The sequence below is a fragment of the Macaca mulatta genome, chromosome X (assembly GCF_049350105.2).
Source record: "Macaca mulatta isolate MMU2019108-1 chromosome X, T2T-MMU8v2.0, whole genome shotgun sequence".
NCBI lineage: Eukaryota > Metazoa > Chordata > Mammalia > Primates > Cercopithecidae > Macaca > Macaca mulatta.
Genome location: NC_133426.1, coordinates 107,604,114 through 107,726,009, shown reverse-complemented (window position 1 = coordinate 107,726,009; position 121,896 = coordinate 107,604,114). Strand labels below are relative to the sequence as shown.

Below are 121,896 nucleotides of genomic sequence, written 5' to 3'. Positions count from 1 at the left end.
TGTCACTCAAAAAGTTGATTATCTTTGCATTCTTTTGCTTGACATGTAAGCAATATGCTATTACATTCTCTAAGCCTATGCCAGGCTTTTAATTCACCTGACCATAATCCTAACCCAGAGGATAGGATTCCACGAATATAAGTTGGCTCAAAAGTAGTTCCAGTAGAACTTTACTGATTATTAAGGCAACTCTTAACCTCTTGAGGTTGGCCTGATGGAGAGAAACCATGTTCCTCCTTAATGCCACGAGAGAGATGGGGTGGGGTGGGGTGGGGGAAGAGAGGAGGAGGCGGTGGCGAGAGAGAGAGAGAGAGAGAGAGAGAGAGAGAGAAATACTAGGCAAGAAGACCCATAGGTTAGAGCTAATGGCACTAATTATGTTCATACCTATCCACAAGGAAGCAGGCAGGAGCAGACCTAATGAGCAATCTGACTGTATTCTACATTTGGTCCACTTAAAATCAGAAGAATGTACAAGTTTTAGGGTTTTCTGTGTTTTAAGTTCCCAGAATAAATGTAGTTACAGGGTAGGGCTGCAGGTTAGGGACTGCCTGGAAGATAGGATGAAATGTATTTTGTTCATTTGATTTGTTTTTATTTCATCTCGAACATGTGAAAAATCAGTGGCTTTTTAAACTTTCAAAGTTGACTGCCTAGACTGATAAGTTTAAGAACACACAAGTAAATGTTAACAGTCTCTTGTGTTGCTGACAGATTCAAACCAGTGCTAAAACAATTTTTGTCTTAACTCTGAATTATACACGTTCAGACCTGCTATTGAAACAAATGCATTTTGATATTTGGATTTTTCTAAACTAAACACATGGCTGTGCTAGGCTCTTTGCTCTGTTAGCCTTCTGACCATTTTATAGCTCTAAGCACGTGCTATTTTCTCCCAGAAGACTCAGAAATCCTAGAATGTTTTCAGAGGGCAAAGCCTTATAATAATTCTTACTGGAAGCAAACTAAACAAAAACCAAGTTCCAGAAAACATTGCTTCTGAGAAATGCTCAAATATCATCAAGAAGAATAAATGGTTAACTTAAAATAAAAACAAAACTATGGCAATATGTTAAAGTACAATACTGCAGTAAGGGTAGAAAACACATCTAAGGTTTCACCCTTAGTGTTAAGCTTTTTAAAAGCAAAAAGGTCATGTATATCAATTTGCAGTGTACTAAAATTGTGTTCAAAGTTTATTTCAAGTCACAGAAAATATACAAACTAAGACAATAAAATGAAGTGATTTTGTTCTGAGAGAAGGTGATGGGAGTCCTCCACCTGGCACTGATTTGAGTCATTCAAGGGTTAGGATGCAGGTCATCGTTTTTCAATATTTCAACAAAATTATAGAATTTCCAGATTTCTTGCCAGGTATTTTTGAAAACCTGTAAGAAGAAGTTAGGAGAAAGCCATTAGGAGTGAAGACAAAGCTCTCTTCAGGAAAAACTTCAGGAAAAAAATAAAAGGCTAGGGGAGGGAGGACAGGCATACAATCAAATCACCAGGACAGATTTGCAAGGTGTCTGTCTCCGACCTCCTGCCTCCTCAAAGTAATCATCCCTTGCAGTAGGGTTTCTCAACCTCAGCACTATTGACATTTTGGGCTGGAGCACTAGTTGCTATTGGGAAGTGGGTAAGGGGGACCATCCTGTGCATTATGGGATGTTTAGCAGCATCTCTGGCCTCTACCCACTCAATTCCAATAGCATGCCATACTCCCTAAAGTTGTGATGACCAAAAATGTCTCGACATTGCCTAATGTCCCCTAGGGGGCAAAATTGCCCCTGTTTGAGAACCATTCATCTCTAATGATAATAGTATAGAAGCCTGTCCGTGATGGCAGAGATGGATCACAACTAGCTCGGTATAGGATGAAGGAAAAGGAAAAGCCAACACTTCAGCCATGGTATGCACAAACACCAGTAGACACACAATAAAATCCTGCCCACAAAAAATTGCATAGAACCACACAAATTATGACAGGTTTTTTAAAATGGTAAAAACTGAGTTTGTAGTCAAGTTAACAGTAATGTGCCAATGTCAATTTCTTGGTTTTGTACTACACTGGGTGAAGGGTATATGAGACTCCTTGTACTATTTTTCCAACTTTCCTTGAGTCTATGATTATTTAAAAATAAAAGGTAAAAAAAATAGACAAAAACTTTGCCCTGTGGTTAATATGCAAGGCCTTAAATTAAACATCTTATAAGCAAAAATATAATGAAAGAAATTTCAGAAACATTTCTACCTCTACTATCCAGAAACAGTAAGCAGTAATTTTCTCACATTGTAGGGAATGCCTTCTCTGGCATAAGTAAATTAGTAAAAGAGAAATAATTTGTATCTATTCCTCTGAATGTAATAGGTAGTCTATACTTTTACTTAAAAAAAAAGAATATGTGGGGTTTGTGGAATAAAACGTTAAGGTACCAAAAGTCTACAGAGCCCTCCATCTATGATAGCTTCTCATTAATTCATTTGAAGTCTAAATACATATATGATGCATAGTTGCAGTTTAAACGTTTAAAGACATCACAAATATGGATTAAAATGATATATTTTGTAAGAGTGATAATTACTAATAGTTAAATGAGTTCACTATTATATAACATAAGGATAGGAATTATAATATGGATGGGGTGAAAAGTAGAAATTTAAATTGTGCTGTCCTACCTGATAGTGGGGCAACGTGAATTTTAAACTGTTTTTAGAAAAAAGAATTGTTTATAAAATACAAAATGCTGGGGAAATTTTTTTTTTTAAAAGGAAACACTGATACATGTATGTGTAATCAAGTTGTCACATAATTATTTATGAAGCAGGTTACCTGGATCCTTTCTTTTTTTTTTTGAGGCAGGGTCTCACTCTGTGACCCAGGCTAGAGTGCAGTGGCATAATCATGGCTCACTGCAGCCTTAACCTCCTAGACTCAAGCGATTCTTCCACATCAGCCTCACAAGTAGCTGGAACTATAGGCGCATCTCACCATGCCTGGCTAATTTTTTAAAAAAGTGTTTGTAAAGATGGAGCCTCACTATGTTGCTTAAGCTAGTCTTGAACTCCTGGTCTCAAGTAATCCTTCCACCTCAGCCCGCCAAAGCTGAGATTACAGGGCTAAGCCACTGTGCTTGGCCCCTGGATTCTTTCTGCCTAAATGATGAGCAAGAAAAATAAAGGTAGCAGGGTACAGCGATCTCCAAAATATATAGAAACTGATGGTGATGATGGACATTTACTACCTTAAATTATGTGCTATAATAGTTCAACATCGAAATATTCACTGTAAAATAAATACAGGAAACAAAATATTTACACATTTTATTGAAATGCTCTGTATTTTTTCCATTTTGACAGGACAGTTTGGAATAAAATAATACAACTGATTGTAGAAGGATACACACCAAACTATATTTAGAGGTTTTGTCTGGGGAACAAGATAGAGGAAACAGGGCTTTTTACCTTTCACTTTCTACATTTCTATATACGATTACTTTTGTTTTTTTTTTTTTTTTTTTTTTTGAGACGGAGTCTCGCTGTGTCTCCCAGGCTGGAGTGCAGTGGCGTGATCTCGGCTCACTGCAAGCTCCGCCTCCCGGGTTCACGCCATTCTGCCGCCTCAGCCTCCCAAGTAGCTGAGACTACAGGCGCCCGCCACCACGCCCAGCTAGTTTTTTGTATTTTTAGTAGAGACGGGGTTTCACCATGTTAGCCAGGATAGTCTCGATCTCCTGACCTCGTGATCCACCCGCCTCGGCCTCCCAAAGTGCTGGGATTACAGGCTTGAGCCACCGCGCCCGGCCGATTACTTTTGTTAAACTGATCATACATTACCTTTGTCATTAGGAAAGATTATAAGCAATTCAACAACTGAACAAATATTGTATAGCCTTACTCTATCCCTACAGGAGCTAACCTACTGAAGGGTAAAGAAGAGTCTAGCTAAGTGGATTGAGGGCCGCTGAGAGAACAATCTTGTTGGTTAAGGTTAAAAGTATATACTGAGAATAGACAAGGAGCTAGTCCTACTCAGATGGGATTAAGTTTGCTCACCTATCAAGGTGCTCCAGTGGATTTCTGTATTTGTTCCTTTAAAATCAGGATACTCTGCCTTTGCTCAGGAGGCAACATGGCAATCTGGTCTGCAGTCAGTTGTAGAACCTGCATAATCAAAGCAGCCTGTGTAGAGGAAAAAAAAAGGTAGTCAGTTTTAATGATGGCAGCTAAAAAATACAAAACAAAACAAAAAACCCACCACCAGCTTCTATCCAAAAAGCTACTGTAGTGGGATATGAAGCAAAATGGAAAAAGGAAGAACATTTCACACAGCAAGAAACCAACAGCTCCCCTCCAAAACAAAGACAAAAACAAAAAACAAAAAAAAAAAACAAAACTGGTGAGAAAAGCTACAATGAAAAGAACAAGTATAAATTAAAATACCTAAGATTAGACGATTCAAAACAGACAACTTCATGAACTCAAAGTTCCTGGAGACTAAGATAATATCTGTGAGCCCTGGAAATCCTTCAGGTTTTAATCCTGTTTTGAAAGTCTCTCTTTTTCACAAATTTTAGCCTTTCCCTCAGACATAAGCTCCCCACAATGGTCAAATATAAAAACAGAAAGATATAATCATGGGGAATCTACTACTGTTTTTAGGGATAAAGTAGAAAGGGAAGGAAAAAGGGTGCGGATTTTCAGGTCACTCTGGCCTGAACAAGAAAAACCTGCTATTGGCAGATGAGTCTGAACTATAAAATAAGCTGCCATTTACATCCACTTAAGAACTTCACATCCATTAGCAACTTCAGGACCAGACTCACAAATTTTCAGGTAACAAGATCATAAAAGAGTTCTAAGTTAGAATAAACATCACCTCCAAAGGGACTTTGAAGACCCAGGATCGCCACATGGTAACTGTGAAAAGAGGAATCAAAAAGGCTAGAATTGTGCATAAGGAGGCAGTCAGACAGTGTTGCTTACCTTCTCATGATCCTGTGGAGTGACTTGGTTCTGTCCAGGACTAAAGCCGCCGGGCTGGCTTCCACCCTGTATACTCGCTCCTTGCATGCCTGTTCCCTGCATGACTGGGACCTATGTGCACAAAGAGAAAAAGAGATTTTTGGGATTTTTAATGTATAGCTAACCTGAATTCAGTAATAACGTGAAAAATTACGATCCCTACACAGATATGAGTAAAAACAGCAAACTAATGACTCTGAAGATCATTTTCTACTGTTAGCAATAGCAGAAGGCAGCGTTTAGCCAGAGATCAACTAGTAAGTTTGACATACTTGCTTACAACAGCTCCAGCACCATCAACAAATACCACACAGCACAACTGGATACCACTGAATTAATCAAAACTCAGCCAAATAAGCAAAGGGAGAACTGAGAGCACCCTGGAAACTAGCGCTCACTGGAAACACAAATGAAAGCCAACAGAGTCTAGAGAAAATGTATTCTGGTCCACTGGGGAAGTTAAATTCACAGGGCCACCCCCTACCCTAGTTCAATCAGACACAGGTAGTTTGTCCCAAAGGGCCCTATCCCACAAGTGAGGCAGAGATGTTCATAATGTCAGAGAGTTAGAAAGGCAATGGGAAGGCCTCCAGGCAAAAGACTGCTATTAGCCCAACATTTGCTGTTTATAGCTTTCCATAGAGAACATATGGCAGATGCTTTCTGCTAAATGTAGACCAAAAAATATGACTGACTTGAGTGAACGAACAAAGTACAGTGATATCATACTTACTGGTATTTAAGATCTTCAATAAGTTCAACCCTTTGCAAGACTAGCAGAACCCAAGGAAAAGACCTCTTGAGTACCAAATGTAACTATAAGAATGTCCCTATACAAGCATTATGTTCACACTCAGGCATTCACCCAGGGCTTAGGTACTCTCTTAATAAATACATTTTGTTAACAAACTTGTTACCTGCTTACCCAGCAGATTAGAAGCAGCAAAACATAAAAGAAATACAGATAAACAACTGTTAGGAGCAGATACCACTTCAGCAATATGAAGAGCCAGGTGACAGCCTGACAGTGAAGGAGACCAGAAACCAAACAGGAGATAACTATGTTTTACATTACGGTATAGACAATAATGAATCTATTTAATGATGACCTTGAGTAGTCATCACTGATTAAACTATTTTTTGTATCCTGTTCAAGAAAGGAAATATCAAATACATCTTATAATTTTTTATTAAAAAGTTAAAAAACTTGGTAGAATAGTTCTATTATCTGGAACATTCACTTACATACATTAACTCATTTCCCAAAGACAATGGACAGATGAAACATTAGTAGAGATTTGTACAGACTGCTAGAATACTATCACTGTTCTGTTGATCATCAATACTGAATCCAGAGACAAGTTCCCAGAGACCAGTCTGAACATTAATGAGCTATCATGGGTCTGAAACACCTATGAGTATAATCTTTTTTTTTTTTAATTTTGTATTTCCATAGATTATTGGGGAAATGTGGTGTTTGGTTACATGAGTTTATAGCAGCACAATTCGCAACTGAGTATAATCTTTTTGAAGCTTTAATTTGAGGTACTGTAACTGTGATCTAACCACTCCATAACGGCCCTTTTAAGTTTCTAGGTGTGCTTGTTCTAGGCAGATAAGTACTAGCAAGAGTGACTATACACATCTTGGTTTCCCTAAGATAGTCCCAGTTTATGTTTTTGCCTCCAAGTAAAGTAACAGCACTTTCTTTCATGTTCTCCTTTAGTTGATAAATTATATAATCACCCTAGTAATAATAAGCTTTTTGCCCACAAGTTTCTATCTACGTGGACTAGAGTTAATTTTAAAATCTAATTTAAAAGTATGAATTAAGGGCATGTTGTTAAGTTAAAAAAAAAAAAAAAAAGGCACAGAACAGTGAAAGGGGAAAAATAAGAATATATATTCATATTTTCCGGAAAGTAACATGAAAAATCTAATAAAAGTCATTATCTACAGGACCTAGGGGGCCACAGGGGAGACAGGCGTAGGAGAGGAAGCAAGGTACCTTTTAGTTTAAGATGTGGTCTCACTATGTTGTGTAGGCTGGCCTCCAACTCCTGTGCTCTATTGATCCTCCTGCCTCAGCCTCCAGAGGAGCTAGGACTAAAGGATTCTACCCTGGCTTTTTTTTTTTTTTTTTTTTTTTTTTTTTTTTTTAAAGATGGTAGTCTAATATGCTGCCCAGGCTGGAGTGCAGTGGCTAGTCACAAGTGCGATCAGAATGCACCACAGCCTCAAGTTCCTGGGCTCAAATGGTCTTCCTGCCCCAGCCTCCAGAATGCTGGCACTATAGGTGCGTGCCACCATGCCTGGCTTGAAATTAATATATATGTCTTTTATAGATGAATGAATGTATATATTTATAAGTTAATATATTAAAATTTTTTTTTAAAGTTTGAAGATAAAATTTGTATTTTCTCTTGCCTCAGATCTAATTGGCTTTATGGAATCTACTAACGAAGATGATATAAACCTAGTATTAGGGTAATAAGTTCAAGCACCAGCAGAGAGAAAGGAGCAAAATATTACCCAGAAATGTTCTTCCAATCCTTCCTTGCAATGTCTTGCACCATAGAACTACCAGTAAAATTACATAAGTGCATTATATAGTTATTTGTTTGTTATCTGTCTTCCCAACTAGGATATAAGCCCATGGGGGAAGGGGCTTTCTTTTGTTCACACTGCAGTATCCCCCATACCTAGATCTGTTTGGTACATAGTAGGTGCTCAATAAATACTTGCTGAATGACAGAATGAATGCATAAGACCCATTTCTGTTACTAGGTTACTGACCATACAGAGTACAATAAAAATCAAGGCCCACGAACACTTCAAACACAATAGAGAACAGTTTTATTCTACACATAGCAAAAAAACCCTCTATTTGTATTTCATATTAAAGAGGAGGGGGTAGACACATATCCACACATACACACACGCACACAAATGCGCAGATAACAGGACAGAGTAGTAAAGTGGAAAAAGTAGTGGCTTCTGTTCCTTACTCTGCCACTTTCTAGTCATGTGAATTTGGTCAAGTCACCTGAATTCTTGGGCCTTAATTTCCAAACCTATAGACTGAGGGAATTAGACAACTGATGTGTTCCATTCCAGCTCTGCCATTATCTTTCTCTCTCTCATATACACAGACATGGGGAGGAAGACACATAAACAAATAGAAGAGAGAATTCACAGAGGAAGGGGAAAAAAGGAAGGTAGAGCGGTTAGAGGGAAATGAAGGTGCCAACATATACAAACTCAGGGAAGAAAAACACATACCACCTCTCCACAACCAAGTGGAGACGAAGAGGGAGGTGATGACAATCACAGACCAGCATGTACATACAGGCAGAGAGACCCAAATGAAAGAGAGGAGACAAGACTTTGGTTCCACACCTTTTAAGGTGATTATTAATAAATTGGCTTTCACATTCCACTGTTCACTTAGGCTATATGATGACAATAAATTAACACAGGTCTCTGTAAACCCAAGATTATCTAAATGGCCACTAACAGCTCTTCATATACTCTAACCCCGTGGTTCCCAGTCAGGGTTCACATTAGAATCATTTGGGGGAGGTTTTTCAAACTATCCATGCTCAGATCCTACTAATAAGAGATTCTGAGTTATACCTGGGATGAGATCTGGGCAAGTATATTTTGGAAAAAACCGTGTACATGATGTTGGTTTGTACCCCAATGAAGACTACTTTCTAACCCCTAAATTTTCAGGGGCTCTGCTCTGAATGAATAGCTACTTACTGTGGGATAAAGTTGTTTTTTTTGAACTACAATCCTGATAGCCAGAGAATCACCACCCTAAGGGATAGAGAAGCTACAGGGAGATCCGAGTCTTCCCTTTCTAACAAGTTAAGAAACAAACCAAGTCAGAAGGCAGTAATAATTAGGCTCAATAATCAATTCCTGAATAGATCAAGATTTCACTTGGATGCCAGAAGTCAGTGTTACACATACCTGTCTGGATCCCTGGGGTACAACTGCCCCCATGTTAATTGGACTGGGACCCTGCATTCCACTAGGTATAGGTCCTCTAGGGCCAGGCACTGGGCCCCTGGTATCCATGCCTCTGGCCTCCATCCCTCGGACTTCCATCGCACGGGCCTCCATCGCTCGGGCCTCCATCGCACGAGCTTCCATTGCACGGGCCTCCATTGCACGGGCCTCCAGTCCTCTGGCATCTAACCCTCTTGCCTCCATGGCTCGGGCCTCCATCCCTCGTGCATCTATTCCTCGGGGATCCCTTCCACCTATAAAGAAAATTGTAAGAAAACCATTATGTAGCCACTTGCATGTACTGCAAGAATGATGAACAATCCAAGAAAGATAGAAATCTCTTATAGTCACATTTGCTCCCTCAGCTATTAACATATGAGACTAATGTCTCCTCCCTAGTTTCTCAGATTTGTGGATAAACCTTAAAGATGCTTGCAAACCTACTGTTTCCGGCATTCTTTAACCCAGATTAGAGCCAAAGACGGCTGAGTTCATTATCACATTTGCAATGTGGTCTCCCCTTACCTCTGCCATCCAACGGTGGACCCCTCTGATCTAGCATGGGTCCTCTTGGTTCTGCCATTAGAGGTCTGGGTTCGGGTAATGGCCCTCCCCTCAGCTCATGTGGGGGTGGTCCTCGGCTCTCATGGCCAGGGACATGGTGCATGGGTGGACCTTGATGAGGTGGTCCCAAGTAACCTCTGGAGATGGAGAAAAACATTATATTTTAAAATAGAACAAAACAACAAAATACCAACCAGAAGATCAGTAAGTAAACATCCAACAAACAGCTGACGTAAACAGTCTATGAATACTAACAAGAAAATAACACCAAATAGATGGAAGAAAAGCTACAGAGATATACATCCACGTATTCTAGAATTTCGTATTTGGTTCATAATTAGGGAGGAATCAAGAATATTCATTATATGTATGAGTTTGCAGTACAATGTATAAGAACATGAGCTCTGGATTCAGACTGTATGGGTTCAAATCTAGGCTCTATCACTTATTAGCTGTGTGATATTGGACACATTTACTTAACTTTTCCACACATCAGTTTCACATGTAAAATGGGACTAATAATGGTATCCATCTCACAGGGTCTTGTGGATTTAATAAGATGATCTAAGTAAAGTACTTAGAGCAGAGTCAGAGGCATGATCCCCATTAATGTCAATTATTATTATTGCTATTATTATTTTATTTATTTATTTACTTTTGAAATGGAGTTTCACTCTTGTTGCCCAGGCTGGAGTGCAGTGGCATGATCTTGGCTCACTGCAACCTCCACCTCCTGGGTTCAAGTGATTCTCCTGCCTCAGCCTCCTGAGTAGCTGGAATTATAGGCGCCCACCACCATGCCCGGCTAATTTTTCTATTTTTAGGAGAGACGGGATTTTGCCATGTTGGTCAGGCAGGTCTCAAACTCCTGACCTCAAGTGATCCACCCGCCTTGGCCTCCCAAAGTAGTGGGATTACAGGCGTGAGCCACTGCGCCCGCCCTATTAAATTTCCCTGTTCAAGTATGTATACTAAAATTTCTAATTTCTGAAAATACAGTAGCTCAAAATGACATACTCGACTACATAGTTCTGCCTTAGGAGAAGTGCTTATCCTTGGACAGTGGCCATGAATATTTATCTATATCTTTTGAAGTAGGCAAACAGGTACAACTGGTACAGAAAGATTTTTGTTCTCAGGGAAGAAGGGACAATTCTGATTTCTTCAACTGTTTCCTTCTATGTTAGTGCTTACCTAGGTTCTACCTCTCCAGTTACAGAAAGTAAAGTGCCTCCCCGTGGATCATTCGGAGCATCTCCTAACAAGCCTCGAGGGGTTGGGACGTTGGCAGGCAAGGATCCCCGCTGCATAGCTGCTCTGGGGTCTTGCATCGGCACTGACAGGGAAACAAACGGGGAGTTACTGCTGTGAAAGACACATAAGCAAACAAGAAATGACTCTATATACCACTGACAACATAATTTAGACACCTTAGAGTGGGTGAAACCTCACCACAGCAGAATCCTCTTGCAGCTCAAGAACAGAAGCAGGGTGTAGGCAGAATCTGTGCCATGTCAGAGGTATGGATGGAATTATATAAAGAGCAAACTGGGGAGCAACCTGCCAAGGACTAGCACTGCAACCTGAAGAAACTTATGCTCCTGGTTTTCCTTCTAATCAATCTTAGTTCAAGGACCAGAGTCACAAAAGAGAGGTAGAGTCTTGGCATATGTGAACACTGCCATGGCTCTGCAAGAACCCGCTGTCTCCTTACAGACTGCTATTCCATCCAAGCCTCCTGACACCAGTAGGGAGGGAGTACAGCCTCGGACAGATGCCCATATCATCCATGTTCTCTGCCCTGTGTGAAGAGGTCAATCTTAGGCTTGTGGCCTCAACAGGAAAAAATTAAAAAAACAAAAACCCAAAAACACTACCCTTTTGGGTTCTGAACGTGAGGATGACTGCCAAGCAGCTCTTTTCCTCTCAACGTCCCACCCTGAACACCACAAGCAAAAGGAAACCCACAGATACAATGGGTACCTTGAACTCGCTCAATTGATGCAGGCCCGGCAGGTCCCACGGGCGAGTGCTGTAGGGTTCCTAGGTAAGCAGTAAGTTCAAAAGGAGAAAGAGCAGACACTTAAAATAGCTTGCGCACACATGCAGAAACACATACACGGAGATTGAGATTTACATATATAAGTTAAAAAGCCAACAGGTCATTGGCTTGCTTCAGGCTACAAATCTCCCTAAACTACACTAGCTCCTTTGGGTCTCTGAAACAGTTCCATTTTGAGCAGATAGCTTTTGAAAGGGAATCCCATGGGGCACTGGTTTGATCTAGGCGGGAATAACCAGACATTTTCGATTTTCACCTCTGCTACTAGTTTTCCCTTAGGTCTCCTTATGAAATCATTAGGAAGAAAACATATAAAAAGGATAGTTTTGGATCTTCTAGTTACGCAAAGAACATAAATGTAGTTTCAGAAGCAAAACATAAAAGAAACTGCACTGAATCTGGAAGGCAAGATTCATTCTGAAGCGGCCATAACTGAAGTACGGCAATTCTATTTTTGTCACATATTAAAGCACAAAAATTTCTGCTGTCAAAACGTATCAGATGGGGAAATGCAGTGAATGAACTTTACGTGATGAAAGAGAATATCACTCCACAAGAAATACCCTGCCACAGCAAGTCTTTGATAATAAACATCATGACAACAGCAAACAAAGACTAATGAGATGACATGGGCACCAACACTAAACAAACATGGCAGGGAAGCAAGAAGTATCTTCTCAAACATCTCCATCTCCTGTCAGCATTACAAATGTACAAAAGCAGCATGGATTTCAGGAAAAGTAACACAAACTAGGCACACACGAAAAGAAGACTCTTGCTTCCTCTGCTGGGTACTGAAGGAAACTATAAAAGAAAGCTGATCTCACTTTGTCTCTTCATGAAGACATCCTGGAAATACCCTCAAAACATGAGTCATTTCCCTTTGTCAATTTCTGACAAAAAGGTGAACATAACAAGAAGATGTCAATTTCTGACAAAAAGGTGAACTATAACAAGAAGATGTCTTGTGCAAGTATGCATTAAACAGCTAAAACCTGATGGATTGAGTGCTGGCCCCATGACAGGTAGAAGTATGACTGAAACCCTAATACCTTCTCATTACTGCAAAAATACTCTGGGGAACATATATAATCTATTGACAGTGGTGGGGTGGGGATAGGGCGGCGTACAATAGCACAAAAACATGGGATGCTTAGAGAAAATATGAGATATTTGGCCAGGGAGTTTGTCCTGCTGTCAGACATCTAACAAGAAAAAGTTAATTCTGTCACTTCAGCAATCAACCCCAGTGTAAAAACCACAGGCTTGTATATTGTTTATGTATGTATGTGTGTGTATATATATACATATATATGTGTGTATATATATATTTCTCTGTTGCCCAGGCTGAAGTGCAGTGGTGCGATTATGGCTCACTGCAGCCTCAATCTGTTGGGCTCAAGTGATCCTTCCACTTCGGCCTCCCAAGTAGTTGAGACCACAAGTGCACACCACCATTGCCCATCTAGTTTTTGTATTTTTTATAGAGACAGGGTTTTGCCATGTTGCCTAGGTTGGTTTCAAACCTCTGAGCTCAAGCGATCCACCCACCTCAGCCTCCCAAAGTGCTGGGATTACAGGCATGAGCCACTGCACCTAGCCAATATTTTGCTTTTTAAATGGGTTCCACTTATAAGCCATATGCTACAGAAGAAAAAACCTTAAGCTTCTCTATGCTTGTCCAAAACAGTCTTTCCCATCATCTTATTCCCAAGGAATAAGAGTAGAAGACACTGAGGAATGTAAGTGGAAGTTAACAGGCAGTGTGGAGTGACAGAAAGAGGACAGATTTTGGAGTCAAAGACTTCTGAATCTTAGCTCTGCCACTTACTAGCTGGAAAAGAGAATAAGAGCACCAAATCCAGTCCAGATTACTCATACATTAATATTTACTTACCTTGTCCCCTTGAGTAAGTAACTTATTCTGAGCTTCCAACTCTTTGCCTGTAAAACTGAGGTGCTGCCACCTAACTCACAAGATTATTTATGAAAATTAAAGTACCTGGCATATAGTATGCACTCAGTTCCTTCTCTTTTCTTACCATCTCTCCTCCTAACATTGTTTCCAACTGAACCACTGCACTTTCTTGTCCTTCAAACTCCAGTAACATGAAGACATAATGTGGAGATTTTGGAACGGCAGCTACTGTTGTATACAGCAGTACAGCCACGGCACAACAGATGTTCATTAAGTAGGCTTTACAGACCTATGATCCCCTTCCAGTTTTCTCTGGGGTTTAAATCTAGTCTTCTACATACCCAGCCACATATTTACATGCTCATTATTAAAATTCCTTAATCAGTCAACAGATACCCATACAGGGAGAGAGAACATGTCAGTGGAATTATTAGACTAGGAATCAGGAAACAAAGGATCCACTTGCTTCATTATCAATTCTTGTAGAGCTGGGCTCTGAATCACCAGGTGGAAAGTCTAGACCAGCACTGTCCAATAAATCTTTTTACGATGACAGAAATGGTCTATATCTGCAATGTCCTGCGTGGTATCCACTAGTTACCTAGGGTCACTGAGCACTTGGAATGTGGCTATTGTGACTAAGGAACTGAGTTTTAAATTTTACTTAATTTTAATTAACTTAATATTGAAATAGCCATGGGTGGTTAGTGGCTGCCATATTAGATACTGTGGATGTGGAACACTTCCAAGACCAATTCACATTAGTTAGACATAAACATTTATTTACCTTGTCCCCGTTCCATGGACACTGGTCCACTTCCTGGCATTCCAACCTGAGCCTGCATTCCTCCTAGAAGACAAAGGGCAGACAAGAAAAAACACCAATTAGAACAGCAGAAAAGAAAACTTAGAACAGGGGCTGAGTTTACAAATTTCCTCATTCTGCTCCACAAGCAGAAACCTACAAAGGAAGATATTCAACAATGCAATGAGATAGAAGATGCGGTTTGTTAGTATATTTACAATTTGTACTTTATGTTTCAGTGACAGAATAGTGAGTTCAATAAGAAAAATTCATCTCATTGGTTACCAAACTCTTAGCAGGAAGCTCTTCTATAATACAGGAAAACAGTATCACTTACTCATGGATCTCCTCTCATGAAAGATAATCTAAATATAAGTATAACTCTATTAGGATAAAGCAGATACATAACAATCCTGAAGTAGATACAAAAAATTGCTGAGTTTGCAGAAATTTCTTTAAAAAATCTCTTCTTCCATTCCTCATCAACTTAGCTCTGCAGACTGGATTCTCTACAGAACAGGACAATTTAGAATTAAATCATTCTCCATGACTAGTGTTGTACTCAACGTACCCTAGATTAGATAAATTAACAAGAAGCAAGTTTGTTACATAAAAAAACTTCAAATATTGGTAATACATCATGTGTTCATACAGATGTTTCATACGGGGAATCATTATTTCACTCAATCTTCTTAGTTACAATTGTTGAACAAGGAACAGTTACAAGTATATGAGCAATACTATTATTAATTGCCTATCTATACACTTTCAATAAATGTATATAACTTTTAAGTTTCTCTTTTTCCCTTTTGTTGTTTGGTCTGATTATGTTTGTTAAAATACAATTTTACGTCAGTTTAATATGATATAACAAATGTGACCTTGTGTTTTTTTGTCTGTTTTCTTCATGAGCTTTTGAACCCAATAGTTCATTCATATTTAGCACAGTAACAACTACATTAGTTTTTATTCCTTCCATCTTACTCTACATTTACTACTACTTATTTTACACTGCCTCTTCCTTTTTTTCTTTTCTCTATTTTTGCTGGCTTGATTTCGTTTTCACTCATTCCATTTTCCCCCTCGTTAACTTGGAAGTTTTACTATGCTCTTTCACTTTACTGTCCCTTTCCATGTTCTTATAATTAGACATGTAGGATTTAACATAAGAAATCTACTATTTCCTCCACCTAAGTTATATACTTTCTAGCTGTGGATTAATTTTACCTAAGGATCCCATTATCATATTTGGCTGCACTGCAGCAGTGCCTATGACAAAACTTTAGCGAGTACTGAAATGGCGAAGACTAAATGAAACTTACCTCCAGGAGCTAAGGAACCAGGGCCAGGTCCTGTGACAGCGGTTGGTATTTGCCCTGGTGCTGGAACTCCACCCTGCATAGAAGCTTGCATCAGAGGAGGTGCGCCATTGACATGCATTCCACCCTGACCAAGAAAAAAAAAAAACAGAGTATGTACATGCCTTGGTGGAGACTCAATACTAAGTCTATGACCTTAAAAGTCCTCTTCAAATGAACAGCCCCAAATATACTACCAAACATCCTTTTTGTATGGCATGTCTTATGCAGCATTAGATTTGTCACACACTTTAAACTCCACAGAAGCAAGTTGCAATACACATCATGAGCCTGGTTATATGGAACACGGTTAAGATGGAACATATTCTCAATGTAGAGATTGACAAGTCTTATCTGTGTGGCAAGGCAGCACATAGCACCTATTGTTAACTTCATGACTGGGGCCTGGCAATAAGAGTTTAAAAAAAAAAAAAAAAAAAGCCCTAAACCCAAGAAAGAAAAAAGGAGACTGGGCCTCTTTTTAAAAAAACACAACAACTGCTAGTAGTCCACATTTTTAAAATTAAATGTTCTTCTTTTTTTTTTTTAAATTTAAATTTAACCAATCTTTTCTCACTCCTGTCCTTAGACATAATTCTGGTTCTGGGGGAATGTGAATTTTTTTTTTTTAATGCTACATTAAAACTCTTTGAGAAAAAGAGAATGTCAACTTTTCATCTGTGCATTCCCCAAAAAACTGCGTAGTCCCTTGAAAAAGAAACAGCTCAATAAATAAAGAATAAAAGCCAAGTTATATAAAAAAAAATTACATACACGTTTAAGGAACACAAAACTCTACAACAGAAAAGGAAGAGCTGTATAGGAAGGTAGTTAAGAGAAAACTGGGTATGAGGTCAGATAAAACCAGGTTCAGAACTATATCTGCCACTTACAATTGTGTCCATTTTTGGACTAGCTAACCTCTCTTTTCTATCTCTGAAAACATTTATTTATTTAGAGCAGGAGCTGGCAAATGATGACCCATGGGTCAAATCGGGCTCACTGCCTGGTTTTGTAAACAAACTTTTATTGGAACACAACCACACACACTTGTTCACATATTGCCTATGGCTGATTTCATACTACCATGGCAGAGTAGCTGTGGCAGATCCTGTGGCTTGCAAAGCCAAAAATATTTACTATCTGATCATTTACAGAAAAATGTTTGCTGGCTCCTGCCCTATACCTCTGCCAATCTGAGAGATGAAAAATGGTAGCTTATTGTAGTTTCTATTTACATTATCTTTTAACATTACATGTATTAATAATTTATTACATTATCTTATTTTGAGGTTGAATACATTTTTATATATTTACTTTATATTTCTACTTTTGTGAAATATTTATGTCCATTTCCCATTTTTCTACTGGGTTATTGGAAATTTTCTTACTAATTTATAGGAGGCCTTTTAAAATGTATTATGAAAAATTACAGATATACAAATCATATAGGAAATAAAATAGCCACGCAGCTTGGGAAATAAACAATAAAATACACCAATGGCCTGTATGGTCTTCCCCAATTGCATCCTGTGCTCTCTTCTCCTTAGATGACCGCTAAGACATCTTCCTAATGTTTTAAAATTTTATAGGAATCATTACATACTCAATATATTATTTTGAAACTCACTCCACATATTTTGGGGATTTATGCAGAAACATATATCCTACATTTCGGGAATGCATCCACATTCACTTAGTTTCATGTCCGTATGTTATTGTTTTGGAGTTATTTGTGTTGATATTATGTATCCTAGTTCATCTTAACTGCTGTATGGAATTATGTTTTTCAGAGTCATTCATGTTGATACGTGTAGTTCATTTAACTGTTGTACAGTATTTCACTGGATGAATGTACCACACATTTTCTCCATTCTTCCATTGATGTACATTTAGGACATTTCCAATTTTTCACTCTAAGGCAATAAACATTTCTGTGCATGACTATGGGCTCTTTATTAGTCTGTTGTCCATCACATGTGTGGCAAATACTTTTTCTCAATTTGTCATGTCTTTGATACTTATTTTTTTCTTTATATAGAAATTTTTTAGTTTTCAAATGTATCAATTTTTTATGGCTTTAGGGTTTTGTGTCATGCTTTGAAAGCAAGCTTTACTTTTTTCATTGGTAAGAATGGAGATAATAAGAGTGCCAACCTCATACAATTGCTTTGAGGATTAAATGAGATAATGCATATGGAATAACAAAGTGCCAACCACAGTGCCAGGCATGCACATACACACAAAGTTAGCTTATAAGAAAAGGGCATACAGGAAGGATCTCTTTGTTTTACAAACTTGGAATCGAATCTATATTCATTCAGATGTCATGTGCTCTGCAACCTGGAAATTGCTTTTATGCCTGGAAATTGAAATTATCATCTCTGGTTCCTGACCATTCTTCTTTCAATATATTCTCCTAAAAAGAAAATGACATTCTAAGACAGATAAAAAAAAATGTTAAGGGATAAAGCCCTACCAAAGACTGGGCCTGAGGGGCCTGAGGATTCTGCTGGTTCATTGACACATTGGATCCTGACCCAGGCCCAGCACCATGGACTGGCTGAGGGTTGCCTGCAATCAGCGTTGGGATATTTGTCTGGCGATGCAGAATTTTCTAAAAAGTGAAAAGACAAACCTATAAGCTGTCTGTTTAACAAAGCAATCAGGTAGTTCCTATCCCACTCAAGGTTTACCCGACCATTTCCATAAAAGAACCAGAAGCACTCACCAGGGCAATTTCCGGATCCACAATTCTCATCACTACCTGTGCTTGCAGCAAAGCATAAGCCAGTTGAGGGTTCTGAAGCAACATGTTCCGTGCCTCCTGGGGACTATTCTGGACACAGAGCTGAGAAGATAAGCAGATTCAGGTTTAATACTTATGACTTAGAAACTGATAGTGATTTAGAGTCATTCCCCTCTGAGAAATGTAATATTCAAGAGGCTCTTTATCATTAGTTTTTGCATGGCACAAAAAAACCTTGGTCATGGCAGGCAAGAGAAGAAAGAGGCATTTCAAATACTGTGATACTATCATTTAGGAAAAAAGCCAAATTTTAATATCTACATCTGACATCTATGGGCCACAAAAATCCAGCTGGATTGTTTGGATAGCTGTGTTTGTGTACAAAAATAGAAAGCTCTTTGTACAAAATGTAAAATATACTGTGTACATACAGAATATTGAAGGTGCAAGAAATGGTGGTCTACAGACAATTTCTATTTGAGCTCAGGGAACTGATTCAATTAACTCCTTGAAAACCTGATGTGGTTTGCTTTATTCATAACCTAATGCCTCCTCCCACCTTCATTTGTTTCATCAGCTCAAACATCTGCTCTGGTGGAAGGCTGGCAACTGCTTTGCTAATGGACTCAGGGGCATCCTCAGGACTGATGGTCTCTCCATAAGGTGACTCAATGACAGGGGCACCAGTGCCAAGGCCTAATCAAGAAGAAAGTACAAGAAAGTTAGGGAGGCAAAACAAAAAGCTAAATCATTTCAAGTATCTATTTTTCAGGGCTGCTGTAAGAACCAGCTGATAATTTTAGATTCTCCAGAGCTGAGAAATAAATGATTTGAAAGCCTCTTGTTTCTGTGGAGGAAAGTGAGAGTGTATTTTCTGTTCTCAGAGGAAAGCTGGGGATCATGATCACATGGAAGGACAATGTTAACCTAAGTTAGAGAACTGGGAACACTGACTTCTTTTGACAAGTCATTTCAGAAACAAAATGTTAAAAGAGAATAACATGCTAATTTCAAAAACTCCTGAAAACAGTGACAGGAATGACTAATGCCATAGTTAGTACTACTAATGGCTTGATGAATTTGAATTCATCTTTAACTGGAAATAACTCCTTAACAATGGAAAAATTTCGTTTTTTTTTTTGGAGACAGTCTCACTCTGTTGCCCAGGCTGGAGCAACTGAAGCATTTCTAATGTCAACTTTACAGTTTCTTAAAGATATCCACTTACTAGCAAGTCTCCAGCATGCTTAGGTCTGCAGTGACCCTATGCATTCCTACAGTGCTTGCCAGAACAGTTTTGAAATGGTTTGAGGCCTTGCCCTGCTCCATCCAGAGCAAGGGTATAGAAATTTCAGACAATTACTTGAAAAAAAATTTATAAAAAATTTTTTAAAAGATATATATAATACTTGCCTAACTCAGGCACATCAGATCAGTCAAGTAATAAACAAGCTGTGTGGCTAACCATTTCAGCATATTCTAAAACATAGCAGAAACGGAAAATCTTCATTGTTACATCTTTACTAACTCACACTGCATCCAAGTTGGATTTGTACTCACTCTTCAGCTCTTCTTTGTTCTTTTCACTGGCAGCATTGTCCACTCGAAGTGCTCTCCCACTGAATTCACGCCCATTCAGGTTCCGCATGGCACTAAGTGCTGTCTCTTGGTCTTGGTATTCACAGAAGCCATAACCCTTTGGCTTTCCTGTCTCTCTATCATATACCAATCTGGAGAGCAGAACCAAGTGTCAGGAACAAATGTTACACACATACAGGGTTCCTGCTAACATTGCCATGCTTTAATTGGGCCCACTGTAACATAAATAACTTTACAGCTCTGACAGCCTCACAGAAATATTTTTTAAAACTTTTTCTTTTTTTTTTCCCTGAGATAGAGTCTCGCTCTGTTGCCCAGGCTGGAGTGCAGTGGCACGATCTTGGCTCACTGCTGTCTCCGCCTCTTGGGTTGAAGCAATTCTCCTGTCTCAGCCTCCTGAGTAGCTAGGACACAGGCATGCGATACCACAGCAGCTAATTTTTGTATTTTTAGTAGAGACGGGATTTCACCATATTGGTCAGGCTGGTCTCGAACTCCTGACCCCAGGTGATCCGCCTGCCTCGGCCTCCCAAAGTGCTGGGATTACAGGCAAGAGCCACTACGCCCTGCCTAAAAAACATTTTTAATGAAAAAAACATATTTTAGGTAAGAATAAATGTCAATTGTATAGTATATCAATTATATCTAAATAAAGCTGTTACAAGAATAAAGTGTATGTGAAAAGTCACCAGTAAAGAAAACCTGCCATTACTAAGAGCCAAATCTGTGGTAATTTTTAAGAAGCTCCCACCATGAAGTAAAAGGGGATCTCACCTGAAACTAACAACAGGTCCAACCTCAGAAAAGATGTCCTTCAACTGTTCTTCAGTAGCTTCATAAGGAATGTTCCCCACTAAGGAAGAAAACAGGTAACATTAAAATTCCGAGTTTATAACATAGATCTTTAGTGAGAAAGTAAATGACAGAGTATCTACTTATATCATCAAATATAAGGCTCAAAATAGTGTTCTCCAATCCCAATTCCACTGTATTTCTCTAGACCTCTTAACAAAGGAAATGTACCACTGAAACTAAATACAAAATGTGTAGGTACTCTTAAATGTTAATTCTCAGACTGATCTGACAAGTGTTAGATTTTCCTTAACTTTGGTGAAAATAAATACTTCGGCACTGGTATTTACCTAAAGATCTGCAAGTCTCATCAGTGACTACAAAAAATATCAATGTTATTTAATATAATTTTTAAAACAGGTTCATATGTATTTCCACACATACAACATTTAAGGGAGAATGACCATGAATGTAGTGAAGGATGTTTAAAAATTATTCTGAACTACTTTGTCATGTCCCTTTCAAATGGCACTCTAAAATAATCACACGTATTTTTAAAAACAACTTATTTCAGCCAAAAAGATAATTCAGAATCATTTCGATCCTTTTTAAAATTCCTCTGAGGAGGTCTTAACAGTTCATTCATTCATTCATTTACAAGACATCTCAGGACACCAGGTGGCCTCTACTACTATTGATGAACTAAAATGTTACGGATAAAAAGCAAAGGATGAAAGTCCTTACGAGAGAACAGGAAGTGGACACTAGGATCTATACCCTCAGCATATAGTCTGTATTCTGGGGCAGAGGATGAGAAGTAGTACGGGACAGTGAGGAGCTGTTGCCATGCGCCCTCTCCTCTAGAGAATAATTAAAGCTCATGAAAGGAGACACGCACAGAAGCTGAACGCTAGTCTAACTTCCCCAGTGATATTGCGGAAAGCCTACGAGACCTCGGCAGAATGGGAACATCTCTTTGCTCACGAGTCCACCAGGTTGGACGCCCTACAGGATAGGCAGGGAGAACTGCATGTCCGAACCGTCAGCGGCTCCGGTAGCGATTCATGAGATAGGAGGTGCAGAGGGGAGTCCCTCCCCGAAGCTTGGCTCCAACGAATTCCTCTCACCGAACACAGAACGTAGAGAACGATCCACCGCTGGGTCTCTCACAGTCAAACCCGCCATAGCTCTATTGAGTCGGCTTCCGGTGCGCCAAAGCACACTTCCGTACGGAGCACAAGCCCAGCGCTGAGCACGCTTCCGTACGGCGCGTGAGCCGGAAGTGCCTGGGTGGAACGGACGCAGAGCCCCTCCCCTGGCGACCTTCTGTTAGCCGCAGGCGCGAGTTGCGTCCACCGGAGGACTCAACCCCCACCCCTGAGATTAACTCTGTTCCGAGCCAGATGCAGGCGAGTCCAGGCTAATTTGAAGGGTTTCAGCCTGCAGACTTCCTTCTTATTTTCTCTTAGGTTGATGCAAGTACTCGTTAACCACAATAAAGATGGCGCAGCGGCTTTACCATGGTAACAGGGAAGTCTTTTGCTGACAACTGTGGCGCTTGCATTTTAGTTCCGCCCTATCAAGGGAGGGAAATGCTTGGGCGCGTCCCAGCAGCGTGCATATTAATTTGCTAAAGCTGTGCGTGTATGGAGTGAGATGAGGAAAGGGTATGCTAGCCGAGAGAAGCATAGTTGAAGAAATGGGAGAGGTAAAGGGAAAACAGACCTCTTTCTGTCCTGGTGTAGTCCGTGGGTTCCATGTGGTTCGTGGTGGGGCGGTGCGGCTGGGGATTCTGGCAGGCAGGAAACAGAAAACGTCATTCATTAGTTTTTCCACACTTTGGTGCCCACGCTCCTGTGATGTGGCATGCAGGGCAGGTCGTTGTATCAGCCCGAAAAGGCAGACCCTGCCGGGGTTGGAGGAAATCCAGAGGGCACCTCAGGAGGACAGGGTTAGGGGAGAAGCAAAAGAAGGAGCCAAGAGCGCTACCTTTGAGGGACTTGTCCGAAAAGGGAAGACAGTAAAATAGCCACGGAATTGGAGGCACGGACGTTTTTATTAATTCCACATGTATTAAAAGTATACGGACCGGGTGCGGTGGCTCACGCCTGTAATCCCAGCCTTTTGGGAGGCCAAGGCGGGCAGATCACCTGAGGTCGGGGGTTCGAGACCAGCCTGACCAACATGGAGAAACCCTTTTCTACTAAAAATACAAAATTAGCCGGGCGTGGTGGCACACGCCTGTAATCCCAGCTGCTCAGGAGGCTGAGGCCAGAGAATCGCTTGAACCCGGGGGGTGGAGGTTGTGGTGATCCGAGATCCGCCATTGCACTCCAGCCTGGGCAACAAGAGTGAAACTCCGTCTCCAAAATAAAAGTATATGAAATATGATAAATATTTAGAAAAAATTAATAAGTGCTAGTTTACACCATGGAACATATCACTTAAAGAATTTCTGGTAAAGATGGAACGTTTGAGAAGAGTATTCTCATTTTCCATGACTCTGGAGTCCCATTTGCAATCATTGCGTGACCAAGAGGACACCTTGTGTAATGGAATAGTCCAAAACGAGATTTACAGCTCTGTAAAAGGCACAGTTTCAAAGAGTTTTGGTGTGTGTCATTGTTCCGTTGTGGTGAACTTTTGCTAAATGCATGTACGGCTGAGTATATTTCTAACTCAGTGTTTGGCAAACTTACATAAACAAAAGATTCACCTGGGGTCTTTAAGTAAGAGTATAGATTCCTGGGGCTCCACCCCAGCCCTATGGAATGGGACTCTAGGGAAAGAACTTGGGAATCGTTATATTTAAACAAGTGCCACTGGTGATTCTTAGGGTCAGGTAATTTGAGTAGTATTGTAGTTATTGAGGTAGCTTTATGGCAGCATTTAAAACACGCATGCTTTCTTATGAAATTTACCTTAAAGTAGTTCTCGAAGTTCTCAACCCTTGTGGAGGAGCATGTTTGGAAATGTACAGGGGCATTTTCAGTTGTTGCAATGACTACTACTAGGGGAAGAGAAGCCAGAGATGATAAATGGACTGCCATGTCCCAGGCAGTTCTACACGATGAACCCTTTCCCTCATTGAATGCCAATAATGTCTCTCCCCTTGAGAAACACTTAATATCAGCCATATTAGACCAAATGGACCCTGGATCTGAAGGCACTGCCTTCAGCTGAAGGCACTGCCAGCCTTGCATAAATAATTTGTGCTTCAGTCTTCCTGTAACTGGGTAGCTGATCCCAATGAGTTAGTAGTAGTAAAAGCTAACATTTATTAAGCACTTGCTCTGTCCTCATTGTATTGGTTTTCCATTGCTGTGTAACAAATTTCCACAAACTTAGTGGCTTACAGCAACACTCATTTATTAGCTCACAGTTCTGTAGGTCAGAAGTTTGGGTGGACACGAGTGGGTTCTTTGATTAGGATCTCACAAGGCTGAAATCAAGGTGTTGGACTCTTATCCGGAATCTTTGGGGGAAGAATCAGCTTCCAAGCTCATTTTTCTTGTTGGCAGAATTTGGTTGGTTGTGGTTGTAGGACCGAGGTCCTTTTTTCTTTGCTGGCTGTTGACTGGAGGGCTGTAGCTCTTAGCTCCTAGGGGCTTCTTTTTGGTCCTTACATGTGGGTTTCTACATTGAAACCTTATGCTGTGAATCTCTGACCAGAGATTCTTTTGACCAGCTGGGGAGAACTCTGCTTTTAAATGGCTCTTGTGTTTAGGCAAGGTCTAGCCAAATAATCTCCCTGTATTAAAGTCAGCTGTGCTATGTAAAAACCTAATCATGAGAGTAAAATCCATTATAATCACAGTCTTAGGAATTATGCAGGGCAAATACATCAAGTGGTCAAGAAATCTTGAAGCCAGTCAACTATACCCATTTTATTGATAAACATCTCTAAAGAAGTTTCAGTAACTTTCCCTAGGTCCCACAACAAGCAAGCTAAGGCATGGTTTGAGCTCAGGTTGCTCTGGCTTCAGAGACTGCTTAATTGTTACATCGCCTGCCTCTCAATATAACTGAGGAAATGTGGATGGCTCAGCATATTTCGTCACTGTTTCTGGGAAAGAGTATAGAACATGTGACCTGGTGATTGTGGGTCCGTGGCTCATAACAATGAACTACTCAAGAAAAGGGTGGGGGACTTAGCCAGGGCTTGTTCTGCTATCATCAGCCATCTGTGAAAAACAGACTATTGGTTCTATGACTTCAGCAACCAACTTCACTCTGCTGGTTATAAAAGAGGAGATGTGTGCAAGGGATGTATCCCAAGTGCTTTCTTTTTTATCTTTAGATTTTACTTATACACTCTGTGCTAGTGACTCCTGCCTCAGTCTGTGAGAGTCTTTCCCTTCATTGATATCCTCCCTGAGTGACAGCATTTCCTTTGCCTCCAGTTCATAGCAAAATGAAGACAGAAGGTGGGATGTTTCATGCTGTTGTTGATGTTATGACTGAGCCTCAATTAACGATATAGGTATGGTATGAAAATGTAGGGAGAACACAAGCAAAGAAGCATATTTACAAAAAACGGGACAAAATATATAGGATAAATGTTATTTGGGGCTTTGAATGGAAGAGAAAGGGAACCTAGTGGAGAATCAAAGAATCTGGGAGATCACAGTCATGATTTGTGGGGCACTGGCAGAAAACTTTGTTGAAAAGTCCTGACTTCTTAACCAGTCATGTCGATGACACTAAGAATCTTGAGTGAGGTAAATGTAAGTGAAACAAGCAAAGATATTCAAGACTGTGAAGGCACAGAGACTTGAGTTCTTTCTCCCAGTCATAAAAGGTTAAATTTCTAAGGCTGGGGTAGATACTACTTTGTGTTTGATCCATGTTTAAACCTCTTCAAAGAGTCATGGAATAAAATCCTTCATTGGTCTCACAGGTGATATCTGGAAAGGCAGCAACTCCTGGATAGTTGTCATTGCATGAAAAAGGTGCCAGATGAGACTGGTAGCATTACCTGTGATAAGAGAAATCTTCAGTGAGCAGCACCTGCAAGAGCTAAGGAAACTTGTAGCCAGAGAGCACCTGAATGCTGACATGGATCCTGATCAATATCAGGATGAAGATATCAATTGGTCTGCTTTCCAGAAAGAAATATCATTAAGTTCTGTACTGCTGCATTATCAGGCTGGTTCTACAGCAATGTCTATACTTTCTGGGAATATTTGAGGGTTCAGCCCTGTGGCTGCTCTACAGAGAGTTGTCTAGTCCGTCAAAACTGGTCATGTTTTAGCATTTTCATTTTTTATTTCTTAGCTAATAGATTGTATTCTCAATACACACTGCGTACATTTCTTTTATTCCTTCCCCAGAATCCTGTTCCTTCAAAGAAGGTTCAGAGTTGTTCACCTGCTCAAAGGATGTGTTATGAGATATGTTGTTTGGTAGAAGGCCAGGGAGTTCAACTGAATTGGAGGAAGATATGCTCTATTCTTGGCCATGGCATGATGAGCTCTTATTACTGAATAAGGACTGCTTCAAAGCCAATCATTGGGAAAAACTAGGTAAGAGGAGGAAGTCTTTGAGTTTTTGTTTTGTTTAAGAACCAGAACAGTAGGATATTGTTGGCTAGCATATGGCATCCAGGGTTTAGCAAAATGAAGGTGAGTATTCACCAGCTAGCACTCAAACTCAAACAGTGTGCTGTTGGGCAAGTGTGGCTGGGTAAAGCGTGTGGATAATGGTATCAGATTGGGGAAAATGGAGTGATAATGACTAAGAACTAACATTTGCGAAGGGCTGTATAGATTACAAGGCTTTTCTACGTGGATCTCATTTGATTCTCATAAAACCTATGAGATCATTTTAGTATGTTACCTTTTTTTGTAGTAAAATATGTATAACTTAAAATTTACCATTTTAGCCATTTTTAAGTGTACAGTTCAGGGTCATTAAGTATATTCATATTGTTGTGTGCCAGTCTCCACCATCCATTTCCAGAAATTTTTTATTTTCCCAAAATGAAACTCCATACCCATTAAATGCTAACTGCCCATCCCCTCCTCCCAGCCCCTAACAACCACTGTTCTACTTTCTGTCTCTATGAATTTGACTACTCTAGGTACATCATATAAGTAGAATCATACAATATTTGTCCTTCTGTGGTTGGCTTATTTCATTTAGCATAATGTCTTTAAGGTTCATCTAAGTTGTAGTATGTGTCAGAATTTCTTTTTAAGACTGAATATTTTATTGTATATATATTATATATAAATACACCACATTTTGTTTATTCATCTATTAATGGACACTTGGGTTGCTTTCACCTTTTGGCTATTGTGAATCATACTGCTATGAACATGGGTATACAAGTATCTCTTTGAGTCCCTGCTTTCAGTTCTTTTGTGCCCAGAAGTGAAATTGCTAGTCCCATGGTGTGATGATTAGTTTTAGGTGTCAACTCATCTGGACTAAGGAATAACTAGAGAACAGGTGAAGCATTATTTTTTTGGTGTTTCTGTGAGTGTGTTTCCAGAGAATATTGGCATGTGAGTGTGAGTGGACTAAGTGGGGAAGATTTGCCCTCAATGTGGGCAGGCACCATCTAATCAGCTGGGAGCCAGGATAGAACAGAAATAGCAGAAAGATCTTTCTCACTCTTGAAGGTGGGATACACTCTTCTCTTGCCCTTAGACATCAGCACTCCAGGCTCTTTATCCTTTGGACTCCAGCAGCCCCCTGGGTTCTCATGCCTTCAGACTTGAATGGGGCCATGCTACTGGCATTCCAAGGTCTCCAATTTGCAGAAAGCCTGTTGTGGGACTTATCAGCCTCCATAATCACATGAACCAATTCCCTTAATAAATCCCCTCTTGTATCTTTCTCTCTCTAGATAGCCTATTAGTTCTGTCTCTGTGGAGAATCCTGAATAATATACATGGTAATTCTATGTTTGGTTTGTTGAGAAACTGTCATACTCTTTTTGACAGTGGTTGCACCATTTTACATTCCTACAGCAATGCACAAGAGTTCCCATTTCTCCATCTCCTTGCCAACATTTGTTATTTTCTGTTTTTTATAATAGCCATCCTAAGGGGTGTGAAATGATATTTCATTGTGGTTTTGATTTGTATTTCTCTAATGGTTAGTGATGTTGTACATCTTTTCATATGTTTACTGGTCATTTGTATAACTTCTTTGAAGTTCAAGTTCTTTGCCCATTTTTAAATCAGGTTGGTTTTTTTTGTTGTTGTTGAGTCATAGCAGTTCCTTATATATTCTGGATATTAGTTGCTTATCACATATATGATTTGAAAATATTTTCTCCCATTCTGTGGGTTGCCTTTTCACTCCGCTGATAGTGTCCTTTGATATACAAAAGTTTTTAATTTTGATGGAGTCCAACTCATATATGTTTAAATTGTTGCCTGTACTTTTGGTATCAGATACAAGAAATCTTTGCTAAATCTTGTTATGAAACTTTTCCCCCTATGTTTTCTTCTAAGAGTTTTATAGTTTTAGCTCTTATATTTAGGTCTTTGATCTAATTTGAATTTGAGTTAATTTTTGCATGGTGCAAGGTAAGGGTTCAACTTCATGTTTTTCTATGTGGACATGCAGTTTTCCCAGCACCATTTGTTGAAAAGACTTTCTTTTCCCCATTGGATGATCTTGGCACCCTTTCTGAGAATTATTTGACCATATATGTGAGGGTTTACTTCCAGAATCTTTATTATTCCATTAGTCTATATGTCTGTCTTTATGCCACATGGTTTTGATTACTGTAGCTTGTAGTTTTGAAATCAGGAAGTGAGAGACCACCAAGTTATTTTTAAATTTTTTTTTCAAAATTGTTTTGGTTCTTTGTGATTCCTTGAATTTCCATATGAATTTTAGGTTAATTTTTCTATTTCTGCAAAAATATAATTGAGATTTTATTTAATCATAGGGATTGCATTGAATTTGTAGATCACTTTGGGTAGTATTCACATCTTAACAATTTTAAGTCTTCCAACTCATTAATATGGGATGTCTTTCCATCTATTTGTGTTTTCTTTAGCTTCTTTCAGCAACATTTTGTAGTTTTCTGTGTACAAGTCTTTCACCTCTTTGGTTTTTTTCTAAGAATATTATTCTTTTCGATGCTACTGTAAATGGAATTGTTTTCTTAATTTCCTCTTCAGATTGTTTAATGTCAATATAGATACATAACTCATTTTTGTTTTTTTTTTTTTTTTTTTTGACACGGAGTCTTGCTCTGTCGCCCAGGCTGGAGTGCAGTGGCCGGATCTCAGCTCACTGCAAGCTCCGCCTCCCGGGTTCACGCCATTCTCCTGCCTCAGCCTCCCGAGTAGCTGGGACTACAGGCGCCCGCCACCTCGCCCGGCTAGTTTTTTTTTTTTGTATTTTTTAGTAGAGACGGGGTTTCACCGTGTTAGCCAGGATGGTCTCGATCTCCTGACCTCGTGATCCGCCCGTCTCGGCCTCCCAAAGTGCTGGGATTACAGGCTTGAGCCACCGCGCCCGGCCCATAACTCATTTTTGTGTGTTGATTTTGTATTCTGCAACTTTGCTGAATTTATTTACTAGTTCTAACAGTTTTTTGGGGGAAATATTTACAGTGTTCTACCTGTAAGATCATATCCTCTGCAAACAGAGAAAATATTACTTCTTCCTTTCCAATTTGGATGCCTTTTGTTTCTGTCTTTTGCCTAATTGTTCTGGCTAAAAGTTCCCATGCAGTGTTGAGTATTATTTATCTGAGAATATCTTAATTTGTCCCTCATTTCTGAAGGTCAGTTTTGCAAGATGTAGAATTATATGTTGACATTAAAAAAAAAAAATTCCTTTAGGATCATTGCAGACAGGAGGCAGGACTTGATTGCAGCTCTGGACAGAGCAGCATGCGGAGGCTTGCATTGTGAATTTTAGCTCCAGATTGACTGTAGGAACAAACCAGCAATCCCAAGAGGACCCACAGACCCTCTGAAAGAAGCAGAGTACTCCTGCAGGACAGGGAAGACACCCCAAATACTATGAGTTTCCCAACTGCGGAAATGGGAAAGGTAGACCCTCCTCTCCTGAAGACACACCCTCACTGGAGAGGCTGAAGGTCTGTTTGCAGAACTTTCCAGCTTTACCTGGAGCTGAGTCAAGTTAGAGAGCCGAGTGAAATACAGAGGTAGAGGAAGCAACAGAAAGGACCCGGGAGCTTGCTGGGACCCAGGCACCCCATTCCTGCCTGGCACCACAGGGATCCATCCGGAGGGTGGCCAGAGGAGCAGGGGGCGAAACTCCACAGGGAGAAGGAATTCTGTAGCTGAACTTTGTAACAATTTGAATGTGGCCAGAAGCCTCCTGGCCGGAACTCAGCAGAGGGAGTGAATTGGGCATGCACATTTCACAGGCAGGGAGAAGAATTAAAGCCCTTTTCTCTCTCAGCTGGGAGGTGGATAACCTTGAGCAAGTTTTCAGTCCCGTCTCACTCTATGCCTGGAAACAGACTCGGGGCTGTTGGTCAGGACACGGTGGGAATGAGACCTGCCCTTCAGTTTGTGTGGGAGGTGGGTGAGGCCTGTGACTGCTGGCTTTCCCCCACTTCCCTGACAACCTGCATGACTCAGCAGAGACAGCCATAATCCTCCTAGGTACACAACTCCAGTGACCTGGGAATCTCACCCCCATCCTCCACAGCAGCCTCAGCAAGACCCACCCAAGGAGAGTCTGAGTTCAGACATGCCCAGTCCCTCCCCCATCTGATGGTCCTTCCCTATCCACCCTGGTAGTGGAAGACAAAGGGCATATAATCTTGGGAGTTCTAGGGCCCCATACACCACCCCCTCTCCACGCTACTAAAGCTGATGCTTTCTGGAAAGCAACACCTCCTGGCAGGAGACCAACCAGCACAAAAATAGAGCATTAAATTACCAAAGCTAAAGACCTTCAAGGAGTCCATTGCACCCTCCGCCACCTCCACTGGAACAGGTGCTGGTATCTACAGCTGAGATACCCATAGTTCACATCACAGGACTCTGTGCAGAAACCCCCCGTACTAGCCTTGAGCCAGGTAGACTAGTTGGGTGGCTAGACCCAGAGGAAAGACAATAATCACTGCAGTTCAGCTCACAGGAAGCCACATCCATAGGAAAAGGGGGAGAGTACTACATCAAAGGAACACCCCGTGGGACAAAAGAATCTGAACAATAGCCTTCAGCCCTAGACCTTCCCTCTGACAGAGCCTACCCAAATGAGAAGGAACCAGAAAACCAACCCTGATAATATGACAAAACAAGGCTCTTCTATACTCCCCAAAAAGCACACTACACCAGCAATGCATCCAAACCAAGACAAAATACCTGGTTTACCTGAAAAAGAATTCAGGAGGTTAGTTACTAAGCTAAACAGGGAGGGACCAGAGAAAGGCAAAGCCCAATACAAGGAAGTTCAAAAAATGATACAAGAAGTGAAGGGAGAAATATTCATGGAAATAGATAGCTTAAATCACAATAAAAAACTCAGGAAACTTTGGACACACTTTTAGAAATGTGAAATTCTCTGGAAAGTTTCAGCAATAGAATTGAACAAGTAGAAGAAAGAAATTCAGAGCTTGAAGATGAGGTCTATGAATTAACCGAATCCAGCAAAGACAAAGAAAAAAGAATAAGGAAATATGAACAAAACCTCCAAGAAATCTGGGATTATGTTAAACAACCAAACTTAAGAATAATCAGTGTACCTAAGGAAGAAGAGAATTCTAAAAGCCTGGAAAACATATCTGGGGGAATAATCGAGGAAAACTTTCCTGGCCTTGCGAGAGACCTAGATGTCCAAATGCAAGAAGCACAAAGAACACCTGGGAGATTCATTGCAAAAAGATGTTCGCCTAGGCACTTTGTCATCAGGTTATCCAAACTTAAGACCAAGGAAAGAATCTTAAGAGCTGTGAGACAGAAGCACCAGGTAACCTATAAAGGAAAGCCTATCAGATTAGCAGCAGTTTTCTCAGCAGAAACCCTACAAGCAAGAAGGGATTGGGGACCTATCTTCAGCCTCCTCAAACAAAACAATTATGAGCCAAGAATTTTGTATCCAGAGAAACTAAGTGTCATATATGAAGGAAAGATAAAGTCATTTTCAGACAAACAAATGCTGAGAGAATTCACCATTATGAAACCATCACTACAAGAACTGCTAAAAGGATCTCTAAATCTTGAAACAAATCCTGGAAACACATAAAAACAGAACTTCTTTAAAGCATAAATCATAGAGGACCTATAAAACAAAAATGTAAGTTAAAAAGCAAAAACAACAAAAACCAAAGTACACAGGCAACAAAGAGCATGATGAAAGCAACAATACCTCACATTTCAATACTAACATTTGAATATAAATGGTCTAAATGCTCCACTTAAAAGATACAGAACTGCAGAATGAGTAAGAACTCACCAAACAGCTATATGCTGCCTTCAGGAGACTCACCTAACACATAAGGACTCACATAAACTTAAAGTAAAGGGGCAGAAAAAGGCATTTCATGCGAATGGACACCAAAAATGAGCAGGAGTAGCTATTCTTAGACAAAACAAACTTTAAAGCAACAACAGAGACAAAGAGGGATAGTATGTAATGGTAAAAGGCCTTTCCAACAGGAAAATATCATAATCCTAAACATATAGGCACCTAACACTGGAACTCCCAAATTAATAAAACAGTTACTAATAGACCTGAGAAATGAGATAGATAGCAACACAGTAATCGTGGGGGACTTCAATACTCCACTGACAGCCCTAGACAGGTCATCGAGACAGAACGTCAACAAAGAAAGAATGGATTTAAACTATATGTTAAAACAATTGGACTTAACAGATATATATAGAACATTTCATCCAACAACTGCATGATAAAACGTTCTATTCGACAGCGCATGGAACTTTCTCCAGGATAGACTATATGATAGGTCATAAAATGAGCTTCAATAAATTTAAGAAAATTGAAATTATATAAGCACTCTCTCAGACCACAATGGAATAAAACTGGAAATCAACTTCAAAGAGAACCTTCAAAACCATGCAAATACATGGAAATTAAATAACCTGGTCCTGAATGAGCATTGGGTCAAAAATGAAATCAAGATGGAAATTAAAAAAAATTCTTCAAACTGAATGAAAATAATGTCACAACTATCAAAACCTCTGGGATTCAGCAAAGGCAGTGCTAAGAGGAAAGTTCAGAACCCTAAACGCCTGCATCAGAAAGTCTGAGAAAGCACAAACAGACAATCTAAGGTCATACCTCAAGGAACTAGAGAAACAAGAACAAACCAAACCCAAACCCAGCAGAAGAAAGGAAATAACCAAAATCAGAGCAGAACTAAGTGAAATTGAAACAAACAAAAATACAAAAGGTAAATGAAATGAAAAAGCTGGTTCTTTGAAAGATAAATAAAATTGATAGACCATTAGCAAGATTAACCAAGTAAAGAAGAGAGAAAATCCAAATAAGCTCAGTAAGAAATGAAACGGGAAGTATTACAACTGACACCACAGAAATACAAAAGGTCATTCAAGGCTACTATGAATACCTTTATGCACATAAACTAGAAAACCTAGAAGAGATGGATAAATTCCTGGAAAATACAACCCTTCTAGTTTAAATCAGGAAGGATTAGATACCCTGAACAGACCCACAACAAGCAGTGAGATTGAAATGGTAATTGAGAAAATTACCAACAAAAAAAGTCCAGGACCAGACTAATTCACAGCAGACTTCTAGCAGACATTCAAAGAATTGGTATCAATCCTTTTGACACTATTTTACAAGACAGAGAAAGAAGGAACCCGCCCAAATTCATTCTATGAAGCCAGCATCATCCTAATACCAAAACCAGCAAAGGGCATAACCAAAAAAGACAATTACAGACCAATATTTTTGATGAACACGGATGCTAAAATCCTCAACAAAATACTAGCTAACCAGTTCTAATAACATATCAAAAAGATAGTCCACCATGATCAAGTAAGTTTTGTACCAGGGATGTAGGGATGGTTTTACATACACAAGTCAATAAATGTGATACACCACATAAACAGAATTAAAAATAAAAATCACATGATAATCACAATACATGCAGAAAAAGCATTTGACAAAACCCAGCATTCCTATATGATTAAAATGCTCAGTAAAATCGGCATACAAGGGACATACCTTAATGTAATAAAATCCATCTATGACAGACCCACAGCCAACATAATACTGAATGGGGAAAAGTTGAAACCATTCCCTCTGAGAACTAGAACGAGACAAAGATGCCCACTGTCACCACTCCTCTTCAACATAGTACTGCCAAAGCAATAAGACAAGAGAAAGAAATAAAGGGCATCCAAATTGGTAAAGAGGAAGTCAAACTGTCACTGTTTGCTGATGATATGATCATGTTAGATATGAGTTCTAAATTTCTTTTCAAAGAATTAATATGTATGTTCAATTCTTTGCCTTCTACTTTAAACTTAACTTCCTTGTAAAGCAACCTTTTTGGATTACCTACTCCACCCTGACTCATTCTGATCACCTGCTCCACCCTACATTCCAATCACCTGCTCCACCCTAACTCATTCCAATTACCTGCTACCTGCTCTGCCCTGACTCCCTCCAAAGCACTCACCCCGTCATTCTTTTTAGCCAATCGGAATCAGTTTAGCGTGTGTGGTCTAACCCTAGCCAATAGGGGAAAAACACAGCAGCAGGGGCCACATGCATCAGGGATAAGAACCCCTTCCCCTCCCTTGTCCAAGTGTGCACTCACCATTGTTCCATCTGTAGGGGCGCACCCTTCTATATAGAAGTAACTAGACTTGCTGAGAATTAAAAAGAAAATTTTATATTCGAGTGCTGTTTCTTTTGCGGCACCAAAACTTTATATATAACAATCATTTACCTTGAAAACCCTAAAGACTCCTCCAGAAAGCTCCTAGAACTGATAAAAGAATTCAGCAAAATTTCTGCATACAAAGTTAATGTACACAAATAAGTAGCTCTTCTATACACCAACAGCGACCAAGCAGAGAATCAAATCAAGAACTCAACCCCTTTTACAATAGTCACACACACACAAAAAAAACCCACTTAGGAATATACCTAACCAATGAGTCAAAAGACCGCTACAAGGAAAACTACAAACACTGCTGTAAGAAATCATATATGACACAAACAAATGGAAACACCTCCCATGCTCATGGATGGATAGAATTAATATTGTGAAAATGACCATACTGCCAAAAGCCATCTACAAATTCAATGCACTGTCCATCAGAATACCACCATCATTCTTCACAGAATTAGAAAAAACAATTCCCAAAATCATATGGAACCAAAAAAGAGCCCACATCACCAAAGCAAGACTAAGCAAAAAGGACAAATGTGGAGGCATCACACTAGCTGATTTCAAACTATACTATAAGGCCATAGTCACCAAAACAGTGTGGTACTGGTATAAAAATAGGCATGTAGACCAGTGGAGCAGAATAGAGAACCCAGAAATAAACCCAAATACTTAGAGCCAACTGATCTTCAACAAAGCAAACAAAAACATAAAGTGGGAAAAGGACACCTTTTTCAACAAATGGTGCTGGGGTAATTGGCTAGCCCCATGTAGGAGAATGACACTGGATCTTCATCTCTCACCTTATACAAAAATCAACTCAAGGTGGATTAAGGACTTAAACCTAAGACCTGAAACTATGAAAAGTCTAGAAGATAGCATTGGAAAAACCCTTCTAGACATTGGCTTCGGCAAGGATTTCATGACCAAGAACCCAAAAGCAAATGCAATAAAAAGATAAATAGCTGGGACCTAATTAAACTAAAGAGCTTTTGCACAGAAAAGGCCCAGTCAGCAGAGTAAACAGACAACCCACGGAGTGGGAGAAAAGCTTCACAATCTATACATGTGACAAAGGGCTAATATCCAGAATCTACAACAAACTGAAACAAATCAATAAGAAAAAAACACACACAATCCCATAAAAAAGTGGACTAAGGAGATGAATAGAAAATTCTCAAAAGAAGATATACAGATGGCCAACAAACATATGAAAAAATGCTCAACATCACTAATGATCAGGGAAATGCAAATCAAAACCACAATGCAATACCTCCTTACTCCTGCAAGAATGGCCATAATGAAAAAACAGTAGATGTCGGTGTGGATGTGGTAAACAGAGAAAACTTCTGCACTGCTGGTGGAAAGTAAACTACTACAGGCACTATGGAAAATAGTGTAGAGATTCCTTAAAGAACTAAAAGTAGAACTACCCTTTGATCCAGCAATCCCACTACTGGGTATCTACCCAGAGGAAAAGAAGTCATTATTCAAAAAAGATAACTTGCATATGTATGTTTATAGCAGCACAATTCACAATTGCAAAATCATGGAACCAACCGAAATGCCCAGCAATCAACAAGTGGATAAAGAAACTGTGGTATATATATACAATGGAATACTATGCAGCCATAAAAAGGGATGAATTAGCAGCATTTGCAGTGACCTGGATGAGATTGGAGAGTATTATTCTAAGTGAAGTAACTCAGGAATGGAAAACCAAACATCATATGTTCTCACTGATACGTGGGAGCGAAGCTATGAGGATGCAAAAGCATAAGAATGATACAATGGACTTTGGGGACTTGGGGGGAAGAGTGGAGGTGGGTGAGGGATGAAAGACTATAAATATAGTGCAGTGTATACTGCTTCGGTGACAGGTCACCAAAATCTCACAAATCACCATTAAAGAACTTACTCATGTAACCAAATACCACTTGAACTCCAATAACTTATGGAAAAATAAAATAACAATTAAAAAATTTCCTTTAAATATGGTATCTAATTCCTTCTGGCCTTCAAGGTTTTTGCTGAGAAATCCATTGATAATCTTAGTGAAGATCCATTGGACATGATGAGTTACTTTTCTCTTGCTGCTTTCAAGATTCTTGAGGGGGCCTTAGACTTTGTATTGTATTCCTTTACCTCTGATCTCTTGCCCCCGGTTTCTGTGAGTCTGTAGTCCCCCTGCAGTGTTCCATGTCTTTGGCTTTTGTTAGAATATAATGTGTCTTGGTATGTACTGCTTTGGGTTTATCCTACCTGGAGGTCATCAAGATTTTTGGATTTGTGAATCAATGCCTTTCCTCAAATTTGGGAAGTTTTCAGCCATTATTTTTTCAGATAGTTCCTCTGCTCCTTTCTTTATCCGTTCACCATCTGAGACTTCTGTAATGCATATATTGGTCAGCCTGATGGTATCCCATAGGTCTCTTAGTCTCTGTCCACTTTTCTTAATTATTATTATTATTATTAGGTCTTCAGATTAAATAATTTCAAAGGACTTATCTTCAAGTTCACTGATTCTTTCTTCTTCCTGTTTGAATCTACTGTTGAATCCCTCTAGGAGTTTTTCAATTCAGATACTGTATTTTCAGCTCCAGAATTTCTGTTTGGTTCCTTTTTATAGTTTCTCTTTGTTAATATTCTCTTTTGTTTATGTATTGTTTTTCCGATTTCCTTTAGTTCTTTGAGTTTTCATTTAGCTCTTTGAGCATATTTAAGACATTTTGTCTTTGTCTAGTACTTCTGATGCTTGTGTTTCTTCAGGGACAGTTTCCGACAGTTTATTTTCTTCCTTTGAATGGGCCATATTTTCCTGTTTCTTTGCATGGTTTGTTATTTTTTTGTTCTTTTTAAAAATTGGTCATTCAAAAAAACAGCCACCTCTGCTAGTCATTACAAGTAGGTTCTGTGCCAGGGAAGACCTTCACTCATTAGCAGGGCACGCTGTCAGCTTGGGATCAGCCCCATGTGAGGTCTTAAGGTCTTCTTAGGCCTTTTCTGGCTATGCATTTTGCCTTGGCCTGGGTATCTGTTGTTGTTGTTGTTTTCCAGTTCCCTTGAATGCATGACTGCTTACAAATGTCTCAGTTTCCTAAAGAGTCTCACCCCTGCTTCTCTGAGGGTGGACTTAGATGTTCTATTGTGTTCCTCTACCTCTGACCTCTTGCTCCAGGTATCTGTGAGTTGTAGGCCGCCTGCAGTGTTCATGAGTAGTGCTCACCATTTCCTGTGGCTTTTTCTGAACCTGAGTATCCAGCCATGCTGCTTTTCCCTGTCTGACCTCCGAATTAGGTAAAACAGAGACCAGTACCTCAGGCAGCCCCTTGACAGGTTAGAATGTTGCAAATAAAGTCCACTCTCCTCGCTCTGGGGTTCTAAGGAGGGAATTGGCAGCAGGGCTGCTGCTTCCCCAGGTGTGCCAGGAGGGAAGGATAGGGTACAGGCAAGTAAAAATGTTACAAAATTTCTTAGCGTTTTGACTGTGTCTTTTTCTTGATTAGGTGTTTGCTTGGTTGCTATAGAACTTTGAGTATTTTTCAGACTTCCTATAAAGTTATTGTGTAGCCAGTCTGTAATACTGTAATTTTTTTTAACAGCTTATAACACAACTTTTATTAGAAAAGTTATACATAACATAGCATCAACTATTTCCAAGAACATTTTTTTTTTTTTTGAGAGGAATCTTGCTCTGCTACCCAGGCTGGAGTGCAGTGGCGCGATCTCGGTTCACTGCAAGCTCCGCCTCCCGGGTTCACGCCATTCTCCTGCCTCAGCCTCCCGAGTAGCTGGAACTACAGACACCGCCACCTCGCCCGCCTGGCTAATTTTTTGTATTTTTTAGTAGAGACGGGGTTTCACCGTGTTGGCCAGGATGGTCTTGATCTCCTGACCTCGTGATCCACCCGCCTCGGCCTCCCAAAGTTCTGGGATTACAGGCATGAGCCACCGTGCCCGGCAATCCAAGAACAATATTGAACCCGATAAGCAAAAAAACCAGACTAACAAAATGTGTAACAAGAAACCAATGACCTTTCTAAAATCAAACATTCAATTATCTACAATGTCTTTTTACAAATGGGGAAAACTCCATGGTTTACAGGCATAGAATATTGAAAATAAATCTGCAATAGCAATTTTTTACAATTAAACTCTCAAGAAACTGAATCATTAAAACAGTAATGAGTTCACAAATTTAAAACATTTTGCATAATTTTAAATTGTTAGGTATACACTGAAGTCTGAATTTCAAAAGTGATTGTTTCCCCATGAAAGTGTCAACACTTAAGCCAGAACTTTCAGTGTTAATTTTGCCCTAAAAATTTAAGAAATATTCTGATAATCATAATAGTCACATGATTTCTGATGCTGTCTGGTCTGTTAATATAGACCTTTATTTGGATGTGTTTTTCTTCAGTTAAGTTATAGGAAACTGGATATAGGATTTCGTTGCAAAGCTATTAAAGTTCCAAACACAGGAGTGTGCAGCACTGGAAAAGGAGATCAGTACTAAAACTTATAATAAATATCAGAGAAGCCATTAGTTTTTACAGCATTGTCTGCTTAAAGGTTAAGTTGACCTGGTGTATAATTTCCCATCAGTCTGTCCTTGTAGTAGGCAGGGCAATTTCTATTTTCATGATCTGAATACTCAGATATATCCAAACATCTTTTTAAAACTTTGATTTATAACTCCTAGAAAGTTATGTTTTTTGATAGTCACTGTACTCTAATCAGGCCTATATTTCTGCTCATTTTGGAGCCTCATTAAAATGACAGATTTTGAGATAGCCGAGTTCATCAGAAAGACTTAAATGGAATGATTGACAAAATAGAACACTTTAAACCAAGTCAGTCCTATCTTTTTGTAGCTGAAGGGTATCAGTCACAACACAATTTCACATATACCTTTGCTCATTAGGGAATTATACTTAAAATGAATCTCAAGAGGGTGACCTTTGTTATTTCAGGTGCCACCCCTAAGGTTAACAAGAAGATCGCCAGTGTTACAACTGATGGAAAGCCTTTTCTTTTCTTTTTTTCTTGTCAAAGACTCATACCATAGTTTTAAATTAAACTGTCAGGCATTTGCCCAGACAGGTTTTCCTTTTCAATGCAGTAATGAAGAACTAAGATTAAAATCATGACTTTCAACTGCCACTCAGCATCATTACATGCACCAATATTGCACATATCTGTTCTGTACTGTTAAAATAATCTTCTGAGTCCTTGGGGTGCTGTTTTCTCCATCAGAACACAAACACAACCAATCTAATCAGTTTCCCTCAAAGATGAAACTGACAAATTTAATATACTGGAAAAAAATGAAGAAAGAAAAAGGCAAAGACTTTGTACAGACAAAAATCTAAGTTTTTTTAAAGGGTTCTGTGTCTCCTACACATGGGGGCAATTTGTAAGCACTAGTGAAATAAACAGTAGCTATAATGCTTCTAGCTCCTTATAAAATGTGGAACTTTGGCCCAGGTGTTGCGATGATGTTACTGTACAGTTCTTGTGTCAGCTCAATAGCTTGCTGCTTTTTAAGAACTAAGAAGCTGTAGAACTTTGCGGCAGCTTGTTTTCTGTTTGTGTTTTGACATAACTCAAGCAAACTGATAGATTCAGCTCCAGTTTTAGCAAGAGCTCACTGAAGACCATGAAGCATCTGCTGAGTCCTTTTCTTCCATCTTCTTTCTTCCTGATCTTGATCACCCCCTGAAACATCTTCATCCTTTTCGTCTTCATCATCATTTTTCCCCCCTTTTCTTTCTTTTTGGCAGAAGTTCTGACTCTTATATTAGCTGACAGATATTTGGAGGTTCTTCTGGGGGAAGCTCTACAGGCAGTATTTCCATCTGCTCAACCTGCTGAGGAGGCATCACAGGCTCTGGGTTAATTTGTCCAGCTTTTCGCTTAACTCCCTGAGGTGGTGGTGGAGGCATAGCTGGCTCATCCAGGTTTGTTCTGCTGGCCTCATCACTGACTCCTGGAGGCAGCTTGGCTCTTCCAAAATGGGCTTATCAGTAACATAATGCTGCTGGTGTAGCTGTTGCTGGTCCTCTCTAGGAACCTCTGGATTTTCACGTTATTTGAGGAACTCATCCAAATTATCTGCCCTACTTTCCCACTTTTTCTAAGGTCTTCTGGTACAAGTGGTGTAAGACAGCATGTAAAGAGCTTCAGTAGTCTGTTATTCCACAAAGGCTGAGCAGGTAAAGAAAACAGTTTTTCTACTCCTCCTGTCTCTTTCCACATCACCTATTTCTTGGTGGGTGGTGCTAGATCCCAAGTAGTAACAATATCAGAATAATCATTAAGTTGGCCTCTAATTGTCTTGCTATCCAAGTTTTTGACACTGTCAACAATTGGCTTCCTCTTCCTCTTGGCTTTTGTTTCTTTAACAGTTATATCAATAGGTTCCAATGCAAATGCTTCTTCCTCATTTGGAACAAGTGTTGTTTGATCAGACATAGCTGGCTGGTTCGACAGGATTCACTGAATCAGGACTATCAGGCCCACCCATTGATGTATTATCATCCTCATCCGTATATCATCATGTGCAGGCTGCTCTGGCAACATCACCTCTGCCTCAGAGAGGGCAGGGGGATCGTCAAAGATACTACCATCATTATTAGTAATAAGTTTGTCATCTAATATTCCACCATCATTTCCTTCTCTAAAATTATTATCTTTATATTGGTCTTCATATTCTAAATGGTTAATTTTCTCATTCAGATTGCTGGTGCTCTCTCTGTTCAGACACTAACAGGAGGTTAGAAGCAGTAGTGCCTACTAACATGTCATCATCCTCAAAAGCACTGCCTTCTCTCATTATCTCATGATCATCCATTCCAAAATCACCAAAATCATTTTCTTGTAAAATACTGATATTCCCAACTTCTTCTCTCGTGGTTATTTCTTCCACTCTACTCTGACCCAAGCTGAACTCCTGGGCCACATCAATGTCATCTAAGTCAGGCAGTGGCTGACCAAAGTCGTGAAATTCTTCAGGTAAAGTAATGGTGTTATAAACTGCTTCCTGATTTTCCTCAGGCAGGTCAACACCTGGTCAAAAAACCATCTTTATCTTAATGAATGCTTCATTACAGTCTGCAAGAAGGTATTTGACTTTCCTGTGATATATTCAAACTACTCCCAGTAAGAGATGTCCGTAATGCTATCTTCACCTTTCGTGAGATGATACTCTCCATGCTACTCTCTAAATTACACTGTAACACAGGGGCTTTGGTTAGCTTCTTATCCCAATGGGCCACTAGCCAAATTTTGGCCAGAGGCCCTCTTACTGAGGACAAAATGTACATAGAACATTGTTCTGGTTGGCTATGAAAATAAAAGGAAACCTTGCTCTCCACTGGGAGTTGGGCGGGCTGGGTCCAGTCTGTATTTTTTTTTAATGTTTTGTCAATTGAGAAAAAGTAAGTTCCAATCATTTTAGGAGATTTATTTGCCAAAGTTAAGAACATGCCTGGGAGACAGGTCTATACCTTTCTCCAAAGATAATTTTGAGGGCTCCAAATTTAAAGGGGAAAGGGTGGGATATTGAGAAGCAAACAATTTTCATATAAGAGGGGGTAGCGAAAAATAGTCATTCATGCCTTTGCCTGGTTCAATGAATCTGCATTTTTTAAATATAAGATAATATAGAATGGCTGCTTCGCAGATGCTGCCGCTGCCAGGAGCCCCATACTATCAGCCATGGTCAACATCTTCTTCAACATCACCATAGATGGTGAGCCCTTGGGCCACATCTCCTTCAAGCTGTTTGCAGACAAGTTTCCAAAGACAGCAGAAAGCTTTCATGCTCTGCGCACTGGAGAGAAAGGATTTGGTTATAAGGGTTCCTGCATTCACCGAATTATTCCAGGGTTTATGTGTCAGGGTGGTGACTTCACATGCGATAATGGTACTGGTGGCAAGTCCATCTACAGGGAGAAATGTGATGACAAGAACTTCATCCTAAAGCATACAGGTCCTGGCATCTTGTCCATGGCAAATGCTGGACTCAAACAGTTCCCAGTTTTTCATCTGCACTGCCAAGACTGAGTGGTTGGATGACAAACATGTGGTCTTTGGCAAGGTAAAAGAAGGCATGAATATTGTGGAGGCTATGGAACGCTTTGGGTCCGGGAATGGCAAGACCAGCAAGAAGATCACCATTGCTGACTGTGGACAACTTATTAAAGTTAGACTTGTGTTTTATCTTAACCACCAGACCATTCTTTCTGTAGCTCAGGAGAGTACCCCTCCTCCCCATTTGCTGGCAATAGCCTATAATCTTTGTGCTCTCATTGCAGTTCCCTTTGGGTTCCATGTTTTCCTTGTTCCCTTCCATGCCTAGCTGGATTGCAGAGTTAAGTTTATGATATAAAATAAAACTAAATAACAAACAACAAAAAAAGATGACATAAACAAAAGGGGCAGAGGAAAAATCTGGGGAATCTGCATTTTACATAAGATAACAGACAAAATGGGGGCAGGGGAACACTCAGATATGCATTTATGTCTGGTGGACCAGGGCGGCTGCACCTGTAAAGATAAGCTATCAATTTGCATTGCCATGGTGAAATTTTAACAACTCACTAGGAATTTCCTTGTGGGCAAAATATGGAGGAGGCATGTAGCTTTTCATCTTGTAACCATTTTATTGAGGAACCAAAACGGGGAGGCAGGTTTGCATGACCCAGTTCCCATTTTGACTTTTGCCTTTGGCTAAATGAGCTTGGGGGGATCCCAGAATTTAATTTCCTTTCACATTTCCCTTCTTTTTTATTTAAAATCTTTTGGAGGAAGCATTTTAAAAGAAATATGGGTTCTTGGCTTCAGGTTGCTTTTTCCTCCCTTTTTTGAGCTGGTTTCCTGTTGCTGGGATAGTTTATTTCTACAAGTTTAGGTCCCACATTGCCAGGAAGGCTCATTCCTAGGAAGTTGTGTCCCATAAAGATTAAAAAAAAAAAAAAAAAAGAGAGGAAAGAAGGAAAAAGGAAAGGAAAAAAGAAAGAGAAAAAAACATATATATATAGGGACCTAGGCCAGATTTATAGCAACAAAAGGAAAGCAAACTTGGAAGCTGGGTCAGGCTATATTACTGCTTCCTCAATTAAAGCAATTCTCTGGGCAATTATTACCCCAGCCCTTTCAGTTGTGCATTAACTTATTTGCAAGCACATACCGTAACAACATTGTAAGCAGAAACAGGACAGAACACAAATTATTACTATCCCTATTATAAGCAATAGCTTCTGCCACCAAGTTCCCCAGGATCCAAACCAACTACTCAACCAATTGATTAGTGAGGGTTTTGGATCTGACAGGTTGGTTATCTGGGTTTTCATATCAGTCATAAATCAAGTTATGTTCTTTGATTCATCTGGAATATACACACAACATTCAGTTTTTATGATGGCACAGGTCTCCCTTGTGCTGCAATGAGTATATCTAAAGCCATATGGTAGTATAGCACAACTTTCCTCATAAGCATGACCTCATTGTTTAGCAAGGCAATACTCATGTGGCTATCATTCAGGGCCTTTTGGGTGTAATTGGTTAAGGCCTCTATATGCCATATAACATCTTCAATACCTGTCTGTGGTACAAAGATTGAAGCTAAGTGATCATACCATTGGAATACCTAACATGTCCAATGAAATTGTAAATGAAAAAGGTTTGCTGGTTTTGGCAGGGTCTGAATTACATGCCCTTGTGCCCAAGCATAACCTAGGGAACGTCATCCTGACTACCCTGGAGGTAACCACGGCCATAAGTTAGTGCCACATAGCCAATATGTCCCATTTGGAGCTAGCCAATAAATACTTGGTTGCTGCACCCAATCGGTGGCATTCTAGTCAGCGTCTTGTAATATGATAATGTGGTCACAGCATTCTCCAGGTGTCCACCCCATATCTCTCGTACTGTTTGGCCATAGGTCCTTGGTATGGTTTCTTCGCTGCCAGCACAAAGAAGCATTTTGGCTGAGTTGGCCAGACATGGGGTGAGCCAGATAAACCCAGCCCAAATTTGCATTATTCCATTTTGAAAATGGGCTGTTGTTTGGGGTGTGGTTACCACCTTCTGTTTTAGCTGGGGGTGGGGGGTGGGATGTTAAAGTGAGATCTAATGACCTGGTCCTTTCCATTCAAAAACTTTTCCCATGTCCCTTGTTCTTAAGAGTGTTTTTAATGGGCCAGTTATATATATTGTCTTTTGTTATCCCAGCACTAAGTATGCCAGACCACTTCTGTGATGTGATAATTTTTTGGTATTCTATGCAGTCCTGACCTTGGAAGGGGGATATCCACCATGGCAGGCTGAAGCCACTGGAAAGAGGCTTGAGTCTGCATACCCAGCAGGTATTCTTTTGTAATCAGTCTGCATAATGCTGAACCCACTGTAAAAACAGGTTTGTTTCATGGGCATCCATGGGTGGCAGTGGCAAGAAGGTGTAGGGATACAGGATTAATAATAGCAAGGTTGTGAAATTCATTTTAGTTACTAAATGGTGTTAAATCAGACAAGGCAAGTGCCCTGTCATTTATAAGACAGGAGTTGCCAGTATTTCTAGGACAATAATTGTAATGGTTACTGTACAATAAACAGAGGCGTTCCCTTTGCATACAGGCCTGGTCCTTTGTCTTGGGTTTAAGCAGTCCACAACAACTGTTGTCTGCTTCTAATCCTGGGTTGCAGGTTCATGTTTAGTGAACCGGAGGTGAAGGTCTTTGGTGGGAGTTACAGTCCACTCAGGAGGTTGTGCCTTTTTAAGATGAGAGATGTGAATCCATGAATCTATACTCTTTAATTTTGTGGCACATGGATTAGTCAGTAGTACCTGGTACATGCCCTTCCATCAGGGTTGAAGGGAATCCTTTATTAGATGTCTTTTCCAATAGATGAAATCTCCAGGTTGCAGATCGTGACCAGGCACCTTATCTTCAGGGAGCACACTGTGAAAGGAATTCTTTAACAAATCTTGGCTTTTTCTAAGATGATAAATGAGTTCCTCACAATATTGCAATATATTTCCCTTGAGAAAAGTTGGATTGGTTATGTTCGTTCCCATACACTTGGGTCTTCCTGTTATAATTTCATAAGGAGACAATTGATGTTTTCCAAAAGGAGTGGATCGGAGTATAAGCAGCACTAGGGGGAGTGCTTTGGGCCAGAGGAGGTGAAATGCCTCTGTGAACTTAGCCAATTGTGTTTTAATTATTCCGTTAGTCCTCTCCACCAGGCCTGAAGACTGGGGATGGTTGGCACAATGGAAATGTTGAAATGTGGGCCAAATTTTACAAATATTTTGAGTAACCTGGCCAATAAAGTATGTTCCCCTGTCATTGTGAAGTTCACAGAGGACTCCCCACAGTGGGACAATTTTTTTTAGTAGGATTTTTCCAACTGTCATGGCTGTTGCTTGCCTGCAGGGAAAAGCTTCAACCCAATGGTATAACATGCAGACCATTACTAAAACATACTTGTAACCTTGAGATGATGGCAGCTGGATAAAATCAAGCTATCATACCTCAAAAGGTCAGCCGGAAGGGGAAAATGACCCTGGACTCCATGGAGGGGTTTTCCTGGGTTATGTTTGGGACAAATAACACATGAGAGTAAACTTTTTTGTTTGTTTGGTTTTTTGAGATGGAGTTTCGCTCTTGTTGCCGAGGCTAGAGTGCAATGGTGCAATCTCAGCTCACTGCAACCTCTTCCTCCCGGGTTCAGGTGATTCTTCTGCCTCAGCCTCCCAAGTAGCAGGATTACAGGTGCACACCACCATCCCCGGCTAATTTTTGTATTTTCAGTAGATACAGGGTTTTGCCATGTTAGCCAGGCTGGTCTTGAACTCCTGACCTCAGGTGATCCACCTCCCTGGGCCTCCCAAAGTGCTGGGATTACAGGCGTGAGCCACGGTACCCGAATGAGAGTAAACTTTTTGTGCCACTATAAAGGATGGTTTCCAGTAATACTGTTTATACCAGGATATTACTTTATCTGGATTCCAATAGGTTAGATTATGAACATATTTCATAAGGGACACCTGACATTCTATTGGAATAATGGGCTTCTTGGAATGGAATAATTAGGTCCACATCATATTTCAGTTTTGGGAGTCAAGTATCCCCCTGCCTGTTTCCAAGTAGATTTCTCTTTTGTAGGAGCTATGCGCTGGGTTTCTTTCAACATGTATTTAAGTATTTTGGGTTTTATGGCCATTTTCCAACTTAGGGGTGATGGCTTGAATGCTGCTTTTTTAGCTGTGGCGTCAGCGAATTGGTTACCCTGACTTTCTGTGGTGTCTAATTTTGAGTGACCTGGGATTTTTATAATTACCAAGCTTTTTGGTTTTAGAACACCTTCTAACAGCTCTGATACTTGTCCATTTTTTATGGGTTACCCTGAGGGGGTTAAATATCCTCTCTCTTTCCATAGCATCCCAGTCATGAGCAACCCCCAAAAGCATAGTGGCTGTCAGTGTAAATGTCTGCAGCCTTGTCTTTTGCCAATTGACAAGCTTTGGTCAGGGCAACCAATTTGGTCACTTGAGCTGATCTGGCTTGGGGGAGATGATTGACTTCAATTACCTCTAGTAAGGAAACCACAGCATATCCTGCTATAAAATTTCCATCCTCTCCTCTTAAATAAGACCCATCTGTATACCATTCTATCTCAGCATTATCCAGTGGCATCTCTTGTAGGTCTGTCCTGGGGGTGAGAAGTCAGTCAGTCATTAGAACACAGTCATGAGGGGTTTTGTCAGAAGGGCCTGGCAAGAGAGGGGCCAGATTAAGATTATTACAGCAGGAAATAGTAATATTGGGAGATGATAAAAGCAAAATTTCCTAAGAGGCTAACCAGTTGACAGACAGATGTTGTATATGATGAGAGTTTAGAAGGGTCTCAAGAGAATGTGGCACAAAAATGGTAAGGGGGAACCCATAATTATTTCTTCAACAGACTTTGAGATGGTGTTATCTTTTGAGCAAAATCCTGGGAACTTTGTACACAGCAAGGCCGTGGCTGCTATTGCTGTCATACAAGGAGGCAGCCCTCGAGCCACAGGGTCCAGCTGTTGGCTATAATAGCCTATAGGTCTCTGATGATCACCATGTTTCTGGGTCAGTACTCCGGATGCAGTACCTCCAACTTTGTGTATGAAAAGGGAGAAAGGCAATTTGTAGTTTGGGTGCCCTAAGGCCGGGGCATTAATTGGAATTTCCTTTATTTGTTGTACAGCTGATTGTCCCTCTGGAGTCCACATGATGGGATCAGGTTGTTCATTTTTTAGGTATGCACACTGAAGTTGAGCCATAAGGGAGAAATTTGGTATCCAGTTTCTACAATAGCCCGCCAGGCCCCCAAAACTCTTAAGTTGTTTCTTAGTGGCAGGCATTGGGAAAACTAAAATTCCTCACTCTTATCAGGGTTAATACTCAGTCCTTTGGCTGAGATAATATGTACCAAATACTTAACTTGAGGTAAGCATAGCTGAAGTTTGTCTTTAGACATTTGTGTCCCTTGGTGGCTGTTTGAGTAAATATAGACTATCTTCCTGAGAGGAAGAGAGTGTGTCTGAACAAAGGAGAGTAGATGAATGCTGAGCCCTGGGAAAATATTTAATCCTCTAAATCAGCTTCTAATATTTGGGAACAGTAAGTGGGACTTTCTGTTTACCTTCGGGGCATTACAGTCCACGTATATTGCCGTTCTTTCCAAATAAAGGCAAACAAATATTGGCTGCCTGGTTCTACAGGAATACTAAAGAAGGCACTATAGAGATCCACAACTGAGAAATACTGACTGGTAATGGATATAGGTGATAGAAGGGTTTGTGGGTTGGGGACTACTGGGTGCCTGGGAATTATGATATTGTTTATTGCCCTCAAGTCCTGCACAAATTTCCATCCTCTCCCGCTTGGTTTCTTTACAGGGAATATAGGGCTGTTTCAGGGGATTGTGCAGGGAATAATGATAATCTCAGATTATCATTATTTCTCAAATGATATATTATTCATATATCATTTCTCAGATAATCTTCTATGATAGGAGCAATTCCATATATGGGTTCCTTTTGCAGAGGATAGTGTTTAAGGTTGGATAGGGGTTTCTTTGGGTTTATCTCTACCTTTACTGGAATGGCTGAGAATACTTTCTCTGTATCTGTATTTGAGTGAGACTATAAGCAGGAAGACACATCCTTGAGCAAGTGCTCCACTTCTGGTGTTAACAGGAAGATTGGGGAAGCTAAAAGGAGTTTTACTGTTTTCTGCTCTGTATTCCAATGTTCTTTCTTCTTCCGTAATATTTCCTTCTCTGTCTCCATTTTATTTTCCTGGTCACAAGATGACGTTTTAACATTACCAGTACTAAATTGTACATTATCAGGACATTTTAAAATTTAGTATTTTTGGTCTCCTGGCTCCAATTCTAAAACAGTTTCACCTTTTGATGAAAAAGAGATATGGGCATTATGGATGTTGAGATCACGGCCCAAAAGATTGACAGGAGCCCCAGCGCATATTAGAAACATATGGGACCTACTGAGTGTGTCACACTTAGAGCCTGCGACAGGGTAGTGGAACCTGATGAACCCTAAGGTATGAGTTTGGACTTAAAACATGAGATCATTTTATTAGACACACTCACCATGTTAATTCTTTCATTACTCTGAGGAATGGGGTTTCTAAATAAGGTGAGATTGTTGTACCCGATCAAGTTAGAGAAACACCACACTTTGAGACAAATTTAGGAGTCCTTTATTAGCCAGTGACTCGAAATTCTCTTGGCCCCAAGGAAGGGGCTCGATTTTCTTTTATACTTCGGTTTAGGAAGGGGAGGGGGAGCTCAGTTGCAACAATTCTACAGAAGTAAAAACATGCAAAAAGTTAAAAAGACAAATGGTTACAGAGAAGCAAACAGTTCCAGGTGCAGGGGCTCTAAATCTTTTATAAGATGTTATATATGGGGACTCTGCCGGACACAAACTCAAGGCTTTATGGTGTTATCTTTTAAGCAAAATCCTGGGAACTTTGTACATTGCTTGCTTCAGTACGTTATCAGTTAATTGGACTCTTTGATATGTTGAGAGTCAGCTTACACAAGTTAACCCCTTGAGGAAGAGGGTGAGGTAAGGAGTCCTTGATGTCCTGTAAATGAAGGAGCCAAATGGAGTTCCTCTGGCTTTCTCAGCTAAGGGAGAGTCTATTCATGTGGAAACAAGGCTAGGTGATTACAGGATTTATCAGAGATAGTCACACCTATGTCAGTTAAGGCAGTTGTAAACTCATGGTTTATTATTATATTAATCGCTCCCAATTGGTTTGTCAGGGTAGAATATTTGGAGAGGTGAAACCCCTGTATTTCCTTGGAGCACCCCTTGTCTTCCTGAGTTGCATTCTGCCTTTTCTTTCGTTTCAGCCTAAGGCAATCTCTCTTAAGGTGTCTCGGTCATTTACAGTTGTAACAGACTGCGAGGGAAGAGTCCTCAGAGGGAGCTTAAAATCTTTCTGGGGCTGAGAGGCTTGAGAAGTTAATTGCTTTAGCTGTAAATGCATAATTTGGGCAATCTTCTGTTTTTCCTTGTTTTATCATATTGCGGGATAATCGGTCAGCTAACTAGTTCATTAGTTCTGGCTGTGGTCCAATTTGCATTTTACAAGGGTGGCTAAATCATCATCTAGTCCGTTAAGAAATTTGCATTTAATAATGTATCATTTTTATTGTTTTCAAAGCAATCAGCTGACATCCCACAATATTGTTTTAAAGTTTTATCAGAATGTGTTAAATAATCTAAAACTAATTCATTTGGGTTCCAGTGGCGTTGTTGGATTTTATTCCAATCCACAACCCTTTGGAACACTGAAAGAATGATATTTAATAGGGTGTTTTTTCATTCCTGCACATCTTTGTGCCTGTCTTCTGGATTTTGGGGGACTGGTTGTTGTGGCTGTATTGGGCCTTCAGGGGTCAAATCTGCTATAGGGTCTGACCATTGTGCTTTTCCCAGCCATTCCTTAGCTTTAGCTTCTGAGACCAACATGTGGACTAGCTGATAAAAGTCTGAATGACCTGGGTCATAAGTTCTGACAATGAACTCAAATTCTCAAACCCAATTGGATCTTTATGGGGGTCAGGAAATTCTTTATGCCTCAGAATTCAGCCTTTGACCAGGGTGTTGGTAGACAATCACCAGGGTTGCCCTACCTGTTAGCAGTTGTTCCCAAAATAGGGTGATCATGAGAGATGTCCCTGCAGGGTCCCCCGTTTCCACATCTTCCAGATGAGATGTTGCCATTGGAGCTGTCAGGGAATCATGAGGGGGTGGGGTCTTTGCAGCCAGACTCCGAACTGCCTTCTGTTGAGCAAGTGTTAGACATGCAGTAGAAGCAGGGGACAGATCTGGTCCAGGAAGTTCAGATAGGTCAGGGGTATAGAGGAAGGTGCCAAGGGGGAAGTAAGGAATTCTGAGGATTTCTTTAAGAGAGATTCGAGATTAGAGAGTTCTTGATTAGCATTTCTAAGTTGTTTGTTGGCCTCCTGTGGGGAGATAAGGTGGTTGTCAGGCCTCCAAGGCCAAGCCTGCATATATATATATATACATCCAGATAACCTGAAGCAACTGAAGAATCACAAAAGAAGTGAAAATGGCCGGTTCCTGCTTTAACTGATGACATTACCTTGTGAAATTCCTTCTCCTGGCTCAGACGCTCCCCAACTAAGCACCTTGTGACCCCAGCCCTTGCCCGCAAGAGAACAACCCCCTTTGACTGTAATTTTCCACTACCTACCCAAATCCTATAAAACAGCCCCACCCCAACTCCCTTTTGCTGATTCCTTTTTTAGACTCAGCCCTCCTGCACCCAGGTGAAATAAACAGCCTTGTTGCTCACACAAAGCCTGTTTGGTGGTCTCTTCACATGGACGTGCGTGAAACTTGGTGCCGAAGACCCGGGTCAGCGGGACTCCTTTGGGAGACCAGTCCCCTGTCCTCACCCTCACTCCATGAGGAGATCCACCTACGACCTCGGGTCCTCAGACCAACCAGCCCAAGGAACATCTCACCAATTTCAAATCAGGTAAGCGATCTTTTCACTCTCTTCTCCAGCCTCTCTTGCTACCCTTCAATCTCCCTGTCCTTCCAATTCCAGTTCTTTTTCCTCTCTAGTAGAGACAAAGGAGACACATTTTATCTGTGGACCCAAAACTCCGGCGCTGGTCACGGACTTGGGAAGATACTCTTCCCTTGGTGTTTAATCACTGCAGGGACGCCTGCCTGATTATTCACCCACACTCCATTGGTGTCTGATCACCGCAGGGATGCCTGCCTTGGTCATTCACCCACATTCCCTTGGTAGCAAGTCAATTGCAGGGACGCCTGCTTTGGCTGCTCACCCACATTGCAGCCCAGGGCTGCTCACCACCCCCCTTCTCCGTGTCTCTACCCTTTCTTTTCTCTGGGCTTGCCTTCTTCACTATGAGCAACCTTCCACCCTCCATTCCCTCTTCTTATCCCTTAGACTGTGTTCTCAAAAAACTTAAAATCTCTTCAACTCTCACCTGACCTAAAACCTAAGTGTCTTATTTTCTTCTGCAACAGCACTTGGCCCCAATACAAACTCGATAATGGTTCTAAATAGCCAGAAAATGGCACTTTTGATTTCTCCATTTTACAAGACTTGGATGATTTTTGTCGAAAAATGGGCAAATGGGTCTGAGGTGCCTGACGTCCAGGCATTCTTTTACACATTGATCCCTTCTTAGTCTCTGCTCCCAATGCAACTTGTCCCAAATCTTTCTTCTTTCTCTCCGGTTCCTTCAGTATCCACCCAAAGTTCTGAGTCCTTTGAATCCTCCTTTTTTACGGACTCATCTGACCTCTCCCCTCCTCCCCAGGCTGCTTCTCACCACGCTGAGCCAGGTCCCAATTCTTCCTCAGCCTCCGCTCCCCCACCCTATAATCCTTTTATCACCTCCACTCCTCACACCTGGTCCAGCTTACAGTTTCGTTCTGCGACTAGCCCTCCCCCACCTGCCCAACAATTTCCTCTTAAAGAGGTGGCTGGAGCTGAAGGCATAGCCAAGGTTAATGCTCCTTTTTCTTTATCCAACTTCTCCCAAATCAGTTAGCGGTTAGGCTCTTTTTCATTAAATATAAAAACCCAGCCCAGTTCATGGCCCATTTGGCAACAACCCTTAGATGCTTTACCACCCTAGACCCAGAAGGGCCAGAAGACCGTCTTATTCTCAATATGCATTTTATTACCCAACCTGCTCCCGACATTAGAAAAAGCTCCAAAAATTAGATTCTGGCCCTCAAACTCCACAACAGGACTTAATTAACCTCACCTTCAAGGTGTACAATAATGGAGTAGAGGCAGCCAAGTAGCAACATATTTCTGAGTTGCAATTACTTGCCTCCACTGTGAGAGAAACCCTAGCCACATCTCCAGCACACAAAAACTTCAAAACGCCTGAACCGCAGCGGCCAGGCATTCCTCCAGGACCGCCTCCCTCAGGATCTTGCTTCAGGTGCCAGAAATCTGGCCACTGGGCCAAGGAATGCCCACAGCCCGGGATTCCTCCTAAGCTGTGCCCCATCTATGCAGGACCCCACTGGAAATCGGACTGTCCAACTTGCCTGGCAGCCCCTCCCAGATCCCCTGGAACTCTGGCCCAAGGCTCTCTGACTGACTCCTTCCCAGATCTTCTCAGCTTAGCAGCTGAAGACTGACGCTGCCTAATCGCCTCGGAAGCCTCCTGGACCATCACAGACACTTTGGGTAACTCTTAAAGCAGAGGGTAAGTCCATCTTCTTAATCAATACGGAGGCTACTCACTCCACTTTACCTTCTTTTCAAGGGTCTGTTTCCCTCGCCTCCGTAACTGTTGTGGGTATTCATGGCCAGGCTTCTAAACCCCTTAAAACTCCCCAACTCTGTTGCCAACTTGGACAACATTCTTTTATGCACTCTTTTTTAGTTATCCCCACCTGCCCACTTCCCTTATTAAGCCGAGACATTTTAACTAAATTATCTGCTTCCCTGACTATTCCTAGGCTACAGCCACACCTCATTGCTGCCGCTTTAATACTTTTAGAGGCCCTCAAAATCACAAGCTATGCTCCACTTACTCTCTACAGTTCCCATAACTTTCAAAATCTATTTTCCTCCTCACACTTGATGCATATACTTTCTGCCCCCTGGTTCCTTCAGCTGTACTCACTCTTTGTTGAGTCTCCCAGTTACCATTGTTCCTGGCCTGGACTTCAATCTGGCCTCTCACATTATTCCTGATACCATATCTGACCCCATGACTGTATCTCTCTGATCCACCTGGCATTCACTCCATTTCCCCATATTTCTTTCTTTCCTGTTCTTCACTCTGATCACACTTGGTTTATTGATGACAGTTCCACCAGGCCTAATCGCCAATCACCGGCAAAGGCAGGCTAAGCTATAGTGTCTTCCACATCTATCCTTCAGGCTACTACTCTGCCCCCCTCCACTACCTCTCAGCAAGCCAAACTCATTGCCTTAACTCAGGCCCTCACTCTTGCAAAGGGACTATGCATCAATATTTATACTGACTTTAAATATGCCTTCCATATCCTGCACCACCATGCTGTTATAAGGGCAGAAAAAAATTTCCTCACTATACAAAGGTCCTCCATAATTAATGCCTCCTTAATAAAAACTCTTCTTAAAGCTGCTCTACTTTCAAAAAACCTAGGGTCATTCACTGCAAGGGCCATCAAAAGGCATCAGATTCCATCGCTCAAGGCAATGCTTATGCTAACAAGATAACTAGAAAAGCAGCTAGGTTCCAACTTCTGTCCCTCACTGCCAGTTTTTCTCCTTTTCATCAGTCACTCCCACCTACTTCCCCACTGAAACTTCCACCTATCAATCTCTTCCCACATAAGGCAAATGGTTCTTGGACCAAGGAAAATTCTCCTTCCAGCCTCACAGGCCCATTCTATTCTGTCGTCATTTCATAACCTCTTCCATGTAGGTTACAAGTCGCTAGCCCACCTCTTGGAACCTCTCATTTCCTTTCCATCGTGGAAATCTGTCCTCAAGGAAATCACTTCTCAGTGTTCCATCTGCTTAGAAGAGCAGTAGTAGAATAGTAGTAGTAATAGTAGTAGAATCTACTCCTCAGGGATTGTTCAGGCCCCCTCCCTTCCCTACACATCAAGCTCGGGGATTTGCCCAGGACTGGCAAATTGACTTTACTCACATGACCCAAGTCAGGAAACTAAAATACCTCTTGGTCTGGGTAGACGCTTTCACTGGATGGGTAGAGGCCTTTCCCACAGGGTTGGAGAAGGCCACCGCGGTCATTTCTTCCCTACTGTCAGACAAAATTTCTTGGTTTGGCCTTCCCACCCCTATATAGTCCAATAACAGACCAGCCTTTATTAGTCAAATTACCCAAGCAGTTTCTCAGGCTCTGGGTATTCAGTGGAAACTTCATACCCCTTACCATCCTCAATCTTCAGGAAAGGTAACACGGTTTTTTAAATACACACCTCACCAAGCTCAGCCTCCAACTTAAAAAGGACTGGACAATACTTTTACCACTTGCCCTTCTCAGAATTCGGGCCTGTCCTCAGGATGCTACAGGGTACAGCCCATTTGAGCTCCCGTATGGACGCTCTTTTTATTAGGCCCCAGTCTCATTCCACACACCAGCCCAACTTGGACTGTGCCACAAAAACTTGTCATCCCTACTGTCTTCTGTCTAGTCATACTCCTATTCACCATTCTCAACTACTCATAAATGCCCTGCCCTTGTTTACACTGCCAGTTTACACTTTTCCTCCAAACCATCATAACTGATATCTCCCAGTTTTACCTCAAACCTCCACCCTTAAGTCTCTCTTGAAGTGGATAAAAGATCTTCAGTGGCAAGGTACACTCCAATACTTTCACCCTGATGAAGTCCTATTCTTTACTTTTATGCTCACTCTTATTCTCATTCCCATTCTTATGCCACCCTCTATCTCTCCCCAACTATCTCCACCACACTATCAATTTCACTCTCTCCTAGCCGTTTCTAATACTTCTTTAACAAACAACTGCTGGCTTTGCATTTCTCTTTCCTCCAAAATCACCAAGGCTTCAACTTACTCACTGCTAAAAAAAGGGGGACTCTATATTTAATTTTTAAATGAAGAATGTTGTTTTTACCTAAATCAATCTGACTTGGTATATGACAACATAAAAAACTCAAGATAGAGTCCAAAAACTCACCAACCAAGCAAATAATCATGCTGAACCTCCTTAGGCACTCTCTAATTAGATGTCCTGGGTCCTCCCAATTCTTAGTCCTTTAATACCTGTTTTTCTCCTTCTCTTATTCAGACCTTGTGTCTTCTGTTTAGTTCTCAATTCATACAAAACCGTATCCAGGCCATCATCATTCTATATGACAAATGTTCCTTCTAACGACCCCACAATATCACCCCTTACCACAGAATCTTCCTTCAGCTTAATCTCTCCCACTCTATGTTCCTATACTGCCCCTAATCCTGCTCAAAGCAGCCCTGAGAAACATCGCCCATTATCTCTCTATATCACCCCCAAAAATTTTTGCCACCCCAACAGTTCACCACTATCTTGTTTTGTTTTTCTTATTAATGTAAGAAGACAGAAATGTCAGGCCTCTGAGCCCAAGCGTACACATATACATCTAGATGGCCTGAAGCAACTGAAGAATCACAAAAGAAGTGAAAATGGCCAGTTCCTGCCTTAACTGATGACATTACCTTGTGAAATTCCTTCTCCTGGCTCAGACGCTCCCCCACTAAGCACCTTGTGACCCCAGCCCCTGCCCACAAGAGAACAACCCCCTTTTACTAATTTTCCACTACCTACCCAAATCCTATAAAACAGCCCCACCCCTAACTCCCTTTGCTGACTCCTTTTTTGGACTCAGCCCACCCACACCCAGGTGAAATAAACAGCCTTGTTGCTCACACAAAGCCTGTTTGGTGGTCTCTTCACAGAGACACGCATGACAGTGGTCTTCCCCCCTTTTGCTACTTTGCAGCTACCACTAAAAATAGCTCTCCCTTTCTGGTTGTTTAGTTTTTGTGTCTGCGTTTTCCATCCTGGTTCACAGGTACACTGATTTGGACATCTCAAAAGATCCCCATTTAGGCCATTGTAACTTAGAATCTGCTTAGTTAGAGTGGTCTGCTTGGTTAAATATTTGCATGATGATTCACCGTAAGTATTTTGCATATACCCTGCTGGAGTTTCTAAAGGGGGAACTTTATGTTCTGCAGCTGTTGGGGTCTTAGAGGCCTTGTTCTCCATAATTTGGAGTTCCCCTTTGGATTTGACGAAGTGGGGATGTGTGTTGGACCAAAATGTGCTGCTTGCAGACCTAGCTTTTCACAGGGCCATTACGCCCTGAACCAATTTGGTCCACCCATGTCATGGCTACCTGGCATAATGTGTCAGGGGCTCAAAGTTTGGGAGGGGTCAGTTCCTTATATGCACCTCCTGGCTGAGATTAGACCCTAAGTATGCTCTTCTGAGGGGGAAATCTATTTAGAGCTGCTGCACGTCTTAGGGAGCATTTCTCCTAGACACCCTCACGTGATTCTCAGTCGCCTGAGAATGCTCCAAAGGGCTGAGGGGAGCAACATGTTCTGTTTCTTCAGAGTGGAGAATTTCACACTCATGAACTTGAAGGTTCAGAATTGGTCAAATCCGATAGGGGAAAGGACAAAAACATACATACACACACACACACACACACACACACACACAAGACAGAAAAACAAAACAAGCAAAACTAACAATGATCACACAAATTTCTGAGTGCTCTAAGTGTAAGTAGGAAATTAACACCAGCTGATTGTTAGTGCTAATTCTAGTCATTTAAAAGAATTTGCAAGACAGAATCCCAAACCAGTTTCTTACCTAGTGTTGGGGGCCCCAGCTGAAGATTGCTTTTTGCAGATGCAGAAGCAGACAGGCTCGCCTTCCTTGATGGAAGAGAGTGGAAACGCCTACAAAAAAAGGAATCTTTGTTGTTGTTGTTTTGTTTTGTTTTTAACAACAAATAAACCTCAGACCCCCAACTGGAAAATGTTGAAAGATCAGAGATCCCTGGAGGAAAGGGTCCTGGACTTTGGCAAATTGTCCTCTCAGTTTGGGCTATAAGGTACCCAAGCCGGTGCCAAGCACTGAGAGGTGAGCTACTGCAGGCTGGGCCACTTTCACTCAGGATCCCTTCATGGTTACCAGATGTCAATTGAGAAAAATGACAAGTCTTAATCATTTTGGGGGATTTATTTGCCAAAGTTAAGGATGCACTCGGGAGACAGGTCTGTGCCTATCTCCGAAGATGATTTTGCGGGCTCCAAATTTAAAGGAGAAAGGGTGGTATATTGAGAAGTACACAATTTTCACGTAAGAGGAGGGTAGGGAAAAAATAGTCATTCATGCCTTTGTCTGGCTCAGGGAATCTGCATTAATAAGATGACATAAAAGAGGCAGAGGAAAAATGTGGGGAATATGCATTTTACATAAGATAACAGACAAAATGGGGCAGGGGAACACTCAGACGTGCGTTTATGTCTAGTGTGCCGAGGGTGACTGCACCTGTAAAGATAAGCTATCAATTTTCATTGCCATGGTGACATTTTAACAACTCACTAGGAATTTCCTTGTGGGCAAAATATGGAGGAGGCATGTAGCTTTTCATCTTGTAGCCATCTTATTGAGGAGCCAAAAGGGAGAGGCAGGTTTGCATGACCCAATTCCCAGTTTGACATTTCCCTTTCGCTAAATGAGTTTGGCGTCCCAAAATTTAATTTCCTTTCACAGATTCCATGGGGGAAAGGAGGGCCTGGAGCTTCCTACTCTGCTATCTTTCAGATGTCACTCAAAAACAGTATTCTATCGCTTTTATAAACAGGGACACCAAAGCTCAGAGAGTGACTTGTACAAGATTACAGAATTAATACAAATACAGCTGGGATTTGACTCTTTTTTTTTTTTAATTTTTAATTTTTTTAAAATAAAATTTTCCAGGTTTTGTGATTTTTTTTTTTTAAAAAAAGAAACTTAGTATCTTGGAGTAGTTTTAGATTTGCCAAAAAGTTGCTAAGATAGCGCGGAGAGTTCCCGTATCAGCCCACTTCCTCCCTACACAGAGTTATGGGTTTTATTATCATCTTAGATTAGTATGGTACATTTGTTACAAGTAATAAACCAATAATGATACATTATTATTACTAAAGTCCATACTTTATTCAATTTTGTTAGTTTTTATCTATTGACTTTTTCTATTCTAGGAGCCAGTCCATGATACCTCATTACATTTAGTTGTAATTTCTCCTTAGTCTCTTCTTGACTGTGACAGTTTCTCAAACTTGTTTTGATGACCTATTGAGGAGTACTGCTCAGGTATTTTGTAGAATGTCCCTCAATTGGGATTTGTTTTATGCTTTCCTCATGATTAGAATGGAGTTATAAGTGTTTGAGAGAAAGATCACAAAGGTAATGTTCCATTCTCATTGCACCATATCAAGGCTTTGCTCAGCTAACCAAGGTAGTGTTTGCCAGGTTTTTCCACTATCAAGTTACTTCACCCCTTTTCCATACTCTATTCTTTGAAAGGAAGTTACCAAGTCCAGCCCACACTTATGAGGGTTTGAGGGGGATTAAGTGCCACTTCCTGGAAGGCAAGTATCTATGTAAATTATTTAGAATTCCTCTATAAGGAAGAATAACTTACTTTGTTGCCCAAATTGTTCCAACCTTGTCCATTGCAAGCTCTTTCAGGCTGGCTCCTGTGTCCATTTGGCATGCTCCCATAATTTTGTTTTTGAGTACTTTCTGAAGTTGCCTCTAAATTTCATTCTAAATACCTATCTACCTCAGTTCAGTTTCTTTTACCCAGTACATCATGCCTGGCTTTCAACAGAAAAATTTTAAGACATGCTAAAAAGCATAAAAACAAAAACAAACAAACAAACAAAAAAAACCACAGTCTTGAAGAAACAAAGCAAACACTAGAACCAGACTCAGATGTGGCAGATATTTTGGAATTATGGGACCAGAGATTTAAAGTAACTGTGATGAATATGCTAAGGGTTCTTAGTTTGCTTGGGCTGCTATAACTTATACTGTAGGCCGCGTGGCTTAAACAGCAGAAATTTATTTCTCACAGTTTTGGAAGCTGGGAAGTTTAAGATCAAGGTGACAGTAATTTGGTTTCTGGTGAGGGCCCACTTCTTGACTTGTAGATGGCCACTTTCTTGCTGTGTCCTCGTACGGCAGAGAGCGAGAAAACTGGCATCTCTTCCTCTTATAAGGGCACTAGCCTTATTCAGCTAGGGCCCTATCCTTATGACTTCATTTAACCTCTGTCACCTTCTCACAGGCCCTATAAATGTAAAACAGAGAACTACAAAGCTTCTAGAAGATAACATAGGAGAACATAGAGGTAACCTTGTGTTTGGCAATGAGTTTTTAGATACAACACATGAAGCACAATCCATGAAAGAAAAAATTGGTAAATTAGACTTCATCAAAGTTAAAACCTTCTGTTTTACAAAAGACACTGTTAAGTAAATGAAAAGACACAACAAAGACTAGGAGAAAATATTTGCAGAAGACATATCTGATAAACAACTGTTATCAAAAATATATGAAGAACTCTTAAAACTCAATAAGAAAATGAGCAACCCAATGAAAAGATGTGCAAAAGACCTGAATGGACACCTGCCCAAAGAAAATATACAGATGGTAAATATGCATATGAAAAGATGCTCAACATATATGTCATTAGGGAATTACAAAATTAAAACAACAATGAGATACCACTCCACACCAATTAGAATGGCTAAAATCCAAAACCTTGATAACACCAATGTTGCTGAAGATGTAGAACAGAAACTCTTTCATAGCTGGTGGGAATGCAAAATGGTACAGATACTGTGGAAGACAGTTTGGTAGTTTCTTATAAAACTAAATATGCCTTATGCTCTTAGGTGTTTACCTCAACAAATTGAAAACATATATCCATGCAAAATCCTACACAAAAATTTTTATATCAACTTTATTCATTATTGCCAGAAATTAGAAGTAATCAAGATGTCCTTTAATGATGAGTAGATTTTAAGAAAAGCTATGGTATACCTATACAATGCAATATTATTCAGTGATAAAAAGAAACTGTCAAGCCACAAGAGACCCAGAGGACCCTTAAATGCACGTTGCTGAGTGAAAGAAACCAGTCTGAAAAGCCACATACTATTGTGATTCTAATGATATGATGTTCTGCAAAAGGGAAAACTATAGATATATTAAAAAGATAAGTGGTTGTCAGGGCTTTGGTGTGGTCATGGCAAGTGGGGAAAAGATGAATGAGTGGAGCACAGGGCATTTTCAGGACAGTGAAATTATGCTGGATGATACTGTAATGATGGATACATGACATATTAATACATTTGGCAAAACCCATAGAACTGTATAGCACACCGAATGAACACTAACATATGGACTTTAATTTATCAATATTGATTCACTGATTGTAAAAAATATGCCACAGTCATGCAAATGTTAATAACGGAAAACTGGGGGCAGGGAGTAAGGAATATATGGAGACTGTACTTTCTGCTCAGTTTTTCTGTAAACCTGAAACTGCTTTTAAAAATAAAGTCTTTTAAGGCCGGGCGCGGTGGCTCAAGCCTGTAATCCCAGCACTTTGGGAGGCCGAGACGGGCGGATCACGAGGTCAGGAGATCGAGACCATCTTGGCGAACACGGTGAAACCCCATCTCTACTAAAAAATACAAAAAAAACTAGCCGGGCGAGGTGGCGGGTGCCTGTAGTCCCAGCTACTCGGGAGGCTGAGACAGGAGAATGGCGTAAACCCAGGAGGCGAAGCTTGCAGTGAGCTGAGATCCGGCCACTGCACTCCAGCCTGGGCAACAGAGCGAGACTCTGTCTCAAAAAAAAAAAAAATAAAAAAAATAAAGTCTTTTAATTTAAAAATTAATATCAGGAGTCGGGTGCAGTGGCTCATGCCTATAATCCTAGCACTTTGGGAGGCTGAGGCTGGTGGATCACCTGAAGTCAGGAGTTTGAGACCAGGCTGGCCAACATGGCAAAGCCCTGTCTCTACTAAAAATACACACAAAAAATTAGCTGGATGTGGTGGTGGGAGCCTGTAATCCCAGCTACTTGGGAGGCTGAGGCAGGAGAATTGCTTGAACCCAGGAGGCGGAGGTTGCAGTGAGCCAAGATAGTGCCACTGCACTCCAGCCTGGGTGATGGAGCGAGACTCTGTCTCAAAATAAATAAATAAATAAAATTAATATCAGGTAGACAGGGAAGGGAAATAAAAACTAGCAGAATTATCCACCCCCCCACCAAAGACAACCTGATTAACAAATGTACAAAAGACTTGAATAGACATTTGTCTAAAGAAAATATACAAATGGCCAATAAGTACATGAAGAGATGCTTAACATCATTAGTCATTAAGCAAATGCAAATTAAAACAATAATGAGATACCACTTCACACAGACTAGGAAGGCTATAATTTTAAAAAAAGACAGTAACAAGTGCTGACAAAGATGTGGAGAAATTGTAACCTTCATACATTACTGGTGGGAATGTAAAATGGTGTAACTGCTGTGTAAAACAGTCTGGCAGTTTCTTTAAAGGTTAGACATAGAGTTACTATATGATACAGGAATTTCCCTCCTATGTATATACATAAGAGAAATAAAAATTTATTTCCACACAAAAACTTGTACACAAATGTTCATAGCAGTGTTATTCATAAAAGCCAAAAAGTAGAAACAGTCTTTACGTCCATCAGCTGATTAATGGATAAACAGAGTTAATATATTTGTGCAATGTACTATTATTTGGAAATACTACCAAATGAAGTAGTGATACCTGCTACAACATGAATGTCCTTGAAAACATGTTAAGTGAAATAAGCCAGTCACAAAAGATGACATATTTTATGATTCCATGTATACAAGGTGACGTCAAAAGATTTGTGGAGCAATGATATTAAAAGATAAAACATGTAAACTTTACTTCTCAACATAAGCTCCATCAAGTTCAAGACACTTTTGTAAACAATGATACTAGTGATTTAGTCTGTCTCTAAAGAACTGAGAGTTCTGAGAATTTAGCCATGTTAATGCAATCTTTTTTACATTATTAAGAAAAATGGGTGCCCTTGACAGATTTTTAAAAAAGATTAGGAAACAAAAAGAAATCAGAAGGTCTAAAGAGATATCATGAAGTTGGAAAATACAACAACTGAAGGAAAAAAATTACTAGAAGGGCTTAACAGCAGATTTAGTCTGGCAGAAGAAAACATTGATGAACTTGAAGATAGGTCAATTGAGATTATCCAGTTGAGGAACAGAAGGTAAAAAGAATGAAAGAAAGTTAACAGACCCCAAGAAACTTGTGGGACAATATTAATCATGCAATATGCCTCAGAAAAGTTTCAGGAGAAGAAAGAGAAAAGGATAAAAAGAATATTTTAAGAAATAATGGCAGAAAAGTTCCCAAATTTGATGAAAAATATTAATTTACACATTCAAGAAGCCAAACAAACTTCAAGAGACACATTATAATTAAACTGTCCAAAGTTAAAGCCAAATAGAATCTTTTGTTTGTTTGTTTTGAGACAGAGCCTCGCTCTGTTGCCCAGGCTGGAGTGCAGTGGCATGATCTTGGCTCGCTGCAACCTCCCCCTCCTGGGTTCAAGCAATTCTCCTGCCTTAGCCTCCTGAGTAGTTGGGACTACAGGCACACACCATCATGCCTGGCTACTTTTTGTATTTTTAGTAGAGATGGGGTTTTGCCATGTTGGCCAGGATAGTCTTATACTCCTGACCTTAGGTGATCCGCCTGCCTCAGGCTCCCAAAGTGCTGGGATTACAGATGTGAGCTACCGTACCTGGCTGAAAGCCAAATAGAATCTTGAAAGCAGCAAGAGAAAAGTGGCTTATTACATACAGGGGGTCTGCAATAAGATTAACACTGTTTATCAGAAACCATGGAAGCCTGAAGATGGTGGGAAGACATATTCAAAGTTCTAAAAGAAAAAAAAAATTTTTAAAGACCCCCCCAAGCCTCTATCAACTAAGACATCTATATTGGGTAAAATTATGCTTCAAAAATAAGGCAAAATTAAGACATTCTCAGATAAACAAAAACTGACCTAGTTGATTGCTAGCATTCCTGACCTAGAAGAAATGCTAAAAATAGTCCTACAAGCTCAAATGAAAGATGAATCTACACATAGGTAAACATATGAAAGAGCATATTAGTGAATCTTTTATTTATAGTTCTCTTTTTTTCCTATGTGATTGAGAACACAACTTGATGAAACAATAATTATGAATTTATTTTGGTGGGCACACAAAGTATAAAGATGTTATTTTTGACAATAATGATATAAGGGGAGGGAGAATGGAGCTATATTATTTGAAAGTTTTTGTATACTTTTGAAATTAAGTTTGTGTTAATCTGAACTACATTGTTACATATTAAGATGTTAATATGTGATTGTAATCCTCACGGCAACCATGAAGAAAATAACAAAAATGTATAGTAAAATAAAGGAAATTAAACTGGTACACTAGAAAATATCTATTAAGTCAAAAGAAGGAAGTAACGAAGTGACTGTAGAACAAAAATTTATAAGACATATAGAAAATAAAATTTCAAAATGGTAGAAGTAGTTTTTTTATCAGTAATTACATCAAATATAAATGCATTAAACTCTCCAATTAAAAGGTAGACATTGGCAGACTGGATTTAAAAACATGATATAACGGGTCTCTACAGGAGACAGTTTATATACAAAGATGCAAGTATCTTGAAAGTAAAAGGATAGAAAACATATACCCTGCATTCTGTAACCAAAAGAGAACTGAAGTACCTATATTAATATCAGACAAAATAAGACTTTTAGACAAAAGCTGTTACTAGAGACAAAAGACATTTTATCCATTTCATGACGATAAAGGGGTCAATCAAGAAAATATAAACTCCAAAACACATGAAGCCAAAACTGACAAAAGTGAAGGGAGAAGTAGACTACTCAATAATAATTGGAGACTTTCATACTCCACCTACAGTAATGGGTAGAACAACTAGGTAAAACATGAAAAATGAAATAGAAGTGTTTTATAACACTACAGAACAACTAGACCTAACAAACATTTACAGAGCATTCCACCCAACAACAGCAAATTATACATTCTTCTTATGTGCACATGGACCATTCCCCAGGATACAGCATAGAGCATATGCTAGGCCATGAAAAAAGCCTTTACAAGATCTTTCCTTTAAGATGGCTGACTAGAGACATCTTGTAATCACCTCTTCCACAAGAATAACCTAAATAGTGAATAGATAATTTCCATTTGAATAGATCGTCCAAGAGAGAACACTGGAATTAAACAGATAAATGACAGGAAATACTTTAAGGAAGGAAGGAGAGGGAAGTGAGGCAGCCTGCTCAGCTGGGATTGTCTGGAAGCGTGGAGAGACTCCTCAGTGTGAGGAAAAAGTGAGAGTCTCTCTCTCCGCCCCGCACCCCTTGAGTGGCCCACATTCCCACCATGGACTCTTGCAATCCAGCCACAAGAGAGCCCCCTGAGATTTGTGAGCCCTGGAAGTAACAGGAAGTACCTGGAGACTGTGCAATGGCACTGCTTCAAAAAGGGAGCTCATGCTGGATTCCACACATCCCCTGAGTCCTAAGTAGTTGTGGAAAAGTGCCATTTTGAGGTCCCAGCCCCCAACAGACTGCACCCTTCCTTGGAGCTCAACAGTGCCTGCATCACCACATCCCTGGAGCTCCACTGACATTCCCTGCCTACAGCCACCACAGTGGCTGGCTGATGCTGCCAGGGCCAAAGTGTGGGCCACCGGCAGTGACCTTGCTGTCTTCAGCAGTAGAACAATTGTACATTTTCATGTGCTCAGACAGCCTGCCTGCAGCTGCCATCACTATAGGCTACATCTGCTGGGGCTGAAGCATGAGCAAAGCACACACCCCACCCACCTGCATACAGATACTACCAATGAAAGCACCTGTGCCCTCCCCAGTAATGGCCACAGCATAGTCCCTGCCATACACCACCTTACTATTCTTCTGGGAGCCTAGGGATCACCCTGCTCCTGCCTACCACAGCCAGCACCTGCACACACCATCAAGGAACCTAGGATAAGCCTCTGCCAGCCCAGCTTTGCCCACAGCCCTTTTATGCCAGAGCATGCAGTCTAGGGACATGGGAATTTTCCAGTTTAGTTCAACACCATTGACACCTTGGCATTCTTCCTGGGGGCCAAAGGTTGGGCCCGCCCACCTACTACCACCTCCTACTACCACCACAGCTTGCGCCTATCTATACCCACCACCTGCCGGTCTGGAGACTGCCCCACCCAGCCCAGGCCACTGCCAACACAAGTGAACACTGCCTGGGACCCAGTGGGTGGTCTTGGAATTGCTACTGCTGTCCTCCCCACCACACCTGTTGCCTAAGTGTCCAAGAACCCACCCACCTATCTGTACAATTGCTACCACTACTGGCATCCAAGCAAGCCACCTGGAGGCCCAGGCATCAGCCTGCCTTAAGCTGCTAACACTAAGTACAGTGCATACCGTTCTGGGGCCAAGGACAGGCACACTCAGCACACTGTAATCACCAATGAGACCTGAAGACTGGCCTACCTGGTGTTCCAGTCCCCAGCAAAACATTACCACAGTCTCCACTAATAACCACACCCTAAACCATTTGAGGAATCACAGATACCACTGTGTCACAGATACCACTGACACTGTTTATAGCTGAAGAAATCATACAGAAACTGCATTGTGCAATACACTATTGTACACACCCAGAATCAAAGCCAAATTGCCTTACCCAACGAACACCATAGATACATCTTTAGAAAAAAGTCATCCCCTTCAAAAAATTGGAAGAAGTGACTTATATTAGAAGCACAGATATCAATATAAAGACACAGGAAACATGAAAAAGCAAGGAAATATGACATTTCCAAAGAAATAATAATTTTCCAGCAACAGATAACAATCAAAAGGAAATTTTCAAAATCTCAGATAAAGACTTTGAAATACTGGTTTTAAAGAAGCTCAGTGAGATAAAAAAATTTAAAAACATAAATCAGAAAAACTATTCAGGATATGAATGAGGAATTTACTGAAGAGATATATAAAAGAATCAAGTAGAAATTCTGGAACTGAATAATTTATTGAATGAAATATGAAATACATCTGGAAGCTTCAACAATAGACTAGATCAAGCAGAAGTATCTCCAAACTTAAAAACAGATCTTTTTGAACATTAAAAAAGCACATTGAGGCTGGCCGTGGTGGCTCAAGCCTGTAATACCAGCAATTTGGGAAACCAAGGCAGACAGATCACCTGAGGTCAGGAGTTCAAGAACAGCCTGGCCAATATAGCGAAATCCTGTCTCTAATAAAAATACAAAAATTAGCTGGGCATGATGGTGGGTGCCTGTAATCCCAGCTACTCAGGAGGCTGAGGCAGGAGAATCACCTGAGCCCGGGAGGCAGATGTTTCAGTGAGCTGAGATCGCACCACTGCACTCCAGCCTGGATGACAAGAGCAAGACTCCATCTCAAAACAAAAATTAAAAAATTAAAAAGCACATTGGAAAGGGTTTACATATCATTATGGCAGACTGGAGGCAGGACTAGATTGCAGCTCCAGAGAGAGCAGCATGCAGAGGCTCACATTGTGAATTTTAGCTCCAGATTGACTGCAAGAACAAACCAGCAATCACAAGAGGGCCCATGGAAGGAAGGAAGGAAGGAAAGAAGGAAGGAAGGAAGAGAAAACCATAATCCTCCTAGGTACACAACTCCAGTGACCTGGGAATCTCATCCCCATCCCCCACAGCAGCCACAGCAAGACCCACCCAAGGAGAGTCTGAGCTCAGACACACCTAGCCCCAACCCCATCTGATGATCATTCCCTATCCATATAGTAGTAGAAGACAAAGGGCATATAATCTTGGGAGTTTGAGGGCCCCACATGCCACCAGTTCCTCTCCACACTACTATAGCTGATGCTTTCTGGAAAGTGCCACCTCCTGGCAGGAGGCCAAACAGCACAAAAATAGAGTATTAAACCACCAAAGCTATGGACCCTCATGGAGTCCACTGCACCTAAGGACCCTCACAGAGTCCATTGCACCCGCTGCCACCTCCGCTGGAACAGGCACTGATATCCATGGCTGAGAGACCCATAGATGGTTCACATCACAGGACTCTGTGCAGAAACCCCCCGTACTAGCCTCGAGCCAGGTAGACTAGCTGGGTGGCTAGACCCAGAAGAAAGACAATAATCACTGCAGTTCAGCTCATAGGAAGCCACATGCATAGGAAAAGGGGGAGAGTACTACATCAAGGGAACACCCTGTGGGACAAAAAATCTGAACGATAGCCTTCAGCCCTAGACCTTCCCTCTGACAGAGCCTACCCAAATGAGAAGGAACCAGAAAACCAATCCTGGTAATGTGACAAAACAAGGCTCTTCAGCACCCCCCCAAAAATCACACTAGTTCACCAGCAATGGATCCAAACCAAGAATAAATACCTGATTTACCTGAAAAAGAGTTCAGGAGGGTAGTTATTAAGCTAATCAGGGAGGCACCAGAGAAAGACAAAGCCCAATGCAAAAAAGTCCAAAAAAATGATACAAGAAGTGAAGGGAGAAATATTCATGAAAATAGATAACTTAAAGAAACCTCAATCAAAAACTCAGGAAACTTTGGACACACTTTTAGAAATGTGAAATGCTCTGGAAAGTCTCAGCAATAGAATTGAACAAGTAGAAGAAAGAAATTCAGAGCTCGATGACAAGGTCTATGAATTAACCCAATCCAGCAAAGACAAAGAATAAGGAAATATGAACAAAACCTCCAAGAAATGTGGGATTATGTTAAATGACCAAACTTAAGATAATCGGTGTACCTGAGGAAGAAGAGAATTCTAAAAGCCTGGAAAACATATTTGGGGGAATAATCGAGGAAAACTTTCCTGGCCTTGCGAGAGACCTAGACATCTGAATACGAGAAGCACAAAGAACACCTGGGAAATTCATTGCAAAAAGATATTTGCCTAGGCACATTGTCATCAGGTTATCCAAAGTTAAGACCAAGGAAAGAATCTTAAGAGCTGTGAGACAGAAGCACCAGGTAACCTATAAGGAAAACCTTAACAGCAGATTTCTCAGCAGAGACCCTACAAGCTAGAAGGGATTGGGGCCCTATCTTCAGCCTCCTCAAACAAACAATTATCAGACAGTAATTTTGTATCCAGTGAAACTAAGCATCATATATGAAGGAAAGATACAGTCATTCTCAGACAAACAAATACTGAGAGAATTTGCCATTATCAAGCCACTGCTACAAGAACTGTTTAAAGGAGCTCTAAATCTTGAAAGAAATCCTGGAAACACTTCAAGACAGAACCTCTTTAAAGCATAAATGACACAGGACCTATAAAACAAAAATACAAGGTAAAGAGCAAAATTAAAAAACAAACCAAAGTACACAGGCGACAAAGAGCATGATGAATGCAATGGTACTTCAAATTTCAATACCAACATTGCATGTAAATGGCCTAAATGACCCACTTAAAAGATACAGAATTGCAGAATAGGTAAGAACTCACCAACCAACTATCTGCTGCTTTCAGGGAACTCACCTAACACATAAGGACTCACATAAACTTAAAGTAAAGGGGTGGAGAAAGGCTTTTCATGCACATGGACACCAAAAGTGAGCAGGGGTAGCTATTCTTTTTTTTTTTTTTTTTTTTTGAGACAGAGTCTCGCTTATTGCCCAGGCTGGAGTGCAGTGATGCGATCTCGGCTCACTGCAAGCTCCGCCTCCTGGGTTCATGCCATTCTCCTGCCTCAGCCTCCCAAGTAGCTGGTACTACAGGCGCCCGCCACCATGCCTGGCTAATTTTTATTTTATTTTATTTTATTTTTGTATTTTTAGTAGAGACAGGGTTTTACCATGTTAGCCAGGATGGTCTCGATCTCCTGACCTCATGATCTGCCCGCCTCAGCCTCCCAAAGTGCTGGGATTACAGGCATGAGCCACTGTGCCCGGCCAGGGGTAGCTATTCTTATATCAGACAAAACAAATTTTAAAGCAACAGCAGTTAAAAGGGACAAAAGAGGACATTATATAATGGTAAAAGGCCTTGTCCAACAGGAAAATATCACAATTCTAAACATATAGATACTAAACACTGGAGATCCCAAATTTATAAAACAGTTACTACGAGTTGGATGTGGTGGCTCATGCCTGTAATCCCAGCACTTTAGGAGGCTGAAGCGGGCAGATCACCAGAGGTCGGGAGTTGAAGACCAGCCTGACCAACATGGAGAAACCTCGTCTCTATTAAAAATACAAAATTAGCCTGGCATGGTGGTGCATGCCTGTAGTCCCAGCTACTCAGGAGGCTGAGGCAGGAGAATCGCTTGAACCCAGAAGACGGAGGTTGCAGTGAGCTGAGAGCACGCCATTGCACTCCAGCCTGGGCAACAAGAGCAAAACTCCATCTCAAAAAAAGAAACAAAACAAAACAAAACAAAAAAATCTGTTACTAATAGACCTAAGAAATGAGATAGACAGCAACACAATAGTCTTGGGGGACTTCAATACTCCACTGACAGCCCTAGACAGGTCATCAAGACAGAAAGTCAACAAAGAAACAATGGATTTAAACTATACGTTGGAAGAAATGGACTTAACAGATATATATAGAACATTTCATCCAAAAACTGCAGAATTGACTATCTATTCAATTAGATACCCTGAACAGACCAATAACAAGCAGCGAGATTGAAATGGTAATTTAAAAATTACCAACAAAAAAGTCCAAGACCAGACGGATTCACAGCAGAATTATATCAGACATTCAAAGAAGAATTGGTACCTATCCTTTTGATGCTATTCCACAAGGTAGAGAAAGAAGGAACCTTCCCAAATTCATTCTATTAAGCCAGCATCGCCCTAATACCAAAACCAGCAAAGGGCATAACCAAAAAAGAAAATTATAGACCAATATGTTTGATGAACACAGAGGCTAAAATCCTCAACAAAATACTAGCTAACCAGTTCCAACAACATATCAAAAAGATAATCAACCATGATCAAGTAAGTTTCATACCAGGGATGGTTTAACATATGCAAGTCAATAAATGTGATACACCACATAAACAGAATTAAAAACAAAAATCACATGATCATCACAATACATGCAGAAAAAGCATTTGACAAAATCCAGCATCGCTTTATGATTAAAACTCATAGCAAAATCGGCATACGTGGGACATGCCTTAATTTAATAAAAGCCATCTATGACAAACCCAGAGCCAACATAATACTAAATGGGGAAAAGTTGAAAGCATTCCCTCTGGAACTGGAACAAGACAAGGATGCCCACTCTCACCACTCCTCTTCAACATTGTACGGGAAGACCTAGCCAGAGCAATCAGACAAGAGAAATAAATAAAGGGCATCCAAATCGGCAAAGAGGAAGTCAAACTGTCACTGTTTGCTGATGATATGGTCATTTACCTTGAAAACCGTAAGGACTCCTCCAGAAAGCTCCTAGAACTGATAAAAGAATTCAGCAAAGTTTCCGGATACAAGATTAATGTACTCAAATCAGTAGCTCTTCTACACACCAACAGCAACCAAGCAGAGAATCAAATCAAGAGCTCAACCCGTTTTATAATAACTGCCAAAAAAAAAAAACAAAAAAAAAAAACAAAAAACCCACTTAGGAATATACCTAACCAAGGAGTTGAAAGACCTCTACAAGGAAAACTACAAAACACTGCTGAGAGAAATCATAGATGACACAAACAAATGGAAACACATCTAATGCTCGTGGATGGGTAAAATCAATATTGTGAAAATGACCATACTGCCAAAAGCAATCTACAAACTCAGTGCAATTCCCATCAAAATACCACCATCATTCATTGCAGAATTGGAAAAAACAATTCCCAAAATCATATAGAAACAAACAAAAAAGAGCCTGCATAGCCAAAGCAAGACTAAGCAAAAAGCACAAATCTGGAGGCATCACACTACCTGATTTGAAACTATACTATGAGGCTATAGTCGTCAAAACAACATGGTACTGGTATAAAAATAGGCACATAGACCAATGGATCAGAATAGAGAACCCAGAAATAAACCCAAATACTTATGGCCAACTGGTCTTCATCAAAGCCAGCAAAAATGTAAAGAAAAAATTCAACAAATGGTGCTGGGATAATTGGCTAGCCACATGTAGAAGAATGAAACTGGATCCTCATCTCTCACCGTATACAAAAATCAACTCAAGATGGATTAAGGACTTAAACCTAAGACCTGAAACTATAAAAATTCTAGAAGATAACATTGGAAAAACCCTTCTATACATTGGCTTAGGCAAGGAGTTCATGACCAAGAACCCAAAAGCAAATGCAACAACAAAGATTAACAGCTGGGACCTAATTAAACTAAAGAACTTTTGCACACAAAAAAGGCACAGTCAGCAGAGTAAACAGACAACCCACAGAGTGGGAGAAAAGCTTTACAATCTATACATCTGACAAAGGACTAACATCCAGAATCTACAATGAACTCAAATCAATAAGAAAAAAATAACAATCCCATCAAAAAGTGGGCTAAGGAGATGAATAGACAATTCTCAAAAGAAGATATACAAATGGCCAACAAACATATGAAAAAATGCTCAACAACACTAATGATCAGGGAAATGTAAATCAAAACCACAATGTGATACCACCTTACTCCTGCAAGAATGGCCATAATCAAAAAATCAAAAAACAGTAGATGTTGGCATGGATGCAGTGATCAGGGAATGCTTCTACACAGCTGGTGGGAATGTAAACTAATACAGCTGCTATGGAAAATAGTGTGGAGATTCCTTAAAGAACTAAAAGTAGAACTACCATTTGATCCAGCAATCCCACTACTGGCCATATACCCCAACCTTACCAGCTGTATCTAAAGAACCTTGCTCCTATCATGCTGGTCTCAGGGTACTGACAAGATGTGGCACATTCTAAGCTCCTGAGAGCCACCCAAACAGTGATGGCAGTCTGGACAAACACAAAGATTAGAGAGGCACCTTAAAACCTCTGGCCACATGGATTGGTGAAAACCTTCTTCTATACAAGGCTAGTAAAACAAGATGGAGAGAAGTAGATATTTTATCTAACGTGCAGAAATCAACACAAAGAATTGAGAAAAATGAAGAAACAGGATTATATTCCAAATAAAGGAACAAGATAAATCTCCAGAAACTGACCCAAAGGCAGTGGAGTTTTGTAATTTACCCAACAGGGAATTCAGAATAATGGTCATAAAGATGCTAACAGGGTCAGGGCAGCAATGGAAGAACAAGATGATAACTTAAAGAGACAGAAAGTATTACAAAGAACCAAATGGAAATCATGGATCAGAAGAATATTATAACTGAACTGAAAAATTCAGTAGTGGGGTTCAACAACAGAATAGATCAAGCAGTCAAAAGAATCAGTGAACTTGGAGACAGAACACTGGAAATCATTCAATCTGAGGAACAAAAAGAAAATAAATGACAAAGAGTGAAGATAACTTAAGTGACTTATGGGATAGCTTCAAGCAAAATAACTTACACATAATTGATAGCCAGAGTCAGAGCCAGAAGTAGAAAAAAAGAGAGAAAGGGAGAGAAAACATATACAAAGAAATAATGGTAGAAAACTTCCCAAGTCTGGGAAAAAATTGGAAAGCCAGATCCAGGAAGTCCATAGCACACCAAACAAGATGAACCTAAGGAGATCCACACCAGGCCACATCATAGTCAAACTGTTAAAGTTAAAAGACTGAGAGAGTATTGAAAGCAGGAAGGGAAAAGCAAATTATCATAGGGGAACTTCCATAAGAATATAAACAGACTTCTCAGCAGAAACCTTGCAAGTTATAATAGAGTGGGATGATATAGTCAAAACCCTGAAAGAAAAAGACCACCAATCAAGAAAACTATACCCAGCAACACTGTCTTTCAAAAAATGAAGGGGTGATTAAGACTTTCTCAGAAAAACAAAAGTTGAGAGACTTTATTACCATTAGACCTGCATTACAAAAACTAAATGAACTTCTTCACCTGAAGAGGATGCTAATTAGCAACTAAATCATATGAAAGTATAAAACTCACTGGTAAAAAAGTACATTGTAAAATCCAAAACCCTTTAATACTGTAACAGTAGTAGATAAGTCAATTGTATTTCTAGTATAATGTTCAAAAGGGAAAACCATTTAAAACAACTAAAGCTACAATAATTTGCTAAGGGATACATGTTATAAGATGATATAAAAGTGTAACATCAAAAACAAAACATGGGAGGAGGTGGAGTAAAAGTGGAGGTATTGTGTATGCAACCAAAATTAAGTTATTATTGATAATCTATTATGAGTATAAGATGTTTTTATTTTTTAAATTTTATTTTAATTTAATTTTTGAGACAGGGTCTTTCTTTGTCACCCAGGCTGGAGTGCAGCAGCACAATCATGGCTCACTGCTGGCTTGAACTCCTGGGCTCAAGTGATCCTCCCACTTCAGTCTTTCAAGTAGCTGGGACCACAGGTGTGTGACATCATGCCCAACTAATTTTTATGTTATTTATTTATTATTTTTAACTTTAAAATTTTTAAATTTTTCATTTCCATAGGTTTTTGGGGAACAGGTGTTATTTGGTTACATGAGTAAGTTCTTTAGTGGTGATTTGTGAGATTTTGGTGTACCCATTTTTCCTGAGCAGTACACACTGAACCCAGTTGTAGCCTTTTATCCCTCACCCCCTTCTCATCCTTTTCCCCTGAGTCCCCAAAGTCTATGGTATCACTCTTCTGCCTTTGCATCTTCATAGCTTAGCTCCTACTTATGAGTCAGAACATACGATGTTTGGTTTTCCATTGCTGAGTTGCTTCACTTAGAATAATAGTCTGCAATCCCATCCAGGTTGCTGTGAATGCTATTAGTTCATTCCTTTTTATGGCTGAGCAGTATTCCATCATATATATATGTGTGTGTGTGTGTGTGTGTGTGTGTGTGTGTGTGTGTGTGTGTGTATACACCACAATTTCTTTATCCACTTGTTGATTGATGGGCATTTGACGAATTTGACGGCCAGCTAATTAAAAAAATTTTTTTAGGGATGGAATCTTACTATGTTGCCCAGGCTGGAGTGCAGTGGCTATTCAGGGGCATGATCATGGTGTACTACAGCCTTGAACTCCTGGGGTCAAGTGATCCTCCTGTCTCAGCCTCCCAAGTAGCTAGAATTACAAGCATGCACCACTGTGCCTGGCTGTATACAATGTTTTATGTAAACCTCAGGGTAACCACAAAGCAAAAGCCTACAATAGAAAGACAAAAGAGAAATAGAAAAGACCCAAGGTATACCACTACAGAAAGCCATCAAACAACTAAGAAAGAAAGCAAGAGAAGAGGAAGGGAGCAAAAGATCTGTAAAACAACTAGAAATATCCAGAATCTGTAGGGAACTTAAATCAACAAGCAAAAAGCAAATAACCTCATTGAAAAGTGGTCAAAGGACATGAACAGACACTTCTCAAAATAAGGCATACAAGTGACCCACAAACATGAAAAATGCTCATCATCTCTAATCATCAGAGAAATGCAAGTCAAAACCACAAGGCGATACCATCTCACACTAGTCAGAATGGCTTTTGTTAAAAAGTAAAAAACAAAAACAGATATTGGTGAGGCTGCAGAGAAAAGGGGACACCTATATATGGCTGGTGGGAATGTAAAAATTAGTCCAGCCGCTGTGGAGAGCAGTTTGGAGATTTCTCAAAGAACTAATTGTTGAACTACCATTTGACCCAGCAATCCCATTACTGGGTATACGCTCAAACAAAAATAAATTGTTTTACCAAGATGACACATGCATCCATATGTTCATCACAGTGCTATTCATAATAACAAAAACATGGAATCAACCCAGGTACCCATCAACAGTGGACTGGATAAAGAAAATGTGGTATGCATACACCATGGAATACTATGCAGCCATAAGGAAGAATGAAATCACGTCCTTTGCAGCAACGTGGTTGCAGCTGGAGGCCATTATCCTAAGGGAACTAATGCAGAAACAGAAAACTGAACACTGCATGTTCTCACTTATAAGTGGGAGCTAAACATCAGGTACTCATTGTCATAAAGATGGCAATAAAACTAGTGACTTCTAGCGGGTGGAGGAGGGGAAAGGGCTGAAAAACTACCTATTGGGTACTATGCTCACTACCTGGGTGACAGGTTCAGTCATACCCCAAACCTCAGCATCATGCAATATACCTTTGTAACAAATATGTACATGTACCCCTGACTCTAAAAAGTTGAAAAAAAAAAAAGAAAACTCTAGAAAACAATGAACTAAATGGCAAGAGTAAGTTCATACCTATCAATAATAATCTTGAATGTATATGAATTAATTTCTTCAAATAAAAGATATGCAATGACTGGATGATAAAAAACAAGACACATATATATGTGGCCTACAAGAGGCTCACCTCATACGTAAGGACACACATAGACTGAAAGTGAAGGGATGAAAAGAGGATACTTCCTGCAAATGTAAATTAAAAGAGAGCAGGAGTAGCTATACTTATATCAGATAAAACAGACTTTAAGTCAAAAACAGCAAAAAGAGACAAAGCCATCATATGACGATAAATAGGTCAATTCAGCAAGAGTATATAACAATTGTAAATATAAATGCACCTAACACCTGAACACCCAAATGTGTATAGAAAATATTGATGGATCTAAAGGTAGATATAGACTACAATATAATAATACTAGGGGACTTTTAACACCGTTTTCAGCAATGGACAGATTGCCCAGACAAGAACATCAGAAAAAAATCAGAGCTAAACTACACTCTAGACCAGGTGGACCTAACTGACATTTACAGAGCATTTCATCAAACAACTTCAGAATATGCATTCTTGTCATCAGTACATAGAACATTCTTCAGGTTGGATCATATGGGTTAGGTCATAAAACAAGTCTCAAAAAATTTAAAACATTGAAATCATATCAAGTATCTTTTCTGACCATAGTAGAATAAAACTAGGAATCAATAACAAGAGGAACTTTGGAAACTATACAAATACATGGAAATTAAACATGCCTTTGGACAACCAATGGCTAAAGGGAGAAATTAAGAAGAAAAATTTAAAATTTCCTGAAAGAAATGAAAATGGAAACCCACCATACCAAACCTATGGGATACAGAAAAAGCAGTACTAAGAAGGAAGTTTGTAGCAATAAATGCCTATGTCAAAAAAGTAGAAAGATTTCAAATAAACAACCTAATGATGCACTTCAAGGAACTAGAAAAACAAGAACAAGCCAAACCCAAAATTAGTAGAAGGAAATGAATAAGAAATGTCAGAGCAGAAATAAACAAAATAGAGACTAGGAAAACAATACAAAAGATCAAGAAAACAAAAGGTTTGTTTTAGGAAAAGATAAAACAAAACAAAAAACTACTAGTTAAAATAAGAAAGAAAGAGAGATGACCCAAATAAATAAAATCAGAAACAAAAAAGAAGACATTACAGGTGATAAAACAGAAATATGAATCATCATTAGAGAATATTATGAACAGCAATACACTAACAAATTGGAAAACCTAGAAAAAATGGATTAATTCCTGGTCACATATAACCCACCAAGATTGAAAAAAATAGAAAACATGAACAGACTGATAATAAGTAATAAGATTGAATCAGTAATACAAAGTCTCCCAATAAAGAAAAATCTAGGACTGGATGGCTTCACTGCTGAGTTATACCAAAGTTTAAAGAAGAACCAACATCGGTTATCCTCAAACTGTTCCAAACAATGGAAGAGGAAAGAATTCTTTCCACTCATTTTTTTTTTTTTTTTTTTTTTTTTTTTTTTTTTTTTGAGACGGAGTCTGGCTCTGTCGCCCAGGCTGGAGTGCAGTGGCCGGATCTCAGCTCACTGCAAGCTCCACCTCCTGGGTTTACGCCATTCTCCTGCCTCAGCCTCCCGAGTAGCTGGGACTACAGGCGCCCGCCACCTCGCCCAGCTAGTTTTTTGTATTTTTTTTTTAGTAGAGACGAGGTTTCACCGTGTTAACCAGGATGGTCTCGATCTCCTGACCTCGTGATCCGCCCGTCTCGGCCTCCCAAAGTGCTGGGATTACAGGCTTGAGCCACCGCGCCCGGCCTCTACTCATTTTACAGGGCCAACATTACTCTTTTACCAAAACCAGACAAAGACACAACAACAAAAACAGAAAACTACGTGCAAATAGCCCTAATGAACATAGATGAGAAATCCTCAATGAAATGCTAGTAAACCACATCCCACAGCACATCAAAAAGATTATACAATATGATCAAGCGGAATTTATCCCAGGAATGGAAGGCTGGTTCAACATATGCAAATCAATAAATGTGATATAGCATATCAACAGAATGAAGGACAAAATCCATATAACCGTCTCAACACATGAAGAAAAACATTTAATAAAATTCAACATCTCTTCATGGTAAAAACTATCAACAAATTAGATATAGAAAAAACATACCTCAAAACAATAAAGACCATATATGATGAACCCACAGGTAACATCAAACTGAATAAGGAAAAGTTGAAAGCCTTTTTTTCTAAGATCTGGTCAAAGACAAGGAAACCCACTTTCACCACTTTTATTCAGCATAGTGCTGGAAGTTTTAGCCACCAAGAGCAATTAGGCAGGAGAAAGAAATAAAGGGCATCTAAATTGGAAAGGAGGAAGTCAAATTGTCCCTGTTTGCAGATGACATGATCTTATATTTTGAAAACCCCAAAGACTCCTCCAAAACACTCTTAGAACTGATAAATGCATTTGGTAGGATCAAAGTATCTCAAATAATATATAAAATATCTCAAAATAATAAGAGCTATTTATGACGAACCCATAGCCAATATCATACTGAATGGGCAAAAGCTGGAAGCATTCCCTTTGAAAACCGGCACACGACAAGGATGCCCTCTCTCACCACTCCTATTCAACGTAGTATTCGAAGTTCTGGCCAGGGCAATCAGGCAAGAGAGAGAAATAAAGGATATTCAAATAGGAAGAGAGGACATCAAATTGTCTCTGTTTGCAGATGACATGATTGTATACTTAGAAAACCCCATCGTCTCAGCCCCAAAACTCCTTAAGCTAATAAGCAACTTCAGCAAATTCTCAGGATACAAAATCAATGTGCAAAGATCACAAGCATTCTTATACACCAGTAACAGACAAGCAGAGAGTCAAATCATGAGTGAATTCCCATTCACAATTGCTACAAAGAGAATAAAATACCTAGGAATACAATTTACAAGGGACATGAAGGACCTCTTCAAGGAAAACTACAAACCACTGCTCAAGGAAATAAGAGAGGACACAAACAAATGGAAAAACATTCCATGCTCATGGATAGGAAGAATCAATAGCGTAAAAATGGCCACACTGCCCAAAGTAATTTGTAGATTAAATGCTATTCCCATCAAGCTACCATTGACTTTCTTCACAGAATTAGAAAAAATTACTTTAAATTTCATATGGAACCAAAAAAGAGCCCATATAGCAAAGACAAGCAAAAAGAACAAAGCTGGAGGCATCACGCTACCTGACCTCAAACTATAATACAAGGGTATAGTAACCAAAACAGCATGGTAGTGGTACCAAAATAGATATATAGACCAATGGAACAGAACAGAGGCCTCAGAAATAACACCACACATCTACAACCATCTGATCTTCGACAAACCTGACAAAAACAAGCAATGGGGAAAGGTTTCCCTATGTAATAAATGGTGCTGGGAAAACTGGCTAACCATATGCAGAAAACAAACTGGACCCCTTCCTTACACCTTATACAAAAATTAACTCAAGGTGGATTAAAGACTTAAATGTAAAAACCAAAACCATAAAAACCCTAGAAAAAAAAACTTAGGAAATACCATTCAGGACATAGGCATGGGCAAAAAGTTCATGACTAAAACACCAAAAGCAATGGCAACAAAAGCCAAAATTGACAAATGGAATCTAACTAAAGAGCTTCTGCACAGCAAAAGAAACTATCATCAGAGTGAACAGGCAACTTACAGAATGGGAGAAAATGTTTGCAATCTATCCATCTGACAAAGGTCTAATATCCAAAATCTACAAGGAACATAAACAAATTTACAAGAAAAAAACAACCCCATCAAAAAGTGGGCAAAGGATACGAACAGACGCTTCTCAAAAGAAGACATTTATGTGACCAAGAAACATATACAAAATGTTCACCATCGCTGGTCATTAGAGATTAGAGAAATGCAAATCAAAACCACAGTGAGATACCATCTCATGCCAGTTACAATGGCAATTATTAAAAAGTCAGGAAACAACAGATGCTAGAGAGGATGTGGAGAAATAAGAATGCTTTTACACTGTTGGCAGGAGTGTAAGTTAATTCAACAATTGTGGAGACAGTGTGGTGATTCCTCGAGGATCTAGAACCAGAAATACCATTTGACCCAGCAATCCCATTACTGGGTATATACCCAAAGGATTATAAATCATTCTGCTGTAAAGACACAGGCACGCATATGTTTATTGCAGCACTATTTACAATAGCAAAGACTTGGAACCAACCCAAATGCCCATCAATGATAGATTGGATAAAGAAAATGTGGCACACATACACCATAGAATACTATACAGCCATAAAAAAGAATGAGTTCATGTCCTTTGCAGGGACATGGATGAAGCTGCAAACCATCATCCTCAGCAAACTAACACAGGAACAGAAAACCAAACACTGCATGTTCTCACTCATAAGTGGGAGTTGAGTAATGAGAACACATGGACACAGGGAAGGGAAGATCACACGGTGGGGCCTGTTGGGGGGGGGGCAAGAGAAGGGAGAGCATTAGGACAAATAATGCATGCTGGGTTTAAAACCTAGATGACGGTTGATGGGTGCAGCAAGCCACCATGGCACATGTACACCTATGTAACCTGCACGTTCTGCACATGTATCCCATAACTTAAAATAATAAATAAATAAGTTTCTGCATGTGTGAAGCCAACCAAATTGAAGTGTGGTAAGAAAGAAAACATGACATTCACTTGCCAAAGCCCTTTCTTCCAAAATAGCAGGCGCGATTGGGAAAGAAATCCCAACTCCTGAAGTCTCCCTGAGTAGGGAAAGAAGAATGGAAAATATATCCAACATTCTAACTTTTCTGGAATACGGGCGGTGGCTTCCCGTGGCACTAGTTTCTCGCTTGCTAAAGCTAGGTACTAGTAAGAATGGGGTGCCAGGTTGGGGGCTGCTGAGAAAAAAGAAGGTAAACGTTCACCAGAGTGCATTATCACAGATAGACACTAGGCGGCGCTCCAGTGCTATGTCTTTCTAAACCACCAGTGAGGCGGCAGTACTACAGATAGACACCAGGTGGAGTTCCTAAGTAGAAGCCAGTAAAGTTCATTTGGGAGCTTAACATACAAAAGCCCAGGCAGGAAGGATCCTTAGAAAGGTTTACATGTCTCCAGAACGCTAGTTGATCTAATTGGAGAAAGTCCTCCCTGCATGAAACCAGACTCCAAAGACTGCAAGAGGTAGCTGTTTCGTGAATACTGAGGTCCTAACAGATGATAACAAGGCATACAAAGAAACAAGGAAACATGACCCAACAAAAGAACAAGTTAATATTCAGAAACTGACCCTAAAGAAGTAGAGATAAGTGAATTACCAGAGGAAGAATTTAAAAATAATCACCATAAGGACGCTCAATGTGAATTAAAAGAGAGTACAGACAGACAACTGAATAAAATCAGGAAAATAAACAAAATGAGAATATCAACAGATATAAAAACCATGAAGAAGAACCAAACAGAAATTCCGAAACTGAAGAATACAATAACTGAATTGAAAAGTTCACTATAGAGGTCCAACAGCAGATTTGACCAGATAGAATAAATCAGTGAACTTGAAGAAAGGAAATTGAAATTATCTAGGCAGAGGAGCCAAAAGAAAAAAACAATGAATAAAACTGAACAGAGCCTAAAGGACTTATGGGACACTATCAAGTGTAACAATATATGCATTATGGGAGTCCTTGAGGGGGAGAAAAGGAGGAAGGAGCAGAGAATTTGGAGAACTATTTGAAGAACTAATGGCTGAAAACTTCCCATATCAGAGGAGAGAAAGACATACATATTCAAGAAGCTCAAAGAAGTTCAACTAGGATAAATATAAAGAGACCTGTACTGAGGCACATTATAATCAAACTATAAAAAGTCACAGACAAAGAAAGAATCTTGTAAGCAACAAAAGAAAAACAAATTGTCATTTAAAAGTGTGCTTCTAAAAGATTGTCAGCAGATTTTTCAGCTGAAACCTTGCAGGATAGAACTGATGTATTCAAAACTCTGAAATAAAAAACTGCTACTCAATAATATTATATCTGGTAAAACTGTCCTTCAAAAATGGAAGCAAAATGAAGAGTTTCTGAGATAAACAAAAGCTGAGGTAGTTAATCACACTAGACCTGTCCTATAAGAAATGCTGAAGAAAGTCTGTCAAGTTGAAGAAAAAAGATAATAAACAGAAACGTGAAACCATATGAAAATATAAAATTCCTTGGTAAAGGTTAATGTATAGATAAATGTAGAATCCTGTAGGTAGTATTTTAATATAGGTACATAAATCACTTTAAAAATCTTGTCTAGCATTTAAAAACAAGAGCAGAAAAATAAATTTTCATTCTATGTTAATGGATATGCAATATTAAAGAGATATTTTGTGTCATGAAATTAAGTTGTTATAAGTTCAAAATAGATTGTTATAACTCTAAGCTGTTTTATGTAATTACAATGGCAATCACAAAGAAAATACCTGTAGAGATCAGAGGAGGGAGGTGGAGGAAAATGGAAGAATAGAAGGCTCCACCAATCATCCCCCATGCAAGCACACCAGTTTAACAACTATCTACACAAAAAAAGCACCTTCATAGGAACCAAATATCAGATGTGCACTCACAGTACCTGGTTTTAACTTCATATGACTGAAAGAGGCACTGAAGAGATAGGAGAAACAGTCTTGAATTGCCAATGCCACTCCTCCCCCAACCCCTGGCAGCAGCTGTGTGGTGCAGAGAGCATCTCTGGGTGCTGGGGGAGGAAGAACACAGCAATTGTGAGACTTTGAACTCAGTGCTGTCTTTTTAGAGCAGAAAGGAAAGCCAGACGAAACTCAACTTGATGTGTGCCCACAGAGGGAGCATTTAAACCAGCCCTAGCCAGAGGGTAATTTCTGATCCCAGCATTTGGAACTTGAGTCTCCACAAGCCTCACCACTGCAGGATAAAGTGCTCTGGGTCTCTAAATAATCTTGGAAGGCAGTTTAACAAGGCATACAAGGAAACAAGGACTATAACTCCTAGGAAAGTCCTCAAGGACTATAACTCCTAGGAAAGCCCTAGTGCTTAACGGGGCCCAGAGACAGTGGACTGCAGGGGAGCATGCAACCTGCTGAGACACCAGTCAGGGTGGCTAACGGAGTACTGGTATCACTCCTCTCCTAACCTGAGGCTGCACAGCTTGTGGCTCCAAAAGAGACCCTTTCCTTCCACTTGAGAAGAGGGAAGGGAAGAGTAGGGAAGACTTTGTCTTACATCTTGGGTACCAGCTCAGCCACAGCAAGATAGGGCATGAGTTAGAGCCATGAGGCCCTCTTTTCAGACCCTAGCTCCTGGATAACATTTCTAGACATATGCTGGGCCAGAAGGGAACTCACTGCCTTAAAGGGAAGGACTCACTCCTGGCTGGCTTCATCGCCTGCTAACTGAAGCTCTCTTGGGCCCTGAATGACCAGCAACAATACCCAGGTACTACATTGAGGGCCTTTGGTGAGACTCTGAGACCTGCTGGCTTCAGGTGAGACTCAGCACATTCCCAGCTGTGATGGCTATGGGATGAGATGGCTTTTAGAGATTCCTTCTTCAGAAAAACAGAGGAAAAGTAAAGGGGACTTTGTCTCACACCTTAGGTACCAGCTCAGCCACAGGGGAATAGAGCACCATGTGAGCTCTTAAGGTCCCTGATTCCAGGACTTAGCTCTTGGATGGGATTTTTGGACCTGCCCTGGGTCACAGGGGACCCACTGCCCTGAAGGGTGAGTCCAAGGCCAAGCAGCATTCACCACAAGCTAACTGAAGAGCGCTTTGGCCTTAAGTGAACATCAGTGGTAGTCTGGCAATACTCCCCATGGTCCTGTTGTGGTGGCCATGGGGTAGGAACCTCTGCCTTTGGAAAGGGGAGGGAAGAGTAGGAAGGATTGCATCTTGTGGTTTGAATGCCAGCTTAGCCACAGTATGGTAGAACACCAAATAGATGTCTACGGTTTTTCACTCTAGTCCGTGACTCCCAGACAGTACCTCTGGATGTGCCTGGGGCCTGGGGGAACTCATGGCCCTGAAAAGAAAGACACAGGCCTGGCTGGCTTTGCTACCTGCTGATTGTAGAGCCATAGGGCCTTGAGCAAATATAGGTGGTAACCAGAGAGTGGTTATAGCAGACCTTGGGTGAGACCCAGTGCTGTGCTGGCTTCAGGTCTGACCCAATGCAGTCATAGTGGTAGTGGCCACAGGAGTGCTTGTGTCACTCAACCTCCAGCTTCAGGTGGCTCAGGACAGAGAGAGAGAGAGAGAGAGAGAGACTGTTTGTTTGGGAGAAAGTAAGGGAAGAGAACAAGAGTCTCTGCCTGATAATCCAGAGAATTCTCTGAGATCTTGTCCAAGACCATCAAGGTGGTACCTCTAAGAGTCTGCAAGAACTACAGTGTTACTGAGCTTGGGGTGCCCCCTAAAGTAGATAAAGCTTAGATCACAGCACTCAGGTCCTTTTGAATATCTGGAAATCTGTCCCAAGAAGGATGGGTACAAACAAACCTAAATTGTGAAGACTATAGTAAATACCTAATTCTTTAATGCCCAAACCTAAAAGTAAAAAACTCACTAATAATAGTAAGTACACAGAAAAACAGTAGAATATTACAACCCTGTAACTGTGGTGTGTAAACTACTCTTATCTTCTTTATTTTTATTTTTGAGATGGAGTCTTGCTCTGTCACCCAAGCTGGAATGCAGTGGCATAATCTTGGCTCACTGCAACCTCCGCTCCTGGGTTCAAGCAGTTCTCCTGGCTCAGCCTCCTGAGTAGCTGGAACTATAGGGACATGCCACCACACTTGGCTAATTTTTGTATTTTTAGTAGAGATGGGGTTTCACCATATTGGTCAGGCTGGTCTCAAACTCCTGTTCTCAGGTGATCTACCCACCTCAGTCTCCCAAAGTGCTGGGATTACAGGTGTGAGCCACCACACCCAGCCAACTATTCTTATCTTAAGTAGAAAGAATAAATGATGAACCAATCAAAAATAATAACTACAACAACTTTTAAAGACATAGGCAGTACAATAAGCTATAAATAGAAACAACAAAAAGTTAAAAAGTTAGGGGACAAAGTTTAGGCACAGAGTTTTATTAGTTTTCTTTTTGCTTATTTGTTTGTTTATGCAAACACTGTTAAATTGTTATTAGCATAAAATAATGGGTTATAAGATAGTATTTGCAAGTCTTATGGTAAGCTCAAACTGGAAACCATACAATGGATACACAAAAGATAAAAAATAAGAAACTAAATTATATCACCAGAGAAAATTACCCTCACTAAAAAGAAGACAGGAAGAAATGAAAGAAGGAAAAGAAGACCACAAAACAACCAGAAAGCAAATAAAATTGTAGGAGTAAGCCCTCACTTATTAATAGTAACATTGAATGTAAATGGACTAGACTTTCCAATCAAAAGACAGAGAATGGATTAAAAAAAACCCACGATTCGTTGATCTGCTGCCTACAAGAAACTCACTTCACCTGTAAAGACATATATAGACTAAAAATAAAGGTATGAAAAAAGATATTTCACGCCATTGGAAACCAAGAAAGAGCAGGAGTAGCTATACTTATATCACACAAAATACACAAAATAGATGTCAAGACAAAAACTGTAAGAAGAGACAAAGAAAGTCACTATATAATGATAAAGGGGTCAGCTTAGCAAGAGGATATATATATATATATACACACACACACACACATATATATGCACTGAACCCTGGAGTATCCAGATATATAAAGTGAATTTTTTTTTTTTTTTTTTTTTTTTTTGAGACGGAGTCTTGCTCTGTAGCCCGGGCTGGAGTGCAGTGGCCGGATCTCAGCTCACTGCAAGCTCCGCTTCCCGGGTTTAGGCCATTCTCCTGCCTCAGCCTCCAGAGTAGCTGGGACTACAGGCGCCCGCCACCTTGCCTGGCTAGTTTTTTGTATTTTTAGTAGAGACGGGGTTTCACGGTGTTAGCCAGGATGGTCTCGATCTCCCGACCTCATGATCCACCCGTCTCGGCCTCCCAAAGTGCTGGGATTACAGGCTTGAGCCACCGCGCCCGGCCCAAAGTGAATATTATAGAGCTAAAGAGAGAGATAGGGCCAGGTGCATTGGCTTACACCTGTAATCCCAGCACTTTGGGAGGTCAAGATAGGTGGATCATGAAGTCAGAAGTTCAAGACCTGCCTGGCCAAGATGGTGAAACCCCGTCTCTACTAAAAATACAAAAAAAAGTAGCTGGGCGTGGTGGCAGGCTCCTGTAATCCCTGCTACTCAGGAGGCTGAGGAAGAGAATTGTTTGACCCCGGGCGGTAGAGGTTCAGTGAGCTGAAATCAGGCCACTGCACTCCAGCCTGGGCAACAGAGCGAGATTCCATCTAAAAAAAGAAAAAGAAAAAGAGAGAGATAGACTCCAATACAATAATAGCTGGAGAGTTCAACACCCCACTTTCAGCAGTGGACAGATCTTCCAAACAGAAAATCAACAAAAAAAATTAATCTGCACTATAGACCAAATGGATCTAACAGATATTTACAGAAGATTTTATCCAATGGCTACAGAATACACATTTTTTTGCTCAGCATGGGGATTACTCTTAAGGATAGATCATATGTTAGGTTGCAAGACAACTCTGAACACATTGAAAAAAATTGAAATAATATCAGACATCTTCTCTGACCACAACGGACTAAAACTAGAAATCAATGATGAGGAATATTGGAAACTATACAAATATATGGAACTATACAATATGCTCCTGAATGACCAGCGGGTCAATGAAGAAATTAGGAAGGAAATTGAAAAATGTCTTGAAACAAATGATAATCCAAACACAACATACCAACTTACCTTTAGCAGTACTAAGAGGGAACTTTATAGCTATAAGTGCCTACATCAAAAAAGAGGAAAAAACTTCAAATAAACAACCTAATGATGCATCTTAAAGAACTAGAAAAGCAAGAGCAAACTAAACACAAAATTAGTAGAAGAAAAGAATAATAAAGATCAGAGCACTGACTGGGCACAGTGGCTCACATCTGTATTCCCAGCACCTTGGGAGGCCAAGGCAGCCACTTGAGGCCAGGGGTTCAAGACCAGTCTGAACAACATGGAGAAACTACATCTCTACAGAAAAATACAAAAATTAGCCAGATGTGATAGTGCACACCTGTAATCCCAGCCTTTTGGGTGGCCAAGGCATGATAATTGCTTGAACCTGCAGGGTGGAGGTTGCAGTGAGCTGAGATTGTGCCACTGCATTCCAGTCTGGGTGACTGAATGGGACTCTGTCTCAAAAAAGATCAGAGCACAAATAAATGAAATTAAAATGAAGAAAACAATACAAAAGATCAATGAAACAAAAAGCTGTTTAAAAAAAAAAAAAAGTTAAACAAAATTGACAAACCTTTAGCCAGACTAAGAAAATAAGAACTAAAATCCAAATAAATACATAAGAGATACAAAAAGAGACATCACAACTGATACCTCAGAAACTCAAAGGATCATTAGTGGCTACCATGAGCAACTATATACCAATAAATTGGAAAATCTAGAAGAAGTGGACAAATTACTAGACACATACAATCTACAAGATTAAACCAGGAAGAAATCTAAAACCTGAAGAGACCAATAACAAGTAACAAGATTGAAGCCATAATGAAAAGTCTCCCAATAAAGAAAAGCCCAGAACCTGATGACTTCACTGCTGAATTCTACCAAACATTTTAAGAAGAACAAATACTAATCCTGCTCAAACTGTTCCAAAAAATAGAGGAGGAGGGAGCATTTCCAAACTCATTCTGAATAAGAGGCCAGTATTACCCTTATACCAAAACCAAACACATAAAAAAAGAAAACTATAGGCCAATATCTCTGATGAATATGGATGCCAAAATCTTCAACAAAATACTAGCAAACTGAATTCAACAATTCATTAGAAAAATCATTCATCACGACCAAGTGGGATTTACATCTGAGATGCAAGGATGGTTCAACATACTCAAATCAATCAGTGTGATACATCATGTAAACTGAATGAAGAACAAAAACCGTATGGTCATTTCAATTGATGCTGAAAAATAATTTGATAAAATTCTATCCCTTTATGATAAAAACCCTCAACCAACTGGGTATAGAGGAAACATACCTCAACAGAATATACTCCATATATGACAGACTCACATCTGCTAGTACTACACTGTAGGAAAAAAAACCGAAAGCCTTTCCTCTAAAATTTGAAACATGACAAGTGTGCCCACTGTCACCATGTTATTCAACATAGCATTGGAAGTCCTAATTAGAGCAATCAGACAAGAGAAAGATATAAAGGGCATCCAAATCAGAAAGGAAGAAGTCAAATTATCCTTGTTTGCTGATGATATAATCTTGTACTGGAAAAATCAAAACTATTAGAACAGATAAACAAATTTAGTAAACTTTCAGGACAGAAAATTAATATACAAAAATCAGTGGCATTTCTTTCTTTCTTTTTTTCTTTCTTTCTTTTTTTTTGTTTTTTTTTTTTTTTGTTTTTTTTTTTTTTGAGACAGAGTCTCGCTCTGTCGCCCAGGCTGGAGTGCAGTGGTGCAATCTTGGCTCACTGCCAGCTCTGACTCCTGGGTTCATGCCATTATCCTACCTCAGCCTCCCAAGTAGCTGGGACTACAGGCGCCCACCACTACGCCTGGCTAATTTCTTTTTGTATTTTTAGTAGAAATGGGGTTTCGCCGTGTCAGCCAGGAAGGTCTTGATCTCCTGACCTCGTGATCTGCCCACCTCGGCCTCCCAAAGTGCTGAGATTACAGGCGTGAGCCACCGCACCCAGCTGCAAAAATCAGTGGCATTTCTATATGCCACAGTGAACAATGTGAAAAAGAAATTTTAAAAATCCCATTTACAGGCTGGGTGCATCTCAAAAAAAAAAACTCCATCTCAAAAAAAAAAAAAAAATCCCATTTACAGTAGCCACAAGTAAAATTAAATACCTAGGAATTAGCTTAACCAAAGAAGGGAAAGATCTCTACAATGAAAACTATAAAACACTGATGAAATTGATGAGAACACCAAAAAAGGAAAGATATTTCATGTTCATGAATTGGAAGACTCAATATCGTTAAAATGTCCTTACTACTCAAAGCAATCTACGGATTCAATGCAATCCCTATCAAAATACCAATGACATTATTCACAGGAACAGAAAAAACAATTCTAAAATTTATATAAAACCACAAAAGACACAAAATAGCTGATATGGTTTGGCTGTGTCCCTACCTAAATCTCATCTTGAATTCCCACATATTTTGGGAGTGATATGGTGGGAGGTAATTGAATCATGGGGGCCGGTCTTTCCCATGCTGTCCTTGTGATAGTGAATAAGTCTCATGAGATCTGATGGTTCTATAAAGGGGAGTTTCCCTGCACAAGCTCTCTCTTTGCCTGCTGCCATCCATGTAAGACATGACTTGCTCCTCTTTGCCTTCCACCATGATTATGAGTCACGTGGACATGTAAGTCCATTAAACCCATTTTCCTGTGTAAATTACCCAGTCTTGGGTATGTCTTTATCAGCAGCGTGAGAATGGACTAACACAATAGCCAAAGCTGTTCTAAGCAAAAAGAACAAAACTGGAGGAATCACATTACTTGACTTCATGTTATACTACAAAACTATAGTAAACAAAACAACATGAGACTGGCATAAAAACAGACACATAGACCAATGGAATAGAATAGAGAACCCACAAACAAATCCATACACCTACAGTGAACTCATTTTCAACAAAGGAGCCAAAAACATACATTGAAGAAAGAAGACAATCTCTTCAATAAATGGTACTGGGAAAACTGGATATCCATATGCAGCAGAATGAAATTTGACCCCTATATCTTGCTGTATGCAAAAATCAAATCAAAATGGATTACATATTTAAATATAAGACCTAAACCATAAAACCACTACAAAAACCAGTGGAGAAACTCTCCAGGACATTGGTTTGGCCAAAAATTTCTTGAGTAATACTCCACAAGCACAGGCAGCCAAAGCAAAAAAGGACAAATGGGGTCACATCAACTTAAAAAGCTTCTGCACAGCAAAAGACACAATCAACAAAGTGAAGAGACAACCCATAGAATGGGAGAAAATCTTTGCAGACTATCCGTCTGACAAGGGATTAATAATCAGAATATGCAAGGAGCTCAAACAACTCTACAGGAAGAAATGTAATAATCTGATCTTAAAATGGGAAAAAGATGTAAATAGACATTTCTCAAAAGAAGACATACAAATGGCAAGCAGGCATATGGAAAGATGCTCAACAAAATTGATCATCAGAGAAATACAAGTCAAAACTACAATGAGATATTAACTCACCCGAATTAAAATGGGTTATATCCAAAACACAGACAGTAACAAATGCTGGAGAGGACGTGGAGAAAAAGGAACCCTCATACATTGTTCGTGGGAGTGTCAATTAGTACAGCTACTATGGAGAACAGTTGGAAATTCTTCAAAAAACTAAAGAACTGCTATATGTTCTAGCAATTCCACTCCTGGGTATATATCCCAAAGAAAGAAATCAGTATATTGTATATTGAAGAGATATCTGCACTCCCATGTTTGTTGCAGCACTATTCACGGTAGCCAAGATTTGGAAGCCACCTAAATGTCCATCCATATACGAATGGTTAAAGAAAATGTTTCTATACACAACAGAGTAGTATTCAGTCATAAAAAAGAATGAGATTCAGCCATTTGCAACAACATGGATAGAACTGGAGATCATTATGTTAAGTTAAATAAGCCAGGCACAGAAAGACAAACATCACATGTTCTCACTTATTTGTGGGATGTAAAAATCAAAACAACTGAGTATATGGAGATAGAGAGCAGAAGGATGGTTACCAGAAGCTGGGAAGGGTAGCTGGGGGGGTAGGGGTGGGGGCAGTAGTGATGATTAATGGATACAAAAAATAGTTTGAAAGAATGAATAATATCTGGCATTTGGTAGCACAACAGGGTGACTAAAGTCAAAATAATTTAATTGTAAATTTAAAAACAAAATATTTTAATTGGAGTGTTTGTAATACAAAGGATCAACGCTTGAGGGGATATATACCCCATTTTTCATGATGTGATTATTACACATTGAATACCTATATAAAATATCTCATGTACCTAATAAATATATACACCTACTATGTACCCATAACAATTTAAAAAATAATTTAAAAATTCAAAAATGGGCTAAAGAAGTGAATAGATTCCAAAGAAGATATACAAAGAAGATATTCTCCAAAGAAGACTTACAAATGGCCAGAAAGTATATGGAAAGCTACCCAACATCACTAATCATAAGAGAAATGCAAATCAAAACCACAGTAAGCTATAACTTCACATCCATTACGATGGCCACTATCAACAGAGCAGAAAATCACAAGTATTGGCAAGGATGCAGAGAAATTGGAAGTCGTGCACTATTGGTGGGAATGTAAAATAGTGTAGCTACCATGGAAAAACAGTATAGAGGTTCCTAAAAAATTAAAAACTGAATTACCATATGATCCAGGAATTTTGCTTCTGAGTATATATAGAAAAATAATTCAAAACAGGATCTCAAACAGATCTTTGTACACTCATGTTCATTGCAGCATTAGTCACAATGGCCAAAAGGTGGAAGAAACCCAAGTGTCCATCAAAGGATGAATGGGTAAACAAAATGTCATATATACATACAATTAAATTTTATGCAACCTTCCAAAATAATAAAATCCTATCACATATTACAATATGAATGAACTCAAGAACATTATGCTAAGTGAAATAAACCAGTTACAAAAGGACAAATACGGTGTGATTCCACCCACATGAAGTATCTAAAGCAGACAAAGCCAGAAAGAAGAAAGGTGGTTGTCAAGGGTTGGGGCAAAGGTAAAGGGAGAATTAGTGTTTAATGAGTATAGAGTTTCAAATTTGCAAGATGAAAAAGTTCTAGAGTTCTGTTGCACAACAATATGTATATACTCACTAGTGAACTCTACACTTAAAAATGGTTAAGATGATAAACTTAATATCATATGGTTTTTATCACAATAAAAAGAGAATGGCTAAAGGAAGCTCTCCAAACAGAAATGATAAAAGAAGAAAACTTATGGCCAGGAGTGGTGACCCATGCCTGTAATCCCAGCTCTTTGGGAGACTAAGGTGGGAGGATCACTTGAGCATGAGAATTCAAGATCATCCTGGACAACATGGGGAAACCTCATCTTTACAAAAAAAAAAATAATAATACAACAAATTAGCCAGGCATGGTGGTGTGTGCCTGTAGTCTCAGCTACCCAGGAGGTGGAGGTGGAAGGATCAAGTGAGCTTGGGAAGTTGAGGCTGCAGTTAGCTGTGATCATGTCACTGCACTTTAGGCTGAGTGATAGAGTGAGATCTCGTCTTAAAAAGAAGAAAAAGAGGAAGAGGAAGAGGAAAAGGAAGGAGAAGGAGAAGGAGAAGAAGAAAAAGAAAAAGAAAACTTGGAACTTTAGAAAGGAAGACAGAACAGGGAGTGATGAATGGGTGAAACTAGGAATAAATATAATAGATTATCTTTTTCTTTATGTGTTTTCAATCATGTTTCATGATTGAAGCAAAATTATGACCTCATCTGATGTTATGCTTAATGTATGTATACAAAATACTCAAGACAATTGTGTTTAAAATGTGGGGAGGGTAAAAGGACCTAAATGGAAGCAAATTTTCTATACTTCACTTGAAGAGTTAAAAGGTCAGTACAAGCAGTCTGTGATAAATAACACATATTTACTGCAATACCTAGAGCAACCACTTCAAAATCTATACAGAGGCCAGGCATGGTGGCTCATGCCTGTAATCCTAGCACTTTGGGAGGCCAAGGTGAAAGTATTACTTGAGCTCAGGAGTTCAAGACCAGCCTAAGCAATATAGTAAGACCTCATCTCTAAAAAATATAGAAAAATTATTAATAGCTGGGTATAGTGGCACATTCCTATAGTCCCAGCTATTCAGGAGACTGAGGCAGGAGGATCAACTGAGCCTGAGACGTGGAGGCTGCAGTGAGCTGTGAACACACCACTGCACTCCAGCCTGGGTGACAGAGCAAGACCTGGTCTCAAAGAAAAAAAATCTATACACAGGCATACTTAAAAAACACTATGCATAATTTAAGATGGAATTCTCAACAAAGATAAAATAACCAACAGGGAGGGGAGAAAAGGGAACAGAGAAACACACAAACAAAAAACCAGAAAATTAACAACAAAATGATATATAACCACTAACATTCAATAATTACTTCAAATGTAAATAGTTTAAAGACATCAATTAAAGACAAGATGGCAGAGAAAGGAGAAAAACATGACCTAAAATAATGAAAAATATATGCAATTAGAACAATCAAAAGAAAGTAGAAGGGGCTATAGTTGTAGCAGATAATATAGATTTCAAAGCAAAGAAAATTACCAGAGACAGAGAACGCTATTATATAATGATAAAAAGGCCAATTCACCAAGAAGTCATAGAAATTCTAAATGTGTGTGCACCAAACAACAGAGCTGTAATATACATGGAGCAAATGCAGCTAAAATTAAAAGGAGACATAGACAAATTAGTAATTATAGTTGTGGATTTCAGCAACCCTTGCACAGCAATTGATAGGACTGTTAAACAATATCATCAAGGAAATAGAAAAATTAAACATTATCATCAACTAACACAATCTAATTTATATTACTTGAACATGCCATCCACAATAGAATAATACACATCTTTTCAGGTGCATATAGAAAATTTATCACGATAGACTATACCTTGGTTCATAAAATGAACCTCAGCAAATTGAAAAGAACTTAAATTATAAATAGCACAGACATCAGCAAGACGGGCCAACTAGAAACCACTAGCACTTGTCCCTTCCACAAAGACAACCAAAACAAATGAAAAACTACATTTTAATGAAAACAACTAAAGGAGAACACTGGAGTACATCAAAGGGGTAACAAAAATGCTGCTGAGCACAGAAACTTAGGACAGCCACATAGCAAATGGAAGGAAACATGAGGACTCCACCACTCCATCCCCCAGCCACGATCAGCTGGGAAGCAGGAGCAATTTCTCTCTGTGGTGAAAAGGTAGGCAAGAGGATCCCAGCAGCCCACACTAAGATCTTGGACACCTATGTCCTCACCACTGGGGTCCTCTGCTGTCCTTACAGGCACTAAGCCCTGCTGAAGGAGTTCCCTGGAGGCCACACAACTGCGATTCCCTCAGAGAAGGAGCTGACACTGCCCCACTCCCTGTGGCCCGCACAAATACTGGGCTATGCCATCTTGGAGCTGAAACTAATCCTGGAGCATTCTTACTCTGGGGACAAGTGGTCATGGTACCCCTTCGTCCCTGAGGCTAAATCACCATTAAACCTGTTCTACCTGGTTGCTCAACAGCCCCAAGCCATGCTGTGAGCAATTGTTACATCCTTCTCTGTGGAGCCAGTCCGCTATGAAACTGTTCCACTATCCCTCCCCTTCACCCTCTACGGCCAGAGCTGAAGCTGGACACTCCCTCCTGGGGAAGCAGTGCTTTGGCAGAATAGCTCCATCTTCCTCTCTCAGCTGTGGCTGTGCCCAGCCCCTAGGAGCCTGAACTAAAACCGCGCAGGGCATCCTGAGGAGACAGTGCTTCAACAGAGCCCTGTATCCCAGGGAAACAGTGCCTGGGCCACCTAGAACAGTCAGAAACCCCAGGCCTGATCAGGTTGAAGCAGCATGTCACTCTCAGGAAATCTGTGCCTTTGCCAAATTGAGCACTTGCATATCCCAATGCTGAGCTGATACAGTTCCCTACATTCCAGGGAAACAGAGTAGTGGCTGAGCCGAAACGCCTCACTCTACAGGCCAAACAACCTGCTTACCCTGCTTTTCTGCAAATTGGACTAGGTCCCTAGAGTCTGAGCTGTTGAGACACCCCTCCACCCCTCTGCCTGGGGAGTGGAATCATTGTGCTACTTCCTGCTCTCCGGGGCCCAAACAACAGCCATGCTTGACCATTCTGTGGTGCTTGCTGCTGCTGTACCTGGCCTCACAGAGTCTGGGATACTGCCAGGCCCCACTATCCCAGGCTGTAAGGTTAACCCTATATGGTGCTTCATCCTCAGAGACTTGAGTTGCCACTGAGCCCCACTGGCTCAGGCTCCTAAGTTACAGACCTACCTGGTGCCCTGGGCTAAAGCCTCCAGAGTCTCTTTCTTTCCCAGAGTTGGGCTAGGGATGTGCCCTACCCCCCAGTGGTAAAATCACAGCTATAACATAATCCTTTGGAACCCAAGCTGCCAGAAGGTAGCTCAGAGTCACAAATCCTGGTGTTGCAGGCAACCTATGTCCAACCCTGCTGCAGAGAGCAAACCTGCACCCCAAGACCCATATGTCACAACAGGTTCATGAGACTCTGAGCCTATGACTCTGGCCCCACAGCCACTCCAAGCACCTGTACCTGGAACCTAGTGCCACAGCAGCTGCTTGTAGGCCACGTCAGACCTGATACCAAGAGGAATCCTCTCAGCTAAATCTCCTCACTGTGGGGAAAATGAGAATAGAAGGACCCCCCCCCAACTCCACCCAAAGCTGAGGACATTAACAACATATGCAGTCACTACCACAAGCTTCTGCAGCCTAGGCCACTAAGACACCCACAGTTATTACTGACACTGGATGCAGCCAAAGAGGCTGCACAGAGACAACACCACTACACCTACCTGGAAACAGAGTCACCACACCCTTCCCAACTGGCACACTAAGTCCTAACTGCAGATGAAAGTCTTTCTTCATGAAATCCACTCTAGAAAGTTTGGAAGAGGTTATAGTTTCATCAGATGCCTAGACATCAATACAGGGACATACAAAACATAAAAAAGCAAGGAAATATGACATCACAAAAAGAACATAACTCTCTAATAACAGATCCCAATAAAAAAGAAATCAATAAATTGCCAGAAAAGAAATTCAAAATAATGATATTTTAAAAACTGGACGAAATAAAAGAAAAGACAGACAATTCAACAAAATCAGGAAAACAATTCAGTATATGAATGAGAAATTCAACAAAGAAATAACTATCATAAAAAGAATGAAAAAATTTTACAGCTAAATAATTCAATGAATGAAATTAAAAAAACACAATAGACAGTTTTGATTGCAGACTTGATCAAGCAGAAGAGAGAATCTCTTAATTTGAAGATAGGTCATTTGAAACCACCCAGTTGAAAAAAAAAAGAACTAAGAATAAAAAGAGTGAAGAAAGTCTAAAAGACTTATGAGACACAAGTAAGCACACAAATTTTCATATTATGGGAATTCCAGAAGGAAAAGGGATGGAAAAGGGCATAAAAAACCTATTTAATAAAATAAGAGCTAAAAACTTCTTAAGCCTAGAGATGATAATATAGACATCCAGGTCCAGGAAGCTTCATTGTTCCCAAATTGATTCAAAAAGGTCCTCCTCAAGGCCCATTACAATAAAATTGTCAGAAGTCAAAGAGAGAATTCTAAAAACATTCAGAGAAAAGCATCAAGTCACACATAGGGGAATCTGTATTAGACTAAGAGCAGATTTGTCATCAGAAATTTTACAGGCCAGGATAGAATGGATTAATATATTCAAAGTACTGAAAAAAAAATTGCTAGCCAAGAATACTATACCCAGTGAACTTTTCCTTCAGAAACAAGGGAGAAATCAAGTCTTTCCCAGATAATCAAAAACTGAGGGAATTTGTGACCACTAGATTGGCCTCACGAGAAATGCTTAAAGATGTCCTGCATCTAAAAGTGAAAAGATGATAATCATTATAATGAAAATATACAAAAATGGCCAGGCCTGGTGGCTCACACCTGTAATCCCAGCATTTTGGTAGGCCGAGGCAGGTGGATCATGAGGTCAGAAGATCGAGACCATCCTGGCTAACATGGTGAAACCCTGTCTGTACTAAAAATACAAAAAAAATTAGCTGGGCATGGTGGTGGGCATCTGTAGTCCTAGCTACTCGGGAGGCTGAGGCAGGAGAATGGCATGAACCCAGGAGGTGGAGCTTGCAGTGAGCCAAGATTGCACCACTGCACTCCAGCCTGGGTGATGGAGTGAGACTGTCTCAAAGAAAAAGAAAAGAAAATACACGAAAATATAAAACTCACTTGTAGAGCATATACAAAATAGAGAAAAAGAAAAGAATCAAACCTCATCACTACAGAAAATTACCAAACCACAATGATAAAAAAAAGAGGAAGAAAGAAACAAAGTATAAACAAAACAAACAAAAAATTAAAAAATAACAGCGGTAAACTCTTACCTATCAATAATAACCTTGAATGTAAACAGATTAAATTCTGCACTTAAAAGATATAGACTGGCTGAATGGATAAGAAAATATGACCCAACTATAGTCTACCTACAAAAACTCACTTCATCTGTAAAGACACATAAAGACTGAAAGTTAAGAGATGGAAAAAGATACTCTATACAAATGGAAACCAGAAATGATCAGGACTAGCCATATTTATATAACTTGAAAGAGATTTTAAGTCAAAAACTGTAAAAAGAGACAAGGAAGATCATCATATAATGATAAAGATATCAATTCAGCAAGAAGATATAACAATTCTAAATATATATGCACTCAATATTAGAGCACCCAGATATGTAAAACAAATATTATTAGACCTAAAGGGATAGATAGACCCCTATACAATAATAGTTGAGGATGTCAACATTCTTCTCTAATCATTGGACAGATCACTTAGACAGAAAATCAACAAAGAAACATCAGAGCTAAACTACACTCTAGACCAAACAGACCTAGTAGACATTTACAGAACATTTCATCCAACTGCTGCAGAAGACACATTCTTTTCATTAGCACATGGAGCATTTTCCAGGGTAGATTATATGTTAGGCCACAAAATAAGCCTCAACAAATTTAAAATAATTCAAATTATATCAAGTATCTTTTTTGACCACACTTGAATAAAACTAGAAATCAATAACAAGAGGAACTTTTGAAATTGTATAAATATATAGAAAACAAAATCTAAAAATGCTTCTGAATGACCAATGGGTCATTTAAGGAATTAAGAAGAAAATTTTTAAAACTGTTGAGGTTAGGCATGGTGGCTCACACCTATAATCCCAGCACTTTGTGGATCACTTGAGGCTAGGAATTTGAGACCAGCCTGGCCCACATGGTGAAACCCCGTCTCTACTACAAATACAAAAATTAGCTAGGCATGGTGGCCCACACCTGTAGTCCTAGCTACTTGGGAGGCTGAGGCATGAAAATTGTTTGAACCTGGGAGGTGGAGGTAGCAGTGAGCCAGGATCATGCCACTGCACTCCAGCCTGGGTGATAGAGTAAGGCTCTATCTCAAAAAGAAAATGTCTTGAAACAAATGACAATAGAAACACAACAAACCAAAACCTGTGTGATATAGAAAAAGCAGCATTAAAAGGGAAGTTTATAGCAATAAATGCCTACGTCAAAAAAGTAGAAAGATTTCAAGAAAACAGCTCAATAATGAATCTCAAGGATCTAGAAAAGCAAAAACAAAATAAATCTAAAACTAGTAGATGGAAAGAAATAATAAAGATTAGAACAGAAACAAATGAAATTGACACTACACAATACAAAAGATCAAAGAAATAAAAAGGTGATTTTTTGAAAAGATAAAATTAACAAACCATTAGCTAAACTAACCAAAAAAGAGAGAAGAGACCAAATAAATGAAACCAGAAATATAAAAGGAGGCATTACAACTAATACCACAGAAATATAAAGGATCATTAGAGATTATTATGAACAACAATGAGCCAACAAATTGAAAACCTAACAAAAATGGATAAATTTCTGGACACATAAAACCTCCCAGGATTGAACCAAGAAGAAATAGATTGTTTGACCAGGTTAATTATGAGTAACAAGTTTGAATTGTTAATAAAAAGTCTCCCATCAAAAAGCCCAAGACCTGATGGCTTCACTGCTGAATGTACCAAACATTCAACAAAAACTAATAGTAATTCTTCTCAAAGTTGTCCAAAAATTGAAGAGGAGGGAATTATCCCTAACTCATTGTATGAGGCCAGTATTACCCTGATACCAAAACCAGATAAAGATACAACAGGCCAGGTGCCATGGCTCATGCTTGTAATCTGAGCACTTTGGGAAGCTGCAGGAGGGTAACTTGAGCCCAGGTGGTCAAGGCTGCAGTGAGCCATAATCACGTCACCGCACTCCAGCCTGGGTGACAGAGTGAGACCCTGTCTCAAAAAACAAAATAAACACATAAATAAGATACAACAACAACAAAAAGACAACAATAGGCTAATATCTCAAATGAACATAGATGCAAAGATACTCAACAAAACACTAGCAAATTGAATCTAGCAGTACATTAAAAAGATCATTTACCATTATCAAATGGGGATTTATCCCAGGAATGCAAGGATGGTGTGACATTAGCAAATCAATAAGTGAGATATATCACCTCAACAGAATGAAGGACAAAAACCATATCATCATCTCAACAGATGCAGAAAAAGCATTTGATAAAATTCAACATCCCTTTATGATAAAAATCCTCACAAACTAGGTATAGAAAGAGCATACAACACATTAAGAGCCATATATGACAAACTCACAGCTAACATTATATTGAATGAGGAAAAGCTTTTTCCTCTAAGAACTGGAACAAGATAAGAGTGCTCATTCTCACCACTCTTATTCAACATAATACTGGAATTCCTAGCTAGAGAAATTAGGTAACACAAATGGATAAAGGGCATCCAAATTGGAAAAGAGGAAGTCAAATCGTCTTTGTTTGAAGATAACATGATCTTATGTACAGAGAACCCTAATAGCTCCACCAAAAACTCTTAAATCTGATAAACAGATTCATTAAAGTTGAAAAATACAAAATTAACTTTAAAAAATCAGTAGCATTTCTATAACCCAATGTATTAGTCCATTTTCACAATGCTGATAAAGATATACCAGAGACTGGGAATAAAAAAAGGTTTAATGGACTTACAGTTCCACATGGCTGGGGAAGCCTCACAATCATGGTGGAAAGCAAGGAGGAGCAAGTCACGTCTTACATGGATGCCAGCAGGCAAAAAGAGAGAGTTTGTGCAGGGAAACTCCCATTTTTAAAATTATCAGCTCTCATGAGACTCATTCCACCATGAGAACAACACAGGAAAGACCTCCCCCAATAATTAAATCACCTCCCATCAGAACCCAAAACATGGGAATTCTGTGAGTTACAATTCAAGATGAGATTTGGGAAAGGACACAGCCAAACCATATAATTCCACCCCGGCCCCTCCCAAATCATATGTCCTCATATTTCAAAACCAACCATGCCTTCCCAACAGTCCCCCAAAGTCTTAACTCATTTCAGCATTAACTCAAACGTCCACATTCCAAAGTCTCATCTGAGGCAAGGCAAGTCCCTTCCACTTATGAGCCTGTAAAATCAAAAGCAAGTTAGTTACTTCCTAGATACAATGGGGATACAGGCATCAGATAAATACAGTCATTCCAAATGGGAGAAATCAGCACAAACAAAGGGGCTACAGGCCTCATGCAAGTCCAAAATCCAGTAGGGCAGTCAAATCGTAAAGCTCCAAAATGATCTCCTTTGACTCCATATCTTGCATTTGGGTCACACTGATGTAAGAGGTAGGTTCCCATAGTCTTGGGCAGCTGCACCCCTGTGGCTTTGCAAGGTACATCCTCCCTCCTGGCTGTTTTCATGGGCTGGTGTCAAGTGTCTGTAGCTTTTCCAGGCACATGATGCAAGCTTTTGGTGGATCTCGGATTCTGGGTTCTGGAGGATGGTGGCCCTCTTCTCACAGCTCCACTAAGCAGTACCCCAGTAGGGACTCTGTGTGTGGGCTCTGACCCCACATTTCCCTTCCACACTTCCCTAGCAGAGGTTCTCCATGAGAGCCTTGCCCCTGGAGCAAACTTCTGCCTGGACATCCAGGGATTTCCATACATCCTCTGAAATCTAGGTGGAGGTTCCCAAACCTCAATTATTGACTTCTATATACCCACAGGCTCAGCACCACATGGAAGCTGCCAAGGCTTGGGGCTTGCACCCTCTGAAGTCATGGTCTGAGCTGTACCTTGCCACCTTTTAGTCATGGCTGGAGTTGCTGGGATGCAGGGCACCAAGTCCGTAGACTGCACACACCACAGGGACCCTGGACCCAGCCCAGGAAACCATTTTTTTCCTCCCAGGCCTCCAGACGTGTGATGGGAGGGGCAGCCATGAAGACCTCTGACATGCCCTGGAGACATTTTTCCCATTGTCTTGGGGATTAACATTTGGCTTCTCATTACTTATGCGAATTTCTTAAGTCAGTCTGAATTTCTCCTCAGAAAATGGGATTTTCTTTTCTATCATATCATCAGGCTGCAAATTTTCCAAACTTTTATGGTCTGCTTCCCTTATAAAATTGAATGCCTTTAACAGCACCCAAGTCACCTTTTGAGTGCTTTGTTGCTTAGAAATTTCTTCCACCAGATACCCTAAATCATCTCTCTCAGGTTCAAAGTTTCAAAAATCTCTAGGGTAGAGGCAAAATGCCATCAGTCTCTTTGCTAAAGCATAACAAGAGTCACCTTTGTTCCAGTTCTCAACAAGTTTCTCATTTCCATCTGAGACTACCTCAGCCTGGACCTTATTGTTCATATCACTATCAGTATTTTTGTCAAAGCCATTCAACAGGTCTCTAGGATGTTCCAAACTTTTCCACATTTTTCTGTCTTCTTCTGAGCCCTCCAAACTGTTCCAACCTCTGCCTGTTACCCAGTTCCAAAGTCGCTCCCACATTTTCAGGTATCTTTTCAGCAACGCCCCACTCTACTGGTACCAATTTACTTTATTAGTCCCTTTTTGACACTGTTAATAAAGACATACCCGGGACTGGGGCAAAAAAGGTTTAATGGATTTACAGTTCCACATGGCTGGGGAGGCCTTGCAATCATAGTGGAAGGCAAGGAGGAGCAAGTCACATCTTACATGGATGGTGGCAGGCAAAAAGAGCTTGTGCAGAGAAACTCCCGCTTTTACAACCATCAGCTCTTGTGAGACTCATTCACTATCATGAGAACAGCACAGGAAAGACCTACCCCCATAATTTAATCACCTCCCATCAGGTTCCTCCCATGACATGTAGGAATTGTGGGAGTTACAATTCAAGATGAGATTTGGGTGGGAACACAGCCAAACCATATCATCTAACTACAAACCAGCAGAAAAAGAAATAAAAAAGCAATTCCACTTACAATAGCTACAAAAATATAAAATACCTAGGAATAAATTAAATCAAGGAGGTTAAAATTGCTATGTTAATATTGATATTAATATCTTAAAAATGACTTTACTACCAAAGGTGATCTACAGATTCAATGAAATCCCTATCAAAATACCAATGACGTTCTTCACAGAAATAGAAAAAGGGATTCTGAAATTCATATCAAACCACAGAAGACCTCAAATAGCCAAAACAATACTGAGCGAAAAGAACAAAGCAGAGGCATCACACCACCTGACTTTAAAATATATTACAACCCTATAGTAACAAAGACAGGATGGTATGGGCATAAAAACAGATACATAGACCAATAGAACTAAATAGAGAACCCAGAAATGAATCCACATATTTACAGCCAATGAATTTTCAAAGAAGGCACAAAAACAAACCTTGGGGAAGGGATGGTCTCTTTAGTAAATGGTTCTATGAACACTGGATATTCATATGCAGATGAATAAGACTATAACCCTATCTCTCACCATATGCAGCAATCAAAGTGGACTAAAGACTTAAATGTAAGGCCTGAAATTTTGGAACTGCTAGAAGACAACAGGAAAAATGCTTCAGGACATTGGTCTGAGCAATGATTTTTAGGTAAGACCTCAACAGCACAGACAACAAAAGTAAAAATAGACAAATGGGATTACATGAAGCTAAAACACTTCTGTACAGCAAATGAAACAATAAACAGAACGAATAGACACTTACAGAATGTGAGAAAATACTTGCAAAGTATCCATCCAACAAGGGTTTAATTACCAGAATATATGTAAGAAACTCAAATCAATAGCAAAAAATCCTTCACAAATAATTTGATTAAAAATGGGCACAGGATCTAAACCGACATTTCTCAAAAGAAAACATATGAATGGCCAGCAGGCTTATGAAATAATGCTCAGCATCACTAATCATCAGAGAAATGCAAATAAAGCCACAGTGAAATATCATCTCATCCTAGTTAAAATGGCTATGAAAAAGACAAAAAATAACAGATTTTGGCAAGAATGCAGACAAATGGTACTGCTATTACACTGCTGGTGGAAGTATAGCCACTATAGAAAACAGTGTAAAGTTTCCTCAAAAAACTAAAAATAAATCTACCATATGATCCAGCAATCCCACTACTGAGTATGTAGCCAAAAGAAAGGAAATCAGTAAATCAAAAAGCAATCTGCATGTCCTTGTTTATTACAGCACTATTCACAATAGCCAAGATATAACATCAATTTAAGTGTCCATCTATGGATGAGTGGATACAGAAAATGTGATATATATACACAATGGAATACTAAATACTATTCAACTATAAGAGAGAATGAAATTCTGCGATTTGCAGCAACATGGATAGAACTGGAGGTCATTATGTTAAGTGAAATAAGCCAGGCACACAAAGACAAATGACTCATTTTCTCACTCATATGTGGAAACTAAAAAATTTCATTTCATGGAGGTGGAGAGTAGAATGATAGTAATCAGAGGCTAGGAAGGGTGGGGGCAGATGAACAGTAGTTGTTTAATGGGTACAGAAATACAGTTAGAATGAATAAGTTGTGTTTGATAGCAAAGTAGAGTGACTACAGGTAACAACAAATTATTGTGTATTTCAAAAGAGCTAGAGGAGAAGATTTGAAATGTTCCCATTACAAAGAAATGATAAATGTTTGAGATGATAGATATTCTAATTACCCTGATTTGCTCATTGTACATTGTATGCATGTATCAAAATATCACATGTACCCCATAAATATGTACATATTAATAAGACATCATTCACAGTGTGTTCTCTGACCATAATGAAATCAAACTAGATGTCAAAAGCAGAATGATAACAAGGAAACATCCTACCACTTGAAAATTAACACATTTCTAAATAATCTATGGATCAAAGAAGAATTCTCAAGAATAATTATAAAATATTGTGAACTGAATAAAAGTGAAAGTACAACATATCAAAATATGTGGTATGCAGTTAAAGCAGTGCTGAAAGTGATATTTATAGCATTAAATGTTTATATTATTAAAGAGGAAAGATCTCAAAGCAATAATCTAAGCTTCTACCTTAAGAAACTAGAAAAACAAATGTAAAACAAACCTAAAGCAAACAAAATGAAGAAAATAATAAAGATAAGAACAGAAACAAATGAAATTAAATATAGAAAACAATGTACACACCAAAGAAACCACATTCTAGTTCTTTGAAGTGATCAATACATTTAATAAACCTCTGTCATGACTGACAAAGAAACAAAGAGGACACAAATTACTAATATTAAGAAAGAGTAGATATCACTATAGACCTTCAAATATTAAAAGGATAATAATGAAATACTCTGAAAAATAATACACACATACATTTTACAACTTAAAACAAATTGACTAATTCCTCAAAAACTGCATACTACCACAAATCATCCAAAATGAAATAAATAACCTGATTTGTCTTATAGCTGTCAAGTAAATTGAATTATCAGTTGAAAACATTCCAAGAAAAGAAATCTCCAGGCTCAAATGGTTTCACTGGTGTTAATTCATTTTCTGTTGCTATAACAAAATACCTGAGACTGAGTAATCTATAAAGAAAAGAGGTTTATTTTGGCTCATGGTTCTGGAGGCTGGGAAGTGTAGGATCTGGCAACCACATCTGGTTAGCTTCTTGTGAGGGCCTCATACTGGGTTATAAATTGTCAAAGAAGTGGAAGGGGAAGTGGGTATGCCAAAGGGATAACATCTAAGGCATGACTTCACTTTATAACAACCCACTCTTGTGAGAACTAGTCCCTCAAGAACTAATCCAGTCTCAGAAGAACTAACTAAGTCTTGTGAGATAGACATTAATCCATCTTATTAACCTAGTCACCTCTAATGGCTTCATCTCCCAACACTGTTTACATTGACAATTAAATTTCAACTTGAGTTTTGGCAGGAACAAACCACATCCAAACCGTAGCATTCTGCCTTTGGACCCCCAAAACTCATGTCCTTCTCAAATACAAAACACAATCATTCCATTCCAATAGTCCCAAAGTGTTAACTCATTCGAGTACCAACTCAAAAATTTAAAACCTCATCTGAGACTCAAGGCAAATTCCAGCTGTGAGCCTGTAAAATAAAAAACAACTTATCTACTTCCAAGATATAATGGTGGGACAGGCATGGGGAAAACATTCCCATTCCCAAAGAAAGAGATAGGCAGAAAGAAAGAAGTAACTGGCCCAAAGCAAGTCTGAAACTCAGCAGAGCAGACTGTAAACTTTAAAGCTCCAAAATAATCTTTCACTCCACATGCCACCTCCTGGACACACTAGAGGTTTGGGCCTCTAGTGTCAGGCAGCCCTGCCCCCATAGCTTTCCTGGACTCGATCCACATGAAGTGGAAGGGGAAGAAGGCATGCAAAAGGGACAAAATGTTAGGTACAACCTTACTTTATAACAACCTGCTCTTGTGAGAGCTAACCCAGTCCCATGAAAACTAATCCAGTCTCAGGAGAACTAACTCAGTCTCATGAGAAAGAAAGAAATTAATCCATCTTATTGACCTAATCATCTCTTAAAGGTTCCACCTCCCAACATTGGCAATTAAATTTTAACATGAGTTTTGGTAGGGACACACTACATCCAAACCATAGCACACCTAATTCTACTAAACATTTAAAGAAGCAGTAACACCAATTCTACACAATCTCTTCTGGAAAATAGAAGTGAAAATAACAAATCCCAACTCTTTTTATAAGGCCAGCACTACCCTGATATCAAGACTAGGTAAAGACAGTACAAAAGAGAAAACTGCAGATCAATATCCTCCATGAACATAGACATGAAAATCCTAAACAAAATATTGGCAAATTCCACCCATCAATATGTAAAAATTATAATACATTATGATCACATGGGATTTGTCCCAGGAATTCAATACTGGTTCAATATTTAATCACTCAGTATAATCTACCACATCACAAACTAAAAGTGAAAAATCACATGATTATATTAAGCAATGTAGAACAAACATTTCATTAAATTCAACATCTTTCTATGATAAAAGCTGTCAGCAAACTAGGAACATAAGGTGTACATATAAGCAAATAAACAAATTTTGATGAGAAATGATTATTTAAAGTTTCTAGGTATTTGCTTACAAAATACTTATCAATTACAAAAGATAAAAAGAGTAACCTTACAGTGGAGAAGCTTGGCAGATATCACCTTAATCAAGTGATAAAAGCGGACACCATTAATAATGAGACAAATAGAAATTATTCACCACCTGATAGGATATGATAAAGAAGGATGTAGCATTGCTTCTGTGATGTTTCTGTCAAAGATGCTGATATGGTTTGGATATTTATCTTATCCAAATCTCATGTTAAAATGTAATCCCCAGTGTTTTAAGTGGGGCCTGGTGAGAGGTGTTTGGATCATGGGGGCAGATCCCTTATAAATGGTTTAGCACCATCTTCTTGGTAATGAATGAGTTCTTGCTCTGAGTTCACATGAGATCTGGTTGTTTAAAAGTATGAGGCACCACCCACCTCTCTCTCTTGCTCCCACTCTCACCATGTGGGACGCCTGCTCCCCCTTTGCCTTCCACCATGATTGTAAGCTTCCTGAGGCCCTCACCAGAGGCAGATGCTGGCACCATGCTATATGTACTGTCCACAGAACTGTGAGCCAATTAAACCTCTCTTCCAAATTACAAAGCCCTAGGTATTTCTTTATAGCAACACAAGAACAGCCTAAAACACATGCTCTATTAGTCAGGGTTCCATGAGAGAAGCAAAGTCTCAAGGAATTTGTTACAGAGATTTGATCATCTACTATTGTGGGAAATGATTAAGCAGTCTATGCAAACCTGTTGTTCTCATGTCTGATGATGGAGCTTGAAGTTCACAGGTCAGGCAATTGGAAGGGGAAGATAAACGTAAAGTGGGGAGAACAAAGACAAGCTGCAACACTCAAGCCCAAGCTGGCAGTTATTGTTGCCTCTGATCTTAGTGGTGTGGAGATCCTGCAGAAGCCAGGCCTTTCACCTGGGAGTTAAACACATACCTGGCTCAGGAGTGGAAGGAGTTGAAGGAGGACCTAAGAGAAGGTGGAGCATTTGTAGGCCCAGATGTGCGCCACACAAAGAAGGTGAGCCAGCAGATAAGCAGCAAATGTGTGAGCTGCAAAACAGCTATTGCTTCACTTCCATCCTCCAAATGTCTCACAGGAATCTTTTGTGGCCCACCCTAACAAGAAGCATAGAGAAAAGGGAATTCTGGAAAATGCAGTTCAGCCTAACTTGTTGACAAATATTAAAGCCACCAGAGATATATAACATTAATCTAATCATGAAGAAATATTAGAATAATCCAAATTCAGGGTCAGTCTCCAAAATAACTGTAATCTTCACAAGTTTCAAGATTATAAAAGTTAAGGAAAGACTGAGGAAACATTCCAGACTAAAGGGGACTAAAGGTACGTTACAACTTAATGCAACCTATGATTCTGTCTTGAATCCTTTTCCTCTGATGGGCAATTGTCACAACTTGAATGGGGTCTGAGGATTAGATGGCAATAATGTAGCAGTGTTAATTTGCTGATACTGATGATTGACTTGTGATTATATGGGAGAAAGTCCTTGTTTGTCAGAAATACACACTTAAATATCTGAGGAAATACACACTTAAGTATTTGGGGGTGAATGAGCAGCAGGTTGGCAATTTATTCTAAAAAGGTTCCAGAAAAAAGTGTCATTTGTATTTACCACTTTTCCATAAGTTTTCTGTATACTTGTAATTGCTTCAAAATAAAAAAAAAACATTAATAAAAATATGCATTGGTAAGTGGAGCACCTGCATCCTTGATAAGCTCAATGGTGGCTATATTCTAAAGGCCAGAAATAATGGTGAGGGATACTGTAATACAATTCAGTCCCCTGACCTCAAATAGAAACAATGGGATCCCAAAGTGGTAAAGGTCAGGTGGACAAGATAGGGACCATTATCACAGTAGTACGCAGGAACAGAATGGTAATCTGAATGTTTTGACCCACAAGAATCTGTGGCAATGGCTAATTGATCACTGGGTAACTAGAAATCGAATAGATAGTCAGCTTATTAAGTGCTGTTGACATATTGTGATGGTTAATTTTAGGTGTCAACTTGACTGGATTAAAGAATACCCAGATAGCTGGTAGAGCATTATTTCTGGATTTGTCTGTGAGGATGTTTCAGGAAAAGATTGACACTTGAATCAGTGGACTGAATAAGGAAGATCTGTCCTTATCCAATATGGAGAGGTGTCATCCAGTCATCTGAGGACTCAGATAGAACAACAACAACAAACAGAGGAAATGTGAACTTGCTCGCTCGCTCTCTCTTCCGGAGCTGGGATGCCCATCTTCTTTTGCCCTTGAACATCAGAACTCCAGATTCTCTAGTCTTTGGACTCTTGGACTTGTACCAGTGGTTCTCTGTGTTCTCGGACTTTTGGCCTCAGTCTGAGAGTTACATTGGCTCCCCTGGTCCTCAAACCTTCAGACTTGGACTAAGCTAAACTGCCAGCTTCCCTGGTTCTCCAGCTTACAGGCAGCATGTTGTGGGACTTCTCAGCCTCTGTAATAATATGAGCCAATTCCCCTATTAAATCTCCTCTCCTCTTATCTCTCTCTCTCTCTCTCTCTCTCTCTCTCTCTCTCTCTCTATCAATCAATCATCTATCTAGCTATCTATCTATGATCTATCTATCCATCCATTCTATTAGTTTGGTTTCTTTGGAGAACTCTGACTAATATAGATTTTCATACCAAGAGTGGTTCTAGAGGAAGAGAATTTTAAGGATCAGTCTCCTGAATTGGTTTTGGGGTTTTGGGAATTGGCTTTTTAATCTGATTAGACTTAAAAATGCTAAAATGTCTATTTCCCAATAGTACAGAAAGCACTGATAGCCCATGGTGTGAACTGTTTATAGAGATAAGGGAAATGTCTGCATTGGATACACCTGATTAACCACTTACAAGAGGGTAAAGAACTCAGTGACTCTCTATGTACGATACTTTCAAACATTTGTGGAAAACTAAGGAATATAATGATATCGGTTGGTTGCTCCTAATGTCACTGGATAAAGTGATGAAAGAAAAGGATGAGCTCACAGATTCAAATTCTAGGCTCAAGCAATGCATATGTGACCTAAGAGTTTCTAGGTGTATCCTGAGGGAGAATCTTATGTCCTGTAGCCACAGGGATAAAATTGCTAAAAACCAAACACAAAGTTTCATTATATAATTGAATTACAGTAAAAGTTGAACTCCCAGTCTTGCAGAGTATTTACTGTTAAAGTGAGAGCATTGATTGGGAAAGAATGGGATCCTATAAGTTTGGATGTGGACATGTGGGAAGACTCTGATGAAGCTGGGGACATTGAGCTCCTAAATTTGGATGAGTCTTTTATGCCAGTGGAAGTTGCTTCTTCACCCCTAGCAGCAGTGGCATCCCAACCTTAATGTTAGCAGCCTTCCCCACCCACAGCAGCATCTGCCTTTCCACCTCTGTCTGAGGGGATTAACTTTGCACTGCCTGAGGAAATGGTAATGGCATTTCCTAAGGCAGTTGTCAAGCAAGACAATTCAGATTTTTCTCCGGACCTATCCCCCACCACCCCTCTTTGTTTCTAGACTTATAACTAGACTGAAGCCCCAGCAGGCCCCTAAAGGTGAGGTACAAAGTGTGACCCATGAGGGGTGCACTGCATTCCAAAAGAACCACTTGAAAAATTTCCAATTTATATAAGAAGAAATCTGGGAAACATGGGTTGGAATAGATATTGAGGGTTTGGTATAGTAATGGAAGGAACATAAAGTTGGATCAGAATGAATTTATTGATATTGACCTACTAAGAAGAGAGCCTTCATTTAATGTTGCAACTCAGGGAGTTAGGACTCTTGACAGTTTGGTTGTTTAGCTGAAAGATGGATCAAAAGATGACTCATGGTGTGTAAGTTGGAGATGCCTATTATCTCTTGATTTAACATACAGGAAGAACTTGAGAGGCTTAAGGAGATTGGAATGTAATTACGGTAGATTTGCCATTTAAGACCTACTCACCCACTTTGGGAGAGTTCAGAAGACATAACCTTTGCCAATACTTTAAGAAATAGATTTCCAAGTGGAGCCCCAACATCCTTGAAAAGCTCTGTGATTGTTCTTCTCTGTAGGCCAGACCTTGCAGTAGGAACCACAGTGACTCAACTGGTAAAATTAAATGTCGTGGGAGTAACTGGATCCCAGGGTAGCATGGGCCAAGTGGCAGCACTCAACTGCCAAAGGTGTGGTGAGCATAGTTATGGTGAACAGCAGAATCAGAGCAACCATCAGAATACTCTGACTTGTGTAGACTACAGCATTGGTCAATTAATCATGGTGTTCTTAGAAGTGAAATAGATGGGAAGCCTACTACATTCTTTTTTAAAATTATTTTTATTATTATTACTATTTCAATAGTTTTTCGGGATCAAGTGGTGATTGGTTACATGGATAAGTTCTTTAGGTGTGATTTCTGAGATTTTGGTGTACCCATCACCTGAGCAGCGTACACTGCCCCCAATGTGTAGTCTTGAATCCCTTACCTCTCACTTTTCCCACCAAGTTTCCAGAGTCCATTATATCGTTTTATTTATTTATTTATTTATTTATTTTTGAGACAGAGTCTTGCTCTGTCACCCAGGCTGGAGTGCAGTGGTACAATCTTGGCTCACTGCAACCTCCACCTCCTGGGTTCAAGCAATTCTCCTGCCTCGGCCTCCCAAGCAGCTGGGATTACAGGCCTGTGCCACCATGCCTGGCTAATTTTTCATATTTTTAAAATAGAGACGGGGTTTCACCATGTTGGCCAGGCTGGTCTTGAACTCCTAACCTCAAGTCATCCACTTGCCTCACCCTCCCAAAGTGGTGGGATTACAGGTGTGAGCCACCACGCCTGGCCCATTATATCATTCTTATGCCTTTGCATCCCCATAGCTTAGCTCCCACTTGTAAGTGAGAACATATGATCTTCAGTTTTCCATTCCTGAGTTACTTGACTTAGAATAATCATCTCCAACTCCATCCAGGTTGCTGCGAATGCCATTATTTCATTCCTTTTTATGACTGAGTAGTATTCTGTGGTATATATACCACATTTTCTTCATTCACTCGTTGGTTGATGAGCATTTAGGCTGGCGCCATATTTTTGCAATTGTGAATTGTTCTGCTGTAAACATGCATGTGCAAGTGTTTTTTTGTTTGTTTGTTTTTGTATATAATGACTTATTTTCCTCTACCCAGAGGAAAAGTGGGATTGCTGGATCGAATGGTAGTTCTACTTTTAGTTCTTTAAGTAATCTCCATACTGTTTTCCATAGTGGCTGTACTAGTTTATATTACCACCAGCAGTGTAAAAGTTTTCCCTTTTTACCATATCTACATCAACATCTTTTTTTTTTATTTTTTAATTATGGCCATTCTTGCAGGACTAAGGTGGTATTGAATTGTGGTTTTGATTTGAATTTATCTGATAATTAGTGATATTGAGCATTTTTTCATATATTTGTTGGCCATTTGTATATCTGCTTTAGAGAATTGTCTATTCCTGTCCTTAGCCCAGTTTTTAATGGAATTATTTGTTTTTTATTTCTTGCTGATTTGTTTGAGTTCCTTGTAGATTCCGGACATTAATCCTTCGTCTAATGGTTGCATAGTTTGCAAATATTTTCTCCCACTCTGTGGGATGTCTGTTTACTTTGCTGATTTTTTTTTTTTTTTTTTTGCTGTGAAGTAGCCTTTTTTCGTTTAATTAAGTCCTATCTATTTATCTTTGTTTTTGTTGTGTTTGCTTTGGAGTTCTTGGTCATGAAGTATTTGCCTAAGCCAATGTCTAGAAAGATTTTTTTCAATGTTATTTTCTAGAATTTTTATGGTTTCAGGTCTTAGATTTAAGTCTTTGATCCATCTTGAGTTGAGTTTTGCATAAGGTGATAGATGAGAATCCAGTTTTATTCTTCTACATGTGGCTTGCCAATTATCTCAGAACCATTTGTTGAATGTGGAGATGTCCTTTCCCCACTTTATGTTTTTGTTTGCTTTGTCAAAGATCAGTTGGCTGTTAAGTATTTGGCTTTATTTCTGGGTTCTCTATTCTGTTCCATTGGTCCAAGTGCCTTTTTTTATACCACTACCATGCTGTTTTGGTAACTATAGCCTTATAGTATAGTTTGAAGTTGGGTAATGTGATCCCTCCAGATTTATTCTTTTTGTTTAGTCTTGCTTTGGTTATGTGGGCTCTTTTTTGTTCCATATGAATTTTACAATTTTTTTTTTTTCTGATTCTGTGAAGAATGATGATGGTATTTTGATGGGAATTCCAATGAATTTATAAATTGCCTTTGGCAGTAAGGTCATTTTCACAATATTGATTCTACCCATCCATAAGCATGGGATGTGTTTCCACTTATTTGTGTCACCTGTGATTTCTTTCAGCAGTGTTTTCTTTCTTTCTTGTTTTTTTTTTTTTGAGACGGAGTCTCGCTCTGTCACCCAGGCTGGAGTGCAGTGGCATGATCTCGGCTTACTGCAACCTCCGCCTCCCAGGTTCATGCCATTCTCCTGACTCAGCCTCCCGGGTAGCTGGGACTACAGGCGCCCACCACCATGCCTGGCTAATTTTTTGTATTTTTGGTAGAGATGGGGTTTCACTGTGTTAGCCAGGATGGTCTCGATCTCCTGACCTCATGATCCACCCACCTCAGCCTCCCAAAGTGCTGGGATTACAGGTGTGAGCCACCACGCCTGGCCTAGTGTTTTCTAGTTTTCCTTGTAGAGATATTTAACCTCTTTGGTTAGGTATATTCCAACTTGTGCGTGTGTGTGTGTAGCTGTTGTAAAATGGGTTGAGTTCTTGATTTGATTCTCAGCTTGGTCACTGTTGGTGTGTAGCAGTGCTTCTGATTTGTGTACATTTATTTTGTATCCTGAAACTTTACTGAATTTAATTATCAGATCTAGGAGCTTTTTGGATGAGTCTTTAGGGTTTTCAAGGTATACAATCAGCATCGGCAAACAGTGACAGTTTGACTTCCTCATTACCAATTTGGATGCCCTTTATTTCTTTCTCTTGTCTTATTGATCTGGCTAGGGCTTCCAGTAATATGTTGAATAGAAGTGGTGAAAGTGGCCATCCTTGTCTTGTTCCAGTTCTCATGGAGAATGCTTTTAACTTTTTCCCATTCAGTATGTTGGCTGTCGGTTTGTCATAGATGGTTTTTATTACCTTAAGGTATGTCCTTTCTATGCCAATTTTGCTGAGGGTTTTAGTCACAAAGGGATACTGGATTTTGTCAAATGGTTTTTCTGCATCTATTGATATGATCATAAGATTTTTGTTTTTACTTCTGTTTATGTGCTGTATCACATTTATTGACTTGCGTATGTTAAACCAACCCTGGTATGAAACCCACTTGACCATGGTGTATTATTTTTTTGATAGGTTGTCAAATTCAGTTAGCTAATATTTTGTTGAGGATTTTTGCATTTATGTTCATCAAAGATATTGGTATGGAATTTTCTTTTTTTATTATGTCCTTTCCTGGTTTTGGTATTAGGGTAATACTGGGGTAGCATACTAAATTTTTATTTAATCTGTGTGAGCAGAAAACTTCCAGGTCAAATCAATAAAAGTCTAACCCAAATCATAAAAGCAGAGAATCATGGTCCCTCAATCAATTCTCAGACTTGAGCCAGTTTACAAACCCAGAATCCCTTGAATGAAGGGGAGGCTGGGTCTCCTCAAGGAAAAACCCTGGTACACTACTGAAAATGTATACTGGTGGGTTTTGTTTTTGTTTTTGTTTTGTTTTGTTTTTTTAAACTTTTTATTTGCATATTTAAAAAATTGTGCATTCTGATAATTAAAATCATTTGAACAACAACAAAAAAATGGCACTCTGATTAAACTGCATTATAGCCTGCAGGACACCTTGGACCAGCTTGGTTTTACTCTAGATTTCACTGTCGTCCCAACCCTACTTCTTCCACCCCACTTCTTCCTTCACCAACATGCAAGTTCTTTCCTTCCCTGCCAGCCAGATAGACAGATGGGAAAGGCAGGCGCGGCCTTCGTTGTCAGTAGTTCTTTGATGTGAAAGGGGCAGCACAGTCATTTAAACTTGATCCAACTTCTTTGCATCTTACAAAGTTAAACAGCTAAAAGAAGTAAAATAAGAAGGCAATGCTTGTGGAATGTACAGTGCATATTGGCGGCACACGCCTCATTACGATTCGCCTGTTTGCTTCTCCTGTTCAGTCGTTTCTTTGGAAGGCAGTGGATTTTTCTCTTGCATCTCTCTCTTCTTCAGTTTCGACTTACCGAATTTCTCGATCTCAGTCATATCGGGTTTGTCAAACATGGTTGCGGAGGAAAAGCGGAGTGAGGCGCACAAAAACGAGCGAAGTCTGGTCTGCGCAGTGGCCACTACTGAGTTGTCCGAAAATGTATACTGTTAATCTTTGTCCCAGCCTCCTCCAAGGGGATCTGTGGTCTTTTACAGGAGTAACTGTGCATTGGAGGGAAAAATCAGATCTTTCAGGGAGTACTTGTTCTAAACTGACATTGATTCCAGGAGACCTGGAACATCACTATGGCCGTACACTCAGAGTAGGAGCTTATGGAGGTCAGGTTACCAATGGAGTTTTAGCTTAAGTCCTACTTACAGTGGGTTCACTGGGACCCCAAATGCATCCTGCAGTTATTTCCCTAGTTCCAAGGTGCATAATTGGAATTGACATACTTAGCAGCTGGCAGAATTCCCACAATGGTTCCCTTACTATGGAGAGTGGGATATTATGGTGGGAAAGGTCAAATGGAAGCCATTAGAGGCATTCTACTTAGGAAAATAGTAAATCAAATGCAATACTTCATTTCTGGGGGAATTGCAGAAATTAGTACCACCATCAAGTACTTGAAAGATGCAAAGGTGGTGATTCCTACCACATACCTACTCAACTCTCCTATTTGGCCTGTGTAGAAGACAGATAGATCTTGGAGAATGACAGTGGATTATTGTAAGCTTAATCAAGTGATGACTCCAATTGCAGCTGCTGTACCAGATGTGGTTTCATTGCTTGAGCAAATTAACACATCTTCTGGTACCTGGTATGCAGCTATTGACCTGGCAAATGCCCTTTTCTGCATCCCTATCCATAAGGCCCATCAGAAGCAGTTTGCTTTCGGCTGAAAAGGCCAGTAATACACCTTCACTGTTCTGCCTGTGAAGGGGTATATCAGCCCTCTAGCCCTATGTCATAACTTAGTTTGCAGATATCTTGATCAGTTGACAGAGGAAGAGAAGACTTGGGCCTGGTTTAGATAGTTCTTCATGATATGAAGGCTCCACCAGAAAGTGGACAGCTACAGCACTACAGCCCCTTTCTGGGACATCCCTAAAGAACTATGGTGAAGGAAAATCCTCCTGGTGGACAGAATACCAAGTAGTATACCTGGCTTTTCACTTTGCTTGAAAAGAGAAAGAACCAGACATGTAATTATAGACCGATTCATGGAACGTGGCCAGTGGATTGGCTACATAGTCAGGGATTTGGAAGGAACATGATTGGGAAACTGATGACAAAGAAATACGGGGAAGAGGTATGTGGATGGACATCTGAACTAGCAAAAACTGTGAAGATATTTGTGCCTCTAGATGCATCCATGTTGCTGCAAACGGTACCATTTTGTTCTTTTTTAATTGCTGTGTGGTATGGAATGGCCTTTTGCAGACACAGTTACAGTAGCAGGTAGATGACAGTACTTTGCAGGGCTGGGCAAGGTTCTTTGGAAGGCTGTTTCTGCTCTTAATCAGTGTCTAATATACAGTACTGTATCTCCCGTAATTATGATGCACAGGTCCAGGAATCAAGAGGTGGACATGGGAATGACACCACTTATCATTACCTGTAGTGACCCACAAGCAAAATTTTTGCTTCTTGTTCCTATGACTTTATGCTCTGCTGGCCTGGAGGTCTTAGTTCCAGAGGGAGAAATGCTTCCACCAGGAGACATAACAATGATTCCACTGAACTGGAAATTAAAACTGCCACCTGGCCACTTCGGGCCCTCATAACTCTGAGTCAACAGGCTAAGAAGAGAGTTATGGTGTTAGCTGGGGTGACTGATCCAGACTACCAAGGGGAAATTGGATTAGTTCTCTACAAAGGAGGTAAGAAAGAGTATGTTTAGAATACAAGGGATCCCTTAGGGCATCTTAGTGTTAGCATGCCTTCTGGCTGAAGTTAAGGGGAAACTGCAACAACCCAATTCAGGTAGGAGCACAAATGACCCACACCCTTCAAATAAATGTTTGGGTCACCATGCCAATTAAAGAACCACAACCAACTAAGGTGCTTTTTGAAGGCAAAGGGAATATAGAATGGGAGTAGAACATAGTTATAAATACCAGCTACGACCACAAGACCAGTTACAGAAACACAGATTATAATTGTCATGAGTATTTCCTCCCTATTTTGTTAAGAATACATTTGTGGCTATATATACACATGCAGACGGTCCCCGACTTGTGATGTTTGACAGTGATGTGAAAGCAATATGCAGTTAGTAGAAACTGTACTTCAAATTTTGAATTTTAATCTTTTTCCAGGCTAACAATATGCAGTATAGTACTCTCCTGCGATGCTCGACTATGGCAGCTCCCAGTCAGCCATGAGATCATGAGGGTAAACAACCAAAATTTTATAGTAGACTGTGTTGACAACATTACTTGGATATTGTGTTTTGTGTTTTCACATCTTATTGTGTCTACAAAATGCCCAATTGTGTACAACACTTTTGTGTACAACACTTTATTATAAAACAGGCTTTGTGTTACATGATTTTGCCCAACTATAGGCTAGTGTAAGTGTTCTGAGCACATTTAAAGTAGGCTAGGCTAAGCTATGATTTTGCTAGATTCAGTGTATTAAATGTATTTTTGACCCATGATATTTTCTTTTTTTTTTTTTTTTTTTTTTTGAGACGGAGTCTCACACTGTTGCCCAGGCTGGAGTGCAGTGGCGCGATCTCGGCTCACTGCAAGCTCCGCCTCCTGGGTTCACGCCATTCTCCTGCCTCAGCCTCCTGAGTAGCTAGGACTACAGGCGCCCGCCACCGCGCCCGGCTAATTTTTTGTATTTTTAGTAGAGACGGGGTTTCACTGTGGTCTCGATCTCCTGACCTTGTGATCCGCCCGCCTCGGCCTCCCAAAGTGCTGGGATTACAGGCTTGAGCCACCGCGCCCGGCCGACCCATGATATTTTCAATGTACAATGGGTTTACCGGAGTGTAAACCCATGGTAAGTCAAGCAGTATCTGTACCAGTATAGACTCATTGTTTCTTATTTTATTCAATAACGTGTTACTATCATTAGTCTGATCCTCAAATTGTCACTAATTTGCCCAATGGAAGTCACTTTAAGCTGGTTTATATGTTCTTTTGACATGCCTTCAGTCATTCTTGAGCACTTCCTTGCTTTCTAGCTCAAAGGGGTGTTCCAGGCTCATCTTATCATTTTCTGTCCCAGCTCTGTAATCAGTCATTTCTCCAAGGACCTCTGGCTTCTTTTAGCCAAGAATGGTATTTAGAAACTGGGATCTGGTATGCTAAATGTGATTGTTGCTATTGGGATGTCATTAATCCCAGGCTATCTCAGCAGATAGAGCTAGGACATATATATACGTGTGTGTGTGTGTATACATCTATCTATCTGTCTATCTAGCTATATTATTATTATCATTATTTATTTATTTATTTTTTAGACAGAGTCTGGCTCTGTCTTCCAGGTTGGAGTGCAGTGGCACGATCTCGGCTCACTGCAAGCTCCGCCTCCTGGGTTCACGCCATTCTCCTGCCTCAGCCTCCCCATCAGCTGGGACTACAGGCGCCCCCCCACCATGCCCGGCTAATTTTTTTGTATTTTCAGTAGAGACAGAGTTTCACTGTGTTAGCCAGGATGGTCTCGACCTCCTGACCTTGTGATCTGGCCACCTCGGCCTCCCAAAGTGCTGGGATTACAGGCGTGAGCCACTGTGCCTGACCTACATCTATATTTTTATATTTAAAATTACAAGTTCTAATTGGACCTCTGACTCCAATCGGATACCATAAGGTTTATTTTATTATTTTTCCCTTACCATATTGGTAACTCCCTTCTCTGACAGTGAGAAACATGACTTCAGTTATCCTTAATGATTTTATTACACCCCTCCCTCTATGTAGTTAATCTATGTCTTTACCACCCCTTCCCCTATGAAGATATCTCCTAACCCCACTTTGGCTTTGACACCTGATTGCCAGGCCACTACTCGGCATGGATGCCTTCCTCACCCTTCTTGGCTACTGGTGTGCCATACCAGGATACTATTTTTGGTGAGGATTCTCATTCTGTCCTACTCAGTCTGTGATGTTGTACACCGCCCATCCCCACCCCACCTCACCTCCACTGTGTGGATATACTCTTGACTGCACTGCGGGTTTTGATACCCCACGCCAGGCCATCTCTCTCCAGGGATGCCCTCCTTACCCTGCTCTTCCTCAGGCTCTGACCCCTCAATGACAGGCTGCCCCTCTTCTCACATGGATGCTTTTCTTACACTGTTTGCGCTCTGATGCCCCACACCAGGGAGCCTCTCACCTGGGCTCTTACACCCTGCACCAGGAAGTCTCTCCCCTTCATGAATGGGTATCCATGGATGGGAGAGTGAGAAGGGTTTCTCACTCTCCTTGGACTCTGTCACCCCATTCCAGGTCTTACCCTTGCATGTATGCCTTCTTCACCCTGCTCAGGTTCTGACACCCTGCTTTAGACTGCCACCTCATTTCACTGAGGTACTCTTCACCTGGCACAGAATCTGTTGCCCTGTATGAGTCTGCCTGCCTTCACAGACACCCTTCTCATTCCACTTGGACTCTGTTACTGCATGCCCGGTTTCATCTCTGTGTGAATGCCTTCCTCACTCTGCTCAGCGCTGACTTTGCATGCTGGGTTGTGCTCCACTATGGACACTCTTTTAACCTCATTTAGGCTTTGAAATACCCTGTTCTGGGTGGGGAATATCACACCCCGGGGCCTGTCAGAGGGTGGGGGATGGGGAGGGATAGCATTAGGAGAAATACCTAATGTAAATGATGAGTTAATGGGTGCGGCACACCAACATGGCACATGTATAACTATGTAACGAACCTGCACGTTGTGCACATGTACCCTAGAACTTAAAGTATAATTTTTAAAAAAGAGAGAGGAAAAAAAAAGAAGCACCCTGTTCCATTCTTGAAGGATGCCTTCCTCACTCTGCTTGGGCTCTGATTCTTCACATCAGGCATTCCACTTTAACCCATGTGAATGCTTTCCTCACCATCTTCAGACTCTAAAGCCACCTCTTCTTAGGGATGTCCTTCTCCCTCTGCTCTGGCTGTGACTCCTCATGCTGGACTGTCCAGTAGTGTGGACACTCTCCTAATCCTACTTGAGTGCTATAACCCCAAGCCAGGCGACCCCTCTTCATGAAGTTCCTCCTTTCCCTGTTTGGGCTTCGCCACTCCATTCAGGCTGTTCCTATGTGTGATGCCCTCCATACATGCACGGGTGCCCTCATACTCTGCTTAAGCTCCATAACCCTATACAACACCTTTCTACTCTACTCAGACTTAACATTCTGCCCTTCAGATGCCTCCATTGCTCTGCCTCCACCTAATGGCTTTCAGACGAAATTTCCCAGGAATGAGAGGAAAGAGGAAAGACATTGATGCCTTTTTCTAAATGCCTTGGTGAAGGAAGTGTCCTCTGTGTGTTTCCAGGAGGCATGGCTAGGGGGATAGCTAAACAGTTTGTACATAGATCCATTTCGTTATATCCATTACCCTGAACCTTTGGACTCCGTATTCCACAGGACATCAGAGAAGTTCAGGCATTTAAACTTCAATAACTGCAGGCCATCCCTGGGTCCAGGTTTTAATTAGCCAATTTAACATACCATTACAACATATCTTAGTGCTTGAACTTTAAATTTTGAATTCTGGATGAATACACCTGTGCTGAAGAATTCACCTCTATCAAGTCTTATATTTCTTCCTCCTTGGTCTCACTCATACCCTTAGAACTCACTTCTGAACATGCTTCCTGTGCTTCAGTCAATACAGACTGGTGAGGTCTTAGGACTCTTTTGGGATAAAAGCTGTCTTTCTTGGGCCAGGCCTTGTTCTTTTGTAATTCATGCTATTGTTGAGTCTAACTCTCTATATGGACTTGAAGCAGATGAGAGTGTGGATCCAGAAGAGGCTCAACACAAGCTTGCCTGGTAACTGCCCTATGGGTGTTTATTTAAGATATTATGCTGAGGAGGGCTGATTCCCTGTGTGTAGGGAGAGGGAGATGAGGGAATTCATTCCCTGTTTCAGCAATTGGATACTGTAACAGCTATGCATATTTTATGTTAATCAACTATTTCTTTTTCTCACTTCCCTCTTCTTGCTTCCTTGATGAACAGTCTGATGGTGACTAATATTATAATTTAGGTTCCAGATAGGAATGTAATTAAATCAACACAGCCCCAGATGATACGGTAGCTCATAGAATTTTGTGTCTCCTCTGTATTATAGATGAGAGTTCTTCCTTTGAACCAAGGACAAGAATGGCTCCTGAGTGACAAAACTGTGGGGAAAATAGGATACCCTCACGCAAAAGAATGAAAATGGACCCTTATCATACACTATACACAAAAATCAACTCAAAATGGATTAAAGAATTAAACATAAAACCCAAAACTGTACAACTCCTGGAAGAAAATACAGAGAAAAAGGTTTTTTGACGTTCATCTTGGCAACAATTTCTTGACAAGACACCAAGGACACAGACAACAAAGGCAAAAATAAACAAGTGGGACTACATCAAACTAAAAAGCTTCTGCACAGCAAAGGAAACAAGCAGGAGTGAAAAGGAGGAAAATATTTGCCAACCATACATCTGATAAGGGGTTAATATCTAAAATATATAAGGGACTCATACAACTCAATACCAAAAACAACCTAATTAGAAAATGGGTAAAGGAACTAAATAGATGTTTATTAAAGGAAGACATACAAATGGCCAACTGATATATGAAAAGGTGC

The 121,896-nt window shown here is 40.0% G+C and overlaps 3 protein-coding genes, 1 non-coding gene and 1 pseudogene across 12 annotated transcripts; 2 read left to right on the top strand and 3 right to left on the bottom strand.

Annotated features, from left to right (window-relative positions):
- Positions 1-573: 573 nt before the first annotated feature.
- Positions 574-22,100, bottom strand: CSTF2 (cleavage stimulation factor subunit 2). 7 transcript variants are annotated; one of them, XM_028841851.2, is made up of 16 exons: positions 21,840-22,100; positions 20,869-20,947; positions 20,056-20,225; positions 19,055-19,191; positions 18,478-18,597; positions 18,226-18,363; positions 15,711-15,834; positions 14,371-14,433; positions 11,587-11,646; positions 11,318-11,404; positions 10,798-10,939; positions 9,565-9,740; positions 9,001-9,293; positions 4,984-5,094; positions 4,054-4,179; positions 574-1,388 (listed from the first exon to the last, which is right to left on the bottom strand). In XM_028841851.2, exons 1-15 carry the CDS (start codon positions 21,856-21,858, stop codon positions 4,057-4,059), a joined length of 1,842 nt encoding a protein of 613 aa, XP_028697684.1. In that variant the 5' UTR covers positions 21,859-22,100; the 3' UTR covers positions 574-1,388; positions 4,054-4,056. The 7 variants fall into 7 exon arrangements, with proteins under 7 accessions (XP_028697684.1, XP_028697683.1, XP_014983288.1 ...); XM_028841850.2 differs by having other exon boundaries at positions 22,014-22,100; XM_015127802.3 differs by lacking the exon at positions 11,318-11,404.
- Positions 19,724-19,856, top strand: LOC114675230 (small nucleolar RNA SNORA9). The gene has a single exon (XR_003726319.1). It is a non-coding gene; the product is annotated as a small nucleolar RNA SNORA9 (small nucleolar RNA).
- Positions 22,101-22,152: 52 nt separating the features above from the next.
- On the top strand, positions 22,153-56,723 carry LOC144338705 (embryonic stem cell-related gene protein-like). Of its 3 annotated transcripts, XM_077989179.1 has the most exons (6): positions 22,153-22,594; positions 25,187-25,369; positions 26,220-26,411; positions 51,581-51,813; positions 53,344-53,536; positions 56,386-56,723. In XM_077989179.1, the coding sequence occupies exons 3-5, from the start codon at positions 26,282-26,284 to the stop codon at positions 53,422-53,424; spliced, it is 444 nt and encodes a 147-aa protein (XP_077845305.1). In that variant the 5' UTR covers positions 22,153-22,594; positions 25,187-25,369; positions 26,220-26,281; the 3' UTR covers positions 53,425-53,536; positions 56,386-56,723. The 3 variants fall into 3 exon arrangements, with proteins under 3 accessions (XP_077845305.1, XP_077845306.1, XP_077845307.1); XM_077989180.1 differs by lacking the exon at positions 25,187-25,369 and having other exon boundaries at positions 22,495-22,594; XM_077989181.1 differs by lacking the exons at positions 22,153-22,594; positions 25,187-25,369 and having other exon boundaries at positions 26,140-26,411.
- On the bottom strand, positions 40,185-42,194 carry LOC701018 (double-strand-break repair protein rad21 homolog pseudogene; annotated as a pseudogene).
- Positions 56,724-114,646: 57,923 nt separating the features above from the next.
- Positions 114,647-115,220, bottom strand: LOC114675109 (thymosin beta-4-like). Its single transcript, XM_077988261.1, has one exon. The coding sequence runs from the start codon at positions 115,144-115,146 to the stop codon at positions 115,012-115,014; it is 135 nt and encodes a 44-aa protein (XP_077844387.1). The 5' UTR covers positions 115,147-115,220; the 3' UTR covers positions 114,647-115,011.
- Positions 115,221-121,896: the final 6,676 nt, after the last annotated feature.

What these genes read in the sequence shown, in the direction of transcription:
- CSTF2 (XM_028841850.2), bottom strand. Translation starts at nt 22,071, where the DNA reads ATGGCGGGTTTGACTGTGAGAGACCCAGCGGTGGATCGTTCTCTACGT. An exon ending in AGCTGATGAAACAAATGAAG is followed by an intron (nt 18,598 to 19,054) that starts GTGGGAGGAGGC and finishes TTATCTTCTCAG; the next exon opens with CTCTGTGTCCAGAATAGTCC. An exon ending in ACTGGAGAGGTAGAACCTAG is followed by an intron (nt 9,741 to 10,797) that starts GTAAGCACTAAC and finishes CTCCATCTCCAG; the next exon opens with AGGTTACTTGGGACCACCTC.
- LOC144338705 (XM_077989179.1), top strand. Translation starts at nt 26,282, where the DNA reads ATGTTGTTTGGTAGAAGGCCAGGGAGTTCAACTGAATTGGAGGAAGAT. An exon ending in CAATCATTGGGAAAAACTAG is followed by an intron (nt 26,412 to 51,580) that starts GTAAGAGGAGGA and finishes TTCCTTTTTTAG; the next exon opens with ACTCAGCCCTCCTGCACCCA. An exon ending in TCTCACCAATTTCAAATCAG is followed by an intron (nt 51,814 to 53,343) that starts GTAAGCGATCTT and finishes CCATCTATGCAG; the next exon opens with GACCCCACTGGAAATCGGAC.
- LOC114675109 (XM_077988261.1), bottom strand. Translation starts at nt 115,146, where the DNA reads ATGTTTGACAAACCCGATATGACTGAGATCGAGAAATTCGGTAAGTCG.